This window comes from Mya arenaria, chromosome 13 (genome assembly GCF_026914265.1).
Source record: "Mya arenaria isolate MELC-2E11 chromosome 13, ASM2691426v1".
In the NCBI taxonomy this organism is placed as follows: Eukaryota; Metazoa; Mollusca; class Bivalvia; order Myida; family Myidae; genus Mya; species Mya arenaria.
In genome coordinates, this window is record NC_069134.1 from 35,730,975 (window position 1) to 35,875,153 (window position 144,179).

General features: G+C 33.2%; 3 protein-coding genes across 3 annotated transcripts in view; 1 reads left to right on the plus strand and 2 right to left on the minus strand.

Moving 5' to 3' along the window:
* Window positions 1-24,417: 24,417 nt before the first annotated feature.
* On the minus strand, window positions 24,418-101,447 carry LOC128215223 (ocellar opsin-like). The gene is made up of 5 exons (XM_052921929.1): window positions 101,212-101,447; window positions 98,205-98,350; window positions 63,171-63,319; window positions 24,932-24,997; window positions 24,418-24,477 (listed from the first exon to the last, which is right to left on the minus strand). The coding sequence occupies exons 1-5, from the start codon at window positions 101,364-101,366 to the stop codon at window positions 24,418-24,420; spliced, it is 576 nt and encodes a 191-aa protein (XP_052777889.1). The 5' UTR covers window positions 101,367-101,447.
* A 33,853-nt stretch (window positions 101,448-135,300) lies between these two features.
* On the plus strand, window positions 135,301-139,222 carry LOC128213330 (putative nuclease HARBI1). The gene is made up of 7 exons (XM_052918941.1): window positions 135,301-135,402; window positions 136,040-136,179; window positions 136,523-136,599; window positions 136,828-136,945; window positions 137,080-137,152; window positions 137,447-137,628; window positions 137,802-139,222. Exons 1-7 carry the CDS (start codon window positions 135,394-135,396, stop codon window positions 138,022-138,024), a joined length of 822 nt encoding a protein of 273 aa, XP_052774901.1. The 5' UTR covers window positions 135,301-135,393; the 3' UTR covers window positions 138,025-139,222.
* A 146-nt stretch (window positions 139,223-139,368) lies between these two features.
* The window catches only part of LOC128213331 (nuclear apoptosis-inducing factor 1-like), a 5,267-nt gene continuing 456 nt past the window's right edge, over window positions 139,369-144,179 (minus strand). Inside the window, exons 2-6 of the mRNA XM_052918942.1 lie at window positions 144,053-144,119; window positions 142,953-143,048; window positions 142,316-142,403; window positions 141,980-142,069; window positions 139,369-141,584 (exon numbers count right to left, since the gene is read on the minus strand). Of these exons, the coding sequence (XP_052774902.1) occupies window positions 141,421-141,584; window positions 141,980-142,069; window positions 142,316-142,403; window positions 142,953-143,048; window positions 144,053-144,119 (505 nt within the window). The 3' untranslated portion in view covers window positions 139,369-141,420. The remainder of the gene's footprint in view (window positions 141,585-141,979; window positions 142,070-142,315; window positions 142,404-142,952; window positions 143,049-144,052; window positions 144,120-144,179) is intronic.

The following is a 144,179-nucleotide window of genomic DNA, read 5'->3' on the forward strand; positions in this document are numbered from 1 at the left end:
GCATGCTCCAATGCCGATGTTACGTCTTGCATACGTTGCTGACGTATTCTTATATAAGGAATGTTGTATAATATTGATTTTTTACATAATTGAAAGTTTTACGATTAAGTTCTAATGCGTGTTGTGCATGATAATGTTGTGCATACTTCAATTAAAAAATGGAGAAAAATATCAACAAAACATGCATGTAGTTAAAAAAAAGAATAGCTAAACTAGATACGGACACTTTATTTGCCTACTTAAATACCTTAAAGGCGTTCTCTTTTTCATCCACCGTTGGTAATTCTCAAGCAAACAAATAATAATGTTTATTTTGTTTTAGCAAGATTTCCTATATCAGGTACCCTAGAAGTAGCAGTAGCCATGAAACATTAGGCAATACCAAGGTGTACTATATTATACGTACATGATAATATGCGAAATAACATACCGAATATCTGGACATGACGTGAATACTTAGTCAGATCGACGATTGAACGGGCGATGATCATTGGCAGACACTGGGCACATATCAGAAGACTCGCGGCTATCAAGTTGAACAGCAGAATGTTTGGGGTCGTCCGCAAACTTTTATGTCTGAAATGAAAATAAATCATATTGAAGTTACAAGTAAGGAACGGAACAATGCGAGCCAATAGTATCTTTACCTTTGGTCTACAAAGAACATTACGAAACGATAATACTCTCATTATTCAAGGTCGCGTTAACTCTTTATGTGACAATTCAATATTCGTTTTTTGAGAAACCGTTATGAAGTGATATAGAATGCAATTATCATAGTATCGTTAGGGCCGAGATTTGAGTTTCATTTGTTTAGGTCGTGAGCATTCAAGCATTTTTGAAAAAATAAATAAAAAGAAACTGTAATGTTGAAATTTGAAAATTGGCCTTATTGATAAAACAATTGTTTAATTTTCACGTAATCAATTCATTTTTATAATAATTTTGAATTATATAATTAGTGTGTCCTAAAATTGCAAACTCTGGTCAACTTTCGATATTGGTATTTCTTCAGCTAACAGATTGGTTGTGCAAATAAATGGATAGCTGCTGGATTTATGACTAACTATACCACCTGTATGACTTATTGATGCAGAACTTACTTGTGAATTGCCTTTTCGTACTATATTAAGACGGTATTGTCAACCACAAGCGATCCATATATTCTCTGTAGTCTTTGTTATATTATGTATTGTCAGAGAACAAAATTGATATTTAAGTGCGATAATGATTTAAGGTCCGTTACACTACCTTAAACAACAGATTCTTCTGCCTTTGAAAACATTTTTTACCTTTTATCCCGAATTTTGTTTTAGATTGTTTATTATTTGTCATTGTTTATTTATTAACCCCAATATCGGAACAAGCAGAATTGGCGAACCTATAACAACCGTGCGGATAAAATACAACCCGATTTACTTATACCGCACTCTATATGTTGAATGTTCGCCTTTACTTCATAGGACAAAACATTACCGTCACCGGGATGAAGAGCACGATTATAATCTTAAAGCGATTGTGGATGCCGTCATGAAATATAACGGTTGAAATGGATAACTAACCTGGAAACTCCTTATTCTTTGACGCATAAGCTGAATATGTATGTCCTTTAAATCGCATTAGTATCTAAATTAATCTAGACAAATAAGCTTGTGTTCTGTACAACAGAGACTTAAATCAGCCGATGTTTTACTCTTATTTACGCGATAATATTCAACGTTTTGAAAATGGTTATTAGACATGTGTTTGTTTTTGAACATATGTTAACATACCATGACGTAATATATTCTAAACCAACCAATATGACAAGACCTGACGGGAATTTCACAACGTTCTAACGCTTCAAATGCTATCGGAGATCAATTAGAAAATGTTTGATGATTTGCAGATAAAATTGACCCGCTTTTACTTTTATGCAAAACAAAATGTTCCAAACGGGTAAGACTACAAATACATCCAATAAATCCCTGCTGTTTTTATTATCTCGACATCAACGTTTTGGTATATTTATTTCCGTGATAAGTATCTTCAAAATTATTTCCAAAATACGACACCAGTTTGCCATTTTCTTTACAACTGTAAAACATTGTTCTGTGTACACTGCTACACAATAATCTAACCTCCACAGTTTAAGGAAATAACACAACATGAAAATTATACCAACAAGCTCCGACATTTAAATTGTTATTAGAATTGTATGTACAAAGATTAAATCCTTAGTAAACTATTCCTTTTTTATATTAATGCTGAATATTGTAGCGAATGTAAGCCATCCGTCATTATAATTGAATGATGCGTAAGTGCAATTTTAAGATTGACATCGATCATTTTTCTGTTCAAATTTAAATTGATTGATTTATTTTCTTTTTGTATGGATTATTACTTTCTGACACCAATGATGCCACTATTATGATATCATAAATGTACGTTATAAAGGTAATAAAACAATATTTAACTATGATTGTAATGCTATTTTATTAATCATGTTTTAAATAACATAATGTCATCCAGTTATGTTTACCGTGTACAGGTTAAGAATGACCTGTACAATAGCACGCGGATCGCGATTAATGCGAGTATAAGCGAGCCTTCAAGGAAATTATTAAAGATAACTTTCGCAAACAAATTTTAACTGAACTGCTAATGTACCATGTACGTGTGTCTAGACGTTCACATACACATTACGTTTCTAATTCTTTCCATGATAATGTTGTTTTGAATGCATGTGTAATATTTCATGTAAAATACTCTTTTCGCGATATTTCAATTTTTCCGGAGTACATTTAGGCAAAACATAAACACCAACTGTGTTTAGTTATAATGTTTCAACTTGCCTTAACGTATATTTATATGTAGTCAAAAACTTACCTGATGAAGAGAAATATCACTGTAGAATTGCCAAGGGTCCCAACAATAAGGGTCGACACTATGACCAGAAAAATCACGATGTGTATTTCGGGTCCAATAGGAGGGTAATGTCTCCAACGTTCCAGTTGATATGGAAGATTTGCACTGCCGTTCTTTTTTGTTCAAGCACCTCCGCTTCACATGCCCTAACCTAGACCATGCATTCTTTTGCCGAGAAATGTTGACATTTCGTGTGTTTGCTTGTATTCCGTGACAGTAGGGGAACAAGTTCCCTTTACCAGAAGTATGGCTGGTATCACTTATTTCGACTGATCTCGAGCATTTAACACGCGGAAGTGATTGTATTCCTGCCACAAATGTGTGCGAGCCTCATTTGTTCAGCTCGGATAATCTTGGTAGATACAGATCTTAGTGCCGACGAGCCGCGGTAAGCAAATCTACTTTTTTGATGACTTTTAGTAAAATGAAATCAAACTATCCACTCGGCGCAAAAACCATGACTTGTTCGCATTTGGAGGTAAAATGCTGTTTAGATACAAGTCACCAGTGACAAAACGTTTCTTAGAAAAGGCGCAAAGTGCTTCGCTAAACGCACATTGCAGCATGAAAGAAGACTTTTCATTGAACTAGCCAAGAACATTGGTCGACATCCTCGACATGTGTGTTGGCAACACAACATTGCCATTGTGCATGTGTTATTTAGGTGTTCATAACCTATTTCAGCTGTATGTTCGATGCCTGCCATTGCAGTTTAAATGAGTCCAATGTTTCACGTCATTTATTGATAAAGCTAAATCCATCATTTAAACTATTGCACCTGTGATACCATGCCAGCTCTATACGGATAATCTCGGTACAACACCTTTAACTCTTTGTATATAAGTAATTTGTCAACAATCTCATCAAAAGGTATGTTTGTTCCAGGGCCAAGTCGTCATACTAAAACATTATCCTACATTGAGATTATCAAAGAAATCTAGAAAAAGAATATAATTTCCAATCGACAGAAGGATTTGAACATTTAACTGTTAAGATCTGTAGGCTAGAAGTTACTGCCTGACCACAAAGAAATTTGACGGTTGAGATGTTTTATTTAAAGTTATAAACAAATTTCATACTTATTTTGGCATTACACAACATTGGAACGAGAGTTTTCGACGTGTAATATTGTAATGGACTTGAACATATTTTAAAATCAGGACTTTTTTCTGCTGCTTTTACATATGTAATGTATACGCTACAATGGTGAACCAAGTTTAGCACCCTGGTACATGCATGCGATTCCGATATGTGGAGTTTGTGTTGCTATTGGTGCTCGTAAGGTGCGTAACTGTATGCACAAATGTTTATAAAAACATGACGTTGTTTCTGCCTACTGTAACACAAAAGGTGTAGAATGGTGCAATACGCTGTAACCTGCATAGGTTTTTTAAATATAAGACCCAAGTGCATAAAACATATGAACTTTGCTATTCAGAATTGAACCATTTTACTGCAAAGTGTCAATATGTTAACATTAGAACAGTTCCATTTGTAGTGCGCGCGTTGAAATGCTGTAGTTTCTACCATGATGGTGTACATAGTTCCCTTGCCTGATGAGTGGCAATACACGTTGATGTTAACTCTGTAAATACTTATAACAAAGGGATGATGTTATGCGCGGACATGTAATTTAAAGACAGAAACATGTCCGAAAACGTGACAACCGACTCACGTTTCGAAATCACTAGGTTAAACGATCATCGACGTATTCCTTTATCTACCACAAAATGACACTCCTATAATGCACTATTCTTTCCAGAATATCAAGATTAAGGTATGCTGCCAACGCCTGAAACATATTCATCCCAGGCATTAGCATTTTCGAACACTGACAATACCAAGTAATCACAATCCCAAGGCTGACTTTTCTTCGAAAACAAACAATCTTATGAAAGGATTGAAAAAAGTTATATGGAAGTGATTGAGCTGAATAAAATTTATTCAATTATATGATTTAAAAATGCTGTTCTTAAACCTTTTTTAACAAATAAAAACATAGAATTATCGGAATTAACGCTAGCTCATTATTCGAACAAACATCTAATTAAACTATTAAACTCCTGGTTCAAGCACAGTTGCCAAAAATGTAGCCAAGGCCCAGGTTATAGTAGCGATATCAAGGCGGCCTACCAAACACTGAATAGGAAACACTCATGGTGCAACCTATACAGACAGAACAAATACGCATCAAAATATATGTGTCGATAAATGTTTTGGTTTTGAATGGTCGGCGAAACGTCACTGGAGTGAAAACTGGTTTAATGTTAGCAATCATCCCAATTGTCTAAACATGTATTGAGTATTGCAAAATTACCTATACTACCCTTATCAGGGCCACTGTAAGGAAGTATTTTGATTTCATAGAATCATGGCCACCTGTTAATGATAAACATTATTCAATTATTTTGTCACATTTCAGCATAATTTTATAAAAAAAATAAAGTTTCTAAATTTCTTTTGATATGCAAGAATACAGACATGCCCAGCTACTGTATCAGCACAAAGCATAGTGTTTGTAAGTTTTCATTTACAATTTAATTTGTTTTTCAGCGAAAATATTTTAAACCTGGAAAAATCCTACGATATCAGACGGGTAGAGTGATTTAGTTAGAGTTACCATTCTCTAGATCAGAGACTTCCGCGTCGAACTACGATCGAAGGTTTATCGATAATAACTTTGATAGTAAATAATTCTTAACCACATTATGTGTTCATCATTGTTACATAAAAAACATCACATTAACGTCTCAGCAATGAATCTGTGAAAAAAACAGTCGCATTTCTGTTGTTTTCTTTTCAATTTTTGACGATATGAATTGAATATTACTGGTTATTTTAATGAAAGTTTGTGTGAAAAAATATGACAATCAGTGATTTTCGTAGAATATCAATACTACAAAAGGCTACATGGACAAGCTAAGTAGTCAAATATTCATATATAAAGCCTAAGAGGCAAATGGTAAAAAGTAAGCACACAGAGACACTGAAAAAGAGACACACACGTACAAGCACCACACACAGACCGTACGTTCATCAAAATAAATCAAAACATGATGGAATTAACACAATTGAACTGTCTGTGGAACACTGTTACCTGACTTTACTGCGTATTTAAACTAGTTTATAATGCGCACATGCTAACACTTGTCTGAACATTTATTTTATGAATAGCTACAGTTTAGTCATCATCTGAGCCAAAACACAAAATAAATAAGTATTATTGTCCTTACATTCATGTTTGACAATTTCGCCGGTCCGCTGAGGATTCACAACCAGCTCACCTCTATCGCTTCTCCAAGTATAAATAAAAGTACATGGAAAGTGGGCTTAATAGATTTGAAAAACAATCAAGCAAACACAATTTTGTGGCTAGAATATCATCTTGCTTATACATTATGCTTAAATTATATATGAAATACGGCTTTGGCGTAAAAGTCAGTAGCTGATTGCTGCTTAAAATATAACAACAATAACAACAACAAAAGCAACAACAACAACCTTTATTGCAGATACAATTAAAAATCGCAACAGCAAACATTAGCTCCATTTAATGATTATTGCATGAGGGTATCAAAAAAAGACCCAATGCAAAATGTTATATTTTAAAATTCTGGTGCAAATGGCGGGGACAAAGACTGTCGAAATGAAACATTCACGTTCAAAATTGTCTCTGAATACTGTCGTATCAAGAACTACATACGGTCATTACATGTTCATAAATCAAAACCTTTGTTTAAAACTGAACATGTTCATGGTTATATGCGAACAGCACTTGAGAATAGTACACATAAATTTGCAGTAATTAAGCATTCCATTATCATTACAAAACAGCCAGCCAAAAACAAAATAACGACAACGTATAACATATCTCGATAAAAGTACTAAAATATGCTTATTAAACACTATTGCACTGAATTAACAGAGATAAAAAAATCAAAGTAGAGATTTTTAAAGTAGTCTACCCTAAAGTATTGATGCACGAAATTCACGTTGTAGCTGGTTTATGAATGTAATTGCTCGAACTGTATATTTTATTGTATATTTTATTTGAAACTATCTAGATAAGTTTCAATTCAGATAATAGAAGCATATTCAAATTATGGACATATTTGGGAATCTGCGAAGCAGCTGTTTGAGTTTATTGTGTTTAAATGGACATAATTCACAAGTTGTGTTTTAATAATGTTTTGATGGTGTGTGTTAAGTTCAAGGTGAAAAGTACTGCACGAGTTGATGGACAGTGGAAAGTGTTATTTGTTGTTTTTTTTGGCAAAGGGACATACTTTATTTAGAGTTCCAGTTTTATCTGATTGTAATAGGTCCCCATATTTCAATATAAAAAGATACGTTCTGAAATATTTACTGATATATTAAAAAACTATATTCATTAATGTGACAACATACAAAAAGTTAATGATATCGATCACCCAAATATCATGTCACATTAAAGCAATATATTTCCGTATAATGAGTATTATTCCAACGACCTTTTTCAATCTGATATTGTATGTTTATGGTTTCAAGTCTACGAACAGAAATTGCTTATTTAATGGCCTTTGGTTGTGTTCTTAGTATATAAGATGTGCTGATTTTCAAACTAAAGCTAAAAAACAGCCCGCAGCATGTTTAATAGTACATTTTTGATTGTATCTAACCATTGAAAATGGATTTGAGTGTTGAACATTCCCTTATATAATGAAGAGAATTCCAAATATATTCTATTCAGTTTTAGGATGTCGGTTAAGTTTCCCATATAGCGTATAAACAATCAAGGCAATCTATTTTCATGAAAGCCTCTAAATTCGTGTAAGTATTTCCTAGATCCAGGATGGTTTTGATTTATTATTTGCTGCTGAATGCTAAACTAAGTGAACGATTCATTAAGGACCGCAGTAAATAATTTCCCAAGGCAACTTTAAATGATTATCAGTCGATTATTCACTGATCAAGTGACAATCCTTGTCCAATAATCCGGTACCACTCCAGAATGAAATACTGAATAAAATAATCAAACATGTTATATTGGCAAGAGCATGTGCCGTGTTTCTTTAATGAATTCATTACATATTTCATCGGAAAACTAGAAGCTTAACTATTGTTGCATTGCCAATCGTTTTATTAATTTCATTTTCAGTAAAAGGCGAGTTTTATGCAGTATCTTTGTTTGTTATATCAAGAGGTATGTTAATATCTTCACATCCCTTTTTATAACTGGCGTTTTTTAAAGAATCATACAATTCATTTAGATCTGGTGTCTCATTTTCGGAATTTGTATCCAAATGTTTAAGGTATTTACAGGAACATTGTGGATCAGTTTTATGCAGATTCTTAACTTTTTTGTGCATTTTGGAATTTATATTTCTTAACGTAAAAAATCATTTGATACGGAAGTTCGAATCATGGTTGATCGGTGCAGAATTAACGAGTGTTATAACTGTGGAAGGAAGGCAGTAAACTTATTAAGACATTCCAATTTTATTTTTTATTTTGCCAAAGGGGATTTGATGTTTGATTGTTGATGAAATTTTAAAAACTTACTGTATTTCGTATCTTTATAAATATATATTTATTTTGAATTATCACTTTGATTAACATTTTTTTGTACACGATTTCTCGATTGTCAAAATTGATATGATTACCCTTACATTTGTGTAATTTATAAAAATCAAACTTAAACATTGGAATCAACACTAGGCATTCAGTTTATGAAGTGTACACAATATGTGTTATTCATTTGTATGAGAATGTTAAACACCTAATATTATAAATCAATACATAATTGGAGCTATAAAATGCTGCTTATCATTCATTTGACAAATTAAACAAAATATATGTATGTATAACAATGTAAATATTATCAAGAAAATGAAGAGGAAAACTAAGTTTAATAGAGCGTTTTCATAAGACAGAGGTCGCTATTAAATACGACCATATTCCGCCCGGTATTGAGGTTATAACATACTAATTATTGTTTCCAGTATATTTCATCAAAAACCGAACCATCTTCAAATTAGTTTTAGAGGCATTTCTCGATTTTAAAGTTTACACAAACCCTGTATTTTCTGACTGGTAAATGCTTAATCAGTAATTCAAGCGAATGCACCCGGGCAAGTTGTCATTTATAGGTCAACCTGACCTAAAACTGGTTCCGGTTCTTAGCCCTAAATTTACCCTACGTGCCAATGCCCGGCCTTTTGCGCCACATCAACATATTTTAGTAGTTTTTACCCCCATTCCAACGTCCACACACTGGCCCATATTGGCTGGTACAAGTTTCGAGCCCTAGATGTCCCCTACATGCCGATTTCCGATCTTTTGGTATCACATCACGTCTTTAAAGTAGTATAAACTCCCACCTCGAAGGCTACATACTGGATTATTATAGCAAAATATGTGATTCTTGACCCTTTGAGACCTTTTTGGTCAACCTGAATCCAAGCTAGCCTTTATAGGCTGGTCTCAGGTGTTAGCTCTAGATGTCTCCTTCGTGCAATTACCCAGCATTAGGCATCACCTCACCTCCTTTTAGTAGTATTAACCCTAAAGTCGGCAAGTAGGCCTATTTTGCTGAAATATATTAAAGATCCCCCAACTGTTACCTTTATCACTATTTCTTAAGCAACGTGTGGTCGTAGACAATTTTTCATAAAAACACTTTTGTTTAAACTTTTATTTGAAATTAACCATTCAACAGTCTTAGTGCAATATAAAAAAATGTTATTGGTGTCTACGGTTATAAATTTGGTGAAATTTTTGGTTATATTTTGTATTTCGGCGTAGCTAATTAAGGTACTCGCTTTTGGTTGTTTTTATTGGCTGCTAAATGAGATATTAGTTTTTACATCTTACCGGTTATCGCCTGTTGATTATCCCCCGTTGATTAATATGGCCACTCTAATATATTCTGAATTAATTATCGGAACGCTTATTGTGATATGCAAACTGCTGTTTCAGATACATAACGATGTCCGCTGACGACTGCAATTACCGTGGATTTTGTTGTAGAAGGCAAATGAAAAATATTGAAATACCGTAAGATTAAAATATGTACCAAATTCACTTTTGAAAACAAATTCAAATAAAGCAAAGACGGATTAAAAACTTTCAAATGCAACATCTAATTCTATCTTGCATGTGTACGTATTTATAAAGCCTTAGAACTGAAGAATAAAATGCTCCCATTTTTAATAAGAACTTGAGCTACGTCACCTAGTACAACATTTTAACAACAGCATATTAATCAATAACACAGCATGCAAACTGGGAAAATGCAATTCTGAAACATATCATACAAAATAAATTGCATGTTAGAATGTCATAAAGCATAATTAGTAAATTGGCAAATAATACCAGAGGCGATGATCACGTGATTTATTGTTTTGACACCAGGCGCTAAAACTGTTAGCGCCCAGTGAGTCGGTATGTAATTTTGATCCATTTGTCTCAATTATTAAATAAATCATTTTCCTAGCATTGACCATGTTCCAGCGCCGAATTTTCCCAACCTTGTTCCAGCGCCCAATTTTCCCTTTAATTTGGTACCTTCATTATGCTGAACAGTTCTTTAGTTTATGCGGACTGAGTGTCCCAAGTTTGGAATTCGGGCAAAATATCTTGCGGAAACCAAGCAGGAACTGTTTTGCTAGATTTAATCATTAGTACATAACTTGTTTACAGAGCTATTTTTTAACATCGCGTGCACTTATCCCTTAAGAAATGTTTCCACGGCAACTTCTGCGTGTTCAAGGAATAATGTTACAAATGCTTTTCACCAACGCACTTTTTTATAATCTAAGTACTACATAATTCTATTTTTGTTGCAGTTGATGTTATTTCGACATTGTGGAAAGTCACACAAGACTAAAGGCGCTTAAAGCATTGTATGAAAGAAGCATACCGGCTCGGTGTCATAGAGATGCTGCGGGCTTATGTTTTTCAATACATACGCCCTGACCAAATGGAGAAAAGATACATGTGTAGCTGTTGTAAAGGCTTCAGTTCCAGCCTGTCCTGTCATCGAAAGCTCCATAAGTGCGCCAACTGTGATTAAGGGAATTGTTATTTTAATATTAATTTGTTGATTTATTAAAAATTCACCTGGCTAAAGGCAAAGGTATAAAATGAAACTCTTCTATCAAAAAATACATTGTTCAATTGTATTACCAAATATAAACTTTTAGACCATGTTATAAATTTGTCAAATACTTTAAATTACATTAAATTTAATATACATCTTTTTTCATAATTTTGTAAGCGGAATTCAGAAGTTAGTCATTTAATAATATTGCAACGATGAATGATTTCTTCCAATGTTTCTTTTGTTCGCTCATGTTTTGTTAAATGCAGTTGTGATGTATGACGAAATAAAATGTAGCAAATGATTTGGAGTATAAAATCTAAGATACTAAAGGCTGAAACCCTTCAACAGATATTGATATTTGCTCAAATATCGTTTTTGAATACTACACGTTCATACTATATTTGCCGTAAACAGCTTTGATGTTGCGTGATTGGTTGATTGACACTAGCATGTAATGTTATTAATGTATGATCAATATGTCACTATATCGACGTGAATTATGAAACTATTCTAGGTCTAACGATTTAGGTGTTGTTCTTCTATTTTCCCTTGACTTTACGGGTGTGGGTTCGCACTCTAAGTAAAGCCAAAATAATTTGTATACACCAGTGATTTCTTATGCAATTTCGATGTCATAGAGTATAATAATAATTAATTAAGTATTTACAGATGATTATCCGGGAAAACTATTTAAACCAAAATTGTTTTAGTTTATAAATGTAAATAATTGGTTTTTAACGCAACATAGACTTTAAAGTATTCAGAAAGTCACGTGATATGCAAATTTCGTAAATGCGTTATGCGCGCTAAATTTGAATTATACTTGAATTGATATTGTTGCATTCAATTTTTGTTATTGTGCTAAAAATGAAATAGTTTTAATTGTTTTATTTGATCAGGTTTTTTTTTAGACATTGTACAATTCGGTATTCTGTAAGAATGTTGGTCATTTTCTGATTCTTTAATTAATAGTTTATAAATTATCTAGGAAATAAGATGTCATCAAAAAGGATTGTTTAAACGTTAAAGGTCAATATGGCTGGTCGGAAAATAAACAAAAAACAAAACACAAGTATAATTAAATGTCCTTTCTTTTCAAATATTGTACGGTTGTGACCCTGTTCACTCATGTGAGAATTCAAGTGATTCCTCACCCTGGTTTCGATAGGCAATCCTTTTGCAAAGCATTCAACTTCGACCTGGCAATCAGTAGCTGAATTCTGCTTAGAATACATCATAAATGAAATATTACATACGGCTGTGGCCTAGAAATCAGAAGCTGCTTTCTGCTTACACTTTATCATTAATAGAATACTGTGCATACGACGTTGGCCTTATTGTTCAATAAAAAATGCATATACTATGAACTCTGAAACTATATATACAGAATCAGATTTTCAAATTGTATGCAACATACTTTTCCAATGATAAATTTAATAATGTCTGTCTCTTACTTAACAGTGTTTTATAGTACAAAATGTATCAATCTGTACTGTAAAGCTATTTCATGGCGCTTTCTCATGTTTTGCATCAATGGTTTTCTTGTTATGATTAAAACCACATCGTCCTATAGTGTAGTCAATATGCCAACTTCTTATGTTGTAGGCATTTAAAATTCTATTAGACTCGTTTGTTCAAATATTAGCCCGCTGGGAAATGTTTTGATCCCCTTGTTTTCCAAAACTTATGTTAAAGATGAGTCAATGTTCATCTGTAACATTCCTGAGGGTTTTATCGAATTATTTATGAGATTATTAATTTTATAGACATAATATTTTAGCTCTCGGGATGGAATTGGGAAACTGATGGCAAAGACACCGCAGTTTTATAAGATAACTTGTCATAAAGTAATGTTCTTCGAGGTTACTCTTTCCATTAGCACATGTTAAGCGTAATTTTGAAATACCACAGAGCATCCTCTAGATGTGGGGTTAGTAGATTATTGAATTGATGACTTGATGAGAATTATAATATGGGTCACGTCCCACGGTGTCCTATCGTCGTATGCTTTGGCCAAGGAAATCTCTGATATGAAAGAAGTTTTCCCTGACTTTCCCAGGCTTTTCATTTTTGGACTTTACTTTCGGCTTATCTTAGTTTCTCCGATACAACATACAAATTGACTTATTATTTTTTGTTTAATGTTAATTCAAAGCGTCCTTTCCGATATGCCCTTAGCACAGATATGTGGTATCTGCTGTGACATTGATTCAATCCAAACAATATATATATATATTGTATTTTCTTAAACATATGCAATTATGATAATTAAGTTACCTTTAATAGTTGATAAAACTGGATAATTTCAAGACACGGTAAATTTTTGCATTCAATGTTCCTTTTTCCGCTATTAATTAAGCACACCACAGAAAAGAAATTCGAAATGATTTAGATGAAAATATATCAAAAAAGTAACAAAATGGGATGCGTTTTGCCTGTTATGTCGTTTTTGTATTACTGCCAGCAGAATATAAGTGTTTTTTGGAAAAAAGTTCTGTATAAACATGCAGTCATGAAATTGGATAATTATTTAATGGAAATGAGAAGAGCAGTAATTAGAAATATGAAATAGTGTGATATCACCATATTCTGCATAGTACCCACCAAAAAATCAGGAAGAGGCAATACTGTCTAAGGACAGGAAAATTCATGTATTAAAAGTTATTCTGAGAAATTTGAATTCGACTTTAACTTAGTTTAAAAAAAGTATTAATTAATAGATACAATAAAGCCATTTTATTAAATTTGTAAACATCTAAACGTTTTGTTTAAGACTTTATGTCTAGGAAGAACGTGTGGCAATTTGCTGTGTTTAGTACTTTTGTAACTATATTTCCGACATGATCATGAAATAACGTTATAGTTTATGTCTAAGATATAATTAGTGTAGTAATCACTTCACAAAAGGTGTTGATAATATACTCGAAGTATAGCGACGTTTCATGTATTTAGCGCTGTAAATATTCACATTTTGTGTTTATTTCTTAAATCAAAATATTACATTCATGATAGTCCGATACGAAGTTTTTTTTTGTTGTTTTTTTCTTACCACTTGTTCACACATTATTTCTTTCTAACGAGCATTTAATTATACACAAAACTTAAACATAATCAATAATAAAGACTTTTCTGAGATTATACTACATAAAAGGTAAACAATTGATACATGCACAAGACAAAACAATGTCGCCAGAATAAGAAGAACTTTGTTAGCTTATACTATGCCTTGCTTCTGTCACTATTTTAAGCTGCTTGTAATATATAGATAGATCTATCCTGATTAACAGTGGAGTAGCTTGGAACGAAGCCTGACTGAATAGCCGTTATGGTGAAAGAAGTTGAACAAAATGTGTATTTATGCAAAATTCTTTCTAGAACCTAACTTGAAATACCCAACAGGGATATTGGACAGTAATTTCCGACATCTTTGAGATCTGACTTTTTAAAAATCGCGCAGACATGAGCCAGTTTCCTTTGGTAAGGGACTTCACCAGATCGAAGAGAGTAATAAAACGGGTTTTGATGGGGCTGTGAAATTTCGGTTGCTATATGCCTTAGAACATAGCTGTTTACAGAGTCCGGTCAAATTGCCTTGCCATTTTTTAGAACATTTATGGAGTCAAGAACGTCAAGGCAGAACTTATTAAAATAGGAAAAGATTCGCTAGGTATACGAAGAAGGGTTCGTGATGGAAAAAAGTTATTTAGACGATTTGCCTTGCAATTGATTATTGCGTTTAATAAATTCTGTATTGAATGAAGGCAAATCTTCAAAAGAAAGTAAAAAAAAAACTCTTTACAATCCTTGGTCAGGATTAACTTTTAATTAACTATAGTTCGGCCAAAAATATATCAGCCTGTTTTTGTAACTGAATGTTTTTACTCTTACATTTGAAGTATAGATCATGTTACGAATGATGAGCAAATTTCTGACGCATACAAGTGAAAAACAACTGAGCGTCATTTTAAGTGTCGTCATCAACCCTATTCACAAAACAATTTACAATACTGACATTTCAAGAAAGATTCAACGGGAAATCTCCCACAACCTGTATGTTTTGAGTCTCTCGTTCACGCTTACCATAAAGAGTATTCATATTGTAACTATCATTTTTTTTCACTAGACGTTACTTTTCAATACTGTATTGTTACAGAAATCTGTATTGTGTAATTGTACTGTTGGGTATTTTTGTTCCATTGTCATTACCTTTCTAAGCAATAGTTGAACTGGCCGCATCCAAACAAAAGTTGGCTTTTTTATTTTAATAAGATAAAAAATAATGCTTCAAATGCTCTTTGAAGAAAAAGCAACATAACCTTTAGTAATCTACTTATTCTCGTTCTTAGACCGATATCACCTGTTCGAGATGAAAAGGGTGAGATATTATGGTGTAACAATTACTAGACAGGTGGTTCAATTACGAGACGTGCTGTTTACTTAGCTTTCTTCTTCTAAAGATGTTTTTTTTTTATATTTTTGGAATAAAAAACATGGTTACATTAGGCATTGTATACTCATACAATCAATGCCTCGAAACTGGGTTTTTATGAACACACATATCATATATAATTGTTTCGAGTGTCTTAAACGAAGTATTGACTATGACCTTTATTTCGTTCATACCAACCGAAATGTAATCCGCAATTATGATTTATCTAGAGGGTTGGCACTATAATTCGTTCTTAGTTATAGTTAATGAGCTGAAACCATTAGTTTTGTCATTTGTTCAGTATTATCATCCATGACTTATTACCCACACCAAACTAAAATATATATCATGGTAATTCGTCACGTTAGCTTGTAAAATAATGCGTTCTTTTTCTATTATACTTTATTTTCGAAATTAACTTTAATAACAAAAAATGCAGGGAAACGAAAATAGAGAATTTATGTAATGGAGCTCATACATTTAAACACATTTTTCCCAATGATTAGTTTATTTATTTTAGCCTCTTATTTAACAGTACTTATAGTACGTTTTTTATCCTGATATACTTTAAGCTATTTCATGGCGCCTACTTATGCTTCGCATCTATGGTGTTCTTGTTATGATTTAAATCACATCGTCTATAGCGTATCCACATATAGGAACGCCCTCATTTCTAGTCAATTTGCCAACTTGTTGTGTTGCAGTATTTTTTAAACTTCTATTAGACTCGTTTGTTCTAGTATAAGCCCGCTGGAAAATGTTTTGGTCCTCTAGTTTTTCAAGATTTATATTAAAGATAAGTAAATGTTTATCTGTAACATTCCTGAGGGTATTATCCAATTATTTACGAGAACGTTCATAGACAGAATATTTCAGCTTTTTGGAAAGGGAAGCCACAGTTTTATGAGATAAGTGTTATGTGTTTATCGAGCCAACCCTTTCCATTAGCACTTGTTAAACGTAATTTTAAAATCCCAGAAAAGCATAAAATGCAATGTCGGTACTGATTAACCCGATTAGTATAAGCAAATCAATTTTATCTAATACAATAAAATATTTGGTCGATCTTTTGCTGCATCAATGTCCGATATAATGTGCGCTTTGATAATGCTATAGAAAACCATCATACAAAAATCGCATTTACAAACTTTCGAAACTTTGATTTCAAATAACAGGGAATAGTTTACAGTTTTCAAATGAAAACAAACTGAATAGCGATAAAAGTGACTTGATATTGTGTTAGGAGATTAGGTGGTCTGCGACCTAGTTTGATAGCGACATTGTTTTTTCTTCGTTTATAAATGGTAGTGTTTATGTAGCAATATTTACCGGCAGGGTAATGAGTCACACCCTTGCTCTGTGCTCTTTTGAGTATTCTAAGAATGAAGGCTTGATTATACTTATTTTGAGGCCCTTATTTTAGATCCGTTTCCTTGGCGGTACATTCTACGTTTCATTGGACAGGCACTACTTATAGTAAATATTTTTGGCAATCGACATTTCCATTCTGCGTAAAAAGATCTCTGACTGACCGTTTATATTTACTGTTTTGGGGGAATATAGATGGCATTGTTCAGTTAATTAAAGATGCACTCTTACTCCCAAAAAAAGATAATCCACAATTAATACCATTGTTTCAATATACCAAAGAGGATGAATAAATGTTGAAAACAATGGTTTTTATAAAGGATACTGTTTTTCTTTTGAAAGAATGGTGCAGAAAACACGGCATTTCTACCTTATGAGACAATAGTAGTTAACAATAAATATTTTAGCAATCGCCAATCATTTAATATTTTTATGTTTTCAGCTATTGAATGCACAGTTACAATCTTGTTATCAGTGATTTATATTTTTCATAAATGCATTAGTTAGTAAGTAGTTTTAGGTTTATAACTCAAAATTTATGTTTATTATACATGTGTAAGTATTGATATTGTATAAGAGTGTCACTTTAATGTTTTCGTATTTACTGTTATCCTTGACCCATATATTATGTTACATTTTTCTTTGTAATATGTATTTTTATTGTTTTTTTTGATCATTTTTCTCTAAAACCACATAATTCTTACTTTGAAACTTTCATCAACATTTTCCATTAGTTTGATTTAACAATAAATAATTATCTTATTTTTGGTGCCGACGTCAAATTCATTTCATGTCTAATGAGCGTTTAATACCTGTTTGTGTTTAACTAACAGTTATTGAAGAGTTAGTACAAAGTGACATTGTATAATTGTAATATATTTAATATGTATATGAAACACAAAAACTGCACAGTTTACGTGTAATAAATTAATAATCTCTTTTTCTGATATATTTAGATCGAATTTTTATTTTGCGCTATGGTAATGCTACACCAAGTGGTTTGTGTTGCTTCTTGAGCTTGACCAAGCGTTTAGCAAGATAAAACATAATGCTTCTAATGCTCTTTGAAGAGCATTCTTATTCTTGTGTAATTTACTTATTCTCGTTCTTTCACCGAAAGGATATTTTTGTTCCATTGTCATTACATTTCTAAGCAATAGTTGAACTGGCCGCATCCAAACAAAAGTTGGCTTTTTTTATTTTAATAAGATAAACAAGAGGGCCATGATGGCCCTAAATCGCTCACCTGAGTAAAAGAGTTTAACCTTTGTTATTAATATAGCTTGTTTCTCAAAGAATATTGAACAAGAGCTGTCAAAGTATGTGACAAATGCCCCCCAATGTGACATTGATCTATAAACAAGTACATAAAAAGTTGATCTTGCCTTTATGTGTCAAATACATATTGCAATTTGTATTAAATTGCCTCTGAGCATAGAAAAAACCCCAATCATACTAAATGACAGCCAACACTCTTTATGTCCTCATATTCAGCATTCCATTGTGAATAAACACTTAGTGTATCTTTCACCTTAGAGGTAGGGACATGGGTCTTGCACACGACACGTTGTCTTGGTATGTCGAAAACATATGGCAAGTCATTTTAAAATCTGTCCATATAAGAGAAAGTCACAGCGCGGACACGACAGCCTATATTTTCCTTCAGGTTGCCATGGCAACCAGAGTTCTGCATGGAATTATTTTTTTTGAACAATTTTGAAAAAGCACCAACCAAGGATCATTCCTATTAAGTTTCATCAAAATTGTCCAAGCGGTTTAGGAGAAGAAGATGATTGTAACCAATTGTTGACACTTTTCCTTTAGGTTGCCATGTCAACCAGAGTTCTACATGGAATTAATTTCTTTGAACAATTTTGAAAAAGCACCAACCAAGGATCATTCCTATGAAGTTTCATCAAAATTGTCAAAGCGGTTTAGGAGAAGAAGATGATTATAACCAATTGTTGACATTTTCCTTTAGGTTGCCATGGCAACCGGGCCAAACAAAATTATGTGAACAAATTTAAGAGAGGTCCATGCAAGGACACTTCAAACCAAATTTGCTGAAGAACTATCAAGGGGTTCATGCGAAGAAAATGTTAACTTTTTTTTACTAATTTTAGCTCTGGTGGCCCTTAAAAGGGGCCAAACAAACTTATTTGAAAAGACCTGACAGAGGCCCATGCTAGAATGCTTCAGACTTGAAGATCCATCAAGCAGTTAATAAGATCAAGTTGTTTAAAGGTTTTTCTATTTTTTGCTCTGGTGACCCCTAAATGGGGCCAAACAAAACCATTTGAACAAAGTTGAGAGAGGACCATGTAAGGATGCTACATATCAAGTATGGAGTCATTCTGACCTTTACTTTCAGAGGAAAAGACGTTTAAGTGACAAGACAATGTAAAAAGAAATGACCCCTGAGCAAGGCCAATTTGACCCCAGGACAATAATTTGAATACCTTTGGTGTAGGTCCACTAGGTAACACTATATACCAAATATGAACGCTCTAGGTCTTATATTTTGGAGAAGAGGATTTTTAAAGTTTTATTATAAAAGACTATATAAAAATATTGAAAACCTAAGCCTATGAACACGGGGCGTGGCCAATTTTGACCCCAGGGCTAAAGTTTGAACAATCTTAATAGTGGTCCGATAAGCAATGCTTCATACCAAATATCAAATGCCTTCGCCTTTTGGTTTCGGAGAAGAGGATTTTATAAGTTTTCATCATATACATATATAAGGAAACCCATGACCGCCCCGGTGGGGCCATATTTTGACCCCAGGGCCAAAGATTGAACAATATTGGTACAAGTCAACTAGATGATATATCATGCCAAATATCTAAGCTCTTGTCACTACTTGATTTTACGTGTGTATCTATATATGTATATTTGTTATTAATTGTTGTATGTGGCCCATATTGAAAATTGGTATGTGTACTAAATATGTTATCCAGTTTAAATTAAGACGTTACTTGTCTTTGTGAGTTCGGAGAAGATTTTTTAAGTTTTCACTATAACACATATAGAGAAAACCCATCAGCCCCGGGGTGTGGTCAATTTTGACCCCAGGGCCATAATTTGAACAAACTTTGTAGAGGTCCACTAGACGATGAATCATGCCAAATATCTAAGGCCCCCGGGTGTGGCCAATTTTGACCCCAGGGCCATAATTTGAACAAACTTTGTAGAGGTCCACTAGACGATGAATCATGCCAAATATCTAAGCTCTAAGCCACGTAAGTTCAGAGGAGATGATTTTTGAAGTTTTCACTATAAACATATAGAGAAAACCCATGACCCCCCAAGGTCCACTTGACGATGAATCATGCCAAATATCTAAGCTCTAGTCCAAGTAAGTTCAAAGGAGAAGATTTTTGAAGTTTTCACTATAAACATATAGAGAATACCCTAACCCCCCGGGGCGGGGCCAATTTTGACCCCAAGGCCATAATTTGAACAATCTTTGTAGAGGTCCACTAGACGATGAATCATGCCAAATATCTAAGCTCTAGTCCAAGTAATTTAAGAGGAGAAGATTTTTGAAGTTTTAACTATAAACATATCAAGTATACCCATGACCCCCCGGGGCGGGGCCAATTTTGACCCCAAGGCCATAATTTAAACAATCTTTGTAGAGGTCCACTAGACGATGAATCATGCCAAATATCTAAGCTCTAGTCCAAGTAAGTATAAAGGAGAAGATTTTTGAAGTTTTCACTACAAATATATAGAGAAAACCCATGACCCCCCGGGGCGGGGCCAATTTTGACCCCAAGGCCATAATTTGAACAATCTTTGTAGAGGTCCACTAGACGATGAATCATGCCAACTATCTAAGCTCTAGTCCAAGTAAGTTCAGAGGAGAAGATTTTTGAAGTTTTAACTATAAACATATAGAGCATACCCATGACCCCCCGGGGCGGGGCCAATTTTGATCCCAGGGCCATAATTTGAACAAACTTTGTAGAGGTCCACTAGACGATGAATCATGACAAATATTTAAGCTCTAGGCCAAGTAAGTTCAGAGGACAAGATTTTTGAAATTTTAACTATAAACATATAGAGAAGACCCTAACTCACCGGGGCGGGGCCAATTTTGACCCCAAGGCCATAATTTGAACAATCTTTGTAGATGTCCACTAGACGATGAATCAAGCCAAATATCTAAGCTCTAAGCAACGTAAGTTCAGAGGAGATTTTTGATTTTTTTTTAATATAAACATATAGAGAAAACCCATGACCACCCAGGGGCGGGGCCAACTTTGACCCCAGGGCCATAATTTGAACAATCTTTGTAGAGGTCCACTAGACGATGAATCATGCCAAATATCTGAGCTCTAGTCCAAGTAAATTAAGAGGAGAAGATTTCTGAAGTTTTAACTATAAACATATCAAGTATACCCATGACCCCCCGGGGCGGGGCCAATTTTGACCCTAAGGCCATAATTTGAACAATCTTTGTAGAGGTCCACTTGATGATGAATCATGCCAAATTACTAAGCTCTAGTCCAAGTAAGTTCAAAGGAGAAGATTTTTGAAGTTTTCACTATAAACATATAGAGAATACCCTAACCCCCCGGGGCGGGGCCAATTTTGACCCCAAGGCCATAATTTGAACAATCTTTGTAGAGGTCCACTAGACGATAAATCATGCCAAATATCTAAGCTCTAGTCCAAGTAAGTTAAGAGGAGAAGATTTTTGAAGTTTTAACTATAAACATATCAAGTATACCCATGACCCCCGGGGCGGGGCCAATTTTGACCCCAAGGCCATAATTTGAACAAACTTTGTAGAGGTCCACTAGACGATGAATCATGCCAAATATCTAAGCTCTAGTCCAAGTAAGTTCAAAGGAGAAGATTTTTGAAGTTTTCACTACACATATATAGAGAAAACCCATGACCCCCCGGGGCGGGGCCAATTTCGACCCCAAGGCCATAATTTGAACAATCTTTGTAGAGGTCCACTAGACGATGAATCATGCCAAATATCTAAGCTCTAGTCCAAGGAAGTTCAGAGGAGAAGATTTTTGAAGTTTTAACTATAAACATATAGAGCATACCCATGACCCCCCGGGGCGGGGCCAATTTTGACCCCAGGGCCATAATTTGAACAATCTTTGTAGAGGTCCACTAGATGATGAATCATGACAAATATCTAAGCTCTAGGCCAAGTAAGTTCAGAGGAGAAGATTTTTTAAGTTTTTTTAGAGAAAACCCATGACCCCCTGGGGCGGATCCAATTTTGACCCAAGGGCCATAATTTGAACAATCTTGGTAGAGGACCATTTGGTGATCCTACCTACCATATATCAACGGCCAAAGCCTTGTGGTTTGGGAGAAGAAGATTTTTAAATTTTTTCTTTTCCCTTGCCATGGCAACCAGAGTTCTGCATGGATTTCAATTCTTTGAACAATTTTCAAAGGGGACCACCCAAGGAACATTCCTGAGAAGTTTGGATGAAATTGGCTACGCGGTTTATGAGGAGATGTCGTTTAAAGTAAAAGTTTACGGACGGACGGACGGACGGACGACGGACGGACGCCGGACAAATTGTGATCACAAAAGCTGTGACAGGTGAGCTAAAAATAATGCTTCAAATGCTCTTTGAAGAAAAAGCAACATAACCTTTAGTTATCTACTTATTCTAGTTCTTAGACCGATATCACCTGTTAGAGATGAAAAGAGTGAGATATCATGGACGTAACAATCATTCGATAGTTGGTTCAATAAAGAGACGTAGTGTTTACTTAGCACTTTTCGCTTTCTTTATATCTCTAAATATGACGAGCGCCACGCGTACAAATCACTGGGTCAATCGCCGATATAATGAAGTGAGGTAACAGCAGTATTTCTTTTTTTCTTAAGATGTTTTTATACTTCTTGGATAACCAACATGGTTTTATTAAGCATTGTAAACTCACACAATAAAAATTTAGAAACGCAGTAATACTTCGAAACTAGCTTTTTATGGAAACACAAATACGATAAAAATTGAAAAAAAAAGTTGATAAGCTGAAACCATTAATTATGTCAATTGTTCAGTATTTTGGCCATGACTTATTACCCACTTTAAACTAAATTATATAGCATTGTTATTTTCATGTTAGCTTGCAATATAACACATTCTTTACTATAATACATCATTCCACACCGTCTCGGAAACCATATTTTTGTTTTAGGTATCAACGACCTTTTCCCTAAAACCCACGTCACAAGGTATATTTCAATATTTCAATATGAGCGTGTTATACACAAAGATTCACGCTTTGCAATACTTTCCCTAAAGGTATTGAGCAATAACGATTTTTCCTATTCAAACATTATCATCCTTGAAATGTACTAACCAACCCGAAATTGCATGCCAATAGTTGTGATGTAAACAAAGTTTTATCCGTATGGAACATTATTTTGTTATTCACCTCAGGCGCAATATATGTTTGAAACAAAAGTTTTATTTCATTGATTTGGTTTAAGATTAAATTGGTTTCCATGCTAGGATATTTGTCATTGCTGGCTTAGAGTGCCACACTAATTATTTGTAAGTTAGCCGAGAGAGTATAAGAGCATTAATTCTATCATAGTGACAATAAACAGTAATCATCTGTGTGGTATATAGACGTAAACTGTTGAAGAGCTCATTAGTAAAATTACAGGATTTATATACCAAAGAACATTATTACGCTGAAAGCAATGGTTGTCATCAGAAGGATTATCGTAAAACAAATAATTTAAAATCAGATTGCAGTTATGTAAAGGCAGGACTGTAAGTAAATTCCTAATATAGCCTCTATTCAAAGAATGCAATTAACTATCCGTACAATATGAAGTCAAAGTACACGTTCAGAGCGGTTCAACCAGTAATTTAAAGTACTTACATATAATAATTGATGAATGCAAACGATCATTAAAGTTCTGTATTTTGATCACATGTTATTCTGTTCGTCTTTGAGTGTTTTGAGGTTGATGCCTTGGTTAATGATTTAAAACATTTTCGCCAAAGAAATGACACTTTGTTCTTAAATGTTTTCTGAAGAAGTACGTATATTAGTGGATTTAACACAGTTGAAACTTTAGCAAACACAGCTGGTATCGATGTAACCGTGCGATTTATACCTTTAGAATCACCAAATAATCCAATAAGGGCTACCATTGAGTATGGAAACCAGGAAATACAGAACACAGTCACGGATATCACAGTGACTTTGGCGATTCTCACTTCCGTTTTCACATGTTTTCTTTCTTTACACATGCGTCTTAAAGCACTGTCATCTCGAAGCATACCTTCTCTTGCTTGAAAATATGTTCTTTCGTGTTCTCTCACTGTTAAATAAATTCTTGTATAACACGTCGCAATTATAACCAACGGAATCGCAAAGAACATAATTTGGATAAACACGTTGTACATTATATTATTAACACTTCTTGTGAAGAAATCAAATGTGCAAAATATTTCTGAGCCATCCTGTACAAATTTGCCAAATCCGAACACCGGGGCTAATGCAGATATAAAAGAAATAAGAAAGATAAGCACAATGCTACAGAAGGAGAAACTTTTGCTCCCGGATCGACGCCCAGCGGCATGTCGTGATATCACGATGTATCGGTCAATGGCTAAAGCTGTTAGTGAATGGATTCCGCTGAAGCCAACAAACGCACCTGAGAAAGCATTTCCATTGCACACTGAAATAAAAAGAGAATACTACATTTATTACATTTAATGTTAAATTAAACATCTATTGTAACAGTTCATAATTATTTGAAAATGTGTCAAAAAATTTCTATTTTGCCAAAAAAATAATTTATGCTTGATTTAAGATAATGTTCAAATTGAGTTTCTATCTGGTGCTACTTTGTGCTTATTCATATAAGCTAAATGTTTAAATTTCATCGAAGTGTCAACAAATAATCAGACAACATAAAATCTAGTTCATTTTACATGTTATCCTATATAGGTATTATGTGAGCAAAAAACATGACGAAATATCGTACTCATAATTAAATTAAACATCTTATCTCAAAGCTGGCTCTTGTTTATGAAATGAGAAATGACCCACCGAATTCCTGGACAGGTCGTGGGTACTTCGACAGATCGACGATGCAACGGACAATGATGATTGGAAGACAAAGGACACACATCAGGAGACTCGCGCCCGTTAAATTCAACAGCAGAATATTTGGGGTCGTACGCAAACTTTTGTACCTGAAATGAATGTTTAAAACTTTAAAAAAGTGGAAAACCAATTGATGCTGGCCAATTGTTGTGTCTTTTTCGAGGTGCTACATGGGGTACATGAAATCTTAACTGTGTTAAAATGTTAAAATGTGTAACGAGTGAATATGTTTACACTCTATTATAATAGAAATAGGTATTTGAAAGTTGACAAATGTTAATTTGCAAATACCAATAGCAACAAAATATATCTGTAAATACTGAAACTTTTATTTAAAGGCTGCTATTGGTTAAACAAATTATAAGACCATACTCTTTCACTATCAAATAACAACAAAAACATTATTAGGTAAATATATCTAATGAAATACACACATATATACACAAACACTTATACACACACCAACATGCGCGCACACGCACATGTGCACGCACATGCATACCCACACGCACGCACGCACGCACGCACGCACGCACGCACGCACGCACGCACGCACGCACGCACGCACGCACGCACGCACACACACACACACACACACACACACATATATGTATATATATATATATATATATATATATATTTGTATACGACACATGGCAATGCGAAATAAGCAACCAGCAATTGGTAGATTCACATCAACATTTGGCAAGTCAAACGCGGCTCTCGAATGCTTTCTAATTGCAATTTGTTGTTTCTATTGGTTTTGTATTCATTTTTAGATAAAGAAACCTTTATTGAAATGGAACATATCAACTTTGAATCATTTGTGCATGCATTGATTTTGAAATGCTAGCGAAATCATAACAGACTCAGTGCTATAAACGTTTTATTTGCAATATTATGACTGCTCTAAGACGTAGTACGTTTATTGCTGATTCATAACGGTAAATTGGCTATGATTTGCCTTTTATGTCCCATATCACTCCTTTGTCAATCAGAGCGATCTTGTTTTGCAGACTCTTTCTTACAATGTGTTGTCGGAAAATATGTTCATCAATATATTCATTTGAATCAGATCAAATAGGCTATTCAAAATATACGAGGCGTAAGTTGTCTTATATGAACGATGGACCTTATCAATACACCTTTTGCGCTGTCTATCTATGTTTAGTCAAAGAAATTTATGACGTCTAATTTCCCGATAACTTCAAATTAATATAATGAGACCGTTGTCTAATTTATTGTTGAGAGTCATACAAAATCAGTTTTTCACTTACCTCAGTTGAACGATAACGTGCACTGGATCAGAAATGAACGGAACTTGTACACATGGACGATACATCTCACTTCGACTCAATTATGTCAATATATAATAGAAGATTTATAACAATTTCCCACCAACAAAGTGTACACAGTTTGGAAAAGTGGGATAATAAATTCGCAATCTGTAGAGCAAATACTTGATCGAACAAAATTAGTTATTTGCGATTGTAACACGTTATGGTCGTGCTGGTATCTAAACTATAGAAATGTATGTCCAATACTCTTATAAATGCGACCCAGGAATTTGTCCCTATATTGTTTATGCCTTATTTTGAAACGGGTAAGTTAAGCTGAGCCAGAAAATATTCTTTTAATCGTGTAAAATTCTGTTTTTATTGTACTTATACTTATTCGTAATGCTAATTCTAGGCGTGTTGTGAGGAAATACTATATTTGCCGATTTTGGGACCATCTGGTGTCTAGTCCTTTTAACATGACTAAATAGTAAAGTAAGCTGTTGTTTCTAAAGAGACTAAATAGTTTAGGGAAAATACCTGCTTAAAACAACAGACAGAACAGTTTTATTTTGATAATAAATACATAAGTCACATTAACGTTTTGCCTCTAGTAAATTCTTAAAGAGTTATTGTTTTCAGAATGTATAAACAATTCATAAAACAATTCATCATTAAACATAAACCAACTTTGAAATGAAATCTGTCGCGTTACGCATTCTTCAAAAAGTTCAACCCTAGTACGACCACCTTTGCAAACAATTTTCTGGAATGCACATAATCTATTGTAACAGCTCTAATGCGGATTAAAACATAAAACATTATGTAGAATGATTTGTCTATTATGTCATGAACTGTCCGTTTTATTACTGATTGATGTAAGAGAATTTTGAAGATAGATAAAATAATATAGCAATATGATTTACAAGCACAAATCACCCTTTTAAACAGGTTTTACATAAAATTTCCATTACGTGGTTGATAAACATATCGTATTTAACATCTGTTCGAACATAATAAAAAGATTCACCACTTCCTTCACAACAAATAAAGCATTGTTTACCCCCTTGTAAATGTGAATTTCAGACAAATACTTTGTGAAACATTTCTGTACTTTACATAAAAATGATAATCTAAACATTTCACGCGAGCATTGCTTGGTTGCTATCCAAATCTAAGATGGTTTTTCGTTTATGGAGAAGTTTATGGGGTTTTAAATGCTCTGTCAAATAGGTGCATAAATAGGATAATTTCAAACAAATGTACTGCATTCTGATGTTGTCTTGGATAAATTCTCCAACGTTCCAGTTGATTTGGCAGATTTGCAGTGTCGTTCATTATTGTTCAATCACTTCAGTAATTATAGACAGCCGTGTCTCTGTGTTCAAGTAAAACGGGTCTTTAGGCAATAACTGCTACTGCATAGCGAATATGTTACTACCAGTACAGATACACCAAACTATATCAATGGAAAACATCTGACATCTATTGAATTATCCCAAAACACTGGTCTTTAACATAGAACATCATGCCTCCCTGTTTAATGGTTTTAAGCACTGCTGGAGAATTAATAAAAACGTGCTTATATATTGGCTCGGCTGCAATGCTACAGGCGATTCTCCGAATTCATGTGTATCGATGAAAGAGGTATGGCGACAGACGTATTACCACATGTTTTCCTAGGTCTTATTGCATTAAAAAACTTTTAATAATTTATTTAGTTATTTCACTTGAATAAGATGACATAACATGTTCTTGTACAAAATAACTTGTTATTGCTGATGATGCTTTATATCATTTTTGAACGTTAAAAGACGTAAACAAATTGACAAGACATGTATCATTCATGAAACATGAACACACACGTTATTTTTAGTATATGAGATATATACATGGCATTTACAGTGGCTGATTTAAATTGAAGTAAACCTATACAAACATCTCATTCAATCGAAATATTTAGAGCTTTTTTTATAATATCGACACTAAACATAGAGAAGTATTAGGAAGTCGAAAAGTGTGTGCAATATTTTATTATTCTTGTGCGCTATATTTTTTTTTGTTTTTGGTTTAGAAACAAGTAAAACAAAGTCTAATTTGCTTAACGGTCATACAAAACATATTCATACTAGGCGTATTGTATTTTCAATACCCTGTTTTAACTACTGGACTTGTTACTGCAGTTTTTCATATGAATATTAATAAAATGTTTTAGACATTTAAACAATAGCTAAACAGCTCATCTGAAAGCTATAGTTTGTGTTGAGCTTTTTTATTTGCAACTAGGTAACAGAGCAATAGAACGCGTTGAATGGGCCTAATACAGAATGCTTTCTTTAAGTATTGTCAGGAAATATTAACAAAACACTTGCCAATGACAAAAATGGGCTAAAATATAATTGTAGCGATGTTTTTTTTTAATGTACACAACAATTCAAAAGGTAAGTTTATATAAAAATTTATAATGTGAATTCTTTTCATCTGAAAAAGTTTACATCAACACAGTTTTTGGTATGCCAAACATATTCCAGTATTCTGTAAAGATGCACTCTTACTCGTATGACACTTAGTAGATCACAGCAAATCTTTTATCACTCACCAATCATTAAATATTTTTGCGTTTCCAGCTGTTAAATACACGGTTACAATCTTTTTATAGGAAATTAATATTTTCAATAAATGCATAATTTAGTAAGTAGTTAAAGGATAATCACTCAAAATTTATTGTTGTTATACATGTATATATATATATTGATTTTGTCACTTTAAGTGTAGTTTGCGTTGTAACTTTTTTTTTAAAACGTTTGATTCTAAAAGTATCCATGTTTGGCAATTTATGATCCATACCCGTTATTAATAAAGTACTTTGACAGTATCTCTTTAGTATAGCGTGTACTGTTTCAAGTTTCTCATGCAAAGTCAGTTACGATACAATACAATATAAACACCAGTTTATAGACAGATTTGGTAGCGATGGATATGTTCAGCTGCAAATTGTGTATGTTTCGCTGCGCACTCTTTCTTATTAAGTTACTCCTAATATGATCAAACTGATCCGATGGAAAAAGACACATTTGCTTTCGAAAGGAAAATCAATATGGACGTAAACACTTTTATTCAAGATATCAAGAAACGATACAAATAAAGCTGTTTCCAAAGATTGAATCGTTTAAATGAAACCCATTATTTTCATTAGATTTGTTTACATTAAATAAGAATGTGGGTGTGTTGTTTGCACTCTGTTTGGCCCAAATTATTATCTTTTCAAAACATTTTATTAAACCATTGTCTGAAATGGACAAAATAAAATAATTTGATAATTTGTTATATTGGTGACTGGCAGCTTCAATGGGTTTCACAGCACATGCATTAAATCAGTATCGCAAATAGTGTTAACATAATGCAATAGTTTTCAGAAAAGGCACGAGTCGGAATGAAGCCCGCAACAAACACGTTGAAAGCGTTTTGCAAATGTATTCTTTTGTATGGGTTTATAGTGTTAAAGGAGAAGACCAAGAATATGCCAACAGTAAAATTGTTAAAAAATGTCATTAATGGCTAACAAAGAAATGCTAAATAGGTCATTTAACAGCAGGGCTTAAAATACCATTTTAAACGTTTGATGTATATTACAACAATACATTTCCCTTAAATTCAGTTGAAATCCAAGCAATAAAATGTATGCCATGTTTAAAAACACCATCACTCACTTAAAGATATGCACCGGAAAATATTCATGATGTCCGGATGCGTAAGGCTTGTAATAAGCACATTTATAATTCAGATTTATGGTGTGTTTTTTTCGGATTGCAGGTAAATTACTGATTACAATTATTAATCATTTTGCATTACTAAGACTTACACAAAATCTTAACCTAACTTGTAATAATGAGAGTGCTTCCGTGATCAAATCCGGCACATGGAATTTTGTAATATAATTCCTGTTAATAATCGCATGATAATGGCTGTTTCGCCGGGTCTAAATATAATTATCGATGTGTATAACAGTCCGAAAACGTTTCAACAACTTTCTCAATATTTCCAGAATAATATTCCACATTGCATTGGTATAATATTTGTCTTAACCATTTCTATATATTTGGGAGCCATACAGTTTTCTTACCAAGAATACAGCATGTATTTTTGAGTAATACCATCCAATGTGGAGTACTTCACCCTTTAATAATGTATTTATTTAAACCAAAGCATCGGCGTTTGATGTCGAGGACTTGTTAACAATATGTAGCTGTTTAAAAACAAATTGTTTTTCTCAAAATAAGGAAAGTTCATGAACTCAGAAATCTTTATTTCATTTTTATAGCAAACCTTGAATGTGAAAGTTTACATTTAGGCAAATGTTTAATCGATACACTCGATTAAAATATTTTTTGAGATGTTTTGTCATATATTGCCTTTTAACGATCAGCGCATAAGATACAGGGTATTTAAACAATGGTTTTATATTCCATAATCTTCTACCTGTGTTTTCAGATGAGTATTGTGAACTTTTTGAACCGTGCAAGCATTCAGACTAGGATCACTTATCGCATTATCTGAAATACGGACAGGTGTTTCGTGATGAAATCAGCCAACGTTTTGATATATTCAATGGCTTACATTCAACTTGATTATAATAAGCAGTTGGAACTAATGCGAAATTGTTTATGTAAGGTTTAAAGGCCGAAACTGTCCAGTATGTCAGAGAAAGAACAGTCCGCGGAACGCAGTGGTTATTATTTAAATTACCATCTTAAACGGGTATATAACTATTGCAAAATGTGCAATCATTGTTCATTATTCGCTTATTACGGAAACTTTTTTCTGTTTTCTACTCTTACACAAATAAACAACTTCCATTTCCCTAACGGCTGCACAGACCTGTGCCACATCTTCATTGCGTTACTGAGTATTATAACCTAAATATCGCATTTTTTAATCAAACAATTATAATTATTTATGAACCCAGAATAAAAGGGGTTTTAAAGTTATCAAATTATCTTTTTAAATAAGGTCATAGTTATATTCATTTTTTAGGAAAGAGAAGCTTTTCAAAACAGGTCTTAATTGTAATGTATGCTACTATTTCTTACTGACTGTCCAATATTTGAACAATGAATGTCCATAACTAAAATTATGGGAATGTCAATTTTTACTCAAAGTACGGAGCAGAGCTCCATAACCCCTTTAGAGATAAAAACAAACAATATATGACGTCACAAACATGTTTAATGATATAAGTGTACTGTTTTACGTAGCTTAATACAATCGTCGCCTCGATTATATTAATTCAATGACAAGTGTTGACTAAGTTAAGTGAAAAACTCTAAATTCTTCAGTTCCCTATTGACACGTATAATTATACAAATAAATAATTTATTTGAAGCATCTCCTTGGCATTGTGACAAGGACACATAAATAAAATTTTAACGTTTGTCTTTATGAGGGCTATTTTATTCATGGTTGTACGCACAATCTATGCCGTCTTATTCTTAACGAAGACGACTATTTTGGCAAAAAATAAATCGGCCGTCGTTCCGTGTGGCGGTTTATTAGTTGCCCAGATTTGGAACTATAATTTATTAAACAGCATTCTTTAATAAATGACCTGATTCTAATTCAAACACGTGTTTTAATTATTTCCATAACTAGTAAAACCAGGCTGTCCATTACCCTGGAAACAATAGAACATATTTAAATGAATTTAATGAGCATATAAAAATAGTATGTCTTTATATTATTAAGATGTATATTTAGATCAATGACGTCAGAGCCAATCGTCTTAGCGTCTTAAATCACGTGACCAAAATGTTTAATCACGTGTCTAATATTTGCCATTATATACACAATTACTCAATTATGGATCGTTGTATAGAAAGCGAAACCACGCTTAACATTTTGGAAATCCACCTCCTCCTCTCTTCCTCCCCTCATCCACTGACTGCATAAGATATTCACTCACCTAACCTTTTGATAAAACTCAGTATTATTTCTTATTCCTTTTCTACATTTGTTTTTTTAACAGGGAGGTTTATTAGCTGCCTAGTGTAACCATGGAAACAATAGAAAATGGATCAATAATGTTTTTCGATTTGCGTGTCTTTGAGAATGCTTGTTTTATCGAAAATTATGAGGAATGAAAAACAAACGGGCCGGGTTACCGAAATGCAAACGAAAAATGCCCCCTTCGTCCATTTACACAGGCTTTATTATTGCTTTGATGGCAAAAAAAGCTCGGCCAAACAGGGCATATCTAGCTAAAGGGTATTTCGAATTGTCCAGGAAGATAAAGTTCAGATATGATAGACTGGAACATGTTCCTGCACGTCTAAGAAATCGCTCAAAAGCCCTTTGCTATAATACCGACATTCCGTACGCGTATTAACATACTTTCGATAGGTCTTCTATCATATTGCTAGTTGGTAGACTAAATATTGGTCATTTTATTCAAATCGTTTGCAAAGACTATAAGCATTAGATGCGCTTTTATAAATAAAATGGAATAACTTAAACAATTGAATTGAGATACATTATTGCGTATGTGGTCGTTAACTTATTTTGAGGATTATTCCTTTCCAAAGCATGACCCCTTTTACACCAATTCGCATTTAAATTTACTAGAAGATTCGAGTCTCCCCTGGGTTTATGACTTTCCAACGTAATCTTTAGAGTTAAGTTACCCGATACAGTTATACATGTTATTTAAAGCTGTATCTTTGCACGTATGTTTGACATGCGAATTGAATGCAAATTTCTTAATAAGTTTTCGACCCCGTCTATTTATAGTAAAGAAACTGTCATATTGACCTCATCAATTTGTTTTTATTCCCTGGCTTGACCCAGTTGTTTGCCGTCAAGAATAAATCCCTTACTCTTAAGTAGTTTTCTTTCCCGTTCGTTGACCGTTTTCACATCTTAAAGATAACATGAGAGATATATCACGAAATAATTAATCCCATGACATTTGGTTAAATGACAAGGCAGTTGTGTACATAGCAATCTCCATGTCACCAAATATGACAATAAGCAAACATACAAGTCTTGTAGTCCTCGGTCGATATTGTGAAGTTTTTAACAGTCTGTGAGATTCTAACTCGTAAGACACAATTGCATTTCCGAGTAATCATCCCCCACTGTAATTTATAAATGCACTCTCATAATATTTATAATATACAACTAACAATTCCGCAATACGACGAACTAGGTTTTGAATTTAAGGGGGCACAATAAAGGTAAACTTTTGATAGATGCAACACCTATTTCACCTATACTGACCCCCTTAAATCGAGCAGACAGTTTAAGCGCAATAAAAAGTTTGTATCTAAACACAATCCTATCAGCTTTAGATACATAAAGCTGAAACCCTTCAACAAATGTTGATATTTGCTAAAGGAGTGTTTTTGAATTCCACAAGTTCAAACTACATATGCCGTCAACAGCTTTGATGTTGCGGGATTGGTTGATTGCGTGATTGCATTGTTGTTCAATTAAAATGTATATACTATGAACTCTGAAAATATATAAACAAAATCAGTCCTTTAAATTATATGCAACATATTTTTCTAATGATAAATTCCATTATGTCTGTCTATTACTAAACAGTGTTGTATAATACATAATATATCAATCTGTACTGTAAAGCTATTTCATGGCGCTTTCTCATGTTTTGCATCATTGGTTTTCTTGTTATGATTAAAACCACATCGTCTTTAACGCATGCAAGCACGTATAGGAACGCCCTATAGTGAAGTCAGTATGCAATCTTCTTATGTAGTAATTTTAAAATTCTATTAGACTCGTTTGTTCAAATATCAGCCGCTGGGAAATGATTAGGTTCTCTTGTTTTCCAATACTTATATTAAAGATGAGTCAATTGTTTATATGTAACATTCCTGAAGGTATAATCGATTTATTTATGAGAACATTAATGATATAGACAACATATATCAGCTTTTGGGATTGGGAAACCGATGTCATAGACACCGCAGTTTTATAAGATAATTTGTCATAAAATAATACTTTTCGAAGTAACCGTTTGCATTAGCTCATGTTTAACGTAATTTTGAAATCCCAAATGCATCCTCTAGATGTGGATTTAGTAGACTATTTAATTGCTGACTTGATAATATTTATAATATGGGTCATGTCCCACGGTGTCATATCGTCATATGCTTTGGCCAAGGGAATTCTCTGAAATGAATGATGTTTTCCCTGACTATCCCAGGGTTTTCATATAAACTTTTCTTTCAGCTTATTGAAGTTTCTCCGACACAACATACAAATTGACTTAATTTATTTGTTAAATGTTACTTCATAATGGCCTTTGCGATATGCCTTTAGCACAGATATTTGATATCAGCTGTGACATTGTTTCAATCCAAACAATATATATATATATATATACAGACGCATTTGTGAGTTTCTGAGACTCTCACTTAGCTTTTTAATGGCTGAATCAAATAAATATAAAACTGTACTGATACCGCATCCAACGAAAGATTATTGCCTTTTGATATGGCTGGTAATATATATCGATATAGACATCAGACTTAGAAACGCACTCGACCAACAAGAAAACAAAAACGTTTAATAAATAAATACTTTATCATGGTTGTCGACTAGATTATTTTAGTAAGCAATAATCATTGCAACAAGTATAAGAAATTCCTAATGTCCTAACGTTTAAACATAAAATACGATATCCATAGTACTATGCAGATTGTATTTGTGTATTTTCAATTTCCCCTGTTTCGATAAAATGTTTTTCACATTAAAACAATGGCCAAACCGTTGGTTTAAAAGATATACATATTATAGTTTGTCTTGTCCCTCTTTTTCTGTCATGTATTAGAGCAATAAAACACAATAAAGGCGTGTAATTAATTGGCTACATGTTATTTATTGTTTGTAAATATAGACACAAGGACTTTCTAAACAAATTATTTGGCTATAATGTGATTTTAGCGACATCCTTTTTAACTGCATAGCAATTAAAAATAACTCTTTACACCATTCATCAAATGATTGAATTATGTCCTTCTATAAATAGCTACTTCAACAGATGCATATCCCTTTCAAAATGTATAACTTCCACATTTTGCGTACATCTCATTCTTGAGAATTTTGTTTATGACCAAAGTTTTATGTGTTACTGATATTGCCAATTAAACTTCAACGTAACAACAACTAACTAATTTTGAATCGAAAGATTTAATCGTTTTGTATGCAACCCAACATGCTCGTTCGATGTGCTTACAGTGCATAATGATCTAGTTGTAGTGTATGTTCTCTGTTCCAATATCCCTTGGGAAAGAATACGGTAGGCTTTAAAATACCACTTCAAGCGACAAATAAATATATATATAGAAATATGTGAGGAAATGCATAAATACTGACGACGAATGAAAATCACCGGACATATTATATCGTACACAACTTATATTATTCTTATATCATTAATGAAGGGAATGTATCATATTTTTCACGTTCAGTAATATATTATTTAAAATGTATTCAGATCTGGTTTCTCTTAAATACATTGCGGGAAACAAACATCAACTAATTACTTTCAGATCTTGGTTTTATCATGTATTCAGGCGTTCAAGTCTAAAATCATCCTTTGTATAATTTACGCTTTTCTGTTGAAATAACTTTTTTTTCTAAAAAATATGTTAATAAGAGAACTTTGATTGGAACTTCTATTCATAACTTTAAGTTGTAAAGCATCAATTCAAATAAGACATACAAGAAAACAACAAATATATCGCCACCAACAAAGTTCTCATTATATCTCGCGATACTAGCGTTTGTTAGTCACAAGTTTTCAAATTGGAAAAAAAAATCCAGTCAATTTACTTGTTGGGCGCTATGTTTAAGGATCAGTTGGTGTATGAACAATGTTGGAATACGGTTTTGGACAAATCAGCAAGTGCATTGTCATTTCTTTGGAAGTAAACATCGGATGAAACGACAGTGGCAGTGGGTGAGGTAACGTGTTCAGCAATGATAACTTTCGCGGATAGGAAAGCCAGAGGAGAACGCGAGAAGACTTAGTGTTGGACTGAGCTCTATATTCTGGACGTTGCTGGGTGCACTATAATATGTTATTGTTTTATTTCCTCGATTCCATGTTTTGTCAGATGCTTTATTTTTACCAAATGTCAATTCCAAATTCCGAAATAAGTCGTCATTATTGTCATTTAATATTTCTTCAACTGTTCCATCCATCATGAAATCAAAATCTACATTAAAATCATCAAATTATCGTTGCTCATTTTGTTTAAATTGTTTGACTGCAGATTTTAGTTATGCAGGTTGCCAATAGTTTTACTACGATTTCATTGAAAAAATAGCTCCGTAGTAAATATGCCCCGCCCATTAGTATTATTGCGCCCAATGACAGGACAGAAGTATCGAACAAATGCATTCGATGGGAAATGCCATTGCACTTTATACAGAAATAATGTAGTATTGATAAACAACAGCTATCGTTAAGGAATGCAGTGTTAATGTATATATAATGAATTATAACTCGCTGTCGTTCCTTCTATACAGATTTGAAACCGTGGTGTAAGTAACATAAGCGAATGTTCGTGTTATATCACATACGTAAACATGTTATGCAAATGGTGGTCAATAATCTAATGTATAACTTTAATGCATTTCTTTAAATTGATAAACATACTTACTCACTATACTTGAAAATTAGCACACAAACACCTATCTTACTATGGTGTAAGAAGTCGGTTAGCATATACAATCAATATTCAAAACAGATGTCGTACTTATGTGGTATTTTTTTTATTTTAATTCAAAGCAAAAACATATGTGAGAGTACATATAAGCAAAACATTGAAAAACCCATGTTAGTTTGTACTTTACAAATAGTATAAGGCTCTAAAAATGCATTTATTAGGAAAACAAGTAAAATTTAAATATATGTTTATTGAAGGATGAGGGCCTGGAATCCTTATAATAACGTTTTAGATTGAACTAAGAATAACGATTGCTATATATATATATATATATATATATATATATATATATATATATATATATATATATATATATATATATATATATATATATATATATATATATATATATATATACATGGGATTATTGCTATCGCATTCTTTAGGTAATCTCCTGTAATACTCAACAGAATGAGCTTATTCAAGACACCCTGTGTCTTAAATTGCTTATATGTATCATCGGCTTCAATAGAGCAGTAAGTGCATACAATTAACAATCTAGGAAGCTAGGGGACGTTACTTGTTTATTTCATACATTTTAGCTTATATAAGTGATATAATAATTAATTATATGTATTCTTAGTGTGACCAACTTTGAGGAACAATTATCATAAACAACCAGATTGAACTTCAGATCGTGTCTGACGAAACCAGCCCAAATACTAGAATGAAACCAGTAAGACAAAATCGACGACGACGATATTACATTTTGAAGTTCTATAAGACGATTTACGGAATATTCACGATATCACCAGTTTTCTACTCTTGCTTATTCATAACTGTGTGCAATTTAATGACTTTTTATTGCATTAATTGTAATACAATCAATGGCACAAATAATACAACATATACAGGTTTATGAAGTAATTGAGACAAAGTCAATGCAATATAACTTTTATGGATTCCTGTCAAAACCAGCAAAGTCCAATCTAAAAAAGCAGAACTAATGACCAAAAACGCGACTAAGAATACAATATACATTTACAGCCAATGAAATTGCAGATAAGCAATCACTAAGTACAAATTTGCGTGTGTTCGTGTATTACCACTCATTCAATTTACAAATCCCTCAGAATTTTTGTTGACAAGGTGTCAGCCAATGAGGTTAGATGACTTTCATTAAATCTTAATTATTAAGAAGGGCACGTTCGCTACCTTCACTCTGCCCATTCTTAAGAATTAAGATTTTAATTTATGTTATAATACTTTTACATAAACTCCAGTACAAAGATAAGGTGGATATTAAATTTAATCAAAATTACATAGCATACGTAATAGGAAATTTATATAACTCTCATTAATTATACGATATCATATTGGCGGAGTTATTGGCCTTGAGAATCACGCCAATACTGCTGACCTCAGACAATTAACTCGGATTGTTAACCACCTAATTTACATTTACATTTTCACGTTTTGTTTTTTGTTTTTCAAAACAATTTTATACAGAACAATGTTTTGTTTTGTTTTACTTATTGCGAGAAACTAACACCATATCTTCACTTTCGAACCTATATTATCGGAAATTAGTGAACTGGAGACTAGGTCCATCCAATGTTGAATAGTTTTATTAACTGTTTTCTCAAAGAATAATGTTTTTGTCTTAGTTTCGAAAACACGTGCACATTAGCGAAAGCACTCTTATGTTGACCAATCATATACATAAAAATGTTGATACCCAACATATCTTCGATTCGTTCAACATGCGTACATGGAGCTTTCTATCAATAATAAATATAAAATATGAAAATCCGTTACAGCGATTCTACTTATATCTTTCAAATAACAAAGAAATCATACGTATGGGGTGTTTCTTAAAGGTTCCTAGACAATTCAGTTATACGTAATATTTCGTAATTATCTTACAAAACTTACACAGTATTATCTCTTTTGAAAGACACACACGCAAAACATACTATTTAAGAGAAACATACTATTTAAGAGCAAAGCGGGCGAGCGATCTGTTGTTGTAAATATAATTCAATATTCCAATACGATGTCGTGCGTATATCATCAAGTTCAAATATCACTTAATAAGCTCCTTATTTGATAAGGCAGGAAAGTCAAAGCTAATGTTCGTGTTATGCCACAAACCTGAATGTATAATGTTCATAAATCCCATGCGTTTTATCTGACACGAAAAGGAATCAACTATATTTGAAAATAAAAATGCTTTAAATGGCTATAAGTTGAGAAGATTTTTTTTATGCATTTCAATAGTTAATATGTTATAATAGCTACTATATCAGTGGCAACTATTGTTTCATACCATTTTAATGGCTTATATAGTTCATACAAAACATCTCAATATTGAAGCTTAGTCAAACCATTCCAAGTGCAACCTTTTTCATACGATTTCAATACTTTATATTGTACAGACATTCTCATTGTAAACCTGTAACAGACACCTTCAAAAACAAATCATGTTCATTCTCACTCAATAGCAAATTATGTCATCACAATTATAGTAAAGCAAGTTGACATTGTAACAGTAAAGCATGTGTATAACACCATGATAGAAGCACATACATTTTGATCATGTTATACAGTTTTCTTGTTTCAGAACTCCGTAATTTGGACATACATACTGTGATAAGGAATATGGTATATGGATCAGAGTTTGAATCATAAAACCGGGTCACAATACTTAAGTGCAAAAATCTTAAATGTCAGATACGGAATATAAGGATATCTCTCTCTTTCAAACAATGCAGATTCCCTGTTGCTAAAGAGTTAAAGTACATTCATATAACCAATGTTTTTAGGATTAAAACATATCGTTATTGCATGTTATGCACATTTTGGAACAGCTCAACAATACAGTTATTTTGATAACTTTTATAACACTCGTTGTTGCAGCAATGTGACACTAGAGAACATCTTTGTCCCATAGCTTGCTAAGAAGAGTTCATGTTTCTTTTTAACATATTTGTAAATTATCAAAAATAATTTCTTTGGACAGAAGATGGCAGTGTAAAAGATTGGTCCATTATAAGAATAATTTGTCACGAAGTTATGTGTTTTTGAGGCAATCTTTTACAATTAGACTTGTGAAAAGCAATTTTAAAATCCCCGAAGGCATTCACTTTAAGAGGATAAAGAAATAAATATATTACGCCATTACATCGACATTTGTTAAAATTTCTTCCCGTAGTACAAATGCCATTAATAATTGTTATCTTGTCGATATCACATAGTTTTGCCTGAATAAACACGTGACAAAATGTCCCTAACCACGGTTACCTTATTATTTGTTTTTCACAAGCAAACGTTTGTTACGATTTGGTCGCAAGTCCCATTGCAATTTTTTTGTTTAGCCTATACCATTGGAGATTCTCTGATATGTCTTAGTTTTTCTCTGAATTTCACAGGTCTTCTATTTAGTTTTAATGAGTCAGACATAATTCTGTCATTTGAACAGCCTTTTCGGTATTCCTTTATTACAATAATGAAGCATCAGCTGTGACATTGATCCAACACGACACTGATCTACAGTTTCACCCTTCAAATATACCAAGGCTGGTATTTAATATTGGTCTTTATTGTATCTAAAAACGATATAGCTAATCGTATTACTTGTTATTAATCACTGACCGATATTGTAAATGAAGTCAATGATTCATAAACATAAGATTAACCTAGAGTTAATATTGAGTACCACCACAGGTATGTTTGAGATAATTATACGTGAGTACGACGTGATTTGAGATGGTGAAAACAAACAATTAATAAATGTTAGCAACGTTTTAGATTGAATTTTAGATGAACGAAGCTGGGAGTTTGCAAATATAACTTGAATGAATTTTAAATTCAACAAATAAGTAAGATAGAAGCAATACACCAAAGCCAATGAACGTCGAAAACACTTAGTATCGTATGTGTCTGTAAAAATTAGTTATTGAAAACATGAAGCGGTGAAATCGTGTCAAGAATCAAACATTAAGGCCAACGTTAAAATACTGTCAAAATCAGCATAACCTAGAACCACGACGAGTTGTTAAAATTAGGACAACTTATTTATGGTAATGAGAAAAATGAAATAAAGATGCGATTCATATATGTTCCAATGCTGCTTCGCTAATCTGCCATTTTTTTTGGCAGAGGAGAAATTCATAATGCAACATTAAAAGTGAATGGTAAGACATCTTAAAAGAACAACAACATAACATTTTTAATGAAACATTGGTCCCGATGGGCTTCCTCATATCATGTGACAAATTGAAATAAACAGTTTTTCTTCCTATATGCATCCGGTTTATTGCGAATCCGAAACTATCCATTCCGCTAATATAAAGGAATCATATTGTGTGTTTTTTAAATGTTGAATGTCAATGTTGGAAGAGAATGATGCGAACGTTTGCATTTTAACGTTACAAGAGTTTATTTTCTATATTTCTAGCGTCGTTTAGAAAAATACAATCTTGCACATATGTACAGTTATCCAATGGAAAATAGAGGGCAAAAAAAAAAGAAAAAGAAAGAAAATGTGATATTACCCAATTCTGCCTATTCCTTTCAGGAAAAGGGCACGAAACTGACCAATTTATCCACCACTGACACTAATATACATGTATTGTTTGCAATTAAATCTGCGAAGTTCCAAATTAAAAAAAAAATATATATTCAAACGTATCAATAAATGGGCATACTATAATTAGCCACCTTGTCTAACCTGGTTGAATTCTTTACCTCATTCGTAATGAAATTATTTTATGAAAAAACGCGGGTCGACTTCTTGGGTCTTATTAATTATGCTACTATTAATCTATTCTAATTGACGTCGTCATCATGAATTAACATCATTATATGTGTTTGATATTTAACTAGTGTAATACTGGTTGACTTGTTGTTAAAAATGGAGCGCTGATTATGTGCTCCAAACATAACGATGGTTTTGCATTAAGGGCGGCAAATCAGATTTCATGATGATAACTGATGTTACGGCATAGTTTCTCCCGGAATTCGACTCTAGACTAATTAAGTGCCTTGGGTCAAACAGATTATGTCGCAATCAATCCGGTTACGAAGACCATTATGCAAATAGTAAGGTAATAGTATTCCCGTGAACACATTATCAAATTTAGAAAATGGCAATGCAATAAAAAAACAGTAACATATTTCTTCAAATAACATTTTAGACAGAAGATGGCAGTTTCAAGCAATGGTGCATAATAAAGATAAATTATCACGTAATTATGTGTTTTTGAGGCAATCCATTACAACTAGACTTGCTAGACATTAATTACCGTAATACATTAATAATTGTGCTATTGTCGATATTACATAGTTTTCCCTTAAGAAACATATCGCAAAGTGAGTGTCTCAGGGCCAGTATTCTATATTGGTTTTAATTGGATCTAAGAACGATATAGCTAGTCGGATTACACTTATAAATAATTGACCTATAGTGTGAATGAAGTCAATGATGAATAGCCATAAGATTAACTTAAGTTGAATATTAAATACCACCACAGGTATGTTTTTAGATATGTATTCGTAAATATAATTAGGAGGTAGCTCCCTTGACTAAAGTACGACTCGGATAGAGGTGCTAAATAAAGACAATGATTTTCAATGAATGTTAACAATGTTTTAGAATAAAATTGAGGCGAACATAGCTGGGATTTTGCAAGTAAAGTTTTAATTGTGCAATTGTGTCCTAAAATTAAACATGTAGGCCAACGTTTCAATACTGTCAAAATAAGTATAGCCTGGCAACACGATGAGTTCTTATAATGAGGACAATTTATGTATGGTAATGAAAGAAATGAAATATAAATGTGATGAATATGTGTTCCAATGCTGTTTCTCGGATCTGCTATTTTGTTGCTGGGAGAACACTTTACTGCAAAATTGAGCGAAAATGTCAGTCATCTTAAAAAAATAACACCGATGCAACATCAGAACGGAAGAAGATACAGACGAACATTTTAACGTTACAAAAATGTTTTTTTTCTGTAAGTTTATCGTTGTTCAGAAAAGTACAATCTTACATGCGGACTTTCATCCAATGGGAAATAGAGGGCGAATAAGAAGAAAAATAAAATAGTGTGATATAACCCAATTCTGTCTCTTTCATTCAGGAAAAAAACCAAGAAACTGACATATTTATCCACTAACATTAATTAAAAATAGCCATCTTGTCTAATCTGGTTTAAATCGTAACCTCATACGTCATAAATTGCGTGCCGGAAACCTGCTTGTCGACTTATTGGCTGTTAGTAATTATTTTAATATTCATAAATTCTAAATAATGTGGAGATCATGAAACAGTATATATGTTTTATCTATCTAGTGTCATAAGTAGCGCTGATTATGTGCTCGAAATAAAGTGACATTCTTTGCATTAAGGGCTTCAAATCATCACATTTCTTATTGATCATATCAATAAAATATCACATTCAATTACCTCGTTTACTAGTATTAATAAAAACGGTTTATAACCATTGAGATAGGTAATATGAATATCATTTTATAAAGATGGGTGCACTCTAATGATTGCCCTCAATACTCTGTCTGCCTTCTCGATAGGGAAATCTAGAGTGATATACAGAATTAAGTGAGCATAAATGTTCGGAACAGAGAAGTTTAACACAATAATTATGTTTTAAAAATTCAATAACACTTTTTACTGAGATATTCACCGATTTATTTTTAACTTAATTTCTTTACAATTCAACAATGCCTCAGAAACGTTCGCGCTATGCTGAATAGGCGTATGCATACAATAATGATTTAATAATGATAACTGATGTTAAGTCATAGTGTTTCCAGGAATATTATTCTTAACTAATAGTTTACTTGGTTCGAATAACTGATGCCGCGATTATTCCGGTTACGGATACGATAATGTTAAAGTATTGTTATAGTATTCCCGTAAAACAAAGTTTCGAAACCCTAAGTTCGGGATTTGTGTTATCCAGGCCGTTGCTTATATTTCGCAGCAAGCTTCATCGTGATGGATATTCATTGCATTAATATACTATTATTGTAAGTTTAAATGCTTCAAAACACGTTGCTTAACAATTAGTGGAACTTAAATCGGTATGAGTACAACACAGTATTTTAAAACACCCGTTCTATGCTTAGTTTCTATTTAAAAAAATGTTCAAAGGTCGTAAAGTTTATCTAAATGAAAGCATGATGAATCTATGTTTATCTTTATAGCATATGTGTCTTGAGAATTCTAATAAAAAGCGTTATGGTTGCTTTTCGATTAATGATTGCTATTAAACAACATGTTCATGATATCGTCGTTTTCTTTATGTTATCGGCTTTTTTGTTCAGCCTAGTATACAAAATTGGTTTTGTTTTGAATTCTTAATATGTAAACAGGCGATTTCAAAAATAGGAACCGTTATATTGCATATACAGGCTAAAAAGCTTAGACCAGTAAGTTGTTTCATTTATACGTTTTATATTATAGTTTTAAGTTGCATGCATACGTGGTGTAAACTAGCATGAGCTTATGATGATGACCAAAGTTTGAAATTTCTTAGAGATTAACTAGGCTGAAAAAACAACATTTAAGCTTATTTGTTTATAAAGGAATATGCATGCCTTTGAAAACAATTGGCCTGGATTTGCGTTTGATGAATTTGTAACATAAACATGTTTAACACCAATGACTTAGTTTAAAAGTAGCATGACTTTAAAAAAAGTTTATAACTCATTACACATACACACAGTCTACAGCTGTCAGACCAATCCATATCCATCTTGTGACAATGGAAATTTTCGAATATATTTTTGGGTGTGCTCCGTCTTTCCGAATGGTAAATTTCACGCTTTTTTTAAAATGGAAGGGAGGGGGGTCATTTCGATTTGCGCTTTTCTGTTCATTCGGGTGTTTGTGCAGATGCTTCCGTCCGTGAGAGCTGGTGTCCCTCAAAATTTCCTACAGTCAGTGAACCTTAGGAGAATAAAATGAGGTGTTGACAATGTGAACCTTGGGTTTGGTTTCTTCGTTTTTTCTGTTTTTCCTTAGGGTAATTTACTTTTATGCTCAGCAAATTTGATGGACCAACCTTATACCAAATTGTATTCAAAGCTTTCTAGATACAGAAGACATTGATATTACTGTTTTTTACAGATTATATTTTTCATTTTATGCAGATGACACAGAAGTTATACTGAATGTGAAAATGATTTACAATTGGCTCTTAATGCCATGCATGATTACAGTAACTGTACTTTATTGAAGTTAAGGGTGAATGTTGCAAAAACAAGACGCTGTGTCTTAGAGGCAAGTTTTGGAATTTTCCTTCCTTTTATTATCAAGGGAATAATGCTGAGGCCGTTGATCATTTTGGCTACCTTTGAATTTCGATTAATTACAATGGGATATTGGCGAAAGCAAAATCTTATCTTTGAAGTCAAGCCAGAATAGCTATATCTTCTTTTCCGTTACAATATTTGCTATGTTAAAAGCTGTTGATATTCAGATCTTCATTTTAGATACAATGGTTTGTCTTATTCTACTTGATGTATCGGAAGTCTTGGGGTCTGAAAACTACACTGTTATTTCTAAGTTTCAGCGAGAGTTTCTAAAAGCTATTTTGAAATACAAGCCAAGCACGCCAAATATCTTGTTGTACGGCGATTAGATTCTTTCCAATTGATGTTCAAATCAAATCAAGAATGTTAATTGTCTGGTGTTACATTGCATCACATTTCATCTTTTACAAATACTGTTCAGCTAGTATTGAAGGATCAATATGTTCAGAATTGGAAGTGTCAACTTCATAAATCTAGATAATGTTTAAATTATATATTTTTTTAAAGATGAATTATAATTTGAATGATACCTAAAGGATGTTCCTGTCAGTCTGGCGAAGCAGTTTTCGATGTAGAAATAGAAAAATTCCTATTGTTGTTGTTAAACGTTTGTGTAATGTTTGTATTTCAAATGTTATTGACAATAAATGTCATTACCCTTTTGAGTGCAGTTATTTCTTTAACTTGAAAATAATTACCATCCAGAATATATGTTACACATCCTATTGCATGTACATTTGCACAGTTAATGACACCTTCCAATAAATATAAACTAACCAACGTCTGTCTGTGTGTGTGTGTGAAAAATAGTGGAATACTTTTGCTAATGTTTTCATTTCCTACTGAAACGTTAACAAAATATTAAAATTCCTTGGTGTGCGTGTATATGTGTTGATGTATCATCAGTAAAATGAGTTTCAAACGTGTGTACTTATCATTTTACCCTCTAACATTACATTTCTTTACAAAAGTATACCGATTGAACTTCTTGGACATGTATTTCCGGCGATATGCAATCTAGGTTCAATAGTAAATAAACATATTTACTGGCATATTATCTGACGTTTTGTTTTGACCTTAGAACATGTTTTATTTAATTAAGTTGTTCGATGTAATTTGTTAATATGTTTTAATTTATAACTCGTATACCTATAATAAGCCACGAATATTAATTAACATTGAAAACCTTGAAAACTAGATTCCTACCTCTTGCATTAGCCTTTCTCCGTTTGATGTAGTAAATAAAGAGTTATTCCCAAAAAAGCAAAAAAGTTACATTTCAGGACTTGTCTGATTTAAAATTCAAAACTGTATTACCTAGAGTTATTAAACCGTAGGGGAATGTTAAAGGGGTAATGAAAGTGTGCACATGGGGTTTCGTTTTCCACTTCACGATGTAAAATGAGAATATGGCCGTTGAATTACGAAAAATTATCATTCCTGGATTTCTGGATTGTACCAATTAAAGCTTCAAAAGTATATTACCTAGAGTTATGAAACCTTATGTTATATGGGTGATGAAGTCGTTCTCCTGGTGTTTTGTTCCCCCTGCACGTTGTAAAACCATTGTTATGGTCCTTTATTAAAAGACGGCATTTTTTGACTCTTGTCGCTCTTTGAAGTTTCCTGATACACATAAACTCTGTTTTATAGCTTTAATTTTACAAAACATTACATTTTCAGTAGCTATAATATTTAAATAGCTCATATGTCGTGCTTAATGTCTAATACATGTCACATGAATTCACCGTTTTCAGACAAATTACTTTGCTGGTAGTAATGTACTCAGAATTATAAGAGTATCAACTTGATTTATGCCATTCCATCGTGTAAAAGCGCCTTTAAATACGCAAATCAAATGTATTATATTGATCTTTTATTTGAAAAGTTAGCATTGTATGTAAATTTATGATTGAAATACAGCATTATCTGTGATAGTTAAAGGAGCAACTTTGTTTAATATACAAATTGATTGTAAAACACTGCTTTCTAAGTGCATTTTTGTTATTGATAATACGATAAGTATAAACAGTATATTTAACAAGAACACATGAGTTCGAAACCTTGCATAATCAGTTTCCGATATTTGTTCCTGGACAAATTCATAAAAATCATTCTTACAGTAGCCATATTTGACCACAAATGTAGGGAACAAACTAAAGAATGTTTGGTATCGAACAATACCATTTTTCAAATGAAGATTAAACAACTAAATAGCGATTAAACGTGACATAAGGATCTTTTTACAGGGATTGGATTTATTTCAAAGCGTTATTGTAATATTGGCATAGTGGTTTGTGTTGCTTTAGCTTGACCTGTTAGTTTAATTTAAATAAGATAGCATGTGAGTCAGTGTGTGTGTTTCTTTTCCAAGAGGGGGATAGAGTCTCCATCGTTTCAGTTGATTTGGGAGGTTTGCACTGTCGCTCATTATTGTCCAAGCACTTCAGATATAATTTTGGTGCCGAAATTGGTTGACTAGCATATCCTGCTATCGCAAAAGTGAACCTGAATCTAGATGTTACTTCCCGAATGGAAATATAAAACTAAATCCATGGAATGTATATCGAAAATATATTGAATAATCTCAAAACGCTGATATCTGAAAACAAAACAGCAGCTCTCTTTGTTAAGAGCTTTTGAACACTGGTGCAGAAAGAAATGAAAACAGGTATATATACTGACTCTGCTAAAGTGCTATTGGCGTCATCGTACTAATATATCTGTATTGATAAAATATATCAGGATGGCAGACATAAAAACATTTTTATGTAAGAACTATTATAACAAAACATTTTTTTAGATAGTATAATTAATCATTTTCTCAAAATATTGCAATTTGTTTATAGGGATCAGCAATTGTTATTCATTGTTGCGTAACCAATGAGCTACTAAAAGTTAGTGCTAGGAGAACGGGATTGCATTTTCCGTTGCCTGTTTAGTGATTTATTTTTAAATAAACCGATACTGCTACGTCTTTATTTCACTCGGATGTTTCTGGGCTTCGAAAGGCTGTTTACGAATATGTTTATCTTTTTTTGATTCGTCATTTGGTAATTGTAAATTTGTACCAAATATATAACTAATTTATTTGTTATAAATGTATGCCTGTTAACTACATAGTTAAGCTAAGCAAATAAATATTTAAACCATGTTTAGAGGCATAAGTCTAATGCATGGCAAACACTCTACGAGAGACGCAACTTTGCAAAAACCCACACAGACCGTACATGCACACCATTGCTGTATGAAAGAATGTTGCTGCCATGGACTGGTCTTGAAAGGTCAATGAAATACGAACACTGGAAGTTTACACTTATTTATGGATATCTTACCTCACACTCATAATCCCGCTTATGTCAGTAGTCAGAAAATTACCTTACTGAGACTTTAATGACACAAACAACAACAGGTCAACGCACTATTAAACCAAAAGAACATAGACGACAAAGGACAAATAAGACAAACAACTAGTCAGCAACTCGTCTGTAAATGAACTTTAAACGCCTAGTTACAGGCAACGAATACTCAATTGTAGCGTGTTCCGGACGATTACAAAACATGAAAAGCTTCGAACGGGCTCGAATCCGCTCGTCATACTGTCCATTTATTTCATAAATTTATTTTGTTGTGTTTCGTTTGAAGTCGTTTGGAAATTTCAATCCCTGTCTTATTTCCCCTAAGAATATGAAATACGAACAATATGATTGACAGATCGTCCAGATCGCCCAGATTCCGCCTTTATTGCTTTAAGTTAGTCGCGTATGATAAATGTGAAGTCATCAGTATTCGAAGGGCGTTTCTCAGAAATACAGGCTCATAGGGCATAGCACAAACAATGTTGATAAGGAAAATGCTGTCATAAAGCATTTAATAATCGTTAAAAATATGCGAACTTCAGTATATTAACGCATACAATATTTCTCATAGTTGGAATATTTAGGCGAAAAGCTATAATAATACTTCCGCTTGCGCGTTTTTGATTGGCTAGGATCAAAGTATGCAATGTGAAAACATATCGTCTACTGAGATCTGACTGTACAGCTATTTATATGCCTTGTGACTTTGATTAATTGCAAGTAAGGTCAATTTTACATCAAATTTCGGTTAAAATTGAATTGGAATACAAACTGAATTTGTTTATTATCTATAATGTTTTATTTTGTGTGTTTTGTTTCTGTTTTTTCCCTTTTCTTAATTTAAATTTTATCAATAGTAAGAGTCATTCGTTCAAATAATACCAACCTTATAATTACCAAAAGCTAAATGAAAAAAAAATATAATTGGATGCGATACCATATATTCAAATTTATAATAATGTTGGAAAACGGATGGTTTATTTATAATTGAAACTATTCAATATCATTGGTTTAACCCGTATTTATTTTGATAATACAATAAGTTCAAAAACACACATAATAGCATGTCGGCAGATAATAATAAAGCAATCATAGAAGTCAATAATTGTTAGTATAAGACATCAAAAATTAGTTCTACTAGCAATTAAAGTACACATTTACATAATTGAGAAGTAAGCATAAACTCTTTTTCGAACTGCTTATAACGTTGTTTCTGAAACTGATGAAGGCATTTAACTAAAAAGATAGGATGGAGTCATACAATCATGCAATTTGTAAAAGACACAGTTTTTACGCCTCGATTTGAGTTGCTCATGGCATGCTTCAGCAAATAAATGATGCGAACCGAGACGTTTCAGTTATTATACGAGCTGCTGGTAATTGAATACGTTCCATGTAATCTTGATCTGCGATGGTGATGATATCCCAGACAGAATAAAAATAATAAATGTTAAAATAAAGGTTTTGTTCATAACTTCAGGTGAATGCCGGTCAAGAATGAATTTAAATGACTTTTTTGTCCATTGTGCGTTAATGCGTTTCCATGCCTTCTCTTTTATGATGGCAAGGTGTTCTTGCCAAGTACCAGACGATGGTAGACTGACACGTAATTGTCTGTGGTTTTCTACTTCTTGTATGACTGCGTTATTCTTATGAATTTGTGGATGATTTGGTATGTTGGGATTACGCGAGATGAGAAGAGATTCTGTCTTTGAAGGATTAAAGCACTGGCCCATAGGTTAATTTATTCAATATCAGAATTTGTATTATCAGCCACAATAGGATTGTCAACTACAATGTATAGTTTCAAAAAGTCTTATCTTTGATTCGTATTTCGTCGATGTTATCGTTTACATATATAAGGAATAACAATGGACCTATAATGGAACCTTGGAGACCTCCCGCCGAGATAGAAACTGTATTTGAAAATGTTCATGAAAAGAAAACATGTTTTAAATTTAATAAATAGCTCTCAAACCATGAGGGAAGACACAGAAAACAGCCAAGATTTCTTTTCTTTCTTACACAGACCCAAGTCGGTTGAAAGAGAAATCTTCCGGGGCAAACCCAGTTTGGAGTGTCGTTATAACATTGTTTTGAGTAAATTAGTGAAACACATGTTTATGAATAATGCGTTCAAGGATCTTAAAAAGAACGCTCAGAAGGGAAATGGGTCTGTAGTTGCTGACGTGCTGAAGGTCGTTCTTTTTAAGAATTGCCCTAACGTGAGCAAGTTTCCATTGGCGAGGAACCTTCCCAGTACGCAACGAATTTCAATAGATTTTCAAGCGGGTCAATAGTTCTTTTGAGACTGCGTTAAAGACAAAACCATTAATAAAGTCAGGACCAGAAGCGTTATCTCTTTTAAAAATACGTCAGTCTTCAACTTCAAGTGAAGTCACTTCAAAAAAGATAGGGAAGGTGAGTTGGTGTTTACTTTGAAGGAATGAACGTGTTGTCTTGTACTATTGAGACTGCTTTGTAATTGGAAAAATAACTAAGAATGTTTGCTTTTTCCAAGGTGTCTTCATAAAGCTGAGTGTTATGTCTGAGTGACGGATTGTTGCGTGCTTTGTAGCGGTGATTTTTTCATAAGTTTCCAGACGTCGTTTGATAGATTACAAGGTGCCTCTGCAAGTATGTTAAAGTGATCTTGTTTTGCTAATCGTATAAATTTATGTGTTTGGTTTCGTATGCGTTTGTTTGCGGACATGTCTGAAGGAATATGTGCATGTATTGCTAGTATAAGCTTTTCACTTCTGCAAATCGATATACGAAATTCATTGTGAAACCAAGGAGGATCTGTTGTTCGAACAGTTTATTTTTCAAAGGTTACATTCGCGAATTTTTTTTTTAGCTCGTTTGTAAAAATTGACGTGTACACACCTTTATTAGGATAAATACATGACTCCCAGTACAAATCTGCAATAAGATCACGCAGGCGTTCATAATAACCTTCTAGGTTTTTCCAAAATGACCTCTTATTGGTAATCTTTTCGTATTAAGGAAGCAATAAATGGGAAAATGGAAGCGACACAATTGATCTATGAAAAGTTCGCCTACTCCAGAGAAGGAAATTAAGTCCGGAGATGACACCAAAAATACATCAATAAGTGATTGAGAAAGTTCTGTGAAGTGAGTGGAAACTTCAATCAGTTGCGACAAACCATATTGTGTACAAGTATTATAAATCGTGTATTTTGAGTGGCTCGAAACAATCGAGATTAAGATCACCAATAACGATCAAATATGTTATACATGTATCTACTTCGGTAAACCTCGTTTCCGCAGTTAAATGCTCGGGCGGTTATTATAAAAGTCTTCAAAGGTTTGTTGTCATGATTTATTCATACTTTTATGGCTTCTTACATTATTGCAAACATAAATATTGTATATCCTGATTCATGACTTCATTAGTACTTTCTGAAAAATACCATACATTTTCCGTGAAGTTTAAAAAAAATGACAATTTGCACTGTATCGTATATTATGTTCTTATGACAAAGTTTATGACACACATAACATTATTCTGATTAATAACTTTCAAGAAGCATTTTGTTTATCTTTGAAATGTGGATTTATACTTGAGTACTTTTATTTATAAAGGAAATATACTTCTTAATGTAACAAGTCGCACCTATATTAATATTTAGGAGTCGGAAACGCGTCGTTAATATATTTTAAGAAAAAACATGTGCAGGTATAATTTTATCATTATCTCAAGTATGATTCCAAAGTTGGGAAAGCGCAGGTGTGTTTCAAGTAGGTTCTTTTAAAGATGTTTGTACGTGTTCCAACCGCTAACAACTTTTCTACATGGGGGATTTCATTTCTTGACTTCTTCATGTTTATTGCTTATAATAAAAGTTGTTCAGATATTTCAATGATGGCACAGGAACGATAATCTATTATTAGTAGAATAAAGATTCAGATTATATTAGTTTCGTATCAAAGTGATAAATCTTTTTTATTAAATATGCTAATATGCACTTATTTGTAAAACATAAAGTGCATACTTTTTCATAATGCTTAAGGGCGTCAAATGGAACACTGTTTTTGATTACATTCGGGACGTTTACTCGTGGTGAATGCGATATAGTTCGTCAATAGCAAAAGAAAGCCCCTACATTTAATTCTTTTTAATCTTTACAAAATCACGAGGCTAACAATAATATTGTCGGAACCACTTGCAGCGTTTTCACATTTCAGTTGACAAAAATAAAGTCACACGATCGATTTTGGAAGTTTGTATATTGTTTTCTATAAAATCAGTGAAACGAAAATAGGATATTTGTGATATTCAGCTCTTACTTATTATCGAAACGTATTTCGCTACAAATAAATTGTTTCTTCATTTCAATTTCTTACTAAACAACATATTTATAATATTTATGGTTTCATGCTTGAATACACCATTACGATGCTTTGCATCAATGCTCTTTTCGGTATAAGTAGAACAATATCGTTATACTCGTAATGCATATTTAAAGGTGAAGTTAACCGTAATTTCTATTCTCTGTTCTGTCCATTCTATGGTTGCTAGATGAATTAATGCCCTTGAAATGAGTCGACACTGTCTGCCTTTGTTTAAAGTGCGCATGCCCAGCGAGTACCACAATGCATCGCACCAGTTTTTGAAAATGGTTTATACTCATGAATATCTTGTATTTAAATTATCAATCTTTTACATCGTTATGTAATAATCAGTTGTCAAATATGGTTCAGTTCTACCTTAAGTTCACGTTATAATGTAGTCAGTAGGAAACAGTTATTACACTCAGATGTTCTATTGTTTGCCTGCTAGAGAATGTGTTGGTCTACTTGTTTTCCATACAAATTTTAAAACTGATTCTATGTTTCTCAGAACTATTCCGATGGGCTTAGTTTGTTAACTTACTAGAACATTTTAAACAGCAGACGGATGTTAAAAACACTGCAGGTTAAAGAGATAATTTGTCATGTAGTAATGTGATGTTTAAGGCAACCCTTTCCAATACGACTTGTGAAAACTAATTATAAAATCCCCTAAACGGCATCTTCCATTAGAGGTTTATGTAATCCATACATAACGCCATTAGATCCGCAATTATACATTCCAAGCAATATTGATGTTCACATTATAACCATTTCGCACCATGTTTGATTTAGCTTTTTCATCATAGTATTAAGAAGCAGCTCTTAACAATATATTAGTATAACAAGATCGTTCTTTACGTAGTAGAAATGACATTGATAATCAGAATGTGTTGATGTTCCTTAGATCCCCATGCAACATAATCATGTAAAAAACATTATTACTAATTTCATACACCACAGAATGTTTGCTATGGCTATGGCTATGGCTAAGTCCCACGCCATCCATTTGTATTGTTCCCTTGCTATAGCTTAATTCCTTACTTTCCCTGGCGATTGATCGATATGTCTAGGTTGTACCGACCTTACATACAATTTTGCTGATCTTAATTCGTTCATTTTCACATCTTTGCGGTCCTTGTATTAGCTGTGACATTGATTCAATCCAAACACACGACTATTATCTAAATTAAATCAACCGCTACTATCAGTCATGTATTCATAATTAGATATTCCCAAAACAGACAAGTCGGTGGCAGCGTCTTTGAGATACGGACGACACTGATAGCGGTACTTCAGTGGCAGCGTCTTTGAGATACGGACGACACTGATAGCGGTACTTCAGTGGCAGCGTCTTTGAGATACGGACGACACTGATAGCGGTACTTCGGTGGCAGCGCCTTTGACATACAGACGACACTGATAGCGGTACTTCGGTTACAGCGCCTTTGACATACGGACGACACTGATAGCGGTACTTCGGTGGCAGCGCCGAGTAACTGAAATGCAAACACAAAATGCTCTCTACGTCCATTTACAATTTTTTTTTACAATTTTTCACAGGCTTAAGTATTGTTTTATTGGCAAAAGATTATCAACCAACAGGACAAATTCAGCTAAGGGTATTTCGAATTGTCCAGGAAGATAAGATTAGATGTGTCTGTCATATATGATCGAATTAAACATGTTCCTGCACGTCTTAGGTATCGCTCAAAAGCCCTTTACTATAATACCGACATACCGTGCGCGTATAAACATAAATTGGCTGCTTTCGATGGGTCTTCTATCATATTGCTTGTTGGTAGACTAAATATTGGTTCTTTTATTCAAATCGTTTGCATGGACTATAAAAAACATTATATGTGCTTTTATAACTAAAATGGAATAAATTATATAATTGAGATACATTAGTGCTTATGTGGTTGTTAACTTATTTGAGGAGTTTTCCTCTCCAAAGCATAACCCATCTCCCACCGATTTACATTCATATTTACAAAAGATTTCAGTCTCCCCAGGGTTAATGACTTTCCAACTTTATATTTAAAGTAACTTCATATGTTACCCGATATAGTTATACATGTCAATTAAAGCTGTATCTGTGCAGGTGTGTTTGATACGCAAATAGAATGCAAAATACGTGTTGATATCTTTTTGACCCTGTCTATATATAGTAAAGAAAATGTCATATTGACTATATCAATTTGTTTTTTATTACCTGGCTTGACCGAGTTGTTTGCATTCAAGAACAAATCCCTCACTCTTAAGTCATTTTCTTTCCCGTTCATTGACCGTTTTCACCTCTTAGAGATAACATGAGAGATATATCACGAATGAATTAATCACACGACATTTGGTTCAATGAAAAGGCAGTTGTGTACATAGCTATCTCCATGTCACCAAATATGACAATAAGCAAACATACAAATCATGACAGTCATGATTCTATCTCATAAAACACAATTGTATTTCCGAGTAAGCATCCCCCACTGTAATTTATTCATGCACGCTCATAAAAATTATAATATAAAACGTTTGATATATGCAACATCTTTCAAACCTATACTGACCCCCTTTAATCGAGCAGACAGTAAAATCGAAATAAAAGATTTTGTATCTAAATACAAGCAGCTTTTTTGATCTTTACTTTGTTCCTACCAGCTTTATAATACCTAAAGCTGAAAAGTTCCAACAAATGTTGATATTTGCTCAAGTATCGTTTTTGAATACCACAAGTATTTACTACATATGCCGTCCACAGCTTTGATGTTGTGTGATTTGTTGATTGACATTATCATGTAATATTGTTAATGTATGCTCTATATACTAATCAACTATTACGTGTTTGACTAGATACAGAGACAATTGCGGTATCAATACCAGACAATTGAAGACAATATATGCCTGAACTCACTCAATATCAACCAAACTCGGCCGATATCAACAAAACTCGGCTTATATGAGTTTCCTCCGTTTTGATTGGCTACAAAACTCGCCTAATATAGGATTTGAGAAATGGGCCATTTTAATTGGCAGTCGAAACTCCCCTTATATGAGAACTATGCCAGAAGATATGTTTTAAAGGTAGACATTTTGTTTTCCGTTTTCCGACTGTTTTGAAAATTTTGTGCTTCGTATAAACCTATTTTGAATACTTGAACCTATTGAATGATTGAACCACTTTGTATGGTTTTATATTACAGTTGTATTTAACCCGTTGGTTGATTTTACAACTATTATGATTTTGTACACAGACAAAATGGACGACGAAGGTGAAACATTTGACGTTTTGGCAAACGATTAACGAAATTAAGACGAAAAGACATGCTTCCTTACAATTTACACAATGCTATATTCATAAGTATGTACAATGTCACTTTCAGGGTGCATGTCAAAATCAAGTCTAGAAAAGCAGACACCATGAATGAATAAGGGATAAATACGGCTTCAATGTGAACTAACGGTCATTTAACGGTAATTTATAAGATTGTTTTAACCAAAATGGTAATAGTTAATTAATAAAATACTTATAAATTAAGTGATTTAATATTGGCCCAGTTATTTGCCCTCGGTCAGTTGTATTGGCCTTAGCTCTTTCGGGTTCAGGCAAATACAACTAACCTCCGACAAATAATTAGGCCAATATGAAATCACATTATTAATAACATTACAATATAGACGTGAATTATGAAACTTTTCTACGTCTAGTGGTTTTGGTGTTGTTTATCTATTTTTCTTGACTTTACGGATATGTCGTTGAGCTCTTGGTAAAACCAAATTAATTTGTATAATATAACTGTTTTTTTTCTGCAATTTTGATGTCATAGAGTCGATAAATGATAAAAAAGTGTTAACAAATGATTTACCGGGAAAACTTTTTAAACCAGAATGGTTTTAGTTTAAAAATGCAAATAAATTGTTTTTAAGTATTCGGAAAGTCACTTGATATGCAAATACGTTGAGCGCGCATAATTTGGATTACACTGTTGGTATTGTTGTATTCATTGATTTTACTATGCTAAAATTGAAATATGTTTAATTGTTCCATTTGACCAGGTTTTATTTTTTTAAACATTTTTCAATTTAGTATTCTATAAGAATGTGGTGTTTTTCAAATTAATAGTTACGGTAATGATTTCGTTTGCAAATTATCTAGAGTAAGGAAATACGATGTCATTAAAAAGGATTGTATACAAGTTTGAGGTCAATATGGCTGGTCGGAAAATTAACAAAATTTAACAAATGCAATAAGATATTCTTCCTTTTAATTTGTACGATTGTACATGAGAGAAGTCACTTGATTCCTCACCCTGGATTAATAGGCAATCATTTTGCAAAGCATTTAACTTTGACCTGGACGTCAAAGGCTGAATTCTGCTAACAATAAATCATAAATGAAATAAAAGTTAGAAGCTGTATACTGCTAACACAAATCATAAATGGAGTTCTGTGCATACCTTGCCCTTATTGTTCAATTAAAAATTCGAACACTTTATGTTTAGGAAGAACGCGTGCCAATTTGTTGTGTTAAGTACTATTGTAACTATAATTCCGACTTGAGCATGAAATAACGTTATAGTTTATGTCTAAGATATAATTAGTGTAGTAATCACTTCACAAAAAGCGTTGATCATATACTCAAAGTATAGCGACGTTTCATGTATTAAGCGCTGTAAATCATCACATTTTGTGTTTATTTCTTAATTAAAATATTACAATTATGATAGTCCGATACGAAGTTTATTTTATTTGTTTTTACAATTTGTTTAAAAATTATTTCTTTTAAAGACCATTTAATTATGCACAACGTTAAAGAATAATCAATAATAAAGATTTGTTCTGAGGTTATACTATATGAAGGTAAACAATTGATATACGCACAAGACAAAATTATCTCGCCAGAAGTAAGAAGTAGCTTGTTAGCTTATACTATGCCTTGTTTCTGTCACTATTTCAAGCTGCCTGTAATATATAGATAGATACAGGCTGATTAACAGTGGAGTAGCTTGGGACGAAGCCTGACTGAAAATGCTAAATAGCCGGCGAAAGAAGTTGAACATCAAGCTATGCAAAAGTCTTTCCAGTACCTAACTTGAAATACTCAACGGGGATATTGGACAGTAATTTCCGACATCTTTGGGATCTGACTTCTTACAAATCTTGCAGGCATGAGCCATATGAGTGACTTTACCAGATCGAAGAGAGAAACTAAACGGACTTTGATGGGGCTGTAGAATTTCGGTTATGATCTGCCTTAGAATGAACGCACATCTTCAAAAGAAAGTATTTACAAACCTTGGCCAGGATTAACGTTTAATTAATCCTGGTTTTAGTTTTACAAAGAATATATCTGCCTGTTCATGTAACTGAATGTTTTCACTCTAGCAGTTGAAGTATTAATCATTTACGAATGATAAGCAAAATCCTGACGCAAATACGTAAACAAACGGATTGATCTTATTTTATATGTTATCATTAACCGCTTTTTACAAATATATTTACGAAGCGTACTTTACAAGAAAAAATCAACGGGAAATCTTCCGCAACCTTTATGTGTTGAGTCTCTCGTTCACGCTTACCACAAAGAGTATTTATATTTTATCATTTTTTTGAAGAGACGTTACTTTTCTGTACTAAACTGTTACAGACAACTTACTGTATAACTGCACTGTTCTATATGATTTGCTCCTGTTGCAACATTTCCCTCACCATTGTAAGCAATATTTGAACCGGTCACATCCAAAAACAAGTTTGCTTAGACGAATAGTTGATGCTTAAATATATTCGATTACGGAGACTAAAATATATAATATTCATCCAATGGTAACTTCATCATCGTTTTCTTAAAGTCTCAAAATACTTTATTCGGTGTTCGTATTATCTGGGACTTTGTTTATAAGCATAACATGCAAATGAAGATCACAGTATAGACAAATACTTTATTATAATAAAACTATGTTTTATTGCTTGCAATCGATTTATAAAACAACTTAAAAACATTCAAAAACGATCTGAGGGTATATCAATAGAAGTCTAAAAGAACTATGTGTACTTTCTCTTTAACATTGTTCAATGTTTGAAAGTGTATCAATAAGGAAAACTAGTGGTATCTATTGTTTTGTGATTTTGAAGATGCTTTCTTCGAATCTTAATAACCGGTAAGATTGAAACCTGAGTAACGATTGCTGGGCGATAATGATAATAAACGTGTGTAATGAATCGTTAATATGCATATTAACGCATTTGTTCACAATATGCACAATGGCCGATGTTTTACTCCTATACATGTACACAGACACTGCACTGCAGTAATCTTAAAAGTCGTTTGCAAAACTAAAAGGAACTTTAATTGAAAGCCAACACTTTTTTTGTTAAAACAAGTTCAACATCGTAGATATTGTCCTAATGTAGTAATCTCGGCACTACATCGATTAAATGTGGAATGAAAAATTAACGGCAGCAGTGTTTTAAAAATGATTTTTAATTCATAGCCTTTTGCTAAGATTGGAACGTTGCACTAGTTATAGTATTGTTTACGATATCGTTTATCGTCTTTTTCTCTTTGATGAAAAAAGCAACATGACCACTTGTAATTTACTTATTCTCGTTCTGATACCGATATAATCTGTTCGAGATAAAGAAGGTGAGATATCATGGTGTAACAATTAAATGACAGTTGGTTAAATGTCGAGACATGTTGTTTACTAAGCTTTCTTCGCTTTCATTTTATCTCTGAATATGACAAGCGCCACGCGTACAAATGACTTGATCGGTCGCCGATATTTTGAAGTTAGGTGACAGCTGTGTTTTTTCTTCTAAAGATGTTTTTAGATTGATATGATAACCAACATGGTTTCATGAGAAATTGTAAACTTATACAATCAATAATTAGAAACGCCATAATGCCTCGAAACTAGTTTCTAATAAAAAAATAATAATATGTCGAAATGTTTCGCGTGTCTTAAACGGAGTTTAATCTTTGGCCTTTATTTCATCAGTTCATAAGCTGAAACCATTAGTGTTGTCATTTTTTCAGTATTATCGTCCATGACTTATTACCCACTTCAAACTACAATTTATATCATGGTTCTTCGACACGTGACTTTGCAATATAATACGTTATTTCACTATTATTCTTTATTTTCGAAGTTGACTTTAATAACAAAATAGGTAATTTATGTAATGGATCTGATTCATTTAAGCACATTTTCCCCAATGATTGGTTTATTTATTTCAGTCTGTTACTTAACAGTACTTTAGGATACGTACTATATCATTCTCTACTTTTTTCCCAAATGACTAATTCATTTATTTCAGCCTCTTACTTAACAGTACTTTTAAATACGTAATGTATCATGATGTACTTTAAGCTAGTTCATGGCGCCTACTCATGCTTCGAATCTATGGTTTTCTTGTTATGATTTAAAACATATCCTCTTTAGTGTATCCTCATTTAGGAACGGCCTCCAGTGTAGTCAGTTTGCCAACTTTCTGTGTTGCAGCATTTTTTTAAAAATCCTGTTAGACTCGTTTGTTCCAGTATTAGCCCGCTGGAAAATGTTTTGGTCCTCTAGTTTTCCAATACTTATATTAAAGATGACTGAATGTTTATCTGTAATATTCCTGAGGGTATCGTACAAGTATTTACGAGAACGTTCATAGACAGAATATTTCAGCATTCGGGATAGGGAAACCACAGTTTTATGAGATAATTGTCATGTAGTTATGTGATTTTCGAGCCAACTCTTTGTATTAGCACTTGTTAAACGTAATTTTAAAATCCAACAAAACATAAAATGCAATGTCGGTACTGATTAACCCTATTTGTATAAACAAATCAATTTCATATAATACAATATTAAAATATTTGTTCGGACCTTGCTGCATCAATGTCCGATATAATGTGCGCTTTGATAATGAGATAGAAACTATCATACAAAAATCACATTTACAAACTTCCGAAACCTTGATCTTAAATAACAGGGAATAGTTTACAGTTTTCAAATGAAAACAAACTGAACAGCGATAAAAGTGACTTAATAGTGTGTTATGAGTCTAGGTGGTCTGTGACATAAGTTGATAGCGACATTGTTGTTTTCGTTGTAGTGTTTATGTAGCAATATTTACTGCTGGCAGGATAATGATACACACCCCTACTCTGTGCTCTTTCGAGTATTCTTAAAATGAAGGCTTGATTATACTTATTTTGAGGCCCTTATTTTAGATCCGTTTCCCTGGCGGTACATTCTATATTTCATTGTACAGGCACTACTTATAGTGAATATATTTGGCGACATCAATCGAAATTTCCATTCTGCCTTCATTGCGCAAAATGATCTCTGACTAACCGTTTATATTTGCTGTTTTTGAGGAATATAGATGGCTTTGTTCAGTTAATTGATGTGTTTGTATTTAATGTTTTCCTTGACCCATATATTATGTTACGTTTTCTTTGTAAAATGTATTTTTTGGTTTTTGTATTTTCCTCTATGGGTAATGAAAACAAGATAATTCTTGCTTTGAAACTTTCATTAACATTTTCCTTTAGTTTGATTTAGCAATGAATAATTATTTTTTGTTTTGGTGCCGACGTAAAGTTCATTTCATGTCTAATGAGTGTTTAATACCTGTTTGTTTTTGTGCCTTCATTTTTATAGTATACCATTATTTATTATTATATAGCATTGTCATTTTCATGTGAGCTTGCAATTTAACACGTTCTTTTACTATAATACATCCTTCCACACCGTCTCGGAAACCATATTTCTGTTTAATGTATCAACGACATTTTCCCTAAAACCCACGCCACTAAGTATATTTCCATTATTTTTATGAGCGTGTTATACACAAAGATTCACCCATTTGTAATTCTTTCACTAAATGCATTGAGCAATAACAATTTGTCCTATTTAAACACTAGCATCCTTGAAATGTACTAACCGACCCGAAATTGCATATCAATATTTGTGATGTAAACAAAGTTTTATCAGTATGGAACATTATTTTGTTATTAACCTCAGGCCCAATATTTGTTTGAAACAAAAGTTTCATTTCATTTATTTGGGTTTTATCTTAATTGGTTCTTTCGACGTTCCAATATATGGATATTTGGCATTCCTGGCTTAGATTCCGATACTCATTAAGTGCCAATTAGCCGAGAGTTGATAAGAGATTATTTCTATCACAGTGACAATAAACATTACTCATCTTTGTGGTATATAAACGTAAACTGTTGAACAGCTCATTAGTAAAATAACTGGGTTTATATACTAAAAAATAATACTTATAACGTTGAAAGTAATGGTTGTCATTAGAAGGAATATCGTAAAACAGATCATTTATTATCAGATTGCAGTTATGTAAAGGCAGGATTTTAAGCAAATGCCTAATATAAGCTGTATTTAAAGAATGTAAATTACTGAAATGAAGTCAGTGTACACGTTACTGTACATAGTTCAGAGCGATTCAGGCAGTATTTTAAAGTATATTTATTTAATAATTAATGGACGCAAATAATCTAAGACTATCCATTCAATATGAAGTCAACGTACACGTTAGTTCAGGGCAATTCAACCAGTAATGATTTAAGAACATACAGATAGTATTTGATGAATGCAAAATGATCATTAAAGTTTTGTATTTGATCACATACTATTCTGTTCGTCTTTGAGTGTTCTGAGGTTGATGCCTTGGTAAATGATTTTAAACTTTTTCGCCAAAAAAATGACACTTAGTTCTTAAATGTTTTCTGAAGAAGTACGTATATTAGTGGATTTAACACAGTTGAAACTTTAGCAAACGCTGCTGGTATCGTTGTTACCGTGCGATCGATACCTTTAGAATCACCAAATAAACCAGTAAGGGCTACCATGGAGTAAGGAAACCAGGAAATACAGAACACAGACACGGAAAACACAGTCACTTTGGCGATTTTTACTTCCGTTTTCACATGTTTTATTTCTTTACACATGCGTCTTAAAGCACTGCCGTCTCGAAGAATACCTTCTCTTGCTTTAAAATGTTCTTTCATGTTCTCTCACAGTAAAGTAAATGCGGGTATAACAAGTCACAATTATAACCAACGGAATCGCAAAGAACATGATCTGAATAAACACATTGTACATTATATTATTGACACTTCTTGTGAAGAAATCTAATGTGCAAACTATTTCTGAGCCATCCTGTACAAATATGCCAAATACCAACACCGGGGCTAATATAGATGTAAAAAATAAGGAATATAAGCACCATGCTACAGACGGAGAAACTTTTGCTCTCGGATCGACGACCGGCGGCCTTTCGAGATATCACGATGGAGCGGTCTATGGCTAAAGCTGTTAGTGAATGGATTCCGCTGAAGCCAACAAACGCACCGGAGAAAGCATTTCCATTGCACACTAAAATAAAAGGAGAATACTGTAGGTTTGGCATTTAATATTTAGGATTTAATAATAACAATGTTTTTATTGTGTTCGACTGTTTTCTGAATACATATTTTTATTTAACTAGTTTTTGTTGTAACAACTTTGATCCGACGTCTTACTGCGGATTACTTTTAGCGAATTTTTAAATAAGCATTTGTTTCCAATAGTAATTTCATTACATGTTAAAGTTGCACTCTCACAGAATGCACGTTTCGACAATATTTTATTTGGAACGAGCCAAATTTCGCGAAAATTCCTGGAAACCAGTTATATAAGACTGCTGACAAAAATTAGATCGCAGATTTTTATATTTCAGTTCAAAAACTGATGTTTTATGCATATTTCCTAAACCGTTAGTAACGGTTTAAGCCATAAAACATTATTTTTGGAACGGAAATATGAAAATCTGTGATCTCATCATTTGTCAGCAATCATATATCATTGGTTTACAGATATTTACGCAAACATTTGCTCTTTCCAAGACAAAAAATAAAAAAAAGTTGTAAAACGGTACATCTGTGAGAGTGCAGCTTTTAATTAGACATTAATTATTCAACTATTTAAAAATGTGTCAGAAAATTCTCGGTTTTGCCAATAAATATTTTGTGCTTGATTTATGATAATGTTCAAATTAGTTTCTATCTGGTGCTATTTTGTGATAATCTAAGTGTTTTAATTTCACCAAAGTGTCAACAAATAACCGGACAACATAAAATCTAGTTATTTTTACATGTTATCCTAGTATATAGGTATTATGTGAGCAAAAACATGACGAAATATAGTACTAAAATACATTAAACATCTTGAACATAATGACCTACCGAATTCTTGGACAGGTCGTGGGTACTTGGACAGATCGACTATGCAACGGACAATGGTGTTTGGAAGACAGAGGACACACATCAGAAGACTCGCACCAGTTAAATTCAACAGAAGAATATTTGGGGTCGTACGCTAACTTTTATACCTGAAAGAAATTTTTAAAAGTTTATGAAGTGGAACGCCAATTAATGCTGGCCAATTGATGTGTGTCGTTTTTCGAGGTTCTATTTAGAAAGTCTCTATTTGTCAATCGTGTTATGCTACTGTGTTCATTTACCTAAAAACGATACATGGTGGGAAACTTTTAGATCGTGAAAGTTTTTCGTTTTTGTTTTCTTTCTTTGGGATACATGAAAGCTTAACTCTGTTAAAATGTTAAAAAGTGTAAAGTGTGAATTTGGTTACATTCTATTATAATTGAAATAAGCATTTGAAAGTTGACAAATGGCAATTTGCACATACCAATAACAAAAACAAATCGGTAAATGCTGAAGTTTTTAATTAAAGGCTACTATTAATTGAACAAATTATTACGACATACTTTTTCACTATTAAAACATAAAAATATTAGGTAAATATTTATGACATTCGCACATATATACACAATCATTTATACACAGGCACTCGCGCGCGCACACGCACATGCATACCTACAAACACACACATATAAACCTATATATACGACACATGGCATATGCAATAAGCAAAAAGCAATTGGCAGAAACTAATCAGCATTTGGCAAAACAAACACGGTTATCGAATGCTTTTAATCACAAGAGAGAAGTCCCCAAACAAATACACAATAACCTCAAAACATGTTGTTGTTTTTCTTGCAATTTGTTGTTTCTTTCGGTTTACTGTCCATTTTTAGATAAAGACACCTTTATTGAAATGTAACATATCAACTTTGAATCATTTGTTCAATCATTGAATTTTGAAATGCAAGCGAACTCATTACAGACTCAGTGCTATAAACGTTTAATTCGCAATATTTTGACCGCTCTTAGACGTAGTACGTTTTTTGCTGTTTGATAACGGTAAATTGGCTATGATTTGCCTTATATGTTCCATATCACTCCTTTGTCAACCAGAGCAATCTTGTTTTGAAGACTCTTTCTTATAATACGTTGTAGGATAATATGTTCATCAATATGTATTCATTTGAATCACATCAAATAGGCTATTCAAAATATACGAAGCGTAGCATGTCTTATCATCTTTTGCGATGTCAATCTATGTTTAATCACAGAAATTTTTGACGTCTAATTTCCCGATACGTTCAAATATAATAAGTCCGTTGTCTACTTGTTGAGGTTCATATAAAATCATATTCTCAGTTGGCCTCAGCTGACCGATAACGTGCAGAAGATCAAAAATGTATCATTTATGTTACACAAATGAACGGAACTTGTTCATGTAGTCGATACATCTCACTTTGACTTAATTATGTCAATACATTTTCAAGGATTCATAACAATTTCCCACCAGCAAAGTGTACACAGTTTGAAAAAGTGGTATTCTATATCGCAACCTGTAAAGCAAATACTTGATCAAACGAAACCAGTTATTTGTGCTTGTAATAGGTAGCCTATTTTTATCGTTCAACATGATTTATCATTATAATTTAACTACAAAGGTCAGGATCTCAGTAAAACTAAATCATTCAAACTCATTAAAAACAAAGTCATCCTGATAATAACAACTCGTCACAAGGATTCAACGAATGTCATGTAATGGTCGTGCTGGTGGCTAAAACTAGAGAAACGAATGTTTAATACTTTTTATAAATGCGACCTGGGAATATGTCCCTGTATTGAAACAGGTAAATTAAGCCGAGCCAAAACATATTCTTATAATCATGTTCACTTACATTTGAGTGTATTATATCTATTCGTTTTGCTAAAACTAGGCTTGTTGTGCGGAAATACTATATTTGCCGATTTTGGGACCATCTGGTGTCTAGTCCTTATAACATGACTGAATATTATGGTACGCTGTTGTTTCTACAGAGACTTATTACTTCAAGAATAATTCCTGCTCAAAAACAACGAGCACAGTCTTCTGATAATAAATACAAACGTCACATTAACACATTGCCTTTAGTAAATTCTTAAAGTGTTATTGTATTCAGCAATTCATAAAACAATTCATCAGTGTAAAATAAACATTTTGTAATTCATAAACCAACTTTGAAATGGAATTTGTTGAATGCTTAACGCATTTATCACAAAGTTCAACCCTAGTGCGACTTCCTTTGCAAACAACTTTCTGGAATGCACATAATCGATTTTCACAGCTTCAGTACGAACTAAAACATTGTGTTGTTATTGTATGTGTGTTTGTTTTTTTTTTGTCATGATAGTCCGTTTCTTTTACTAATTGATGACTATGTAAAACTTAAAGATACATCTAAAAAAAAGCCAATTAAAATGATTTACTAAAACAAAAATACCATGTTTAACAGATTTTACGTAGAATTTCCATAACATGGTTTATATACTTATCGTATTTAAGGTCTGTTCGAACACAATATGAAGATTCACCACTTTCTTCACAACAAATAACACACTGTTTAATCCTTTGCGAAATTTCTTTACTTCACATAGAAATGATAATGAAAAGATATCACACGAGCATTGCTTGATTGCTATCCAAAATTAAGATGCTTTCTTGTTTTGGAGAAATTTACGGGGTTTTGAATGCTCTGTCAAATATGTGTATTAATAGGTCAATTTGAAAAAAATGTATTGCATTCTGATTGTGGACTCAGAATCGTTGATATACTTTCTATGAAATAAATGAGAGACCATACCTAGTTCTCACTGAACGGGTTTCATATCATAACATGTCACATGTACACACAGATTTGCCGAGATTGAGGCTTAAATAACCAAACAGCGGATGTAAGCTTTAAGCGCGAATTTTATCTAAACCACGATCCAACTAAGCATTGCTATTTGACTTTACGTATTCAAAAGGAATGTTTCAAAACGAGGATCAATTTTTGAGTGGCGAGTTACTTTTAAGTGTTTTACTATTATGTTTTTCATCGAATAAAATAATGCAATACGACAAAAGACAATACAAATGAGTTTACAACGTACAGTATCTCTTCTAATTAAATAAAAAATGCAATATTCGTAAGGATTCATCGGGACATATGCAAACAAATATTTTTTCAGTTCTAATAGTTTAACGACCACCATATTAACACAAAAATACAAAACTTACTGGATGAAGAGAAATATCACTAGAGAGTTGCCAAGAGTTCCAACAATCAGCGTTAGTACTATGACAAGGAAAACCACGATGTATGTTCCTAATCCCAGTGGAGGATAAAGTCTCCAACGTTACAGTTGATTTGGCAGATTTGCACTGTCGTTCATTATTGTTCAATAAGCTCAGTTATTATTGACATTCGTGTTTATCTGTGTTAAAGTAAAACGTGTGTACAAGTGTTAAATAAAACGTGTCTACAAGAAATAGCTGCTATTGCATAGCGAATATATTACTACCAGTATAAATACACCAAACGATATCAATGGAATATATAGCGAACATCTAATGAATTATTCCAAAACACTGATATTCTTACATAGAATATCATGCCTCCCTGTTAAATGGTTTTCAGCACTGCTGGAGAATTAACAAAAGCGCGTGTATATATTGGCTCGGCTACAATGCTACAGGAGATTCTCCGAATAAATATGTATCGATATAAGAGGTATGGCGACAGACGTATTACCACGTGTTCGTATTTACTCTTATTACACAAATTGTACAAAATAATTACTATTGCTGATGATGCTTTATATCAGTTTTGAACGTTGAAAGACGTAAACAAATAGACACGACATGTATCTGTCATTTCACATAAACACACACGTTATTTACATTATATGAGATATATACATGACATTTTCAGTGGCTGATTTAAATTGAAGGTAAACTATATAAACATCTCATGCAATCGAAATAATAAGAGCCTTATAATATAATATCGACACTAAATATAGACAAGCATTAGGATGTCGAAAAGTGTGTGCAATATTTTATTTGCAACTGGGTAACAGAACAATAGAACGCGTTTAAGGGGCCTAAAACAGCATATGTACACAGCAATTCAAACGATCAATTCATTTTAAAAATATTGTGAATTATTTCCATCTGAAAAAGTTTACATCAACACATTTTTGACACCTAGTAGATCACAGCAAATCTTTTATCACTCAACAATGATTTATCATTAAATATTTTTGCGTTTTATGCTTTCAAATACACGGTTACAATCTTGTTATAAGAATATATTGCATAAATACATCATTTAATAAGAAGTTAAAGGTTAATCACTCAAAATTTATGTTTGATATACAAATGTATGTAATATTTTATTATGTATTATATTGATGTTGTCACTTTAAGTGTAGTATGTGTTAAAACTTTTTTTAAAAACGTTTGATTCTAAATATATCCATGTTTGGCAAATTATAATCCATACCCGTTAGAAATTAAGTACTTTGGCAGTATCACTTTAGTAAAGCGTGTACTGTTTCATGTTTCTCATGCAAAGTGAGTTACGATACAATACAATATAAACACCAGGTAGCGATCTATATGTTCAGCTGCAGCTTGTGTATGTTCGGCTGCGCATCCCTTCTTATTTAGTTACTCCTTATATTATCAAACTGATCCGATGGAAAAAGACACATTTGCTTTCGAAAGGATAATCAATATGGACGTAAACATTCTTAGGAATTGCTCAAAGCCTTTTGCTTAAATACCGACATACCCTGGGCGTATTAACATAAATTGGTTAATTGCGATGGGTCTTCTTTCATATTGCTAATTGGTAGGCTAAATATTGGTTTCTTTTATTCAAATCGTTTGCTAAGACGATAAAAACATTGTATGTGTTTTTATAACTAAAATATAATAAATTATATATTAATTGAGATACATTATTGCTTATGTGTCTGATAACTTATTTTGAGGAGTATTAATTTCCAAACCTTTACCCCATTTGCCCCGATTCGAATTCTCATTTACAAGAAGATTTGAGTCTTCCCTGGGTGTATGACTTTCCAATGTAATCTTTATAGTAAGTTTATACATATATGTTACCCGGTATAGTTATACAATCTGTATCTTGGCAGGTGTGTTTGATATGTGAATTGAATGCAAAATACTTGTCAATATGTTTTTGACCCCGTCTTTTTATAGCAGTGGAAATGTCATATTGTCCCCATCAATGTTTTTATTCCCTGACTTCACCCAGTTGTTTGCCTTCAAGAACAAATCCCTTACTCTTAAGTAATTTTCTTTTACCGTTTTCACCTCTTAGCATGAGAGATATATCAAGAAAGAATTAATCACACGGCATTTGGTTCAATGACAAGGCAGTTGTGTACATAGCTATCTCCATGTCACCAAATATGACAATTAGCAAACATACAAGTCACGTAATGCTCGGTCGATATGGTGAAGTTTTTAACAGTCATGATTCCAACTTAAAAGATATATTTCCGAGAAAGCATCCTCCACTGTAATTTATTAATGCACTCTCATAATTATTTGTAATATACAACTAAACATTCTGCAACAGACGAAACTAGGTTTTGACTTTAAGTGGGCACAATAAAGGTTAATTTTTTATATATGCAACATAAGTGAACCTAAATTGGCCCCCTTTTATCGATCAGACAGTTAAAGCGTAGTAAAAAAGAGTTTGTATCTAAATGCAAGCAGCTGCTTTGATCTTAACTTTGTTTGTAAAAGCACCAAAATGCGATAATGGTATACAACCTGGCATGATTACTTTACCTGTTTTCACTATATGATGGTTTCAACATCAAATATGAGCGAAACAGTGTTCTGTTCCCTTTTTGCATCGGATTTAAGCAATAATTAACGTCGTGTTTTTCATTTACGACAAAAATAACACATGGTTGGATGCATGGATGCGGTTTACGAAAAAAATAATTCTTGACCATTTGCTTCTCCATTGTGTCACATGTCAATTGCAGAAAAAATGATTTTGCTTTTGACGTATGATTTCCAGACGTATTTGGACGGCAAGACAGAATCAACAATGAAGTCGTTTTTTCGATGAACAATGTTAAAGTGTTGTACAATATAACAGGTATCGGAAATAAATCCTTATCTAACTGTGTATTTACTTCATAGATATATATATACTACTTTCAAGTAAATATTTACTTCGTAACACAATGGTCAGGAAGGGATAATATATTATGTAAGAACGTTTAAACTAGGCTTTCTTATATCAATATCAGAACATATTCGATATAGCTATCACATTAACTGGACCATATCTGAGCAAGAACGCGTCGATACTCAATGAAATTTCTTTTATTCTTCAATTTTATTTTCATCGGATTTAGAATTGTGCAACTACCTTTATAAACAGACTAACAGCGATAAGAGGGTTTACGCATAATGGCATTTTTACGGCATACATATGTCACAACAGTGTAAAATTATATTTTTAATTGATATTCAATTGTTACCACGACTGATACTCACACAATGCCATGATGTTTGCAACTTTAATCAGATATATAACCAACATAATTAAAAGAACAAAGCCAGACGTGATTTGTACACCACTTATAATACATATTTATCGTAAATATGATTGTCAACGTGATATGGTAGATAATAATTGAAGTCAAATACACTCAGAAATACCCACGAATAGTGATCGAGACCGCGACACAATCAGCGGGCGCGTCTACTTGTTATCTTTTTTCCAGTTAAATATGAACCTATAGTATGATTGATTTGCATTAAAATATGTGATTTGACTGTCAGCATTTTCTATATATAGGCCCTTTTGAGGATTTTTAAAAATTGACATTCCATAATACGCAGATTATAGTCAAAAGATGCATGACTGTACACTATTCAAATAAATTTCATATTGCTATTCATGCACTATAACTATGTGAACCACAACACTTTCAATGTGCCATTAAGTGTTCAGACGTGGAGACCAAGAGTCTTAAGTGCTTTACGTAAATGAAGTGTCAATTTTTTCTTAAATTGATTCTGCAGAAGTACGTATATAAGTGGGTTTAACACCGTAGATACTTTGGCAAATACAGCTGGAATCATTGTAACCGCCCGGTTCATACCATCAGCGTTACCAAACTGTCCAATAAGGGCTACACTCGAGTATGGAAGCCAGGAAATGCAAAACATAAACACGAATATAATCGTCTTTTTGGCAATTTTCATTTCCGTTTTTCGGTGCCTTCCACCTCTAGATATACGTCTTAAAGCATTTTCTTCTCTAAGCATATTTTTCTGGGCTTGAAAGTATGTACTCTCGTGTTCTCTTACAGTTAAATAAATACGAGTATAACACGTCACAATAATAACCAACGGTATTGCAAAGAATGTAAATTGAATGAACACATTGTACATTATATTATTGACACTTCTTGTAAAGAAATCAAATGTGCAAAATAGTTCTGAGCCATCCTGTACAAACTTGCCAAACCCCATTAAAGGAGCTAATGCCGATGTAAACGAAATAGCGAAGGAAGTAACAATGCTACAGCATGAGAAGCTTTTGCTGCCGAAGCGATGTCCACTAGCCTGTGATACCGCGATGGAGCGGTCGATGGCTAAAGCTGTTAGCGAAAGGATTCCGTTAAAGCCAACAAAAGCGCATGAGAATGCATCAATTTGGCACACTGAAAATGGAGAGAATTATATAAATAATGACCATTTATGATTTATTGTTTTGGTGCTAAGTTTTTAACACTATTCCATGTTGTTGTTTTTTTCTTTTATTCGTTTTGTTTCTTTTTATAAAAGTTGTTTTGCCTGCTCCAATGCCGATGTTACGGCTTGCTTACGCGGCTGACGTGGTCTTATTTAAGGAATGTTGTATATTATTGATTTGTTTTAAATAATTGAAGATTTTACGATTAAGTTTTAATGCGTGTTGTGCATGATAATGGTGTGCATATTTCTATTTAAAAATGGAGAAATATATCAACAAAACATGCATGTAGTTGACAAAAAGAATAGATAAACTATAAAAGGACACTTTATTTGCCTACTTAAATACCTAAAAGGCGTTTTCTTTTTCATCCACCGTTGGTAAATCTCAAGCAATCAAATAATAATGTTGTTTTTTTTTGTTTCAGCAATATTTATTTTCTATATCAAGTACCCTAGAATAGCAGTAGCCATAAATCATTAGGCAGAACCAAGGTATACTATATTATACGTACATGATAATATGCGAAGTAACTTACCAAATATCTGGACATGACGTGAATACTTAGTCAGATCGACGATTGAACGGACGATGATCATTGGCAGACACAGGGCACATATCAAAAGACTCGCGACTATCATATTGAACAGCAGAATGTTAGGGGTCGTCCGCAAACTTTTATGTCTGAAATGAAAATAAATCATATTTAAGTTACAAGTAAGGAACGGAACAATACGAGCCAATAGTATCTTGACCTTTAGTCTACAGAGAACATTCGAAACAATAAAACTCTCATTATTCAAGGTCGCGTTAACTCTTTATGTGACAATTCAATATTCGTTTTTTGCGAAACCGTTATGAAGGGAAATCAAATGCAAGGTTTCATAGTATCGTTAGGGCCAAGATTTAAATTTCATTTGTATAGGTCGTGAGGATTTTTGAAAATAAGATGACAGAAAACGCAATGCTGATATTTGAAATAGGTCTTATTGATCAAACAATTGTTTAATTTATAAGTAATCAGTTCAGTTTTAAAATAATTTTGAATTATATAATAAGTGTCCTAATATAGCAAACTCTGGTCAACTTTCGATATTGGTATCTCTCAAGCTAACAGATTGGTCGTTGTAAATAAATGGATAGCTGCTGGATTTATGACTAACTATACCACCTGCATGACTTATTGACGCAGAACTTGTGAATTGCCTACTATATTAAGACGGTTTTGTTAACCACAAGCGATCCATATATTCTCCGTAGTCTTTGTTATATTATGTATTGTCATTGATATTCAAGTGCGATAATGATTTAAGGTTCGTTACACAAACTTAAACAACATATTCTACTGCCTTTTAAACATGTTTTGCCTTTGTTAGTCTCGAATATTGTTTAAGACTGTTTATTATCTGTCATTGTCTAGTTATAAACCCCAATATCGGAACAAGCAGAATTGGCGAACCTTTAACTACAATGCGGATAAAAAACAACGCGATTTACCACTAAATGTGGAAAATACGCCTTAACTACATAGGACTTAACATATTCGTCACTGAGCTGAAGAGCTCGTTAATAATTTTTATAACTTAGCGATTGCGGATGCCGATGTTAACATGAAATTTAACGGATAAAATTTACTCAATTAAGCTTAATGGAAAAAATAGATAATTTTCCTGAAAACTTCTTATTTTTTGACGCATAAGCTGAATATGTATGTCCTTTTAATCGCATTAGTATCCTAATTAATCTAGACAAATGAGCTTGTGTTATGTACAGCAGAGACTTTAACTCCTTGAATCAGCCGACGTTTTACTCTTATTTGCGAGAAAATATTCAACAGATGTTAGCATACAATTACGTAATTTATAGTCTTAACCAACCAATATGACAAGACCTGGCGGGAATTTCAGCACGTTCTTACGCTTCAAATGAGATCGGAGATCAATCAAAAAATATTTGATGATATGCAGATAAAATTGACCCGCTTTTACAACTATGCAAAACAAATCGTTCCAAACGGGTTAGGCTAGAAGTACATCCGATAAATCCCTGCTGTTTTTATTATCTTGATATCAACGTTTTGTATTTTATGTCCGTGATAAGTTATTTCAAAATTATTTCCAAAATACGACACCAGTTTGCTATTTTATTTACAACAATAAAACATTGCTCTGTGTACACTGCTTCACAATCATCTAACCTCCACTGTTTAAGGAAAACAACAAAATGAAAATTATACCAACAAGCTCCGACATTTAAATTGTTATTTCAAATTGTATGCACAAAGATTAAATCAATAGTTAACTATTCCATTGTTATATTAATACTGAATATTATACCAAATGTAAGCCATCCGTAATTATAATTGAATGATTTGGTAGTTCAATTTTAAGACTAACACCGATGTTTCTGTTCAAATTTAAATTGATTAATATATTTTCATTTTGCATGGATTATTGCTTTCTGACATCAACGATGCCACTTTTATGTAATTATACATGTTATGCAATTTTAAAACATGTCTTTAAAAACATAATGTCATCGAGTTTACCGTGTACAGGTTAAGAATGACCTGTACAATAGCCCGCGGAGGGCGATTTATGCGAGTATAAGCGAGCATTCAAGAAAATTAATTCTCTCCGTGATAATGTTGTTTTTAATGCATGTGTAGTATTTCATATAAAATACTCTTTTCGCGATATTTCAAATTTTCTGAAGTACATTAAGGCTAAACATCAACACCAACTGTGTTTAGTTCTAGTGTTTCAACTTGCTTTAACGTATATTGGTATATAATAAAAAAACTTACTTGATGAAGAGAAATATCACTATAGAATTGCCAAGGGTCCCAACAATAAGGGTCGACACTATGACCAGAAAAATCACGATGTGTATTTCGGGTCCAATAGGAGGATAATGTCTCCAACGTTCCAGTTGATTTGGAAGATTTGCACTGCCGTTCATTATTGTTCAAGCACCTCCGTTATAATGGACCACTTCTTGTGAAATGATTTCCAAGAAATGCGTGTTTATTATCACAGTTTCCTACTCAGTGTGCCCTTACAAGTGATAAAAATACTAGGTGCGTTGCACTGGCATGACCTGATCTCAAGGGTAAGTTCTCAGTATGCATTGGACAAACACATGTTACAATAGTTCCCTCATCGATGGTAGCAGAATTAGCCAGCTAAAGACTTTTGGGGTATTGCACAGCCTCCGCTTCACATGCCCTAACCTAAATCATACGTTCCTTTGCCGAGAAAAGTTGGCATTCTGTGTGTTTGCTTGTTTTCCGTGACAGTAGGGAAACAAGTTTCCTCAACCAGAAGTGTGGCTGGAAACACTTGTTTCGACTGATTTCGAGCATTCAACACGCGGAAGTAGTTGTATTCCTGCCACAGATTTGTGCGAGGCTCACTTGATCATCTCGGATAACTTTGGTAGATTCTGATCTTAGTGCCGACGAGCCTCGGTAAGCAAATATACTTTTTCATGGCTTTTAGTACTTGGTAAGCGTAGGAAAATGAAATGAAAATATCCCCTCGGCGCGGAAACCATGACTTGTTCGCATTTGGAGGTAAAATGTTATTTAGGTACATGTCACCAGTGACAAAACGTTTCTTAGAAAAGGCACAAATTGCTTCGCTAAACGCACATTGCAGCATTAAAGAAGCCTTTTCCTTGAATTAGCCAAAGACATTGGTCGACATCCTCGACATGCGTTTTGGAAACAAAACATTGCCATTGTGCATGTGTTATTTAGGTGTTCATCACATACTTCAGCTGTATGTTCGATGCTTGCCATTGCAGTTTAAATGAGTTCAATGTTTTACGTCATTCATTGATTAAGCTTAATCAACCATTCAACTTGTTGCAACTGTAATACCATGCCAGCTCTATACGGATAATCTCGGTACAACACCTTAAACTCTTAAAAAGTAATACGTCAAAAATCGATTAAAAGGGTATGTATGTTCCAGTGCCAATTCGTCATACTAATACATTATCCTACATTAACAAAGAAATCTAGAAAAACAAAATAATTTCCAATCGACACAAGGATTTGAACACTTGTGAAGATCTGTAGGCTAGCAGTTACTGCATGACCACAAAGACATTTGACATTTATAAACACATGTCATACTTATTTTGGCATAACACAATATTGAAGCGAGAGTTTTCGACGTGTAATATTGTAGAAGAATTGAACATATTTAAAACGAAGATATTTCTGAGATAGGGCACGGGATTGGTGCAACAATGTTCAAATAAGGGACTGTAGTCTTTACAGTTACTCCGTGTAGAACTGTAACAATAGATTGATTATACGCATACATAAAAACAAAACAAAAAAGTTTCACCTGGCAACCGATTCACGATGTGAAATAGCTAGGTTAAACCATCTTCGACGCATGCCTTTCTCAACTCCTCTAATGCACTATTCCTTCCAGAATCAAGATCAAGGTATTCTGCCAACGCCTGAAACATATTCATCTCAGGCATTAGCACTTTAACCAAACCGACAATACCACATTGCCTTATATAATGAAGAGAATTTCAAGTCAGTTTTAAGTTTCTATTCAGTTTTATAGTTGTATAGGATGTCGTTTAAGTTTCCCATATAGCGAATAAACTATAAAGGCAATCTATGTTTTTCATAAAAGCCTCTGAATTCGTGTAAGTATTTCCTAAATCCAACTTTATTTTGGTTTATTATTTGCTGTTGAATGCTAAACTAAGTGAACCATTCATTAAGGACCACAGTAAAACATTTCCCAAGGCAACTTTATCGGTCGAACATTCACTGAATCAAGTGACAATCCTTATTCAATATTCCGGTACCACTTCAGAATGATATACGTAATTAAATAATCTAACATAATATATTGGAAAGAGCAAGTGGCGTGTTTCTTTAATGTATTAATTGCATATTTCATCGGATAACTAGAGGCTTAACTATTGTTGCATTGCGCTATCATTTTATTAATTTCATTTTCAGTAATAGGCGAGTTTCATGCTGAATCTTTGTTTGTTAAATCAAGAGGTACTTTTATATCTTTATATCTCTTTGCACAACTGGCATTTGTGAAGAATCATAAAATTCATTTTGATCTGACGTTTAAGTAAAGGAATTTGTATTCAAATTTTTAAGGTATTTAAAGTAACATTTTGGATCAGTTTTATGCAGATTCTTAACTTTTTGGTGTATCTTGGAATTTACATTTCATCATGTAAAAACTCTTTTGATACGGCAGACTGGCTGGATTGAAGGTTGATTGGTGCGGAGTTAACGAGTGCAATTATTGTGGAAGGAATTCTCCGCCAGTTCACTTACAATGCTTTATGACATTATAATTTAAAAATTTATTTTGCCAAAGCGATATATTTTAAAAACAAAAACATAAAATACTAGAATCAACACCAGGCATTCATTTGATGAAGTCTACAAAAATATGTGTTCCTTAATTTGTATGAGAATGTTAACATTTAATATTATAAATGAAACCATAATTGGCGATATAAAATGGTGCTTATCATTGACAAATTCAAACAAAGATGTCTGCAAAACAATAATGCATTAATTTTGTTTCTACAAAAACCGGACCATCTTCAAATTACTATTAGAGGCTTTTCTAGACCTTCAAGTTGACATCCTGTATTTCCTGACGTGTATATGCTTATTAATTAATTATTCAAGCGAATGCACCCGGACACGTTGTCTTATATAGGTAATCTTGACCCAAAATAGGTACCGGTTCTAACCTACGTGCCAATGCACGGACTTTTGCGTCACATCACCTCCTTTTAGTAGTTTTAAACCCCAATTCCAAAGTCCACACACTGGCCCAACGCCGGCCAATATTGGCTGGTACAAGTTTCGAGCCCAAAATGTCACCTACATGCCGATTTTCGATCTTTACGTGTCACATAAGTTCCCACCCCGAAGGCTACATACTAGCTTATATTAGCAAAATATGTGTTTCTCAACACTTTTAGATCATTTTGGTCAACCTGATTCTAAGCTAGCCCATATTGGCTGGTATCATGTGTTAGACCTAGATGTCTCCTTCGTACAATTACCCGGCATTAGGCATCGACTCACCTCCTTCTATTAGTATTAACCGTAAAGTCGTCAAGTAGGATGTTTGAGATCCTCCCACTGTTACCTTTATCACTATTTCTTGAGCAACGTGTGGTCGTAGACAATTATAGCATAAACAAGGTTAACACTTTTGTTTTATTTTTTATTTAGTAATTAACCATTCAAGAGTCTTAGAGCAATATTTTTTTCTGATTGGCTTCTACGCTTATTAATTTTATGAATTCTTTGGTTATAATTTGAATTTCGGTGTTTCAAGCTAAGCTACTTGCTTTTGGCTGCTTTTATCGGCTGCTTACATAGTAAGCAGTTATTATGTTTAACCTTTACCGGTTACCCCCTGGTGACTATCCCCCTTGATCAATATGGCTAATCTAATGAATTCTGAATTAATTATCGGAACTCTTATTGTTATATGTAAAATGCTATTTCAGATACACAGATACATAACAATATCCGCATACGACTAAAATTACTGTGGAGTTTGTAGTAGAAAGCAAATGAAAAACATTGAAATACTATTAGATTAAAGTAAGTAAAAATAGATATTGGAAAACAAATTCAAATAAAGCAAAGACGAATAAAAAACTTTCAAATTGAACATCTAGTTATATTTTGCATGTTTACGTATTCATGAAACCTTATAACTGAAGAATAAACTGAATGTTTATAGTTTAAATAATAACTTGAAATACATCAGTTGCATGTTAGAATGTCATAAAACATTATTTGTAAATTGGCGGATAATCCCTTCAATATAATACCAGAGGCGTTATTCACGTGGTTTATTGTTTAAATACCAGGCGTTAAAACTGTTAGCGCCCAGTGAGTCGGTATGTAAATTTGATCCCTTTGTCTCAATTATTAGATAATTTTTTTTCCTTGCATCGACCATGTTACAGAGCTCAATTTTCCAAACCGTGTTTTATCTTCCCTTTAATTTGGTACCTTCGTTATGCCGAACAGTTCTTCAGTTTATGCGGACTAAGTGTCACAAGTTTGGAATTGAGGCAAACAATCTTGCGGAAACCAAGAAGGAACTGCTTTGCTAGATTATTTCATTAGTACGCAATTCGTTTACAGAGCTATTTATCAACACTGCATGCACTTATAATGATATCCCTTAAGAAATGTTTCCACGACAACTCCTGCGTGTTGAAGGAATAATGCTACAAATGTTTTTCACCAACTTATATAATATCTAAGTACTACATAATTCTATTTTTGTTGCAGTTGATGTTATGTCGACAATGCGGAAAGTCAAACAATACTAAAGGCGCTTAAAGCATTGCATGAAATAAACATACAGGCACGGCGTCAAAGAGATGCTTCGGGCTGATGTTTTTAGCCTTAGTCACTTAAAATGTCACAGGTAAACTATCCATTTAAGAATACCGTATTTCGAAGTCGTAACTTTTAAGATAGTTCATGTAAATGAAATTATACCCTTATTGCAAATAAAGATTTGTAATGCTTTACCTTTAAATACAGTATACACAATAGTCAACACATCATTTTTAAGAGGTTGTGACCATGTTGAGGGAATGCAGTTTAGACGCCCCGATTGCAACGAGTACTCGCCTACAGTAGATAATCGTCAAACTATTGGCGAGTTGTACAAGGGGAGAAAAAGTACAAGTGTAGCTGGGGTAAAGGCGTCCGTTCTTGCCTGTCCTATCATCTAAAGCTCCATAAGTGCGCCAAAAAGGGATTAGGTGAATGGTTTGTTGTTGTTTTTTTATATTAATTTATTGATTTATTACTTATTCATTTGACAAAGGTTTGGGCTTGAGATGAAACTCTTCAAAGGCGGTACCTAACAATCCTTAATAAACAAACCTTGTTTTTAATGTATAGTATGTATGCACTGTGCTGCTTGTGGAGTTTTGTGCTGTTTTCCATGTTTCTTGTTTTTGATTTGTTGTTCAATGTCTTTGGCGTTTACCCGGTGTCATTAAACCGGGTTTATGTTTAAACTTTTCGCTATTTAGCTTGTTTCTATAGCTTTTCGCATAAATATACTCTATCAAAAAATGCATTGTTCAATTACATTACCAAATATGCACTTTTAGACCATGCAAAAAACTTGCTTTGTCAAATATTTTGAATTACATTTATTTAATATACATATACTTTTTTTTATAATTTTGTAACCGAAATCCAGTAGACAATTTATAATTTAGCACAGTAGAACGATTACTTGTTATGTTTCTTTTGTTCGCTCATGTGTTTGTAAAATGCACAATGTATGTTTGACGAAATAAAATGTGGCAAATTATAAGGAGTATTAAATCTAAGATACTTAAAGACCTAGATCGGTAGTCCTGGAGAACTGGTCTGTGAATGACAGGACATTAGGATAACGGAATTCTAAAGCTATAAAATTTAGGGAGTCTAAAGCTATAAAACTACGCTGACCAGGGCAACTGAGGCTTTCCACTAAATTCTAGCAAAAGTGAAAATTCCAGATTTTATTCAATTTTATACAGCAGCTAGCTATCAACTACACTTTAATATATTGACTTGATCATAAATTCAAGCTTTTTACACCAACATACATTTAACATTTCACATGATTAATGTAATTACGCCACAGCTATTATCTCCATTTCACAATATGATACTATCATAATTTCATTATTATCATTTTAATTTAGTAACTACAACAAAACACATGTTCATATGATTTTTATTTTATTTTATGATATTCCTATGTCTGGGTTACCTTTAATATTCAAGTGAAGTCAACACTTTCATTTAATAATTAATAATTATGAGCTAATCATGTAATTACGACTTTACAAAGAAAGAACATTGTTGTATTTATATTAAGATACACCTGTATAAGTAATCTTATTTGTTTATATCAAACGCAATCGTATATATGCAAGTAATGTACGTGTTATTCCCACTTGTGGCCCATGTACGGTTACCCAGCTGGATTGGGATACAAGTCTCTCACAAATGCTAGAATACACTCTGGCATGATTTCCCTCTTCATGTACACAATACTATGACGCTGTGCCTCATCCCTTTTCTTGGACAAATATGAATCCAGTTGCCATCCTCCCAAATTGTCAATAACGTTCCAAAACTGTTTATAAATTGCTTTTCGTATCGATGGGTTATAATCTGACGGTTCCTGTCCAAGGCCCCCTAGATGACATTGTGACGCTGTGACACATGGTGTCATAAAACACATCGAACATCGCTGGTTGTTGTGACCATTACCACAATCTCCACTATCATTTGGCTCAGCACCTCCCTGGCCATTGGGATGTCCTTGTCCTGATGGACCCGATGTACATGTAGCTACCATATAATCAGATTTCACTCGCTTTGCAACTAGAATAGAAATAGAAGTTTATATTTGATATGCACTAATCCACCAACTACATTCCCCAAACGGAGTACAATATGAAGCATATAATAATGTTATTTCGGCTTACTATTAATTATTTGTGTGTAAGGCTGTGTTAGAACATACACATTGATGCTCATAATTATATTACTTAATAAAATAATCAATATTCTTACCTTTTCGTTGTTTCTTTTCAATATAATTCCATCCGTTATGACAGAACAGAGCTTTTATTGTTTCTTCCTGCTCTATGGTTAGTTCCAGTGTAACTTGTTTTGTTGGCATTTTGTAGTGAAGTAATTAGCCAAGAATGACCTCCACTCACAGGATGAACCTCCCTCCAGGGATGCTGGGATGATTTTATGGGGTCTGTTATACATGTATGTTTCCTCAGCCAATGATTTGCAAGGCATTTGGCAGAATATTTGAAATACAAAACGTTGTACAATGTAGCTTACAATTACTGTAGCAGAATTAATTTATAAAAATGTATAAAGATTATGAGTAAAGGATAACATTCAGTGTTAAAATCTATTACCAGCAAATGTGTGATAGCAGTGCGCTATATTTTCTTGTTGGAACTTTCATTGATATTTTACAAATCCCTAATGTCATAACATACATGTAATCATACAAAATGTGTTTGGATGATATTACAAACATTGATGTGGCTGAAAAGGATGTTAAACTAATAAAAAAACGGAAACGACTTCGTAATGGAGATATAAAGCATTACTCATATGCGAAACCGAGAAAACAATTCGAAGTTCAATTTACTACAGAAAATGAAAAACTGGTATTTGAACAGAAATTAGAGAAACTAAAAAAGAAAATAACCTGAAAACAACAAAGGATGTTTTCGACCATTTTATGAATACAGAAAGCACAAAGTCGAAAAAACTCCAGTTGAAAAATGAAAGCGCGCAAAAAAATCCTGATGAAATACTAGGTAACTCTAAAAATGGAATGTTTATATGCGAATATAAATGCTTATTTGAATTGGTGGACAGAATAGGTGACCACAATGATGTTTGCGATCAACGTGTAAGACCATCAAGGTTAGCCCAATCTGGTCATGTGGCAGAACTGACATGGGACTGCCCAAATGGACACAGACTAAGCTGGTGTTCCTCTACCAACATTGGGAAGCATTACACCATTAATTATCGGATGATGATGGCATATTTGTGCTCTGGTATTTCTCAAATACAGTATGAAAGATTTGCAGAATTTGCTGAGTTTGGAATACCTACAGATCACTTTCGACTGCAATCTGCTCTAACATTTGCTGCTATAATTAGAGTTCTAGCTAGAGAGTCTGTACAGTTTGCACTGCTAGATGAAGTACAGTTATGCAAGGATAAAGGTGAGCAAGGAATCACCGTCCTCACAGATGCACGCAACCACTGTCGGAAAAACAGCTATCACACTGACCATGTTGCCCGTGGAAATCATTCTCATAAAGTAATAAATATGCAACACATCACAAAAGAGCAAGAACGTTGCACACAAAAACATGAAACAATTGGATGCCAGCAAATGTATAATGTGTTTGAAACACAAAATGTGCAAGTAAATATACATGCTCATGACCGCAATCTTTCAGAAAATAAGACCATTAGAACCAAAGAAGATGTAAAAAACTGTAACGAAAAGTGGCACGCGACAAAGCCGGTATCTAAAGGAATGAAACAAATTTCATCTGGAGCTCAAAAAAATATTGCAATAACATGGCACCCACAATTGTCTGACAAAGCAGCCAGAGTACGTAACCACTTGTACTTTGCCATAGACAAATGCAAAAACAACCCTGACGAATTACGTGCTATAATATTCAACTGTATATCTCATTTTTAAAATATTCATGAAAATTGTCCTGCAGAGTCACAATGCAAAACACCAAACTTTGTTCCGGACTATATTGTGTTTCGAGACCCAGTGGCTGTAAGACTTTTGCAGAATTTCCTCCATAGTCTCACACTTTATAAAAATGCTGCAGACTATGCTCTATCTAAAGACATATTTTATGTTGAAAGTTTCAACAACAGTGTTTCAATTTACTTAGACAAACGAATACACTATACAAATTCAAGCTACCAAACCAGGATTGATCTAGCAACGCTTAGCTGGAATAAACATGTTGATGGACCATACACGTCCTGGTCCAATCGTCAAAATGTTCAACATAATCGTAGAAACCTTGGGAAAAAAGCATATAAGAAAAAAACGTACAAATTTGTAAATGACATCTGGTCTCTCCTTGTAAGTGTGAAAGAAGATGGACAGATCATACAAGGAGCAATTGACCAAAATGTAGATAATGTTGATCATTATGATGAGGAAATTTAAAATATTTTTGTACCTTCTTGTGATAACAACGTAATCGCAATGATTATTATTTATAAGTATAATATTTATACTATTGTTCTTGAACATATCATTAATACTGTACAGCCAAAGTTATGTGCATGATTACTGCAGTCTCTATAACCTCAGTTATATTACAACTAGTGCTACATGTAGTTGTAGCTTACAACAGTACCTATATACAGTACAACGTTTGAATACAATGTGTAGATTTAAAATACATTCTTTTTCATTTTGAAAAGGTATTTACTAGATTTTTACACATTTTATAACTGTATCAAATTTATTTTGTATTATTGGTATGCATCCTTAAAATCACATTTATCATGTAACAATTATTTCTAGAAAACTGTTTTATATTTAAGGTACATGACCACGTTACTCCGAAAAATATGAATGTCGGCCGATTTCAATGAAACTTGGAACAAATAATCGTCAATGACTCTACTTTAACGAGGTGTAATTATTTTTTTTCGAATCCCGTCTTTTGTTGATTTACAGCGCCACCTAGCGGACACGTGCTATTTGGCGCTAACATTGATAAAACCGTAAACAAATATAACTTTACGGCTTTTTTTACAAAAAAAAATCGGAATATAATTTATTGTACGATGAATAAATAATCCTATAATTTTAGTATAAGTATTTAAGAAAAAAATAATTAATTTTAAGTTTTATGACAAAAAGGCTTTAATAAGAAATCGCCAAAAACAGATACCCATCGGTGAATTTGACGTATTTATCTCGAAAACGAACTCGGGAAGGGTATGTTTTTATTTAGTCATAGGAAACGGAACGGAATAATGAATAAAATTATGTAAAAAAATAAAAAATTGACGGTGAGGTTAATTGCTAAAAGATATTAGTAACCTAAGAAAATTGATAGATTAAGCGTGATTTCTACGCCACCGTCAACGTCAATAAAAACACGTCAAGTTAGTGACGCCATAGGTTTGTTTGATGCATGAGAATAGTTGTGCAGTGTCATTTTGTTTATGCAAATGATTTTAATTTCACTGTTTGCAAATGTTGTGAATTGCAATCAGAATTACGAACAAAGTCAGAATACTGATAATATTGTTTGTCATTTGTTATATATGTTCTGAATTGATATTTAGTAGTTATGTATACGGGAGCGAACTAATTAACATTAGTAAGCTTTCTAAACATATAATTAGATATTTTAAACGGATAGTCCTTCCGGGCACGTTCCGTTAACAACATCCGGTAAAGATGAGGAGGAAAAAAGGTCAGTTTATTTCTAAGAGTAACGCAAATCGAGCCTCAATAATAAACAACGTGAATGTGGAGAAGAAAACATGCATTTCTGTTCCCGAAACCGTCCCGCCTTGGCTAGAAGGTCGCAGAGTCGTAGAAATCGGTGTAATTTTGGAAAGATTAAGCTCCTGTAATTCTTGTGGAAACAGTTTTTGCATCAATGGCATTGTAGGGGGAAACTATATATGGCCTTGGATCTATCCTTCATATCAGCTGCAACACGTGTAGGATGGTTAATCTGGTGCCTACGGGAAAACGGCATTCCACGAGTGACGGCTCCGCAGCTAGAAGATGTTTTGATGTCAATTTGTCACCATATCAATAGCCAGCGTTGTGCCAACAAATGTAGTGAATGATGTTAGACTTGGCACATAATGTATAAGTGAATTAACGTCAATACATATAAAAAACGCCCTGACATATTGTAACGAAATTTGATTCCATTGATTTCATTTCATAGATTCATCATTTTCTAGAAAAAAAAGCATTATTTCTAAAACAACATTTAAAGCAGTAAAATGAACAAAAGTATAAAATGAGTGCACCATGATTATCGATTATTATGTGAAGGCGTCAATAGCGCTTAGTTTACTTGGTCGAAAACATGCTTGTTGTATATCTCTTTTAGCGATGATCAACGCAGGTGTAGCAGGTGTAGGAGTCTCAGATCAGTGCGATATTTGCTGAACTCAATCTGCCTGGAATCAGTAAGACCGCACTGAAGGCCCGCGAGCGAGAGATCGGACCATCTATTGAAAGAGTGGCCGAAATCTCGTGCACCACCGCTATTCAACAGGAGATGAAGTTGCTTCAAGCAGTTAACAACATGTAAAATATTATTTCAACACGCTTTTACCTGTGCATAATTAAATATCTAAGGATGAGTTACTACTGTTGATAAAATATAGATGATGTTGGTGATAGTGATTATGCTAACGATGATGATCATTCAGTCGGCCAAACGCGTATTATTGTATATATGAGGCTGTATGAACCCACAGACCCCCACCAGCCCCCCTCCAGCCACAAACCCACGCACAAGTGGCAAACAGTCTATACAAACATACACGCGCATGCCCATACGAGCCCACGAGCACGAGTACTACTTTTACCCATATGATTTTAGGGATCCAACTGGTGATCATGTTGAAACGGATGTCTCTGCAGATGGGGCCTGGCAAAAAAGAGGCTCCCATAGTTTGTCCGGTAATTATTTATAACGCATAAAACTGTATCTTTATATAAAATCTGAGAAACATGTATATCTAAAGTTTGATGTAATATTTTAAACATATGATGTCTTGATCATTTGTCTGAGTTAGTTATCCCGTATATTTGCATTATATTCTAATCTGTATTTTACATGTATTTGCAGGACACGTTACTGTTATTGGAAACAAACCTAGATAAACTGTCGAATTGTGCTACTACTGTGTCATCCGTGAAATTCAAACTTCAGGAATTAAACAACGAAAAAATATACAAGGGATCATATACAACTTTTGTTGAGTCAAAAATAATATCAAAAGCACAGGCCACGCGCCTATCTAGGAGTGGAATTTCAATAGAACACTTGAAAAAAGTATATTCAAGATCGGGCCTAGATGGTATGCAGGCTGTATTGAAAGATCGGGGCGCAGGGAAATTTTACACAAAAGTGGCATCAGCGCTTGATGCAGTTTTTAGCGAGAATATAATTAATTTAAATTAGAATCGATCATGGCTTCTGAGTTTATCCCAGTTTTAATAGGTTCATAATAACCGTAAATTCTTGTTTCAATTCTGTAGATATATTTCAGGCAGTAAGAATTTGATTTTCCCACTATTTTCTGATATTCTACTTAGTTCTGATACTGGAAAATATTTAATTAAAAATAAAAAAGATACAGATACCATCGTTTATGGACGAATACAACGTTCCATCCACAACTATTCTCATGCATCAAATAAACCAATGGCGTCACTAACTTGACGTGTTTTATATTGACGTTGACGGTGGCGTTGAAATCACGCTAACTCTATCAATTTTCTTAGGTTACTAATATCTTTTAGCAATTAACCTCACCGTCAATTTTTTATTTTTTTACATAATTGTATTCATTATTCCGTTCCGTTTCCTATGATTAAATAAAAACATACCCTACCCGAGTTCGTTTTCGAGATAAATACGTCAAATTCACCGATGGGTATCTGTTTTTGGCGATTTCTTATTAAAGCCTTTTTGTCATAAAACTTAAAATTAATTATTTTTTTCTTAAATACTTATACTAAAATTATAGGATTATTTATTCATCGTACAATAAATTATATTTCCGATTTTTTTTTTGTAAAAAAAGCCGTAAAGTTATATTTTTTTACGGTTTTATCAAAGTTAGCGCCAAATAGCACGTGTACGCTAGGTGGCGCTGTAAATCAACAAAAGACGAGATTTAAAAAAAAAATTACACCTCGTTAAAGTAGAGTCATTGACGATTGTTTGTTCCAAGTTTCATTGAAATCGGCCGACATTCATATTTTTCGGAGTAACGTGGTCATGTACCTTAAATATATATGTATGTGTTTTTTTTAATTATGTTTTACATCATTGTCCTATTACATGTACTCATTATTGATGGTAATAATGTATTGAATTAAATTTTATTAAATCTAATCTACATGGGCTTGCATTATAATATATAAAGCTATAAACATACTCTAAACTATTTGTGTTCAAATATTTCTTCTCTTTACCCAAGCAAAAATATTCCAGACTGACCCGTGCTGCTAATAATGATTATGACCAGCAAACTGATTTCCAATGACCCCATTACCCAGCATGTGTTAATTCCCCCTGTCAATCACAGACCAGTTCTCCAGGACTACCGATCTAGGTCTTTAAAGCTGAATCTTTTCAACAAATGTTGATATTTCCTCAATTTTTTTAATACCATACTACATTAGCGTGAACAGCGTGTTGTTTTATTCTAGGTCCAGTGGTTAAGGTGTTGTTTTATATTTGTTCTGCACTTTCGATGTCATAGAGTACAATTGTGATTAAATAAGTGTTTACAGATGTCTTCCCGGGAAAACTATTTAAAACAAAATCTTTTCAATTAAAAATGCAAATCATTAGTTTGTAACGCAACGTAGACTTTCACGTATTCAGAAAGTCACGTGATATGCAAATTTCGTAGGATGTTTTTTCTTTTAATTTGTATGGTTGTGACCCGTATTGACTCATGTAAGAATCCCTTTGAAGTCATGTGATTCCTCACCCAGGTCTAATAGGCAATCATTTTTCAAAGCATTCAACTATGACCTAGAAGTCAGTAACTAAATATTGTTTAAAATAAATCATAAACGAATTATTACATTTAACTGTGGCCTAGAAGTCAGTAGCTGAATTATGCTAACAATAAATTTTGTATATATAATACGTTGAAGTGAACATAATTCAAAACATAATGGGGCATATAGAAATGCTAGTTAATGATAATATAAGTACCTTAGTACCTATAATTTTAATCTTTTAAGGACATAAGAGTTCCCGGTTGACAATTCCAACAGTAAAACTTAAATAAACCCTTAGCATTTTCAAATTGCAGTTAAAATAAAGACATACGATTCATTTTTAAGGTTTACTTAACACAAAAGCAAAGAAAGGAAAAAAGGAAATTAATGCAATTCAATTTTAACATTAAAACAAATTTGCCAAAAAATAATTCAATTATGTCTGTCTCTTACAAAAAAATGTTTTATAATACATAATTTATTATGCTGCACTATAAAGCTATTATATTGCGCTTTTTCATGCTTTGCATCATTGGTGTTCTGGTTATAATTAAAACCACATCATCGTTAGCGTATGCATATATAGTAACGCCCTATAGTGTGATCAGTACGCCAAATTTGTTATGTTGCAGTAATTTTCAAACAACAGTATTTTTTTTATATTTCTATTAGACTCGTTCGTTCCAGTATTAGCCCGCTGTGAGCTGTTTTTGTCCTCTAGTTTTCAAATACTTATATTAAAGATGAGTAAGTGTTTATCTGTTACATTCCTGATGGTATTATTCAATTATTGACGCGAACATTTATAGACATAATAGTTCAGCTTTGGAAATTGGGAAACCGATGTCAAAGACACCGCCGTTTCATGAGATAATTTGTCATAAAGTAATATGTTTTTCGAGCTTACCCTTTGCATAAGCACTTGTTTAACGTAATTTGGAATCCCACAAAGCATTTGCTAGCTGTGGATTTAGTAGATCATTTAATGGATGACTTTGACAGGCGTTTTGTACCAAGACTATTGCAATCAGATCATCGTGTACTATTATGTAGCAGTTCGTTCATTAACAAACTATTTTATTACAAGATTAATGGTATGTCGTTGTTCCGTAGTAAAAATGACATTGGTAACCGTGAGGTTTGGATATCCAATAGTTATCTCTGCAGATGCACGTGACATATTCAGTGTCATGAACAGCGTAAACCTGTTACTTTACTACTTTCTGGTAACAGTCGACCATTTGCTAGGGTCAGGTTCCACGGTGTTTTATCGTCATTTACATTGGGCAAGGGAATTATCTGATAGGAGTTATGCTTTCCCTGACTTTCCCAGGCATTTGATTTAAATGTTTCTTTCGGCCTTTCTATGTTTCTCCGTCACAACATACAAATTAACTTATCTTTATTCGTTCATTTTCACTTCTTAGCGGACTTTGCGATATGCCTTTTGCACAGACATGTGGTATCAGCTGTGGTATTGATTCAATACAAACAGATTAAATAATTGACTTGAGGATACATATATCAGACTGCATGTAAGTAAATTTCAAATTCAACTAATAAGTAAGATAAAAGCAGAAAAACAAAGCTGTTGTGAAAAGATGTGAACTTAAGTAATAAAGCTGAATATTAAAGTTTAAGTTACCAGGCAATAAAACACAAGCACAACCTAAACCATCCTGACTTCTTTAATCTGGGAACTACAAATTATTGTTTTGAGATGTACAGGTTATGTCAATGTTTGTTCTGCTGATTTGTTCCTGTGGTTTTCAATAAATTATATTCTTAACACGTTAATTCAAATGATAGTCGTTGTTTTTTCCTTAAAAATAGAATAAGAATTAAGATAATTAAATCACCTTCAATAGTTGATAATATTGGATAATTTCAAGACTCGGTAAATTTTCACAACTAAAATTCCTAATTCCGCTAGTAAATAAGCACATTATTTATGCGAAAAGCTACAGAAACAAGCTCAGTAGCAAAAAGTAAACATACACCCTGTTTAATGGCAACGGGTAAACGCCAAAGACATAGAACACAAAATCACAAACAAAAAACATGGAAGAACAGCACAAAACTCCACAAGCAGCACATGCATACATACTATATATAAAAAAACTAGGTATGTTTATCAAGGATTGTTAGGTGCTACCGCCTTGGAACGGTCAGTTAAATGTAAATTTACAAGGGGTTTAAACCAGTTTAAGTGCACAAACCTCACTCTTATCCCAACAAATGAATCCTAAATAACAAACATTTTATTCAATTTGGTAAAAATCTAAACGTCATGTTTTGCACTTTATGTTTAGGAAGAACGCGCACCAATTTATTGTGTTTAGTACTTTTGTAGCATGAAATAAAGTTATAGTTTATGTCTGAATTGATATACGCACAAGACAAAATAATCTCTCCAGAAGTAAACAGTAGTTTGACAGCTTAAACTATGCCTACTTTCTGTCACTATTTCAAGCTGCTTGTAATATATAGATAGATACATGCTGATTAACAGTGGAGTAGCTTGGAACAAAGCCTGTCTGAAATTGTTAAATAGCCGTTATGGGGAAAGAAGTTGAACAAAATTAATATTTATGCAAAATTCGTTCCAGTACCTAACTTGAAATACTCAACAGAGATGATGGACAGTAATTGCCGACATCTTTGGCATCTTACTTCTTAAAACTCGCGCAGACATGAGTCAGTTTCCATTGGTAAGAGACTTCACCAGATTGAAGGGAGTAATTAAACTGGTTTTGATGGGGCTGTAAAATTTCGTTTGCTATCTGCCTTAGAACATAGCTGTTTACCGAGTCCAGTCATATTGTCTTGCCAATTTTCAAAACCTTTATAGAGTCAAGAACATCATGGCAGAACATATCAAAATAAGAAAAGATTCGCCAGGTATACTAAGAAGGGTTCGTGATGGAAAAAAGTTATTTAGACGATTTGCCTTGCAATTGATAATTACGTTTAATAAATTCTGTATTGAATGAAAGAACATCTTCAAAAGAAAGTATATACAATCTTTGGTCAGGATTTACTTTTAATTAACTATGGTTTTAGTTCTGCAGAAAATATATCTGCCTGTTTTTGTAACTAAATGTTTCACTCTTACAGTTGAATTATGGATCAGTTGTCGAATGATTAGCAAATGTCTGACGCATACAAGTGAAACACTATTGAGCATGATCGTATGTGTACGTCATAAACCCTATTACAAAACTATTTACAATACTTACATTACAAGTAAGATTCAACGGGAAATGTACCACAACATTTATGTTTTGAGTCTCTCGTTCACCCTTACCTTAAGGAGTATTCATATTGTATCATTTTTTCACAAGACGTTTCTTTTCAATACTGTTACAGAAATCTATATTGTGTATGTTGTGTATTTTGGGTTTATGTTCATTACCTTTTTAAAGTTTTACCGGCCGCATTCAAACAAAAGTTGTTGTTTTTTTATTTTAATAAGATAAAACATGATGCTTCTAATGCTCTTTGAAGAAAAAGCAACATAATCTTTAGTAATCCGCTTATTATCGTTCTTAGACCGATATCTCCTGTTCGAGATGAAAAGGGTGAGATATTATGTAACAATTACTAGACAGGTGGTTCAATGACGAGACGTGTTTTTAGCTTAGCTTTCTTCGCTTTCTTTTATCTCTAAATAAGACAAGCGCCACGCGTACAAATCACTTGATCCGTCGTCGATATTTTGAAGTTAGGTAAACACAGTATTTCTTTTTTTTAAAGATGTTTTTTTTATATATATTTTTGGATAACCAACATGGTTACATTAGGCATTGTATACTCATACAATCAATGCCTCGAAATTGGCTTTTTATGAACACACATTGAAGTTAATGAGCTGAAAGCATTAGTTTTGTCATTTGTTTAGTATTATCATCCATGACTTAAACAAACCCCAAACTAAAATATATATCATGGTGCTTCGTCACGTGAGCTTGTTATATAATGCCTTCTTTTTCTATTATACTTTATTTTCAAAATTAACTTTAATAACAAATACTGCAGGGAAACGAAAATAGATAATTGATACATTTAAACACATTTCCCCTCATGATAAGTTTATTTATTTAAACCTCTTACTTAACAGTACTTTATAATACGTAATTTATCATGACGTACTTTAAGCTATTTCATGGCGCCTGCTCATGCTTCGAATCTATTGGTTTTCTTGTTATGATTTAAATTATATCGTCTATAAAGTATCCACATTAAGGAACGCCTTAAAGTGCGATCAGTTTGCCAACTTGTTGTGTTGCAGCATTTTTTAAACTTCTATTAGACTCGTTTGTTCCAGTATTAGCCCGCTGGAATTATTTTTGTCCTCTAGTTTTCCAATACTTATATTAAAGATGACTGAATATTTATCTGTAACATTCTTGAGGGTATTATCCAAGTATTTACGAGAACGTTCATAGACAGAATATTTCAGCTTTCGGGATAGGGCAGCCACAGTTTTATGAGATAATTGTCATGTAGTTATGTTTTTTCGGGCCAACTCTTTGCATTAGCACTTGATAAATGTAATTTTGAAATCCCACAAAGCATAAAATGCAACGTCGGTACTGATTAACCCGATTTGTATAAGCAAATCAATTTTATAGAATACATGTAGAATTAAATATTTGTTCGAGACGTTGCTGCATTAATGTCCGATATAATTTGCGCTTGGATAATGTTATAGAAAACCATCATACAAACTTCCAAAACTTTGATTTCAAATAACCGGGAATAGTTTAAAGTTTTCAATTAAAAACAAACTAAATAGCGATAAAAGTGACATGAAAGTGTGATCTGTGACCAGTTTGATAGCGACATTGTTTTGTTTTTTTTCGTTGTAGTGTTTATGTTGCAATATTTACTGCTGGCAGGGTAATGAGTCATACCCTTGCTCTGTACTCTTTCGATTATACTATGAATGAAGGTTTGATTATACTTATTTGGAGGCCCTTATTTTAGATCCGTTATCCTGGTCCATTAGACAGGCACTATTTATAGTAAATGTTTGGCGACAACAATCGTAATTTCCATTCTGTCTTCAGTGCGCAAAAAGATGTCTGACTGACCGTTTTACTGTTTTTCTTGGGAATATAGATGGCATTATTTAGTAAATTGATGTTTTTGTATTTTAGCTTATCCTTGACCCATATGTTATGTTACATTTTATTTGCAAAATGTTTTTTTTTTTCTGTGTTTTTTTTATCATTTTTCTGTAAAAGTAATGAAAACCAGATCATTTTTGCTTTGAAACTTTCATCAATGTTTTCCTTTAGTTTGATTGAGCAATAATTAATCCTTTTTTTGCAATCAGTGTTTAATTAGACATGACATGAAACTAATACCTGTTTGCGTGTGCGTAACTATATTATACCACTATCAAATTTAAGTTAATTGTTTATTTCAGAAAACCATTGAAAGTAGTACGTTGAAATTTGATCGGTGTGATGTTGAAACTAACAGTTATTGAAGAGGTAGTACAAAGTGACATTGTATAATTGTAATATATTTAATATGTTTATGAAACAAATATACATTCTGTTCTTCTTCTGATATTTAATGGATTCGGATTTCTTATTTTTGCGCTATGGTAGTGCTACACCAAATGGTTTGTGTTGCTTCTTGAGCTTGACCAAGCGTTTAATAAGATATAACAGAATGCTTCTAATGCTCTTTGAAGAAAGAGAATATTAACCTTGTGTTACTTAGTACTTATTCTCGTTCTTTCACCAATATCACCTGTTAGAGATGAAAAGAGTGAGATATCATGGACGTAACAATCACTCGACAGTTGGTTCAATAAACAGACATGTTGTTTACTGAACACTTTTCACTTTCTTTATATCTCTAAATGTGACAAGCGCAACCCGTACAAATCACTGAGTCCATCGCCAATATTGAAAAGTTAGTTGACAGCAGTATTTCTATTTTTTTTTTTTAAATGTTTCTTATATTTCTTGGATAACCAACATGGTTTCACTGTAAACACACACCATTAAAATTTAGAAACGCAGTAATCCTTCGAAACTAGCTTTTTATGGAAACATAAATATTATATTAACAATATACCGCGTATCTTCAAACTTTGGCCTTTATTGTTTTCGTACAAACCGAAAATGTAACACGCATTCCTGATTTACCTTAAACGGTTCGACACTCTTATTAGTTCTTAGTTCCCATTTCATGTGAGCTTGCAATATAACACGTTCTTTTACCATAATACATCATTCCACACTGTCTCGGAAACCATATTTCTGTTTAAGGTAACAACGACCTTTTCCCTAAAACACACGTCACAAGGTATATTTCCACATGAGCGTGTTAAACACAAAGATTCACCCGTTTGCAATAATTTCGATTTTTCGTATTCAAACATTCTCATCCTTGAAATATACTAACCAACTCGAAATGTTTTGCCAATATTTGTGCTCTAAACAAAGTTGTATCAGTATGAAACATTATTTTGGTTTAGCGGTGGTACCATAGGGTTTCTTCTATACATGTATACTGACATGACACTGTTTAATGTTCTCATAATCACATTGTCAGGGCCTAAAATATCATTTTAGCAACTGCAATTATTGAAGCAAAATTTGTAAATCCAAGCAGTGTAAATTTCACCCCAATGTAGATTGTCATAGCCAAATTCATCATTTACATGAAGCATTTATGTTCTTGGGAATGGACATAGAAAACGATAACATCAACTGATCAAGTGTATTGTTTAACACGTTTTTGAAATTTATTGGCAAACAATACTGATATCATAGAAATACTTTTACTGTTCATATTCACAGTTTAGAGCTTTACATGTATTTGTCATTATTATACTGTTGATTGTTACCTGTACTTCAGATAATGCTTTACAAACCTTCAATTTAACTCCTGTCTGGTTTATTGTGATAATTTTACTTCATGATTTTCCTATAAAAATTGCATTCAAAGTTCATGTTTTCAACTACATTTGTACTGAATATTCTTTTTAGTGCTATTGGTACACCATAGTTTTCAATGGGTGGACTACTTTAGAAGGTAAAGATCAGCCATCTTTTTAATGTTTTTTAACCTGGTAAAAAGTAAAAAAAATACTATATGATCTCGTAATTGGAACAATTTATTACAAGACATTTCACATCTTTACCTTGTCTTTGTTTTAAAACAATGATCCAGTTATGTTTGTTGTTGGTGTTATATGGTGAATAGGAAGCAGCATATATGACAATATGATTTCTTTGTGTAATGTTATATACATATACATATATATTACTGATAACCTGTTATGTTGATGCTTTTAATGTTTTTGAAAAGTTTGAGACATTAAAGCTCAATAGTTTTCGAGTTATGTATCTTTCCTTTTTCCCTTCCCCCACCCACGTAGTAATCGATGAAGGCCCTTAAGCACACTTTCCCCAATAATTAATTTATTTATTTTATTCTCTTACTTAACAGTTCTTTATTATACGTAATAAGTACAAGTGCTTATGCGTATGTATCACTTGATTCGTCGCCGATATTGTGAATTAAGGTGACAGTTTTTCTTTTTTTTATAATATGGTATTAAACAAACATACACGTTGTAATGACTCGACACTAGCTTTTTTATGGAACTACAAATATCATTTAAATAATGCTTCGCGTGTCCTCAATCTATTACCTATATTTTGTTCGTACCAATTAAAACTGTAATCCACATTTATGATTTACCTTACAAGGTTTGACACTGTAATTCGTTCTTATTTGAAGTTCAGCTGAAACTATTAATTTTGTCATTTGTTTAGTTTATCAAAAATGTCTTAAACCCCACCCCAAACTGAAATGTATATCGTGGTTATATGTGACCATGCAATAAAATGCGTTCCTTCACTATTTTACATTATTTCACATAGTGTCGGAAAACATATTTCTGTTTAAGGTATCAACGATCTTATCCTAAAACCCAGGTCCTAAGGTACATTTCAATATAAACGTTTAATTGGCCAATTTTCACCCCTATGCAATATCTTTCTTTAGATTCATTGAGCAAAAAGATTGTGTGTTATTTTCTGTTCAAACTTCAGCATCCATGTCTTGTACTAACCATGTATTTCGAGGTACATCTTCAAGTGAACTTGCAATAAAACACTTTCTTTCACTATTGTGCATTATTCCACATAGTCTCGGAAACGATTTTCTATTCAAACATTAGCATCCTTGATGCAACTACCCAGTCCGAAATAGCATGCAAATATTTGTGCTGTAAACAAAACCTTATCAGTATAGAACATTATTTTGTTAATCACCAGAAGCCCAATACTTGTTTGAAACAAAAGTTCATTTCATTTTTTTTTTTTTTTTTTTTTGTCTTAATTGGTTCTTTCGACGTTCCAATCCAAGGATATTTATCATTCCTGGCTTAGAGCGCGAAACTCATTCTGCTTCAATTAGCCGAGATAGTATAAGAGCAATATTTCTATCATAGTGACAATAAACATTTATCATCTGTGTGGTATATAGACGTAAACTGTTGAAGAGCTCATTAGTAAAATTACAGGATTTATATACGAAAGAACATTTATTACGCTGAAAGTAATGGTTGTCATTAGAAGGAATATCGTAAAACAAATAATTTAAAATCAGATTGCAGTTATGTAAAGGCAGGACTGTAAGCAAAGGCCTAATACAGGCTCTATTCAAAGATTGTAAATAACTATCCGTACAATATGAAGTCAACGTACACGTTAGTTCAGGGCAATTCAACCAGTAATAATTTAAAGAACATACATAAAATTATAATAATTGATGAACGCAAAAGATCATTAAAGTTCTGTATTATGATCACATGCTATTCTGTTCGTACTTGAGTGTTCTGAGGTTGATGCCTTGGTGAATGATTCTAAACTTTTACGCCAAAGAAACGTCACTTTGTTCTTAAATGTTTTCTGAAGAAGTACGTATATTAGTGGATTTAACACAGTTGAAACTTTAGCAAACACAGCTGGTATCGTTGTAACCGTGCGATTTATACCTTTAGAATCGCCAAATAATCCAATAAGGGCTACCATTGAGTATGGTAACCAGGAAATACAGAACACAGTCACGGATATCACAGTTACTTTGGCGATTCTCACTTCCGTTTTCACATGTTTTCTTTCTTTACACATGCGTCTTAAGGCACTGTCGTCTCGCAGCATTCCTTCTCTTGCTTGAAAATATGTTCTTTCATGTTCTCTCACAGTTAAGTAAATTCGGGAATAACAAGTCACTATTATAACCAACGGAAACGCAAAGAACATGATCTGAATAAACACATTGTACACTATATTATTGATACTTCTTGTAAAGAAATCAAATGTGCAAAATATTTCTGAGCCATCCTGTACATACTTGCCAAATCCCAACACCGGGGCTAATGCAGATGTAAAAGAAATAAGAAAGATAAGCACAATGCTACAGAAGGAGAAACTTTTGCTCCCGGATCGACGCTCAGCGGCATGTCGTGATATCACGATGTATCGGTCAATGGCTAAAGCTGTTAGTGAATGGATGCCGCTGAAGCCAACAAACGCACCGGAGAAAGCATTTCCATTGCACACTAAAAAGAAAAGGAGAATGCTATAGGTTTGGCATTTTATATTCAGGATTTAATAATAACAATATTTTTTATTGTATTCGACTGTTTTCTTTATACATATTTTATATCCGCATTTTCCTTATATAAGCTAAATGTTTTAATTTCACCAAACAGTCAACAAATAACCGGACAACATAAAATCTAGTTAATTTTACATGTTATCCTAGTATATAGGTATTATGTGAGCAAAAAACATGACGGAATATCATACTCATGAATACATTAAACATCCTATCTGTATGAATGCTCTTGTTTGTGATCTGAAAAATGACCTACCAAATTCCTGGACAGGTCGTGGGTACTTGGACAGATCGACGATGCAACGGATAATGATGTTTGGAAGACAAAGGACACACATCAGGAGACTCGCACCAGTTAAATTCAACAGCAGAATATTTGGGGTCGTACGCAAACTTTTGTACCTGAAATGATTTTTTAAAATTGTATAAATTGGAACTCCAATTAATCCTGGCCAATTTGTTGTGTCGTTTTTCGAGGTTCTATTTAGAAAGTCTCTTTTTTCAATCGTTGTATGCTACTGTGTTCACTTTCCTAAAGAAGGATACATGGTGGGTAACTTTTAGTTCGTGAAAGTTTTTCGTGTGTTTTTCTTTCTTTTGGATACATGAAAGCTTAACTCTGTTAAAATGTTTAAAAGTGTAACGAGTGAATTATTATACATTCTATTATAATTGAAATAAGCATTTGAAAGTTGACAAATGGAAATTTGCACATACCAATAGCAACAAAAATTTATCAGTTTTTATTTAAAGGGTGCTACTCGTTAAACAAACTATTACGACATACTCTTTCACTTTCAAAACATCTATACACAGGCACGCGCGCGCACACGCACATGTGCACGCACATGCATACCAACTGACACACACCTATAAACATATATATATAAACATATATATATATATATTCATATACGACACATGGCAAAACACAATAAGCAAACAACAATTGATAGATACTAATCAGCATTTGGCTATTCAAACGCTGCTATCGAATGCTTTTTAATCACAAGAGAGTAGTCCTCCAAAAAAAACAACAGTATTATTACGAAACATGTTGGTATTGTTTGCAATTTGTTGTTTCTTTTGGTTTTCTATCCAACTTAAGATGAAGACACCTTTTTTTGAAATGGAACATATTATGCTTTGAATCATTTGTGCATGCAGTGCATTTTAAAATGCAAGCGAAATCTTTACAGACTCAGCGCTATAAATGTTTTATTTGCAATATTTAACCGCTCTTAAACATAGTACGTTCATTGCTGATTGATAACGGTAAATTGGCTATGATTTGCCTTTTATGTTCCATATCACTCCTTTGTCAAACAGAGCGATCTTGTTTTGCAGACTCATTCTAATATGCGTTGTCGGAGATAATATGTTCATCAATATATTCATTTGAATCACATCATAGAAGCTGTTCAAAATATACAAAGCGCAAATTGTCATATATGAACGATGTACCTTAACAATAAACCATGTGGGCTGTCATTCTATGTTTAGTCACAGACTTTTATGTCTTTTAATTTCCCGATAACTTAAAATAAATATAGTAAGACCGTTATCTGCTTTATTGTTGAGGGTCATATGAAATAATATTCACACTTAATCTCAGTTGACCGATAACGTGCAGTGGATCAGAAATTTATCATGCATGTAACACAGATGAAAGTAACTTGTTTATGTGGTCTGTAGAGCAAATACTTGATCAAACGAAATCAGTTATTTGCACCGGTAACAGATAGCCTACTTTTATCTGGAAACAAAATTTATCATTTCTAAATTAATTTAACTACAAAGGCCAAGCTCTGAGGAAAACTAAATCATTCAAACACATTATAAAGAAAGAAATCCTGATAATAACAACTCGTCACAAAGATTCAACTTATATCACGTTATGGTCATGCTGGTGACTAAAACTACAGAAACGAATGTTCAATACTTTTATAAATGCGACCTAGGAGTATGGCCATGTAGTATTTATGTGTTATTTTGAAACAGGTAAATTATGCTGAGCCAAAACATATGCTCGTAATCATGTAAAATTATGTATTAATGTACTTATACTCATTCATCTTGCTAATACTATGCGTGTTGTGCAGAAATACTATATTTGCCGATTGGGACCATCTGGTGTCTAGTCCCTATAACATGACTGAATATTATGGTACGCTCTTGTTCCTACAGAGACTAATTGCTTAAGGAATAATTCCTGCTCAAAAACAACGAGAACAGTCTTCTGATAATAAATACAAACGTCACATTAATGCATTGCCTTTCGTAAGTTCTTCAAGTAATTCATTAAACCATTCATCTGTGTAAAATAAAGATTTTGTAATTCTTAAACTAACTTTGAAATGGAATATTTGAATTCGTTACACATTCTTCCCAAAAAGTTCAACCCTTGTGCTACAACCTTTGCAAACAACTTTCTTGAATGCACATAATCGATTTTCACAGCTTCAATACGAACTAAAATATTGTGTTGTTATTGTAGGTATGTTTGTTTTTTCTGTCATGATAGTCCGTTGCCTTTATCATTTGATGTTAGTAAAATTTGAAAATACATGTAAATAAAAAAGTCCAGCAAGATGACTTACTAGAACAGAAATACCCTGTTAATCGAACTGATGTGGAATTTCCATAACGTGGTTGATATAATTCGTATTGAAAGTCTGTTGAAACACAATATAAAGATTCACCAGTTTCTTCACTTAAAAATAAAACACTGTTTAATCGTTCGTGAAATTACTGTTCTTGAAATAGAAATGATAATGAAAACATATCATGATTGTTATCCAAAATTGAGTTGTTTTTTCATTTTTGGAGAAAGTTTTTGGATGTTCTCTCCATTATGTGTATTTTCAAACAAATGTATTGCATTCTGATTGTGATCTCAGAATCGATGATATTCTTTCGAAAAAATATGAAATCCTCATCCATTGCGTTTAATATGATAACACGTGTACAAAACATATTTGCCGAGATTGATGCTAGAATTACTGAGCAGCTGAGAGGCTAGAGGCGCGAATTTTATGTTAACCACGATCATTAATTAAACATTGCCATTTAACTATTCAGGTTCAAAAGGAATGTTTTTCAACAATGATCGATTTGTGAGTGGCGAGTTACTTTTAAATGTTCTTAATATTTTTTTCAACTCATAAACAAAATGGAGTACGATAAAAAATCATCGGGGCATATGAAAATATTTCTAATATAGTTTTTCTACCACCGTCTTAACACATAAATACAAAACTTACTTGATGAAGAGAAATATCACCAGAGAGTTGCCAAGATTTCCAACAATGAGCGTCAACACTATGACAAGAAAAATAACGATGTATGTTCCTAATCCAAGTGGAGGATAAAGTCTCCAACGTTCCAGTTGATTTGGAAGATTAGCACTGTCGTTCATTATTGTTCATCCACCTTAGCAGTTATAGACAACTGTTTATATGTGTGCAAGTAAAACGTGCCTACAAGCAATATCTGTTATTGCATAGCGAAGATGTAACTACCAGTATATAAACTTCAGACTGTATTAATAGAATACATAGCGAACATCAATTGAATTATCCAAAAACACTGATATTCTTACATAGAACATCATGCCTCCCTGTTAAATGGTTTTCAGCACTGCTGGAGAATTAATAAAAACGCGTGTATATATTGGCTTGGCTACAATGCTACAGGAGATTATCCGAATAAAATATCGATAAAAGAGGTATGGTGACAGACGTATTACAATGTGTTCGTATTTGCTCTTATTACACAAATTGTACAAAATAATTTGCTATTGCTGATGATGCTTTATATCATTGAATGTAAAAGACGTAAACAAATAGACAAGAAATGTATCTTTCAGAAAACATGAACACACACGTTATTGTCAGTATATGAGATATATACATGGCATTTTCAGTGGAGTAAAACTATACAAGCATCTCATCCAATCGAAATAATAAGAGCCTTATATTATAATATCGAAGGAAGTCGAATATTGGGTGCAATAATTTGTTATATTTGTGCGCTATAAATATTTGGTTTAGAAACAAGTAAGACAAAGTTTAATTTGCTTAACGGTCATACAAAACATGTTCATAGTAGGCGTATTGTATTTTCATTTCCCTGTTTTACTTACTAGACTTATTTTGGCAGTTTCCATATGAATATTAACAAAATGTTTAGATATTTAAACAATAGCTAAACAGCTCATCTGAAAGCTATATTTTGTGTTATTTAGTTTTATTTGCAACTAGGTATTACAGCAATAGAACGCGTTGAATGGGCGTAATACAACATGATTTATTTATGTATTGTCCGATAATACCAAAAAAACACTTGCCAATGAAGAAAATGGGCTGTAATATAAGTGTAGCGATGTCTTTTTTTAATGTTCACAACAATTCAAACGATCAATTTATTAAAAAATATTGTGAATGCCAAACACATTCCAGTATTCTTTAAAGATGCACTCTTACTCGTATGAGACTTAGTAGATCACAGCAAATCTTTTATCACTCACCAATCATTAAATATTGTTGCGTTTTCAGCTGTTAAATACACGGCTAATATCTTGTTATAAGAATTTAATATTTTCCTTATATAAATCATTTAGTAAGTAGTTAAAGGTTAATCATTCAAAATTTATGTTTGTTATACATGTGTTTATATTTTGATTTTGTCACTTTAAGTGTACTATGCGTTGTAACTTTTGTAACGTTTAATTCTAAAAGCATCCATGTTTGGCAAATTATAATCCATACCCGTTAGAAATTAAGTACTTTGGCAGTATCACTTCAGTATATCGTGTACTGTTTCAAGTTTCTCATGCAACTATTAACAAAGGTTTATAGACATATTTGGTACCGATTTATATGTTCAACTGCAGCTTCTGTGTGCTCGGATGCGCATTCGCTCTATTTATTATTTTCATTGGATTTGTTAACATTAAATAATTATGTAGGTGTGTTGTTTGTGCTCTGTTTGGCCCAAAGATTACATTTTTTATGACAACATATTTTTAAGTATACCATTGTCTGAATGGAAACAAAAATAATAATGAATTTGTTATATTGGTGACTGGCAGCTTCATGAAGTTTCACAGTACATGCAATAAATCAGTATCGCTAATAGTGTTAACATAACGAAGTCAATACTAGTCAGAAAATCCACGAGTCGGAATGGAACCCACGACAACCACGGTGAAAGCGCTTTGCATCGAAATGATGTCGACTTTTAGATTCAAATATCTGATATATACATAATAAGAATTTTGAAAGCGATGGGATCCATGTTTTCTTTGGTATTATTTCAATTTAAGTAGTTTAAGTAATAGACCAAGATAATGTCAAAAATTAAACTGTTAAAGAATACGAAAAAATCCTAAATAGGTAATTTAATACTAGGTCTTGAAAGAAAAAAAAAGTAATACAAGCTACCTGGTTTATCCAAATAAGCAAATTGGCCATTTAATCTATTTATGCATAATTACTCAACTCTATCAATTCGAATGATACAGATTGTATATACGATTACAAAGAATAAACATTTATAATATCAAACTTAAAATAACAAGCTTGTACAATGAATATGCCACCATAAAACCATTAACACAGGATACATTTACTTATATCTTACACTGTAGCAGGACTGCAAGAAATTGCTAAATATTCATATTGAGGGAATGTTAATACTGTCAAATTCAAAATACTTACAAATGTACCTTATTCACGGTAATTTCATCAGTTGAAAATGGATATACAGGTATATTGAATATCGCTACACTTTGAAACTATTATCTTGATCACATACTATTATGTTGGTCAGTGTTATAAAGTGGACGCTATGCAAACAGCATTAAATACTTTAGGGAACTAAGCTGTCACTTGGGCTTTAATTGCTTCTTAAGAAGTACGTATTTAAGTGGGTCTTACACTGTTGACACTTTAGCAAACAAGCTTTTATATTTTTAACCGGGCGATCTATACCTTTTGAATCGTCAAATAATCAAATATGGACTAATATTGAGTATTGAAACCAGGAAATACAAAACACAGTCTAGTGTATCACAGCCATTTGGAAGATTGCTGTTTTCACAAGATTTTTTTCTTCCCACTTGCGTCCTAAATCACAATTATCTCGAAGCGTACAATTCCGTGCTTTCAAAGATATAAAATCATTCAATTAGATTGCCAAAAACCTGGATAAAACCACTGTACTGTTTATACTAATTTATTTTAGCTCGATTGTGACGAAAGCTGATAGCTTATAGAATCACTTTCGAGTCCGTTTCCTGGGCAGAAAACAGTACTGTGTCCTTTTTGAGAGGCTATGAGATAGTACCGCTGGTGGGGATCGAACCCACAACCTCTTGGGTGAGAGGCGGTCACCTATACCACTAGACCCCGCTGACCCTTAAACTGTACTGTTGAGTATATATAGAATATATCAAATGTGCAGAATATTTCTGAGTTATCCTGTACATACTTGCCAGATATAAACGAAATAAGTAAATAAGTGTTGTGCTGTAGTCGGATATTTTTTGTCCCCGGACCGACGCCCACATGCCTGTTGATATATCACGATGCAGCGATGATTGACTAAAGATGTCGGTAGAAGTTTTCCACTTTAGCCAACGCGAGCACTAGAGAAATTAAATGTCATTGCTTGTAATTGTCAATGGGCTGAATTCTCATTTTTTTATTCATCGATACAGGCAAAACGTCTTCGCAGATCGTTGACTTTATTCCGCGGCGTCGATGAATCAATTTAAGCATTTGGCAATAAGCTACTAGATAAGCGCATACCCCGACCGGTTTAACTTTCTGAGGAGTTTATTGAAAGACTAACATTTAAAATGATCTTTATTACAACCTAATATTTTACCAACAAATGCATCAAACTATACTGACAATGGGCAATTAGCAATATGCAAAATCAAATGAGTGGCGTTCACGTTATTAGAAACAACAATGCCGGATTATTTCTTATTCTATTATAACAGTCTAAAATAATGCTAAACTACCACATTACATGTTTATGAGGCAATTATTTGTTTTTCTTTTTCAAGCCGTTTTAGATTAAGGCACACTGTAGTAAATATAATAGTTCAGGTTTTCAGTTGTTCGTGCAAATAGGTTCATGTGAAATTATAAATCTAAGCGGAAACGTTACAGTGCTATTAACGTTTTATTAGCAATTTTATGACCGCTCTAAGAGGGGATATCAAATTTATAGCGTTCTTAACGTGCGTTTATTGCTGATTAATAATGTTAAAGAGGCTTTAGCTTTGCCTTTTATGTTCCATATCAGGTAATATACCTTATTCTCAACAACTTAGTTCAATCAGTTTGACACAGGGAATATTTAAATGATTTTAAGGAATGCAGAGTAGGATGTTTATGTACGCCTTATTAATCTTACAACACTTCTAAATAAATTCGCAACACGAAGTACAGTAAGTTTCATTAAACTTTAGTGACTGTTCTTTGCGTTTAGAACAGAAAACTGTACAGGTAAAAGTAAAGCTTGTGATGATAATATATTATATCGGATATTCCTCCTTGTCCATCTTGGGGGTACATACAAAACAATACGCACTTTGCCGGTTCGAATGCCTTTTCATAATACAAAATCCCTTTTTTTATCGAAAGAACATCGCAATGCTTTCAGTATCAATGCTTGAATAGCCGGATTATCACCACAACGCCTATGTGATATATACATAAGTCATTATGCAAGAATTGACCGTAAATTCAGGGCCTCACCATGATTAATTACAATAGGTCATTGGTAGGTACTCATAAAAACAACTGCCAACTTTGAAAGTAGTATCGATGCATTTGAGATATATTAATAAACCTACTTCAAAATGAAAAAAACGACGTAAAACGTTCCATGGCATGAATGCTTATAACTTTATGAAAACACCAAACTAATGTATATATTTTAAGGATTCCGGATGGGAGGGACGAGCAGTTGCGTAATAATTGGTTCGAATATTTCATGGAGACTCCAGATGTAATTCTATATATTGTACGTACCATCATTATTTTGAATCATGTAAGTACCATCTTTTTAAACTGCACTCTCACAGATATACCATTTACAACTTTTTTTTATTTTTTGTCTTGGAAAGAGCAAGTTTTGCGTTAATATCAGCAAACCAATGATATAAGATTGCTGACAAAAGATCAGATCGCAGATTTGCATATTTTCGTTCGAAAATTAATGTTTTATGGCCTAAACCGTTACTAACGGTTTAAGAAAAATGCACAAAACATCATTATTTTAACTTAAATATAAAAATCTGCGATCTATTTTTTTGTCAGCAATCTTGTAAAACTTGTTTCCATGTATTTTCGCAAAAAAATAGCTCGTTCCAAGACAAAAAATAAAAAAAGTTGCCACAACGTTCAATCTGTGAGAGTGCAGCTTTAATAAAATCTGTACAAACTCAACGGTTAATTTTACACATAACAATACTCAAAAGTGAATCTGTACAAACAATCGTATTAATTAATGTTAATTACATACAATCTGATCAGGTCACTTTATACATCAAATATCAATAGCGAAACGATTAATGCTATCGTAATATTCAATCTTTTATATACTACATCAATGGAATATTTTGCACCTACCATGTCAATAGCAAAAACATTTACATACCATGCAAATAGGTAATTGGAAATATACCATCTTAATGGCAGATCTTGTACAAACCATCACTTTCTTGCTCACACTATTGCAATAGCACTCTTGCTCAAATCGTCTCAACAGCTCATTTTGTCCTAATTATCGCATTTGGAAATCAAGATCATTTAATTTATTAGTACAACATGAATATTTAAGCACAATACTTTACTACAACAAAAGCAAAAATGACAACACAATCAGAAAAATTATTTTTATTTTTAGTTTTAGAGTTTCTTAGTTCAGAATCCCGTCTATTTGATAATATAATAAGAACAAGTAATCTATAATGCGACATATATTTACATAATATATAAAAACAGGTCAACATAAAAGAAAACACAATCATCTATTACCTCTATTTATGTAGCAAAATTCGCATTCATTAGTATGATGATAATGTCGATTTTGAACAAATTTTACTGCAGAACAAGAAGCAGTAAGCGCTTGTTTTCTACACATTAAATGCATAATACATAAAGTTCTTTAATCCTGATTTGTTGATACAAATATGTTATAGATTAATTGTTTTGGTCCACTGCTCAATTCTTAACTGCCTGCCGTTGGCCCCACATCCTTCTTTTCTCTGGTCCTAAAAGAGTATGGCTGTATTTCGGAAGGGTAAGTGACTGTTGTGGTACTTCTTGGTTGGCCACTAGGTTTTTGTAGCAACACACGGGTCCGGTTTCCCATGATTGTATTATATTGTTGGTCCTCCGATTTTTATTCGATTGTTTTTTAAGGCGTCAATCCTCGTAGTATTTCAAACGGCCATACTGTTTGTATCTTCAACCGTCGTCGGAAGTGTCAAACTTTTCAATCCAGAACCATTCTGGTCATGTCAAAAGTCAGCAGTGGGTTGGTTCCTGTAACTTCACAGGCACGTTACAATTGGACAGTCACTTTTACTAATTCGGTGTGGTGGGAAAATACCAGAATGAATTTCAAAAACCAAAAGCATATATAAACCCGGATCCTCTCGCGTGGTATTCCAGAGTCTACCTATATACCACATTTCGTTTTCGACTTTATGTATATCATATGACCGTCGTCTGCTTATTGGATAATATCATATTAGGTTGAGATGTCTGATTGGATGAAAGTAAATATGTCAATTTTTGAAAAGATTGTCGAACAAGGGAATTACAGGTTCTTTCATTATTATTCAATATTAACAAATATTATACAACACAGCACATTGCAAATATTTGTATACATACTTATCATTGAGACATTTATAATGTGTACTTTTTATTTGTAATACATAATATTTGTTTTTTTAAGTATTGGTGTATGAGTGATATTACATGCAAAAACATATTGTACAAAAAGGTCTATACAGGTGATTGTCAAAGCAGGTAGAAGTTATTTAATCTTTCAATATTTAAGTGTTTAAAGAAAAAAGGGGTAAGAAGATAATAAGGGAGAAGAGTAGAATGGATAGAAAGGATAGAAAGAATAGAATAAAAAGGAGGTGTTTATGCATTTATTTGGTTATTCAGCATTAAAGGTTCTTTGTTAATAGAAAATGACATTAAGAAATACTTTTTGTTTACATCGGAAATAAGATGTTAATGAATGTGCATGCTCAAGGATATCAGTAGTCGCCATATTTCCGTAACGCATGACATTAATAGTTTGTTGATAAGGCAAAATGACGTCATGAAGGTCTTTCTGTTTTTTATAAGATATTAATGGATGTGCATGCACCCGGATAACAGAATTCGCCGTATATTTTCGTTCTTGATTACAGTAGGTTTTGACAGTAAAATTTATCGTTCTGGGCGACAGCAAATTTTAACAGCATTGATATCTACCAATACCTTATGGGAACATTGAGAATAAAATTGGGGTAACTTAAAGAATAATGCACCATAATCTCCTAATTTAAATACAACGATAATCATTTATTGCTAGGATGTAATAACATTATTATGTGGTTTGCATGTAATACGAGTTAAAGGAATTTGTTCACGTGGTCGATACAGCTCCTTTGGACTTATTTCCGTTTTTATTTCCAGCAAAGGCATTATTTTAATTAAACTCTAACAGCTAAGCTCACAGTATAGTTTAATACATCTAAACGTACTAAAACTTCACACGAATAGATATAAAGACATCGCGGGATTGCGAATCTGTTCTAAGGCTTCAAATAATGGCACTATAAATCGGTGTTTGAAAAGTTCAATATTTTCCTATCATTTATGGAGTGTCTTGGCTAACAACAATGTTCGTAATTTGTACTAATGTGTTCATATTTGTTGTTTGATATTTTAACTGTTCGTACAATGTACTACACATTTTGCGTACATCTCATTCTTGAGATTTTTGTTTATGACCAAAGTTTAATGTGTTTCTGATATTGCCAATAAAACTTCAACGTAAAAACATCAAACCAACTAATTTTGAATCAAAAGATATAATCGTTTTTATGAAACCCATCATGATCGTTAGATCTGCTAAAAGTGCATAATACCCTAGTTGTAGTGTATGTTCTCTGTTCTAATATCCCTTGGAAAAAGATACAGTAGGCTTTAAAATACCACTTTAAGCGACAAATAAATATATATATAGAAATATGTGAGGAAATGCTACATATTGATGACGGAAGAAAATCACGGGACATATTATATCGTACAGAACTAATATATGATTCTTATGTCATTAAAGAAGGGAATGTATCATATTGTTCACGTTCAGTAATATATTTTTTAAAATGTATTCAGATATGGTTTCTCTCAAATACATTACGGGAAACAAACATCAAATAATTACTTTCAGATACTGGTTTTAACATGTATTCATGCGTTCAAGTCTAAAATCATCCTTTGTATAATTTACGCTTTAAAATAAAATATTTATTTTCAAATGTATATTAATTAGAGAACTCTGATCGGAACTTCTATTAATAACTTTAAGTAGTAGAGCATCAATTTAAATAAGACATACAATTAAAATGCTTGATGTATGACCATATAAAACGGTTGGTACACTACATTTCCATCAATTTAACCCAACGCCATCCTGGAACCATCTACGACATGTCATAGAATATATAAGATTCTTCAACGAATTTTCAATAAACAGTCGTGCGGACGGGGTTTGTTCGTACGGTTCGTGGACACATGCATATGTTAAAGTTCGATTGTTTTATTCAAATAGAAAAATAATCCGTAACATAGCTAGTGATAAAAGCGTCCATCAATTGCTGATAGGTCGAAAATTCGGTCTCCACACGAGGTTTGTTCCGATATGGTTTGTTGCTGACACAGCAGTAAGCACAATGAATTGGAACTCACTGTCGTTCCTACTATACAGATTTTGAACCGTGGTGTAAGTAACATACGCAAATGTTCGTGTTATGTCACAAACATAAACATTTTATGCAAATGATGGTCAATAAACTAATGCATTTCTTTAAATACATAAACATACTTACTCACTATACTTGAAAATTCGCACACAAACATATGTCTTAATAACGTTTCAATCTTGCGAGAAGTCTGTTAGTGCATACAGTCAATATTCAAAACAGATGTCGTACTTATGTTGTCAGTTGTTTTGTTTAATTCAAAACAAAAACATATTATGTGAGAGTACATAAACAATACATTCAAAAATCCATACTTAGTTTATACTTATAGAATAAGGTTCTAAAATGCATTCATTAGGAAAACAAGTAAAATATATTTATATATTTATTTAAGCATGAGTGCTTGGAATCCTTATAACAAACTTTAAGATTGAACTACGAATATCGATTGCTGTAAATTCATTATGGCTATCGTATTCTTGAGGTCATCGCCTGTTTTACTAAACAGAATGAGCTTATACAAGAAACCTTGTGTCTTGAATTGCTAATATATGTATTATCGGTTTCAAGAGTGCAAAAGGTGCATACGATTTACAAGCTAGAAAGCCAGCTAACGTTACTTGTTTATTTCATACATTTTACCTTATATAAGTGACACGTGCATTCTTAGTGTGACCAACTTTGAGGAACAATTATCATGAACAACCAGATTGAACTTCAGATCGTGACTGACGTTCGCAGTTTTTCAAGAAATACTGTGGCTGAAATTCCATCTTTGATGCTTGCTATATAAGTGGAAAAACTAAGAGAAAGGCAATACCGGTGGGTATAAATGGTCTGAAATGTGACTGTATAAACGCAGAAAAGACGAAATCTCAAGTACAAAATGGAGCAATTATTGCTATTGAATTTAATACTGTTGAATTTCAAACTTCTCTCTCTATTTTAATGCGTCTTTTAACCTTTAAAAAAACATTTCAACGAAAATTGATTTCGTTGAATTCGCTCTATCGAATAAGAGATGCATAAGTTACCTTTTACCTTTTTGTAATTTGCCAAATTCCAACAAGTGAATTCGTGTAGTATGAAACATATTCAGATACAGAAGATCAACATAGCTTTTTTTCAAAAAGAGATCTTATCTGCACAGTAAGTTTATTTGTTATAAGTTTTAGATATGCAACTAGGTATGAGTTATATTCTATTGACTTTTTTGGATTGCATTTTTAGTTCAGTGGGGTCAAGGTCTCAGAAACAAAGTATTTTAGAATATAAATACGAATAAAACAAATCCTAGGTAATACTGGTCGAATATTGTTAAAACGATTGTATTTACAAGTAAAAAAGTGAAGCATAGGCTGTTCAAAATGTTGTACTTTCAGTATCACCTGTAAAACGATTGGTGCTTTCTTACCGCTTTGTACAGCTCCATTCCAATCGTTATATACCTTGTGACAACGCTGTTTATTGTTACCACTTTTTATCATATAAAAGTTCTTCGTAAACTCTTTCTGGCAGAAGATACGATAACCTAAAATATCTATAATTATCTATAAGAATGGATCGTCTGTTGCTTTGTATCCTTTGTAAACAAATTTATAAAGTTTGAGGTGAAATAAAGCAAAAAATGTCTAAGGCGTTTCCATCTGCTAACAAAGAGCATCTTTATTTCGGAATGAATGCATTTCGTCCATCTCTAATGTTTTTCATCGCCATCGAATTTTTATTAAATAAATGTGTTTCGACCGCAAACATTGTTGAATCTTCTTTGACGTTTCATATACACATTTTATTCCCCTGTAGCTGGCATTGTTTTAATCGTTTTTTAACATAACATATATTGCTTTAATAACATATTATTTTTTTTGTAATTTGGTGATGCATTTAAAATTAACATACTATGCACTGATCAATGATGTATAAAAGTATGCATTTATTCATTTCGAGCCCATATGTGTTCTAAGGTTATTTGATCATTCTCTGATGTTTTTTCTTTAATCAAAATGCTGAAAATCATAGTTCCCCCAGACATAAAAGCAATTGTTAGCCAACATAGCGGGCGAGCGATCTGTTGTTGTTAATATAATTCAATATTCCAATACGATGTCGTGCGTTTGTCATCAAGTTCCAATATCACTTAATAAGCTCCTAATTTGATAAGGCAGGAAAGTCAAAGCAAATGTTCGTGTTATGTCACAGACCTGAATGTATAATGTTCATAAATCTCATGCGTTTTATCTGACAAAGGAATCACCTATAATTGAAAATAAAAACGCTTTAATTACCTATTAGCGGGGATAAATAAAAAATACATCTCAATAGTTGATATGTTATAAATAGTTACTATATCAGTAGCAATTCTTGTAAATACCATTTTAATGGATTATATGGTTCATACCATATCAATGGCAAATCTTGTACAAACCAACTCTATATTAAAGCTTACTCATACCATCCCAATTGCAACCTTTTTCATACCATTTCTACGGTTGTACAGACCTTCTCATTGTAAATCTTGAACACACACACACATTCAATAACAAATCTTGTTCATACATTCTAAATAGCAAAGAATGTCAATGTCATCACACTTTTAGTAAAGCAAGTTGACATTGCAACAGTAAAACATGGGTATAACACCATAATAGATGCGCATTTCTTTCACATGTCAATAGCAACAAGGACAATACAATTACAAAAAGGAAACACACTTCTTCAAAAATCATTTTGATCATGGCATACAGGTTTCTTGGTTCAGAATCACGAACGTTTGAAAATAGATACTATAAATAAAAATCTGCTATTTGGAACAGAATTTGAATCCTGCAAACCAGGTCACAGACCTTATGTAGCAAAACTCTTAAATGTCAGATACGGAATATACGGATTTCTCTCTCTAGCTCAAACTATGCAGATTCCCTATTGATGAAGAGTAAAAGTACATTCTTATAACCGATGTTTTTATGATTCAAACCAAATCGTCATTGCATATTCTGCACACTTCAAAACATCTAAAAAATGTAGTTCTTTTAATACCTTTCATAATACTCGTTGTTTCAGCACTGGTCCGCTAGAGAACATCTTTGTCCCCTAGCTTGCGAAGAAGATTTCATGTTTTTTTTAACATATCTGTAAACTATCAAAAAGAATATTTCGTCACACAAAAGATGGCAGCGTCCAAATTGGTCCATGAAAAGGATAATTTGTCACGAAGTTATGTGTATTTTAGGCAATCTCTTACAATTAGACTTGTGAAAAGTAATTTTAAAGTCCCCGAAGGAATTCTTCTTAAGAGGATTAGTAATAAATATATTACGTCATTACATCGACATTTATTACAAAATCTTCCCGAAGTACAAATGCCATTAATAATTAAGATATTGTCGATATCACATAGTTTTTCCTGAAGGAACACGAGGCAAAATGAGTGTCCCGAACCACGGTTACCTTAATTATTGTAAGGCACTACCGACCGTTTGTTAGGATTTGGTCACAAGTGCCAATGCCAGGTTTTTGTTTATCTTATACCATAGGAGATTCTCTGATATATGTCTTAGTTTCTTTGAATTTCAAAATTCTTCTGATAGTTTTAAAAACATATATTTGTCTCTCTGACTGGACACATTCAATTGCTAATCATTTTTAAATTTCAACTTTTAACAGCATTTTAGATATTCCTTTATTACAAACATAAAGCATCAGCTGTGACCTTTATCAAACAAGAAACGTATCTACACTTTCACCCTTTTAATATACCAAGGCTGGTATTCAATATTGGTCTTTATTGTATATAAAAACGATATAGCTAATCGCATTACTTGTAATTAATACTTGACCGATATAGTAAATGAAGTCAATGAATCATAAAGATAAGCTTTAGTTAATATTGAGAACCACCACAGGTATGTTTGAGATATTTATACGTAAGTATCATCAAGCGGTTATCCCTTGACTAAAGTACGATACGGTTGGAGATGGTGAAAACATCAATAAATGAATGTTAGCAACGTATTGAATTTTCGATGAACTAAGCTGGGAGTTTGCAAATATAACTTAAATTTATTTTAAATTCGACAAATAAGTTAGATAGAAACAAAACACCAAAGCCAATGAACGTCGAAAGGACTTAGTATCGTATGTGGGTGTAATAATGAGTTATTGAAAACAACAAGCGTTGAAATCCTGTCATAAAATTAAACAACAAGGCCAACGTCAAAATACTGTCAAATTAAGCATAACCTAGAACCACGATGAGTTGTTAAAATTAGGAAAACTTATTTATGGTAATGAGAGAAATGAAAATATAAATGTTATACATATGTATATTATTCTTGCAGAGAAGAAATTCTTAATGCGACATTTAAATTGAATGGTAAGACATCTTAAAAGAATAACAACATAATATTTTAATAAAACATTTGTCCCGATGGGTTTCCTTATATCATGTGACAAATTAAAATGAATAATAGTTTTTGTTCTTCCTAGATACATCCGGCATATTGCGAATCCGAAGCTATGTATTCCGCTAGTATAAAAGACTCATATTTTTTTAAATGTTGAAAGGTCAATATCGGAACGGAAGAAATGACGAACGTTTGCATGTTAACGTTAAAAGGGTGTTTTTTTTCTGTATTTCTTGCGTCGTTTAGAAAAATACAATCTTGCATATGTACAGTTATCCAATGGAACATAGAGGGCAAATAAATGGAAAAGATATATAAAATGTGCCTATTTCTTTCAGGAAAAGGTCACGAAACTGACAAATTTGTCTACTGACATTACTATACATGTGCAGCATGCAATTAAATCTGCGTAGTTCTAAACTAAATGAAGATTCCAACGTATCAATAAATGGGCATATTATAACTAGCCACCTTGTCTAATCTGGTTGAACTCTTAACTTCATTCGTTATAAAACTATTTTAGGAAAATAACCGGGTCGACTTCTTGGATGTTAGAAATTATGCTACTATTAATATACCCTAATTGACGTCGTCATCATAAATTTACATCATTATATGTGTTTGATATTTAACCAGTGAAATACTGGTTGACTTGTTGTTAAAAATGAAAGCGCTGATTATGTGCTCGAAACATAACGATGTTTTTACATTAAGGGCTGTAAATCCGATTTCATGATGATAACTGATGTTACGGCATAGTTTCTCACGGAATTCGACTCTAAACTAAGTGAGTGCCTTGGGTCAAATAGATTATGTCGCGATCAATCCGGTTACGAAGACCATTATGTAAATAGTAAGGTAATAGTATTCCCGTGAACACATTATCAAATTTAGAAAATGGCAATGCAATAAGAAAAGAAGTAATATATTTCTTCAAATAACATTTTAGACAGAAGATGGCAGTTTCAAGGATTTGTGCATAATAAAGATAAATTATCACGTAATTATGTGTTTTTGAGGCAATCCATTACAACTAGACTTGTGAAAAAGTAATTTTGAAATCCCCGAAGGCATTCTCTTAATGCGGTGAAATTAATAAATATGCATTATGTATTGCCCCATAACATCGCCATTAATTACCGTAGTACATTAACAATTGTGCTATTGTCGATATTACATAGTTTTCCCGGAAGAAACATGTCGCAAAGTGAGTGTCTTGAGCCACGATTACCTTAATTATTGTTTGGCACCACCAACCGTTTGTTAGAATTTGGTCGCAGAAAGTCACATTGCCAGTTAAATCTGATTGTCCTTACATAACTTAGGAGGTTCAGTGATATGGCTTGGTTTTTCTCTGACTTTTCTAGATCTACTATTTCGTTTTTTTTTGTCAACATGATTCTGTTACTCCGACTGAACACACACTTTTTCTGATTTGTTTTAGCTTTACATCTTTGTGGCCTTTAACATATTCCTTTATTACAATAATGTTTTATCAACCGTGACAATGATCCAATCGAAACACACATCATTGAACTACATTTTCGCACCCGTTAATAATACCAGGGCCAGTATTCTATATTGGTTTTAATTGGATCTAAGAACGATATAGCTAGTCGGATTACTTCTTATAAATAATTGACTTATAGTGTGAATGAAGTCAATGATGAATGGCCATAAGATTAGCTTAAGATGAATATTGAATACCACCACATGTATGTTTTTAGATATGTTTTCGTAAATATGATTAGGAGGTAGCTCCCTTGACTGAAGTACGAAACAGTATATATGTTTCATCTATCTGGTTGCATAAGTAGCGCTGATTATGTGCTCGAAATAAAGCGACGTTCTTTGCATTAAGGGCTGCAAATCATCACATTTCTTATTGATCATATCAATAAAATATAACATTCAATTACCTCGTTTACTAGTATTAATAAAAACGGTTTTATAACCATTGAGATAGGTAATATGAATATAATTTTATAAAGATGGGTGCACTCTAATGATTGCCCTCAATACTCTGTCTGCCCTTTCGATAGGGAAATCTAGAGATATAAAGAATTAAGTGAGCATAAATGTTCGGAACAGAAAAGTTTAACATAATAATTATGTTTTTTAAAATTCAATATCACATTTACTGAGGAAATCTCCGATTTATTTTTAACTTAATTTCTTTACGATTCAACAATACCTTTCAGAATTGTCCGCGATGTGCTGAATAGGCGTATGCATACAATAATGATTTTATAATACCTGATGTTACGTCATAGTTTTTCCAGGAATATTGTTTTTAACTAATAGTTGACTTGGTTCGAATAACTGATGCCGCGAGCATTCCGGTTACGGATACGATAATGTAAAAAGTAATGTTATAGTACTATCGTAAAACAAAGTTTCGAAACCCTAAGTTCGGGATTTGTGTTATCCTGGCCGTTGCTTATATTCCGCAGCAAGCTTCATCGTGATGGATATTCACTGCATTAATATACTATTGTTGTAAGTTTAAATGCTTCAAAACACTTTGCTTAACAATTAGTGGAACTAAAATCGGTATGAGTACAACACAGTATTTTAAAACACCCGTTCTATGCTTAGTTGCTATTCAAAAAATGTTCAAAGGTCGTAAAGTTTATCCATAATGAAAGCATGCTGAATCTATGTTTTTCTTTATAGCATATGTGTCTTGAGAATTCTGATAAAAAGCGTTATGGTTGCTTTTCGATTAATGATTGCTATTAAACAACATGTTCATGATATCGTCGTTTTCTTTATGTTATCGGCTTTTTTGTTCAGCCTATACAAAATTGGTTTTGTCTTGAATTCTGAATATGTAAACAGGCGGTTTCAAAAATAGGAACCGTTATATTACATATACAGGCTAAAAAGCTCAGACCAGTATGTTGTTTCATTTATACGTTTTATATTATAGTTTTAAGTTGCATGCATACGTGGTGTAAACTAGCATGAGCTTATGATGATGACAATTTCTTAGAGATTAACTAGGCTGAAAAAGCAACATTTAAGCTTATTTGTTTATAAAGGAATATGCATGCCTTTGAAAACAATTGGCCTGGATTTGCGTTTGATATATTTGTAAAATAAACATGTTTAACATCAATGAGTTTAAAGGTAAAAAGACTTTAAAAAAGTTTATAACTCATAACTCATACAGACAGTCTACAGCTGTCGATTATATTTTTGAGTGTGCTCTGTGTTTCCGAATGGTTAATTTCACGCTTTTTTAAAATGGAAGGGGGGGGGGGTCATTTCGATTTGCGCTTTTCTGTTCATTTTGGTGTTCGTGCAGATAATTCCGTCCGTGAGAGCTGGTGTCCCTCAAAATTCCCTTCAGTCAGGGGACCTTAGGAGAATAAAATGAGGTGTTGGCAATTTGAACCTTGGGTTTCGTTTCCAGCTGTATAATTTGTCTCCTCGTCTTTTCTCTGTTTTTCCTTAGCGTAAGTTACTTTTATGTGCAGCAAATTTGATGGACTCAACCTTATACCAAATTGTATTCAAAGCTTTCTAGATACAGAAGACATTGATATTACTGTTTTTTACAGATTATATTTGTTATTTTATGCAGATGACACAGAAGTTATACTGAATCTGAAAATGATTTACAATTGGCTCTTAATGCCATGCATGATTACAATAACTGTACTTTATTGAAGTTAAGGATGAATGTTGCAAAAACAAGACGCTGTGTCTTAGAAGCAAGTTTTGGATGTAGAAATAGAAAAATTCCTATTGTTGTTGTTGGTAGTATCAGAACTATGATATTATTAAACGTTTGTGTAATGTTTGTATTTCAAATGTTATTGACAATAAATGGCATTACCCTTTTGAGTGCAGTTATTTCTTAAACTTGAGAATAATTACCATCCAGAATATATGTTACACATCCTATTGCATGTACATTTGCACAGTTAATGACACTTTCCAATAAATATATACTAACCAACGTCTGTCTGTTTGTGTCTGTGAAAAATAGTGGAATAACTTTGCTAATGTTTTCATTTCCTAATGAAACGTTAACAAAATATTAAAATTCCTTGGTGTGCGTGTATATGTGTTGATGTATCATCAGTAAAATGAGTTTCAAACATGTCTACTTATTATTTTACCCTCTAACATTACATTTCTTTACAAAATTGTACCAATTGAACTTCTTGGACATGTTTTTTCCGGCGATACAAAAACTTTTTTTTTTCTTTCTGTTTTTGTGCAATTTAGGTTCAATAGTAAATAGACATATTTACTGGCATATTATCTGACGTTTTGTTTTGACCTTAGAACATGTTTTATTTAATTAAGTTGTTCCATGTAATGTGTTAATATGTTTTAATTTATAACTCGTATACCTATAATAAGCCACGAATGTTAATTAACATTGAAAACCTTGAAAACTAGATTCCTACCTCTTGCATTAGCCTTTCTCCGTTTGATGTAGTAAATACAGAATTATTCCCAAAAAAGCAAAAAGTTACATTTCAGGACTTGTCTGATTCAAAACTCAAAACTGTATTACCTAGAGTTATTAAACCGTAGGGGAATGTTACGGGGGTAATGGAAGTGTGCACATGGGGTTTTGTTTTCCACTTCACGATGTAAAATGAGAATATGGCCGTTGAATAACCAAAAATTATTATTCCTGGATTTCTGGATTGTACCAATTAAAACTTCAAAAGTATATTACCTAGAGTTATGAAACCTTATGTTATATGGGTGATGAAGTTTTTCACCTTGTGTTTTGTTCCCGCTGCACGTTGTAAAACCATTGTTATGGTCCTTTAATTAAAAGACGGCATTTCTTGACTTTTGTCGCTCTTTGAAGTTTCCTGATACACATAAACTCTGTTTTATAGCTTTAATTTTACCAAACATTACATTTTCAGTAGCTATACTATTTAAATAGCTCATATGTCTTGCTTAATGTCTAATACATGTCATATGAATTCACCGTTTTCTGACAAATTACTTTGCTCGTAGTAATGTACTCAGAATTATAAGAGTATCAACTTGATTTATGCCATTCCATCGTGTAAAAGCGCCTTTAAATACGCAAATCAAATGTATTATATTGATCTTTTATTATCTTAAGTTAGCATTGTATGTAAATTTATGATTGAAATACAGAATTATCTGTGATAGTTAAAGGAGCAACTTTGTTTAATATACAAATTGATTGTAAAACACTGCTTTCTAAGTGCATTTTTGTTATTGATAATACGATAAGTATAAACAGTATATTTAACAAGAACACATGAGTTCGAAACCTTGCATAATCAGTTTCCGATATTTGTTCCTGGACAAATTCATAAAAATCATTCTTACAGTAGCCAAATTTGACCACAAATGTAGGGAACAAACTTAAGAATGTTTGGTATCGAACAATAACATTTTTCAAATGAAGATTAAACAACTAAATAGCGTTTAAACGTGACATAAGGATCTTTTTTACAGGGATTGGATTTGTTTCAAAGCGTTATTGTAATATTGGCATAGTGGTTTGTGTTGCTTCCCTAGCTTGACCTGTTAGTTTAATTTAAATAAGATAGCATGTGAGTCAGCTATCTTCTTATATTGATTACTTTGGTTACAAAACAAACTAACCTTGTATTATTTACTGTTTTTCGTTCTTTGACCTATATTACCACTTAGAGATGACAAGAGTGAGAAATCAAATCATCACTCCTGGTAATTTGTCATTACGTACAAAGAGTGTATAATCTAAGTATTCGTATAAATAGCTGAGAGGTAAGCTGAGCATTACTTCTCCCATAGTGAGAGTTGGCATTTAATCACTGTGCGTAATACAGCCGTAAAGTAATGAAGATCTAATTAACAAAATTAGTGGATTATTAAATGAGAGAACATTTCAAAGATAGAGGGCAACGACTGCTATTTAAAAACCACCTAGTACGAAGTTATGTATGCTGCAAAGCGCTTCACAGAGTCTTTTTTTCCAGAATGAATCAATATTGTATCTGTTAAGAGATTTGTGATGGCTGAAATGTCACCACGTAGTTTGACGAAACCAAACACTTCAGCAGGTGCTATTAGGACATGACAGAGATGCACTTTACGTTATTGTCAGAGAAAAGTCTCATTTAAATTAGCACTGCTGGATTTTAATTAACTCGGCCGTGATTTTTAAGTTTCTCGTTTTCAATCTGTATTCATCACCTCTTGTTTCGACGTTGGGTCCTAGCTAATTTGTACGAAATAGTTTATCTTAGATCGTATTATATCAAATACGCATAGTTTATATACTCATGCGCGTACGTGCATTGGATTGCCTTAATTCAAAATATATTTAAAATGAAGACATACTTCTGGGAACGAAGTCAACACATTTAACGCAATAAAACCGTATTTGTTCTTAGTACTAAATATAAACATTTTAGGATATGATTTATTTATTTAATGTATAGTTTTGATGACCCATGAACATCCTTTTAGGTCAGTCATGATCAGGGATTTTAAATCATACCATACTCTGAAATTATAAATTGAAAAGCATTTTGTGATATTGGGGCCTTGCACTTTCCGGTAGGTTGAAACCAAATTTGATCGATATTAACTGAAAATAAAAATGTTAGCACGATACAGCCTTTAATAAATAAAGTCAATCAATACCCAGAAAGGCCGCGATTGTGAGTACCACTTGTAACAACAACGGCGAAGGCGTTAAGTAGTGAAATGACTTTACCGATTCAGGAATCTTATATACGCGTGTGCAATCTCGGGTACCTGGTGACCCATGATATTTTTAGTATCAGTTAAAATGGTTTACGAGGAGATAAAGACAGCAATATATCTGCAATAGAATTTCACAAACACTATATTGTGGCATCGACAGATTGCAACACAGGTAACTTCAGATCGTCATTTTTATATATATCAGAAAATTATCTCATATATTTCCGATATTATATTGGGTAACAAGGCATTTACATTGAAAATTATTACTCAACGAAATGTTAACTTTGTACATTAGAGGCGGTACCATTTAACAATTATGTAAGAAATATTACACACCACTGAGGGTCATATGATACTATAAAGGCCGGCCAATCGGTCAAGCACTTTTGAAGAGTTTCATTGAAAAAATATAATAATGTATCCGTGCGAAATTATTTCGCCTTATTAAAAATCCTAAGCAGCATCCACCAGTTTTATGACGTCAGCGGTCCATATATTGCTATGACGTCAGCGGTCCATATTATATTTTTGGCGAGGTCCGGACCACTGACGGCATATAAATTGAATTTCTATTAAAATACAGTGATATCCGGACCGACCAACTTTATATACACAAAGAATGGATACATTTATGTAACGTGTAATATATAGTTTTATTTATATTCTTAAATCTTAATATCATACACAGTAACATGAATGCAAGGAATTACCTAATATAGTCTATGTGAATGTAAAGACTTATCCGTACAATACTAAGTCAAAACACGAATTTATATACACTTCCCACCAGGAATCAACTGATCATTGAAGCTGAATGTATATTGCTGATCGTAAATATACACTCATTAACACCATCTTGGTCACAAACTATTATGTTCGTCATTGAGTGTTCAGAGTTTGACGCGACGCAAAAGACCTCTCACTTTGCTTTTAAATTGTTTCTGAAGAAGTACGTATATAAGTGGGTTTAGCACAGTCGACACTTTGGCAAACACAGCTGGTATCGTTGTAACCGTGCGATTTATTCTTTCGGAATCACCAAATAAACCAATTAGGGCTACCAATGAATATGGAAACCAGGATATACAGAACACAGTCACAGATATCACTGTTACTTTTGCGATTCTTACTTCCGTTTTTACATGTTTTATTTCTTTACACATGCGTCTTAATGCACTGCCATCTCGAAGCATACCATTTCGCGCTTGGAAATATGTTCTTTCATGCTCTCTCACTGTTAAATAAATTCTTGTATAACACGTCGCAATTATAACCAACGGAATCGCAAAGAACATAATTTGGATAAACACATTGTACATGATATTATTGACACTCCTTGTGAAGAAATCAAATGTGCAGTATATTTCTGAGCCATCCTGTACAAACCTTCCAAACCCTAATAACGGGGATAATGCAGATGTAAATGAAATAAGGAAGATAAGGACAATGCAACAGTAGGAGAAGCCCTTACTTCTGGACCTAAGCCCACCGGCCTTTCGAGATATTACGATGTATCGGTCAATGGCTAAAGCTGTTAGTGAAAGGATTCCGCTGAAACCAACAAACGCATCGGAGAAAGCGTTGCCGTTGCAAACTGAAATACACGAAAAAATTATAGTAGTACGGCAGGTAATATTTCTTTGAAAGTGTTAATAAAAACGATTTTTTATCTTGTTTCATGAATATATCCTTTTGGGTATTTAATGTCTTGCTGAAATTGGAGGCGTATTGATGAAATGTTACATTTAACATTGTTTACAAGAAATGTGATCAACCATTATATATAATTGAAGATTTATTGATCAAAGAGACTTGTTGTAATGTTATAGTAATACACTAAGAAAGAATGCTTTTATTCAATGATAAAGCTAAATCATTAGTTTTTTCAATCAATCAAAGAGCTCCATTGCTTATAAATTATTAAAGGCCTCAATTTATTTAATTCTGTTCAAAATGAGTACAAGCCAGTTGTTGGTTTATAGAAGTTGGTACACTAATAAATAAATGTCAACAACAAAAGTTGCCATCATACAAACTATATTAGTTTAACACAATGCGATTAATATGTCAGCAAGAACCTAACGTAATTGTACTAAAAGTAAGCATTTATTGCTTCTTGAAAATAATTCATATTTTCTCAATACCGGTACCGTAATTTGATATGAAAAATGACCTACCAAACACTTGGACATGTCGTGGATACTTGGATAGATCGACGATACAACGGACAATAATGATTGGCAGACAGAGGACACACATAAGGAGACTCGCGACCGTCAAGTTCAACAGCAGAATATTTGGGGTCGTCCGCACACTTTTGTACCTGAAATAGATATTTTACTTTAAAAACTGCTAATTTAGGTGATTACAAAGTATGGAAAGCCACGTGGGACATATCAGTTCCTACTTGCTGATGATATTTTGAATTACCCCATTTCTATTTGCAAATTGCTATTTTCAACTGCGTTCTTAAAGGGGGATGCTAGGAATGAAACTTTTTTATCATGTATAGGTTGCATATAATCAGACAGGCAGGCAGGCAGGCAGGCAGGCAGGCATGCAGGCAGACACAATGGGCATACCCCGATTTACATTTGAAAATTAAGAGCTTAAGGCCTAGTTCAAGGAATATTAACGAATGTTAATTCCCTGCTGTTTATTCTATGTTTATTGCATTAGTACCACAGCAGGGATCTTTGTATTTGTTTATTGGCTCTTGGCCATAGAGTTGACACATTTAGAGTCGATAATATCGTCTCTCATATACATAAATAATTATTGTACAAAAAATATTCATGATAGCAAATATTTTTATTAATGTTACCGATTGAAAAAAACAAAACAAATAAGAGCAAAACGAGTTTTATTCAATTTATGTTGTATAATATAAATCATGTAAATGGGGTTTTATTTATAACATGCAACTCTTATTCTTTAACATTGTAATAATAATTTTAATATTATTTGAAAAATAAAATAAAATAAATTAAACTATAAACTGTTTAGTACAACTTCAAGTACTGCAAAGCAGGACCCTCAGATCTAAGATCGGATGAAGAACACAAGGCTATAAGAATTAAGATCAATACACAGAAGTTGTTTACTATACAAGGATTTATGAGGAGGTCACTAATAGACGGTTTAAACTAGACCTTCAACTAAAAGGATATTAAAACATTTTCTTTACTTGCAAAATAGAACTGATCAGATGGCAAAATCAACGTGGGGTTTGACAAGTCTCAAACGGCTTTCCCAATAAGAGCAACAACACCCCAAACTACGTTGTTATCCCGGTACAAAAGTCGACAAAACACACAGCTAACACACAACATGTTCAGGTGGCAATGCGTTATTTTTTAAGAACGCTTAAGACAAAGGTACATTTAAATGAAATAGAATAGCTTTAATAATTTGTGCAGGTCGGACCGGTGGAAATTTACAATACAAGCTGAAACGTATAGACAAAGTCCTACACAAGTGTTATGAGCGATAATATGACTTCTAAGCGGAAATCAAATTTATTGCTTTCAAAAAATGCAATTATTGGTGATTACTACCGATCAATTGGAGTTTGCTTTGCATTTTATGTTCTTTACCACGCTATTGCCAACCATAGTAGTAGTAGTAGGTTTATTCGGTAAAAAGACATGAACATTACATGGCACGTCATAATGCAGACAAATTATAACATATCATTATCAATGCATAGACAATAGAAACCATGAAATGCACACACAATACCAAGGATGACACAAAAAAGAGAAAAATGATTTTCACTTATTTCCATAAATTATATCACAGAACTCATTAACATTATTACTCTGCATTCATAGCCTATTACACTGCATCCATGGCCTATGTATTGTAACAGAAGACTTGAGATCATAATGTATGGAATAAAAAAATGCCGTTCAAAATGGCAATACTGTAAAGCAATATTAATATCACAATGAGATATGATAAGATATAAGGAAATACGTGTGAATAAGAACCCTACATGCTAATAAAAATGAAATTATTATGATAGCTAAAAATAAAAATTTATTCTATTAATATCACAATGAGATATGATAAGATATAAAGAAATACGTATGAATAAGAACCCTACATGCTAATAAAAATGAAATTATTATGATAGCTAAATATAAAAATTTAAAATGATCTTTAAGACTGCAATAGGTACTGTTTGATGGCAGACTTGAAATGGTTAGGTTTTGAAATATTCCTTACATTTTGCGGAAGACTATTCCACAAATTTATGCCATTATTTGTGAATGTCTTTGCCCCAAAACTGCCAACCTTAGGCTTGGAGAAACGACCAGTGTTAACAAAGGTAAAACTATCCGCAAAATGATCAGACACTGGCTGAGCTACCTTATTAGACCTTGTACAGCAACCGTGCACTTCACTTAGCGGTTTAAACTGTTCACCAAGATACTCAGGGGCAAGGCCATTCTTTATCTTATGGACATGACAAAGCATAATTTGCTCTACCCTTTTTGATACGGGTAGCCAACCTAAACTTAGAAATTGCTCTTGACCAACATGAGACATGTTATCCATCTTTAAAACAAACCTGATCATCTTATTTTGGGTAGTCTGGAGTTTATTTTTAAGTGACTGGGTAAGACCTGGATACCAAAAGGAACAAGCATAGTCATAGTGGCACTGTATAAGGGACATAACCAAGAGTTTTCTAGTGTGCATATTTAAGAATTTACTTTTTCTGTATAAGAACTTCAACCTGGAGTTTGCCTTACTAATAACTGACTTGGCTATGGACTCACCAGCCAGACTCTGATCTATTTTAGCACCAAGGTACTTGACAAAACTTGATGGAGTAATTGGCACCCCATTACAAGACACATTAAGCTGGGGATTAGACTTAAGTTTGGGCTTTGAACCAAACAATACTGATTCTGTCTTGCCAAGGTGTATGGACAGTTTGTTGTCCACTAGCCACTCACTAATGAGTTCCAGGTCACTTGAAAGAATGGATTGAATTTCTGATATGCTTTTACCAGCTACTAAGATGCCCGTATCATCAGCATAGAGTAATATTTTATTGTTAACCACAGCGGCCATATCATTAACATAAATTAGAAATAGAAGAGGTCCAAGGATGGAACCCTGAGGGACACCACATGTGACAGTGGCCCCGGAGGACAATGTGCCTGATACGTCGACAATCTGATGGCGATCTGAGAGATAGGATTGAAATCATCTAACAGCGTCAGCATGGAGACCTATAGCATCAAATTGCATCAGTAAAATACCATGATTGACCATATCGAAGGCCTTCTGAAGGTCAAGTAGAACCATTCCAACCATTTTACCTTCATCCATCTTAAAACGAATGTAATCAGATGAATGGGTAAGACATGTGTCTGTGGAGAAGCCACGCCTAAAACCGGATTGGTAGCTGTAGAGAAGTTGTTTATCATTTAAATAACCTTCTACCTGATCATATATGACCCTTTCAAATATCTTTGAAACAATACTTAAAACTGAAACAGGCCTGTAGTTCCCAACCTCAGTCTTGTCACTTTTCTTATAAAGGGGAATAACCCTGGCAGACTTGAGGTCATAAGGTACAGACCCATCGCCTCTCGCAATTCATTATGGAAAAAAGTGAAAACTGTCTTAGTGTGCGATGGACATCTTAAATACACCATGTGCCCTGCTATGTTGAGACAAAGAAATGTATCACTTTCTGTTTTTCTATAACTTTAAAAGACCTTTATCTACTTTTCGTGGGTAATTTAGAATGTTCTAATTCTAAATTACTATATAAATGCAAAGTCCCAAAACGCTATACTATATAAGTAATACTAATATTTACTGTAGCCCAGACAGAACTATTTTACTGTCTAATATAATAACACCATACACGGAAATACAAGGAGATATTCCTTGACTGGGCGCATGTGCATTCATTGATATGTCATACCCGATGTAAACAGAGACAACAATTAATAACATGGCTAGTAAACGACTGTCATGTAATACAAAGTTAAGAAAAAAAATTGTGTTGTCGATACAGATCCCTTTGATTCAATTATGTCATTTCATAAATACCGATTTCTAGCGTATTCTAACCAACAAAGCCCACGCAGTTTGACATAATAGGGTAATAAACTAGCTACATCAAGAGAATTTTTTTAACTTTGTTAACTAAGTCAAATGGAAAATCATTGGTTTTTACGCTTGGAACATATATTCTGCTTTTAGTTTGCAGCATAAGTCATTATTTCAATAAAACTACAGAGGCCAAGCTTACAGTATAGCTCCGTCTTCACAATGATACTTATAGAGACATCGCGGGAATACCAAGGCTTCAAATAATCTATTTTTACATAGATATTTCAAATGTTCGCGCTGGTGCCTAAAATAGAGTAGGAATTTTTAATAGGTTTATTAATGTATTCCTACGTGCTTTCAATTAATATTGTGTTTTATAATCTTTGCAAACAAACATCTGCATGGTTGCAGTAATGTGCAAATAGTTGTTGTACGTATAATGTCATAGTTCGTGCCTTTCTTCTATAAGTTAAATGCACATTTGAGTTTATTTCTGGAATGCAGATAAACGATTTTCAGCGTTTCCATTATATTTCCAGATGTAGGTACTTAAGATAAAACGCTCGGGTCAGTGTGTCCTGAACAGAGCCTTGTAAATAAAAGTTAAAGAAAAAAACAATAAGTCAACAAGTTGATTGACCAAAAAATAACGACTTCCTGAAAAAGGACGTATGCGTGGAGTTTCTGTACGTGGTTGATAAAAAACATCTTCTATTCGAAAACAAACTACAAAAATATCATTCTTCCAAAGAAATAAAACATATTTTTGTAACTAAAAATAATCATTCTTAAAACTTTTGTCATGCAATCATTGTTTCATTGTTATCAAAATATGTGCATCCATTGCTTGCTAATTTTTTGAAGATATTGAATTTGTATGGTATCTTCATTCTGTGCTTTTCGCATATCGTAGTTTGGTTACAAGAAACATTTACTTTTGTTTATATGATATTTTACAACAAATGTGTTGCATTCTTGTTGTCCTCATATCATTATTGTTATATTTCTGCAGAAGGAGAAATCCGAAAAATAGATCTAGTTATCTCTCAATATAATCTGGAGGCTTTAAAATCTTATCGCAATTAATTCGCTATACCTGGCCATTTAACAAATGGGGATGATCAAGAAAGCATGGATCAATTAAAGCTTTGTTATTGTTAGAACGATGATCGACTAGATTAGCCAGTTCCCTTAAAATCCTTTTTTCAAATGATATTCTTGAAGTACTACAAAAGGCAGTTTTATGTTTTTGATGTAATTAAATAATCACTTATACTTAACTGGGAATTCTCGAAATATTCTAAACCGGTCATTTGTGTAAAACGAATATAGTTATTTTTTCAGTTTTATTATTTAAATTTGCTTTGTTACCAAATAAAAACATGAACAAAAACTTACTTGATAAATAGATATATCACAAGAGAGATGCCAAGGGTCCCAACAATAAGCGTCAACACTATGACAAGAAAAATCCCTATGTATGTTTCTTTTCCAAGAGGAGGATAGTGCCTCCAACGTTCCAGTTGATTTGGGAGGTTTGCACTGTTGTTCATTATTGTCCAAGCACGGCGGTTATTATAGACAGTTTTGCCTCTTTGTTCATAGCAAGTTCTGTTATTGCATAATTGAGATGTTATTTCCAGATTTGAAACATTAAAATAAATCAGTGGAATACAGATAAAAACCTATTGAATAATCCCAAACCGCTGGTATCCTCATCATTCCTTGTTCAATACTTCAGCACTGCAAAAGAAATATCAAAGACGTGTGTATATTTATTGGCTTAGCTACAGTGCTGTTATCGTCTTTCTCCGAGTAACATGTGTATCGATAAAAGCGATATGGACGGCATACGTCTTACTTTGTTTTTACATCTGATTACAAAAACAATATCGGCACAAGACTTAGACATGCATATGGATGTCGAAGAAAATCACGTTTTATTATAGAATAGTGGATGATTGATGTGCACGCTCAATGAACATGCATTGCAAAAAGAAAAACTAAGCATTATTTACTGAAAGATGCTTTTATTTAAAGATACATCCTGATCCCAAATACAATTGACCACATTCAATACAATTGTTTTAATATACCAAAAAGGAAAAATTAATGCCGAAAACAATGTTTCTTATTAAGGATACCGAGTTTAATTTGAAAGATAGGTGCAGAAAGCACAGTATTTCTAACTTATGAGACGCACAGTAGATCACAGTAAATACTTAAGCACTCGCCAATCATTTAACAATGCGTTTTCAGCTATTATATACATGGTTGCAATTATGTTATCAATAAATAATATTTCCCATCAAAGCATAATAAAACAAAACATTGAAATAATGTTTTAATTGTCTGTCTTAAATCTATAGGTTGTGGTGACCGACTTGTTTTGCTATCAAATTGTAAAGGGTCAATCAAGGGTCGTAAACCAGCATGTTATTTTTTGTTCGTAAATTTCAAGAAAATAACTTGCCAAAAACGTGAATGGGGTATAGTACGGTAAAATACGATTTTATTCATGTCCATTTTAATGTGCACTGCAATATATTGCATAGAGGATATTTGTTGAATTCAGTGTAAGATCGTATTATATTTCACGAGCGGTTTTCTCGACAAGATGTCGGAGACCACCTTGGCCCTGTTTGTTTTCAATCTGTTCTAATTGTTCAATTTTTTATTGCCGAGGATCTGAATCCTTTTATAAGGCGGTACTCCTTTATCGTTCATCTTTTAGACAAGCCTTTTGGGAACATTATTTTTAAAAAGAAAAATGCATTGTTGGCCTGATGAAGGTAAACAGTTGAAGGAAATTGGTCAAATTCACATTCAAATGCTTTTGCATACATGTAAGTAGGTAGAAATGATCTATCAACTCTATTACTAGCACATGTGGCCACGTAAATATTCAACCGACACCTACCAAGCGGGCTAATTGTAATAATTGGCTAACAGTATGTTCCATGAAATAGTTTATACATAAAATGGTAAGTTTATGCATTTTAATATGGAAGGGAATATCCGCCAGGACATGCATGCTGCTAAATGACAATTGCATATTGCCATGTGTTATTTGATGTATGTGAATCACATATTCTTGCGTGTAAATGGCAAATGCATCCATTCTGTGCCATCTTAAAATGTTAATGCGAACAAGTTCTTATTGCTTTGTACGTTTTACTTTGTGATATTGATTAAATCGTTCCTCCATTATTTAATACTGACACATGTATGTTAACATTTAGTTGTTGCCCGTTGTTGTTGTTTTGTATATAGGTCTCTGTTGTAGGTTTCTTTCATAAATCAGACAAATTGATTCTTACTTTTGCTATCTACACTTGCGTAGCTGTGCTATATGATATGCTGGATGTTAATATACGTATTTATTTATTAGATATCAAGTAATTGTAGTTTAGGCATTAAAATGATTGAAATTTATGCAAGGCGAAAACATTACTAAGTAAGCACTAAGCAACATGAAGCTAATCAAATGAGCCTTTACGATTTGTAATATGTAATTCATATAACGCTGGGAACCAGAATTTCCGGCAGTTTCCGTAAAATCGATGAACCATGCACGGTGTCTGAGGAAAAAAATACCAGACAGATTCGACCACAACCAAACAACAAACCGAAAACACCAAACCGAAAACAATTAAGAATCAGTATTTAGGTAAGCTCATTTTTTAATTTGGCAAAAAGCATGCAAATTAATTGTGACAATAATGTTAAAACCTAGTCAGGAAGAGAAATATGTTCAGTATCAATAACACTATCATAAAACACTGTGAACATTTCGGAATAGGACCCCAATTCGGACAGTTGAGAGTTTTCGTAAATAACTAGAGACAGTGTGGATTTAAGTAAACGACAGTGTGTATTTTGGCAGATGCTTGTTTACATAATTACGTCAAAGATTTCTGTGTACTACACATGTGATGAGGGTAGAAAATACAGGAGTTGGAATTTCAAGACATTGTTCTGTTGTGAACAGTTTCACATATTTTCGTAATTATATTTGTTATTAATGCACCAGTCAATTGAAACAACGCCCCCCCCAGATCCGGGGATAGCCGGGGAAAAGGGCCGTGTTTTTACTTTCCAGGTGCCCCCGCAGGGCCGGGTGACCGCGGTGGTTTTGTCATCACGCCAAATTTAGCGGAGATTGGGCCTAATATAGAGTCTCTGGGGTGCGGGGGCATTTGGCCGGGGTTTAACCATCAGTTCGTCCCCGCAGGGCGGGGATTTTACCCGGGGTTTGCTGGACCGAAAATCAAAGTCCCGGCTATTCCCCGGACCTGGGGGGGGGGGGGCGTATTATTTTATTTTATAATAATTTTTATTATTCATTCAGTAACAAGAATAACAACAAGCAGTTGAATATTCTATGTTTTGCAAGGAATTTTCTTTCAAAAAATTGAGAAAACTAAATTGTTACATGGTATGAAGTAAACCGTAACATGTCTTATAAACCTCTTTTAAACCATTAACATGAGAAGTTGAGAACCAATCCTTTAGTAGTTAAATTACAAAGAAAATTTGAAATAAGGTCTGTAGTGACTTACTGCCTTGTTTAGAATCTGACTAAATAAATTAGCATAATAGTAACACCTCTACGTTTCAACATTAACTAGAATTAACCAGAAAAAGAAAATAAGTCAGTAGCGACTACGTCCCTTGTTTCCATAATCGATTGTTCTAATTTCACTATCGATTGTTGCCGACGTAGGTCTTTCTGATCAATTGTCGATTATAATCAATCATAGACACAACACTAATCTCTATACTGGTGATCATAGCTGGGGGGCACGTTCTAAAGCACTGTAGATGACATATGACCATTTTTACTGATGTTCATAGTTGACATACACATTTTAAGGTGCTGCTGTTAGACAACTGACCGTCTATTTCTATACTGGTGACCATTGCTAGGGGATATGTTTTAAAGTGACCTGCTCATGATTTGTTAAATGCACTTTTTTTTTATTAATTCCGAAATAAAGAGTGGCAAATCATAAGGAGTGTTAAAACAAAATTACCAAAAGCTGGAACCTTCAGCAAATGTTGATATTTGCTCAAATATCGTTTTGATGAACACTATTTCAAACGCGTTAGTCATGTTATCACATGATATTATGAATGTTTCCTTAACAGGTCAACATATCCACCATTTTTGTTAAAGTCCTGGTGGTTTTGTGGACTAGCCGGCTGTTTTCTTGGTTTTACCAGCATGGTTTCGAACCCCACTAAAACCGAAATACTGTTTTAAGCACTGTATTTTTTCTGCAATTTTTATATCATAAAATAATGATAAAATACGTGTTTTCAGATGCAATACCGGGAAAACTAATTTTTGGTCCAAAAACATAAGCGATTCACTTTAAAGGACTGCATCTAGAAAACTTGGTATATGTCTTCATATGAATAGTTATGGTGATGACACCTGATGTGAAGTTCTAAATCTTGAACAATGCAGTTTATCAACTGATCACCTGGAATCATTGACCTAAGATTGGATTTTGGATTCAAAAGTTATGTTAAGTTTGATTCAGTTGAAAAAGCTTTGAAATTAAAATAATGTTGATTGATTTTGAAGTCTACAGATAATACACAGGATTTATGTAAGAAATATGGTTAGAATCAGTAAAGACTGGAAAGAAAGTCTAAACTGGTTGTGTAAAGAAACAGATAACTTTTAATTTAGTGAAAAAACATAAAAATGGAATTACATATAGAGAAAACGTCAGAAAACCATTGGATTAAGAAAGAGATCTACAAGAATAGGTTGGATTATGTGAAGAAAACTACTAGATCAACAATTGGATTAACCTGAGATATTACAAGAACATTAAATTAAGAAGATGATCTACAAAAATAGATTGAAATTATATGAAGAAACTACTAGATAAACAGAATTGGATTCACCTGAGGAATTACAAGAAACTATATGATGAAGGTCTTTTTACTGTGCTTTGAAAAAAGTTCATCTGAAATGGGCCAAAGTTGAAGAGAAGATTGAAATAATATGAAAGAATTGTGTGGATTTTTGATGACATGATCGAGTCTGTGACAAAAAACACTTCCATTGTAGGTAGTTTTCCATGCTTGGTGAAATTAAGAAATAGTTTTTCATACAAGTATGGTTACTTATCTGCATGGAAACATCAACATAAAGTGGAACTAATGTGAATTGTGTCACAAATTAATTCTTCTGAAAGTACACAGTAACTATTATACACTTCTGTTTGCAAATCACGTTAGATCAAGGATCTGAAGCATTGATTGATCTTGGCGTTTGTTCAGGCTTAAACCACCAAGTGAATTTCCTTTAAAGTCTAACAGCTATGGCTTATCATTCAACTTCATACATCGAAAAAACACTAACTTTTGCTAACACCATCAGCAATTTGACCTGTTGTTTAACTAATCACAGAACTTTCCCTTGAAAAAGCGGGCTCCTTACCACACAAACCATCCATGTACAGTTTGCATTGATCTCCCCTCGACCAGCCTATTGGATCGTAGTCTTAAAGTATGCTTGCACAACTGCATCGTTACAAAAGGATATCTTTGAAGAGGTGATAATGACTACCTGGGGTATCTTTGAGAGGTGACCATGACTACCTGGGGTATCTTTGAAAGGTGATCATGACTACCTGGGGTATCTATGAAGAGGTGACCATGACTACCTGGGGTATCTATGAAGAGGTGATCATGACTACCTGAGGTATCTTTGAAAGGTGAACATGACTACCTGGGGTATCTATGAAGAGGTGACCATGATTACCTGGGGTATCTATGAAGAGGTGACCATGACTACCTGGGGTATCTATGAAGAGGTGACCATGACTACCTGGGGTATCTTTGAGAGGTGATCGTGACTACCTGGGATATCTTTGAGAGGTGATCATGACTACCTGGGATATCTTTGAGAGGTGACCATGACTACCTGGGGTATCTTTGAAGAGGTGATCATGACTACCTGGGATATCTATGGAGAGGTGATAATGACTACCTGGGGTATCTATAGAGTTGATCATGACTACCTGGGGTATCTATTAAGAGTTGATCATGACTACCTGGGGTATCTATGAAGAGTTGATCATGACTATCTGGGGTTTCTATGAAAATGTAATCATTACTACCTGGGGTATCTATAAAGAGATGATCGTGACTACCTGGGGTATTTTTGAGAGGTGATCATGACTACTTGGGATATCTTTGAGAGGTGACCATGACTACCTGGGGTATCTTTGAAGAGGTGATCATGACTACCTGGGATATCTATGAAGAGGTGATAATGACTACCTGGGGTATCTATAAAGAGTTGATCATGACTACCTGGGATATCTATGAAGAGTTGATCATGACTACCTGGGGTATCTATTACGAGTTGATCATGACTACCTGGGGTATCTATAAAGAGATGATCGTGACTACCTGAGGTATCTTTGAGGAGTTGATCATGACTACCTGGGATATCTTTGAAGATTAAAGGGTGTACATGTAGTGTGATGGTCCTGAACAACTGTGTAACAGGTATTGGAGTTTTAAGTGAAAATGCCAACTTGCCCCAAACCTTGAACTGGACACCAACAGCCTCCTTATTCTTCAAATGGTCAAGCTTGTCAACATGGTTTAAATTTTACATGTTCACTAAAAAACACATTTTTTGGGGAAATTAAGAAAACAAATACACACTACAGCAAAAAAGTGTAGGTCCAGCAGAAAAAAATAGTGATCAGTCAGGTTTGTGGAAACAAACAAAAAAACATTTCGCCTTAGCTGTACACTGGGCTTTTTTAAAAGTCAGTCAAATATGACTGCATTTTAACCTTTTATTGTTCATTTAAATAATTAAGACAATTATCTGTCAGTGGGGGCGTATTATCAACGATCGTACGCGCAAATATTATCGTAAGTTTGTCGTACGTCAAATTTACGATCGTAACCGCGTCTTACTAAGATTCGTAAACTTACGATTATCTTAACTGGTGCGTTAAAGTTACGACAGGTGAAACGCTCTCGTAAATTTCGTAAATATGGCGGCGTTGTTTGTTTTCGGCCAAAGAAGAAGAAAACAACGCACCTTTAAGGATCGCATTTCATCCTTAGATCATCTGTCAGATATGGAGGTTGTGGACCGATATAGACTCTCACGAATCGCCATTATTTATTTGGAAGATAACCTAAGAAATGACCTTTCACCTCCTACAAACAGGTCACAATCGGTATCGTCTATGACGAAGGTAAAACTGTACTGGTACTCTTAAAAAAAAGACCGTCAGTTATATCTATATAACTTATTCAAAATTTCATTGAGTGCTTGAATTAACTCGATGCTTTTATATAAGTTTTATAAATGATGTATCAAAGTAGAGCAATATAAAGATACACCAGGTGGCATGTACTGTACTGTATGTATATGAGCAATAAAGACCTCAAAACGAAATGAGAATGACACAGCATTTTAAATAAACCTTTGCAAAAAACACATACCTTCATTGTCCATGTTATCAGATAATTGTGAAATATAGTAATAGTAAGAAGGCGAGTCCAGCAAACATCAGCAGGGCTCGCCACAAGAAATGAAATGCACCGTAAATCCTTCAAACATGTAAATATTTACAGCCATAAATTTCCAGATAAAATGAGGTCAATAACAATGACGTCATGTATTGAGAATCATCGATAGCCTATTTCAGTAATCATACACTATAGTCTTTTTCAATAAGGTATTGGAAAAATACATTTCATATATAAAAGCAGACGTACTAAACAAGTTAGTGAAAAAAGGGGTTGAACGTAAATATGTATTGCTACGAAAAGCTCTTTTTAAAATTTAATATTTCTGTAAAAATACAAACTACTTAATTTGTGTAACAGGTGCTGGTTGGGCTTAGAGTTCTGTCTAAAGGAAATTTCTTATCAGAGGTAGCCGACCTGCACGGCATATCGAAGCAAACAGCGTCAAGGGTGTTGCATGAGTTTGTAGACGCTGTAAATCGAAATATTGACAATATAAGGTAAGTTACTTAAAGGATATAACTCAATCATTGTGTTATTTGTGTGCAATACCCCCCCCCCCCCACCTTTCTTCGTCTATTTTTGTTTTTGCCCCTTGTCGTATACCTTAAATTACGAAGCGCGTTATATATATAAATATATATATATATATATATATATATATATATATATATATATATATATATATATATATGCCATCATACTAGTAAAATGCACAATGCAGTGTGGATGGACCTTAAACATCACAGGTTATTTAACAGAGTTCTTTATTCTGTAATCACAGTATAGATTAACATATTTTTGAGTTTAACGCATTAGTAATGAAACACTTTCTTTTGCCAGATTTCCAAGAACACAGCAAGAATTGGCAGAAGCAAAACTTGGCTTCTACAAAAGATGCAAAATTGCCAATATCGTAGGTAGGCAATACGTATAAGTAATGACTATATGACTTCATGCATACTAACTGATGGGTTGAAAGTTCGTATTTTTTAATAGTAGTATTTCGTACTCATTTATATTTAAATGATACAGGAACTTATTTCAATAATTTGAATTGAAATTGAAAAATGGTCCGACGGGAAAAGGTAATTCTCTGATGAAAGGTGCACACCAATCTGTTACTTACTTGATGTATTTTAATATAGGTGCAGTCGACGGAACACTCGTCCCTATCATTGCCCCGAAAGACAGTGGCGAAGCCTACATATGCCGGAAAGGATTCCATGCTATAAATGTGATGGCTACATGTAGCCACGACAGAAGGTAAATCGTTTTATTTGATTATTACCTATATATCTAGGTATTGAGATCATCTATCGGCATTCTGTAATTGTCGACCTTAATATTTAATCATTGCATTTTGAGATCGTTTTAGCCCTTTTCCTATTATATATTAGGTTCATCGACATTGTCGCCAAGTGGCCAGGGTCGCAGCATGATTCTTCTGTCATGAACACCTCGTCGTTGAAGGTAATGGCTATATGACTGAATAAGTAAGCCATGTATTATATACAAGAGTTCTGCTGGCATTTGTTTATCTATTTGGAAACCCTTGGAAAAACAATTAGAATCATGATAGGTCCATGTATCAAACCTAAGAACTTTTCTTTCGACTACTGTACTTGTTTATCCTTTAAATATTAACCAACCTCAAACTTTTAGGTGCACATATTTTGACAGTTTACGTGACACACGTTATTTTCTGCTTAGAAATGCAAAACATACTGATTTTTAAAACCACTTCTTGTCCATTATCTAACACAGGAACACATGGAGAGTGAGAGGCCAGGGATGCTGCTGGCTGATAGCGGTTATCCACTCACTACCAGCCTGCTAACTCCGCTTGCTAATCCCGTAACGCCTGCTGAAGCAAGATATAACAACGCGCAGAGCAAGGGAAGGATGGTTATCGAGCAGAGTTTTGGAATCCTGAAAGGAAGGTTTCGGTGGGTTATCTCAATCCTTCCACCATACACCTCATCGAACACAGACTTTATAGTTGAACCTTATTTTATAATTGAACACTCTTTATGTTTACTCGCCCATCTACTAATGCATTTTATACGACACTGTTTCTTGTTACGATCCGTAACATCACCATTATGTTTACAATTTACAGATGTCTCCACAAAACCGGCGGTGTGTTGAGTTACAGTCCCGAAAAGTCGTGTGCAATTTTTATGGCATGTGCCAGGTTGCACAATATGTGTTTGGATTGGGGTCTGACACTGGACGATGCCCAAGTAGTGGACCCAGGCCAAGATGCTATGGAGGCCTGGATGGGACAACCAGGCTTGCAGGTGCAAGAACTGCGACGACGAGTTGTGAACACTTTTGTGTGAAATTGAACGTAGTTTGTTTGTTCCATTTCCTTTAATTTAAATAGTTTGTGATCGCTTTGTGTTAATACATGATGCAAAGTATAATACAAATGAATGTGTGCACTTACTTAGTGATGTAAAAGTAAACAACAAATATACAGTATTGTGACCTTTACATGGAAGTTATTGGTTGCAAATGGACTGAACATGTTGCCCTGATTAACAGAGTGATCATTTTGTACAAGTATTACAATTAACTGTTATTCAAGTCATATATGTAATTTATGCAATTGATATGAATTGTCAAAATGGAACAAATAACAAAGAAATGCCAAAACAAATCATTCGTTTTCCAAAGTCCCTTTTTAATGCTGGCATATCCGCAATGTTAACACATTTGTAAACATTCAACAAGACGGCGTTTTAAAACAACGTATTAAAGCCATATTTTTTATTCCACCATGCAATTTTGCAAACCTAAGATTTGAGCTAATTTGCTTATTATTTAACAAATAGGATCAATTTTCATACTTATAAGAGATGTGTTCATTCAAATAACCTTAAAGCGTTTAAATGTATGAAATTGGGAGAATATTTCTTCATTTTCTTAAAGCTGCACTCTCACAGATTTACCGTTTTGATAACTTCTTTATTTTTGTTTTGGTATTTAAATTAACAATTTGTTTGCTTATATCTGTATTCCAGTAATGTAACAATGATGACAAACAATCAGCTTGGTTTCATAAATCCTGTTTTATGGCTAAAAGCGTTACTTACAGTTAAAGGAGAATGCATTAATTGTAACATATTTTTTTAAACTTAATTACAAAAATCTGCGATCTGATTTCTTTATCAGCCGTCTTATAGCATTGGTTTCCTTGCATTTTCGCATAAATTTGCTTGTTCCAAAACAGAAAATAAAATTAATTGTCAAATGATTCAATCTGTGAGAGTGCAGCTTTGAGGTTTTACATAAATACCTAGTTTTTTTACCCAAGTTCCTATTCTAATCAGGTGCAGGAAAAATTTGGCTTAAAATTATGACATAAACATAACAACATATAAATATCACATATTTTTTACGAGCAATTTAAGGGCTATTTATTGACAGTATATACCCCATGGATGGGGGCACTCTTATTAAATACACCACCCTCCTACAGAAGCAAATTTGGGATTCAAATTAGCAAAACAAACACGCACCCATACACTTTTTAAATAATTGCCCCCCCCCCCCCCCCCCCAATTTTATATGTTTTACTGGGGTAACCCTAAAAAAACCTCTTTAACACAACAAATATACAATTATGTCAACAACTTAGACTATCACAGTAGCATTATGCAAAAGTGCAGTACATTGTAAAATTGTAACATGTAAATGGGATAAGAACTAAAAGACATTAAGATATTTATGATATCACCCATGTCATTTTAACCATAATAACAAATCAATTATGCACAACATTACACACAGAACATCATACAACATAATTATGGCAACAGAATGGCACACTGCAACAATGTGCATTTCCTGATGTCTCAATGAATAACATTCAATAACTTACACAAATCAAAAACCTTAAAAGCTCAACTAATTAACCTTAAAAGCTCAACTAAATAACCTTAAAAGCTCAACTAATTATTCTTTCATCAATACATTTCTATTGATACAATACAATGCCGTTCAATATCATTTCTGCTTTGTACATATCCTTCATTTAATAATGCCTAACTTGCCAAAAAAAGTGTTTTTCTTGTTTATATTTGATTGCAAAACGTTCAGTCAGAATAATTTATTTTACAACTGCAATTCAATATAACAGTTATGTCAGAATAATACACCCATTTTATACAGGGAGTTCATAACAGTTTTAGTTTTATAGCAATACCTTTCCTAAGAACATCATAGGCAAATATAATATTGCACCAAAACATAAACAAGTAAATGCATCTGGGCCCAAAAACTGACTTTCACTTCGAGGAATAAGTTAAATTCTACACTTTTGAGGAAACACCCATTCAGTTTCAATTACATCCGAATTTGGCACTAAGCCTAAACTTTGTACAAAAGAGTGTAGGTTCAGGCTTTTTATCATACAACACATACAAAGAATTAAGAGTACATACAGACAAAACTAAAGTAACTTTAAATGCCTCTTCTTGTAATCAACTGTACATTTGATGTTTCAGAACATCACTTCCAATGGTTATATAAATATTTCATTGACGTCATTTACGAAAAAATGCTTGTTTTAGTGTAAGATGGCAATATATTTAACCTCATGAAAACATAAAATATAGTTTTTAGTGCCCACTTGGTGGAATTTATTACAATGTTAAACTAAAATGAACAAATTAATAATCTTTTATATACATGGCAAATTTCTCTTCAGGGACCTAAGTTCAAATCTTAGATGAAAGGCAGTAAGCTACACAAACACTATCACATCACAGTGCAATTCACATATCATAAAGTTTACTCTTAAACAGCTGGCCCCAATATCTCAAAACATCTTATGAAGCATAACAGGTGTACAAAGCTTATTTTTATAGGCCAAAATACATACTGTAACTGAACTTTGATAAATGAAAGAGTTAATTGTGATAACCATAAACATAATTCCCATTCAAAGTCTAAAGTCTCTTAAAGCCGTCGTAAGACAGCGCGCTCGTCTACGTCGCTTTGACTTAGAATACAATGCTGCCCTTCCACCAGCCCGCCAAAACAATGACGCAAGTCATTCAAATAACTTGATTTCCCATTATGAAAATGTGGTTAAGAATATACAAATATGTCTTTAAAAGGAAGTTAAATTTTTTTTTTTAAATTCAAGGGCCATAATTTGTATTTAGGCTTAAAAATGAGTTCTTGTTGTAATATGGTCGTAAATAATTTTGCCCAAAACTTTAACCCAAGTCAATCAGGGGCCATAACTTGTATTAAGGATATGGAGTTATGTAACCTCATTGGCTGATGGTCCTGAACAATTGTGTGAAGTATTAAGTCAATTGAATGAAGGGTATAGAAGTTATTAAACAATATCCCAACCTGCCCTAAAACTTTAAACTAAGTTCCATAGTCAATCAGAGGCCATAATTTGTATAAAGGATAATATGGAGTTATCTAACCTCATTATGTGATGGCTCTGAACATCTGTGCGAAGCATTAAGTCAATTGAATGAATGGTATTGGAGTTTTAAGTGAAAATCCCAACTTGCCCTAAAATTTAACCTGCCCTAAAACTTTAACCTAAGTCAATCAGGGGCCATAACTTGTATTTAGGATAATATGGAGTTATGTAACCTCATTGATTGAAAAAGTGTTGAGAAATTGTGGCCAGTTGAATAATATAACTTAACACGTTTTCAATGAGTCTAAGAAACCGATACATAATTTTATATGAATGTTTTCTTAAATTAATATTCAAAATGTAGAAGGTCAACGGATTTTTCTTTTTGGTATTCTAACATTTTCTTCAATGTAGAATCTATTGATGACAGAATACTGTTTTGTTGCTCCTGGGCCATCACCATTCGCAGTTGAAGATTTGATGTGGAACCCCCTGTTGCATTACAAGAAGCTGAAATTAGAAAAAAAAACATTAAATAAAGATGGTCTAATTAAATGGGTAAGACATTAAAAGAATCAAGAAGAAGTTAAATACTTTAACAACATCGGTGCTCACTCAGCTTTAAGAAATTTTATTTATGACACAATTTACAAAATTATCTTTGTATTAGTTTTAAACATAGAGAATGACAACAAAAGCAGGTTATAGTTTCATTCTGGAGACTGATTTGACATAGTTACTTTCTTAAATTTTCATTGATTTAATTCTGGGGAAATCACCTTGTGTAAAGATCAATCTGTTTATTTATAATGCTCAAATCATTTTATTAGAATGATAAAAACAGATTTCCATCAAATATATTATATGTCTATAAACCTTAATGGAATATCATGAAAAAAACTCACAAAACTTTACTGATGATGAGCGGTCTTTCACATTAGCTGCTGCTCCCTGGATCATGTCTTTTTCTTCTTCTTCTTCTTCTTCTTCTTCTTCTTTAAATAGAAATAACAAATGGTAATTTAAATGTATAGTATAATTGAATTTGTATGATATAACATGACTTGCCATTTTTTAAAACAAGTATGAAGAAATGGAAAACTTTGGAAGCAAACTTGTGGCATGTTTTATAATTTTGTGGTAGTTATACGACACATATATTTGATATAATGCAATGACATTAAACGCAGAATGTTAACTAGGGTCCCTTCATTAAATTTGGTTTAAATATACGGCACTACCTTTATTCGATTCCTGGTTTGAAGAAACCCCGCACTGCACGCCTCCAGGAATGCCATCAACTGACACCTTTGGAATGGTTGTCAATACCTGAAAGGTTTTTAAATGTAAGAAATACCACTACAAAAAAATAACAATTATCTTTATGAAACATATGCACTTATATTCAAACAACAAACTTTTAATTGCATTGTAAAGCAAATTGTTAAAAAGAAAAGAACTGTTTCAAATATAATATATTTTATATATTCTAATTCAGCAAAACAATATCACACAATTGGCTTAATCAATATAGCTTGATATTTGTTCAAAGAATATTGAAAAACAAACTGATCAAACATGTGAAGTTTCATTGAATTTGGGTAGGTAGTTTCAGAGGATAAGTTTTTTAAGCAATTGTTGACGGACGGACTGACTGACAGACTGATGCCGGACAAAAACCGATCACAATAGCTCACATTGAGCACTTCGTGCTCTGGTGAGCTGAAAATACATAGGATAAGCTTCATTTCAGTATAGCAATACACTTCCAATAAATTTAAAATGGATCTTCAGTTTAATAGCAAGCACTTTTGCATAGGATTGATTCATATGTTAACAGATAACGTTTTGTTTATTGTGGGTGACTATTATAATTACCATTTCCTCCCAAGAATCTAGATTTATAGTCTTCAACCCATTTCCTGTCTGCCTGCTTTCTGTCCGTTCTTGCTGCGCCTTCCTCTTTACATTGCTCTGTAATTTAACAAACAATAACATATATGATAGTGTATATTATGGCAAAGTAAACAAAACACTTAACATCATATCAAATTAGTATGAAATAACACCTGGAAATATTATGCAGAACAAACAAATAATTTGATAGAATATTTAAATCAAGTAAATAAAGCAAAAGAAACTTAGATATGATATAGATATAAGGAAAGCATCTATACAATATTATACTAGTTGACTTGTTAAAGCTGCACTCACAGATCTATATATGTTTAATGTTATGCACCAGTCAATTGTACCCCCAGATCCACGGGTATACCAGGGATATGCGTGGAAATTGGCCGTGATTTTACATTCCAAGTGGCCCTGAGTAGTTTTGTCTTTGCGCCAAAATTAACAGGGGATGGGCCTGTCTTAAGTCAGGGATGCGGTGACATTTGACGGTGATTTTACCAGCAGTTTGTCTCCAGCGGGGATTTCACCTCGGGTTGGCTGGACCAAAAAAGTCCCCGCTATCCCCCTGGCCTGGGGGGGTGGGGGTCCGTTGTTACAATTGACTGGTTTATTTATGTCTTAAACTATTACTAACGCGTAAAGAAAAATGCATAAAACATCAATTTTCAATCTCACAAAAAACTGCGATCAATTATTTTAGCAGCAGTCTTATATAACTGGTTTCCATGCATTTTTGCAAAATCAGCCCATTCCAAGACAAAAATTAAAAAAGTTGTCGAAACGTTCACTCTGTGAGAGTGCAGCTTTAATATATGGTTTCCTTTTACTTCATTGTTACTTTTAGAGAATGTTTTGTTGTTGATAAAATACCCATTCTTATAGTTTTAGGATATTGCTTAATTTCAGTCCAATATCCAGTAAATAAGACACACTGCAAGTCTAATGAAACCAAAATACCCTCATGTTTTTCATCTGAGTTGTAACAAGCTGTCTGCTGCACATGATGAATTATATTGAAAACATAATTTTCTTTAGCATATCACCTGTTATATTACTTTATCTAGTACCTTCATATCAGTCCACTTCTTTTTAACCTCAGGGGCGACTCTGGAGTTTCCCCCAATACTGTTCACCCTGCAAAACAAATTTAATGAATTGAATATGTATATATCAATCATGAACATTTTGTGAGTA

Excerpts from the sequence above, each read along its gene's own strand:
- LOC128215223 (XM_052921929.1), bottom strand. The coding sequence starts at position 101,366 with ATGAACGACAGTGCTAATCTTCCAAATCAACTGGAACGTTGGAGACTT. Across the intron at positions 98,351-101,211 it reads GTGATATTTCTCTTCATCAA|GTACAAAAGTTTGCGTACGA; the intron begins GTAAGTTTTGTA and ends AAATCATTTCAG. Across the intron at positions 24,478-24,931 it reads ACGGGCGCGAGTCTCCTGAT|TGTGCAATGGAAATGCTTTC; the intron begins GTGTGTCCTTTG and ends TTTTTATTTCAG.
- LOC128213330 (XM_052918941.1), top strand. Across the intron at positions 136,600-136,827 it reads CAAAATTGCCAATATCGTAG|GTGCAGTCGACGGAACACTC; the intron begins GTAGGCAATACG and ends ATTTTAATATAG. Across the intron at positions 137,153-137,446 it reads TGAACACCTCGTCGTTGAAG|GAACACATGGAGAGTGAGAG; the intron begins GTAATGGCTATA and ends TATCTAACACAG.